General features: G+C 39.2%; 3 protein-coding genes and 1 non-coding gene across 8 annotated transcripts in view; all 4 read left to right on the top strand.

The window, feature by feature from the left end:
* Positions 1–46680, top strand: part of ZFR (zinc finger RNA binding protein) — a 48557-nt gene extending 1877 nt beyond the window's left edge. The window contains exons 3-20 of one of the 4 annotated variants that reach the window (XM_066339001.1): positions 14549–14831; positions 16228–16372; positions 17198–17416; positions 18591–18841; positions 20247–20438; positions 22609–22897; positions 23828–24021; positions 25323–25442; positions 25938–26083; positions 26449–26611; positions 28232–28437; positions 30164–30314; positions 31696–31837; positions 36781–36878; positions 37699–37794; positions 41645–41756; positions 41852–41949; positions 42606–46680. In XM_066339001.1, the coding sequence (XP_066195098.1) occupies positions 14549–14831; positions 16228–16372; positions 17198–17416; positions 18591–18841; positions 20247–20438; positions 22609–22897; positions 23828–24021; positions 25323–25442; positions 25938–26083; positions 26449–26611; positions 28232–28437; positions 30164–30314; positions 31696–31837; positions 36781–36878; positions 37699–37794; positions 41645–41756; positions 41852–41949; positions 42606–42785 (3085 nt within the window). In that variant the 3' untranslated portion in view covers positions 42786–46680. Of the gene's footprint in view, positions 1–14548; positions 14832–16227; positions 16373–17197; positions 17417–18590; positions 18842–20246; positions 20439–22608; positions 22910–23827; positions 24022–25322; positions 25443–25937; positions 26084–26448; positions 26612–28231; positions 28438–30163; positions 30315–31695; positions 31838–36780; positions 36879–37698; positions 37795–38962; positions 39538–41644; positions 41757–41851; positions 41950–42605 lie in introns of those variants that run through there. The other 3 variants (XM_066339000.1, XM_066339002.1, XR_010745769.1) reach the window with 3 other exon arrangements.
* On the top strand, positions 11758–11895 carry LOC136374675 (small nucleolar RNA SNORA66). The gene has a single exon (XR_010745955.1). It is a non-coding gene; the product is annotated as a small nucleolar RNA SNORA66 (small nucleolar RNA).
* A 9995-nt stretch (positions 46681–56675) lies between the features above and the next one.
* MTMR12 (myotubularin related protein 12) lies at positions 56676–89588 on the top strand. The gene is made up of 16 exons (XM_066339506.1): positions 56676–56846; positions 64365–64419; positions 65601–65740; positions 67479–67551; positions 68680–68810; positions 69465–69558; positions 72023–72146; positions 73283–73358; positions 76262–76368; positions 78521–78645; positions 81216–81294; positions 82899–82969; positions 83938–84110; positions 84806–84973; positions 85787–85948; positions 86843–89588. The coding sequence occupies exons 1-16, from the start codon at positions 56691–56693 to the stop codon at positions 87416–87418; spliced, it is 2310 nt and encodes a 769-aa protein (XP_066195603.1). The 5' UTR covers positions 56676–56690; the 3' UTR covers positions 87419–89588.
* A 16382-nt stretch (positions 89589–105970) lies between these two features.
* Positions 105971–137730, top strand: GOLPH3 (golgi phosphoprotein 3). 2 transcript variants are annotated; one of them, XM_066339841.1, is made up of 4 exons: positions 105972–106440; positions 126249–126380; positions 131868–131982; positions 135402–137730. In XM_066339841.1, exons 1-4 carry the CDS (start codon positions 106225–106227, stop codon positions 135824–135826), a joined length of 888 nt encoding a protein of 295 aa, XP_066195938.1. In that variant the 5' UTR covers positions 105972–106224; the 3' UTR covers positions 135827–137730. The 2 variants fall into 2 exon arrangements, with proteins under 2 accessions (XP_066195939.1, XP_066195938.1); XM_066339842.1 differs by lacking the exon at positions 126249–126380 and having other exon boundaries at positions 105971–106440.
* The last annotated feature ends 6449 nt before the right edge of the window (positions 137731–144179 follow it).

Here is a 144179-nt window from a genome sequence, read left to right as displayed (position 1 = left end):
CATAAGTTTAAGATACTGTTTAATTTGCTATCAGGTGAAAACTTTACATCCTATAAATGTTTTGTGTGTTTACCACATCTGGAAGTGAAGACATAGAGCAGTCAGTGTTTAAGCAGTCCTTTCATAAGAAGGAATTTGATATTTTGAGCTGAAAATACAAGAGTCACTTAAAATGTCTGAAGGAAACTTACTTTCATGAAGCCAACTTGGTAGGTCCTTACTAGTGTGTTTGCAGAGTGCTACAAATCATGTATTCCACTCCACTATATTTAAGAAAGAGATGGTGGTGGCAGGGGAAGATAGCAACATTTGATATTACAGCAAGTCTTCCAAGTTTTTTTCCAGTATTTGAAGTGATAGTTCATAGACTAAAGAATAATGTTCTTGGAAACCAGGACAACAGATAAACAATCAAATGTTTTTCTACCTACTTAATAAATAGGTGAGCCTCATAAATCTTGAAAAATAAAACGTGTTTCTGGATGCTGAACTCACCTATGGAATTTTAAACACTTGCTCAAAGTAACAAGTTGTTTTAGGAGAACAAATCACACTTGCAGTTGAAGTCTTCAGTTCTTTGTACATACCCATTTAGAAGTTCTGACACTGTAGTTTGTATAGCAACAAACAGAAATTTTCATAATAAGCACAGTATCAGTCACATTTTTAAAGGTTCTCTCTTGCCAAAATGGCTGTGAAAAGTTCTGATATGTTGGAGGAATATTCTACAATTTTAGATTATCTCAGTGCTCGATAATGATAATAATCAGAAATTTATTAATTTCAGCACTTTGTTCAAAATTTGTCCAATTCTTTTTAGTATACACGTCTTTCTTGTAGTATCTTAAAATACGAATATCTCAAAATATGCAATGGAAACATACAGAGAAAATAAAACACCTGAACTTTGCATCAGGAGATAGAGAGTCAAGGTAGATTCTGTTCAATTTCGAGGAATAGAACAGGATCTTCCAGTTGGAAGGGGCCTACAGTCATTGTCCAGTCACTTGCCTGCCAACTTCAGGGCTGGCCGAGTTGCTCCAAGTTATTAAGGGCACTGTCCAAGTGCCTTTGAACACTGAAGACTGGGGCATTGACGACCACTTCTCTAGGAAACTGTTCCAGTGCTTGAGCAGCCTCTCTTGATAGAAATGTCTCCTAATGTCCTGTCAGTAGTTCTCCTGGTGCAGCTGGATTCGTGGGTGTCTCATGTCCTGTCCCTGGATTACAGGGAGGAGAGCTTAGCACCTCCCGGTGCCCTTCTGCTCTTCAGAAAGTGCAGAGAGTGGTGGGGTCACCCTTCAGCCTCCCTTTTTCCCAACCAGACAGGGCCAAATTCCTCAGCTGCTCCTCACTGCTGGAAGTTCCTTCCAGCCATCCCACCAGCTTAGTTTTCGTCCTCGGGACACCTTCAAGGACCTTCCCCTCCCTCGGCTGCAGGGCCCGGCAGGGCCCAGCGGAGGCCGCCCCAGGCCGAGCCCAGCGGGGCCATCCCCGGCCCGGGCCGGCTGTGCCGTGCTCCGTGCTCTGGGATGGGCTTTGTCCTCGGGGCTGCCCGGCCACCGCTGACCCACCTCCCTCTGCAGCTGTCCACACACTCCTCTCCTGCTTTATACCTGTGCCTGGCATTACCCCATCCCAGGTGCAGAATTCAGCATTTTAACTTCTTAAATTTCAGTCCATTAATGTCTGACAAATGCTCCAATCTATCTAGATCCCTCTCCAAGGCCTCTTGTCCCTAAAGAGAGTACAAAGTACCTCCCAGTTTGAATAATCGGCCGAGTTGCTAATGGTGCACCCAAGTCTTGGTTGCCAGACAGATGTAGCCTTATTCAATGAGTGCTCCCATACAGCCAGAGCAGTGAACCTGCTTTCATCCCACAGCAGGACAACTTGTTGCAAAAGGATACTGTGAGGGACAGTGTTAGCAGCTTTATTCAAACTGGAACTGCCTTCCCATCATCCAGGAGGCGAGTGAGGAAATGATAGAAGGATAGGTTGGTTAATCATGACCGTCCCTTTGTGAGCCTGTGTTGACTGTGAGACATGACTGCATTGTTCTTTTACAATTCTTTCACTTTACAGTAGCACTTAATATCTCTATAGTTTTTCCAGGAGCTGAGGTTACACTAATAAGACTCCAATTCCCTGTTTCTTGCCTCATGCCTTTGTAAATGGGAATTACACTGGCAAGCTTCCAGACAGCAGTGACCTGCCCAGACTCCCAAGGCCTTTGGCAGATGATTGAGAGAGGTCTTGCTGTAACAGCTGCTGGCCCGTTCACTGCTGTGGGGTGAATCCCATCAGGACACATGGAGATGTGGGAAGGTTCAGTTTATAAGCTCGCCCCTCAGAATTTGAGTATTCACAGTTGTGGATCTCCCACTCAGAGGACTCAAAGGAGAAAATCTGCTGTACTAAGTGATTGCTGAAAGGTGCTTTTAAAGAAAGCTGTGGCACAGCTTTCCAGCCTCCTGTTTCCTAGTCTATCCACACATCCAAGATTGCCCTCTCCCAGGTGTAAAATTTAAATAAAAAACTGAAAAGAGACAGTGGAGCATAGAAGTCACTGTGTCTGCCTGGAATTCCAGCTTATCCATGGCCATGGTGGATCATTTAAATACTCTGTCATCCTTCACATCCTTCACATAAAATTAAAGTTTATCCAAATCTTAACGTTAAATACTGATATTTGAAGCAATTATAAAGGCCAGATTGATAGATGCTCGGGTGGTAGACCTTGGAATTGGAAAATTCTGGAGTTCTGGGTTGTTGCTGTTTAGCCCCAGCCACCAACTGAGTACTACACAGCCTCCTGCTCACTTCCTACCCACCCTGGTGGGGAGGAGAATCAGAAAACTAAAACTCCTGGATTGAGATAGGAACAATTCATAGTTGAAAGAAAATAGAGTATAATAATATGAATTACAGCAGTAATACTAGTAAAAGTAATAGTAGTAATTAAGGGAATAGGAGGAATAAAACCCAAGAGAAGAAAGCAATGCACAACACAATTGCTTATCCCCTGCTGATTAATGTCCAGTCTGTTCTCTAGAAACAATCAGCAGCTCCTGGCCATCTTGCCCTAGTTTTCACATGCATGCATGATGTTCTGTGACACGGCATATCCCTCTGGCCGGTTTGGGTCTCCTGGCCATATTCCCACCCAGCTTCTTGTGCACCTGCTTAGTGGCAGAACACAAGAAATTGAAAAGTTCTTGACTGGGGGAGAGCCCTATTGAGCCCTATTCCCTACTGAGGAACAATTAAACCATCTCCGTGTTACAGCATAGTTCTCATACTAAGTCCGAAACACAGCAGTTAAACAGCTACTAAGAAAAGAATTAACTCTTCCCTAGCCAAAACCAGGACAGGCATGCAAAACTTGATAATATTTACTGTTGTAACAATATAATCAATAAAGTTTCTTCAATTGACTAGATAAGAAGAAGAAGAATTACTGTCTTTATTAGTTCATAAGTACTAATTTTTATAAAACATATTTGAAACATTGTTTCTAATTTAATCAAAGACAGCAAAAGAGCTAAGTGCCCTTTAAACCCATAAATAATGTATTGGAAGCATTCTTGTTCCTTTCAGAGTTTTTGCTGCATAAAATTTCCTGCTACCCTACTTATTTAAAATTCTTTGTGTCTACTACCCAGTAATAATATCATGACTTACTGAGAGAAGCATTAGATTATGCAAGTAATAAGGCAGGAAATTTCTCTGAACATTACAAGACCTTTACAGTTTGTGCTTTCGGCTAGTGGTGGCATTAGGGCCTAAGGTTATAAACCTGCATGCAATGCAAACCTCATTTGTTACTTATTTAAGTGACTGTACTAATCCATCTGTTTAGGAGCCTGAAATAAAAGCGAAATTTGGTGATACTAGCCTTTATGGTGTGTGTCTGTGTGCATGCTCTGTACCTCACCTGAGCCACTGTGTGTGACTGTTCAGTTTGAAATGAACACCCTAATAAAGGCTTGTCTTTCCCATGTAAAATAGTGCTAGAATTCTTGGTTCAGTGCTGGACAGAGGTGTAGTTATGCTTTTAATCTCAAATTGGCTGGTTAAAATGCTGATGGAGAGACAGGGGCATTGAGTAATGTTTGGACAGAGAAGTGTGCAAATGTGATAGTTTCATTTAATTAACCTTGTATTGTGGTTTTGGTTTCTGTTGAAACCAAAGAAGGTGGAGAATCTTTTAAAGTGTTGTGAGTTTCATGTTGGTGGTATTCATACTGTATCTTGCTCTAATGAGACAGGACACTGATGAGAGATGCTTGGGTAGTTAGGAACGATTTGTTATCTTTGAGTTGCCTTTGAGCAGCTAGAATATAACTGAGTGTGGTGAGCTGTCACAGATAAAAGCAATTTAGGCAGCGTAAGTTCAGAGCAGACCACAATGCCTATGAGTCCAGGTTAAGATGCAATCTTCCAGGCAGCAGTATGGAAGTGAACTCTTGCAGTTACAGCTGGTTTGGAATTCAAATGTAGTGCACCATGCTACCGCATATTCAAGTGGCTCGGAACAACAAAAGATAGTGAATTGCTGTGCATGGGTGAGTTAGCTATTGGGAATTGATTTGGGGTGGAGTGTTCCTTTCACATTTGCTGGTATTTCTAATTTCTTTTGTCTTCAATAAAGGCCCCAGTTAACTGTTTTTCGTCTAGATCCTGGTTTGAAAATTACTGAGTCTTTCAGAAATGGTAGGGTTGTAATTCACATAGGCATACCAGACCAAGCTTAAGGTATTCACTATGCATAATTCAGTCTTGTGTTGGTGAAAACAGGATAGTAAGGACAAGAGTGGATAGGACTTCTGCAGACAGGATGTACTACTAGACTTGAGCAGTGAAAGTAATAATTTTTTTACCACAATATGAAGTTAAAAGCTCTGTGTATCACATCACATCTTGATACATAGATAATTCTTAGCAGACGAGACTTCACTGAATATGGCAGAGCTGCGTGGAGCTGATTCTCTTTTAGTCAGCGAACGTTAGTGTTAAGTGCTATGGTAGACATAGTGTTCTAGCTCAGTGTACACAAGAAGCTTCCAATTTCAATTCAATAGTTTTTGAAAGGATTTTCATGGACTTCTTTTCAAATCCATGAGGTCCCACTCTCAAAGGAAATACGCCAAGATTATAAAGGCCATAAGGGACTCTGGTTTTGTTAACATGAGTTGTATGCCAATATTGCAATAGCTATAATAGGGAGACAGAGAAGGTGGTAAATGAGGGGGAAAGGTGCCTCAAGTCAAAGGAGCCTTTGTCATTTTAAGGAGGGAAGCCTGCCAAGTAGTTGAAATTTGCAGCAGGTGCTTGTCTTTAGGAACTGAGCACTTGGGAAAGATTTTCTGTTAATGGTATAATTGTGTCCTTTCTAGCTGAATCCTCAGAATGGGTTGATGCTTATAGGCTTAACTGTGGGATGTTAAATTATGTGTGAAATTTTGTCTGCTACTAAAATACAACAATGGTAGCTTAGAGCATAGTTACATTATTGGTGCTGGAAAAGAGAAGTAGTAGCTTAAGGCAGGAAATACAGAATGTTTTAACAATATAGTACAATTTTCCATACCAGTGAAGTTTCTTTCCTCTTATGGAGAACTTGCCAATTTCAGCATTTTTTCTGTTTAGCATCTTCATTAAGGGTCCAGATGTTAGGGCAGAGTGAACTCTCTGCAAGCTTGCTCATGACAGAAAATGATGAGGAGTGACTTTCGTGCCAGGAGGTTACAGTGACATGAGAGGGACTTCAAAGGTCTGGAGAAAAGGGCTGCCAAGAATCTCGGGAAGTTCAACGAGGGGAAGTGCAAAGTTCAGTATGTAAGAACAACCCCATGGACTAGTATATGCTGTGGGCCACCCAGCTGGAAAGGAAGAGGACCTGGAGGTCCTGGTGGACACCAGATCTGGATGTGAGCCAGCAGTGGTCCTTGCAGCAAAGAAGTAGAATGGCATCCTGGGATGCATTACACAAATTATTACCAGGTAGGTGAGGGAGGTGATCATTCCCCTCTTATACAGCACCAGTGAGGCCACACCTGGAATCCTGTGTATGTTTTTGGGCCTCAGTATATAAGAGATAGGGACATACTGGAGAGAGCCCAAGAGGCCCACCAAAGCTGCTGAGGAGTCTGCAGCATTTCTCTAATGAGAAAAGGCTGTGAGAGCTGAGACTAATCAATCTGGAGGAGGGTGGGGGCGGGGGGATCTTCTCAATGGGTATAAATACCTGAAGGAAGGATGCAGAGGGAGCAGTCAGGCTTTTTCTCATTGGTACCTAGTGCCAGGACCAGAGATAATGGACACAAACCAAAGCGCAGGAGCTTCCTTCTGAATGTGAAGGAATACTTTTTAAACATGAGAATGACTGAGTCCTGGCACACTAGGCCTAGGTAAGTTGTGCAGTCTCCATCCTCAGGGATGCTCAGAAGCTGTCTGGATACAGTCCTGGGTATTTGGCTGTAGGTGACGCTGCCTAACTGGGATCGGACCCCTGATGACCTTCAGCAGTGCCTTTCAATCTCTGCCATTCTGTGATTTTGACTGGGATAATGTTAGTAGTTGCTCTTTTTTTTGAGTAGGTGTAACCTCTCAAGCTGAGGTCTTTGTTTTGCATATTACCGTTCAAGGTTGTTGAATAGACTTGAAAGAAAGTAGTCTATGGACTGTCTGTTGTGTGTAGCTGAGCAAAGAGGGGTTGAGAGAAAGCGTGTATTATATCGCTGTTACAGATACCTGCCAATATATAAAGGGAACAAACATGGCAGAATTTGATTGGATTTAAATCATTTTGTGAGACTAAATGTTGACGTTATCAGAGAAGAAAGTGTGTTTTGAAAACATGAGGCTATTCATCTTTGAGGTGAGTTATTGATAAGTATATGTTTTAGTTATGTAGTGTCAGTCAATAATTTGTAATGGCATGATGCAAAGAAGTTTCTAGAACAAGGAAGGGGAAGGGAAAACTTGAAATGGTTACAAACTCTGTCTTTTTTAGGCTTTATGTAATTAAACCATAGAATTTATTACTGCTGAAATTTAGCAGAATTCAGGAGGGTATAGCACATTTGTATGTCTTCAGGCGTCTCTGTATTCCTAGTGAACTGCATTACAAATAGTGTTCTGTTCACAAAATTGTAAGAATTGGGAAAAAGTGATTTTCCTAAAGTTCTTAGAAGATATTCAAATATTGAAAATTTTATGCCTGTAGTGTGAGTGACAGTCTCCAGAAACACAGAGGCTAAGTCATTCCTGAAGTACTACATACTGTATTGTGATATTTCATTCCATGATTTTAGGCTGTTTATTATCAACTGTATTTAGGAGAATAAAGCTCCCTTTTTCTTTTCCTGTTAATTCTAATTTTGGTTTTGCTTTGCTCTGTCCATGTTCCATTAGCACATCTGAAACTTTATCTCACCAGTTATAGAGTAGTGTCTCTTCCTAGGTTAGGATCTGAAGCAATAGCAGATTACACTGCTTCTAACAGTTTTTTTGGAACTTGGACATGCTTGTTTCAATCATCATGTTCCTGAAAGAACTGCAGAACTGTGTTTTTTCCTATTCTGCTATTAACAGAATAATCTGGGAAACTCTGAGAAACCTGGCACTTAGATTTCACCAAGTATAGTTTCCTTAATGCTAAAATGTTCCAATGTTCTTAAAAGGTACAAATCAAAATATATATCCTAATTAGTGGAAGGTTTCATTCAAGATGCTCATAATTTAAAAACTATTTTGGAACTTAGCTTAAATGTTGTGCATGGTAATAATTTCTTTAAATAAAATTAAAAAAAACAAAACAAAACCCCAAACCAAAACAAACAAACAAAAAAAACCACACCCACCAAAACAAACCCTGCAAGAAATAGTTTTACAAGTTGTAATTTCTGAGGAATACTGTCTTTTGTGTAGATATATACTTGGCTTTATGCCAGATCCTAACTGTCTATCAAAACAGCACTCATCAGAAAACTGAAACTGAAAAATCAGAGATGTTCTTTGCCTCTTAGAGTTTTCAGTGTTTAGCAACCTAAACAGCTGGAATAGGAGCAGCAGTTGTGTGCATGTGTTTTGCTTGTTACTACGGCAGTATGCTTAAGATGAGCAGCTTATGTGCATGTGAGTAACAATTAATTTCTTCCTTTTTTATTTGAATACGTGAATCAACTGTGATGAAAAGCAGGGCTTTTAGGGAATGTTTTATGTACTTCCCGTATACATACCCTTTATGTGCTATATATTTTACTTGGAAGTAGGCTGCCTTTTCCTGAATATGTATTATTCTTCTGACAGTAACTGCCGCAGATGGATTGTCCTGTTTCTTAACACATGACTTAGCAAATACTTTTATGTGGAAAAGAAAGTATCTTACAGTCTTCATTTATCTGGCAAAATAGTGTTATATCAAAATGTTAATTTTTTTTAATGTTGCTAACATTAAAAAATAAAGTTTTCTACTTCCCATTTAGTTAAAAAAAATCCTCCACACTTTTTTTCTAGAAAAAGGCAGTAGCTGGAAATGAAAAAAGACATGACATTAAGTGTACTGCAGAAGAGAATTCAATATTTGTTTCAGAATTGCTCTTAATACCATGTCATTCTTTGGTAATCCAGATCTTTCAGTGTTGCTATTGGGAAGTAACTAACAAAGGTTCTCCTGAATTCCATCTAACAAATTCTTATCTAAGCTTTTTTTGGGAATAATGCTGCTTATTTGCAAACCTACCTTATATGGCTGTTTAAGTTAGAAAAACGTGGTTGTGGAGCTGAAGAACGATGTTTTGCCAAGTGGACACCTGTACCTCATTAATTGCTGTTGACTAACAATTTCTGCTCTCCATAATTTCTGATTGTTTTAAGTGTGCTGCCAGCTTTTTTTTTTTTTTTTTTTTTTTTTTTTTTTTTTTTTTTTTTCCTTGCCTTTGAAGGTCTGTGTTTCATTTTTATATCAAAAACTGCTACAGTGTTCTTGCAGAAGGTCTTTAGGCAGTTCAGAAAAGGTTATTAATTGCTGCTTGAATATTCTGCCAAAGAAATACAGAGTAGCGATTGCTAACACCATCTGTTTTAAGAGCTTGTTTTCAAGGTGTGGATTTTTTGTTGCTGATGTTTTATTACAATTTGGCCAAAGGTCAGGGTAGATTTTTCCAGGCTAAGTATCTACCCAGAATTACACTGGTTTTTGTAAAGCTATTCTGTAGCTTATTTGATTTTGTGGTGTTGAATTGGGCGGGGAGGTCTTTGTAATACCTGTTTGGTGTCTCAGTGTTTACAATGGAGATTTTGCAAGCAAGAAAAATGTTTATATTACAATCAGAAAGACCTAAAGAAATAGGTCTTCTATCAGTAAAATACATTCTTTTTGAATGGAAATTTCTTGTGGAAGATGTTGTATAAGACTGTAGTACAGCAGAATACAATATGTACAATATGAAGCTATCCATAACTTCCTAAATTAAAGAATGATTGATTAATTCTGAAAGTGAATGTAAACACTCCAAGAATTGTTATATGAAGTTACTTTGAATTGAGTGGTCAGAAACTGGATCTGCCTTTGTAGATATTGGTCTAGAGCTCATTTGCTTTTGAAACTGGAGCTTTTATAAACTAAGGAAAAAATTCCTGACAGGATGCTCAAACATCTTGTGCTGGTTTTTGCCAGGGTAGAGTTAATTTACTTCATAGTAGCTGATATTAGGCTGTGTTTTGGATTTGTGGTGAAAACAGTGTTGATAATACCAGGATGTGTTCATTACTGCTGAACAGTGCTCACAGAGTCGAGGCCTTTTCTGCTCTTCACCCTACCCATCAGTGAGGGGCCTGGTGACACAGTAAGCTGGAAAGGATCACAGTCAGGACAGCTGACCAAAGGCACATTCCATATGATGTAGCATCATGCTCAATTGTAAGACTGGGGGAGAAGGAGGAAGTAGGTGGTGGTCAGCATGATGGTGTATGTCTTCCCAAGTTTTTCTGTGCTGGAACCTGGTGTTCCTGAGATGGCTGAACACCTTCCAGTTTTCTGGGCGTAGTGCCACACCTCAGTGTTTTGTGAGGGGCCCAGAAATGGCCTCACCAGTGCCCAAGTACAGGGGGAAGTCACAGCCCTAGTCTTGCCGGCCACACTGTTGCTGATACAGGCCAGGATTCCATTTGTCTTCTTGGCCACCTGGGCACACACGCTGGCTCATGTTCAGGTGCTGCGGACTAGTACCCCCAGGTCCTTTTCCACTGGGCAGCTTTCCAGTCATTCTTCCCCAGGAATGTAATGTAGCCTGAGGTTGTTGCGACCCAAGGAAAGGACCTGGCACTTCACCTTGTTGTGCCTCCTATGACTGGCTTTGGCCCATTAATCTACCCTATCCAAATCCTTGTTTTGTTTTGTACCTTCCGTATTAAACTGTCTGTCTCAACCCAAAGAGAGACAGTTTAATATGGAAGCTTTCTCGTTTTCACTCTTCCAGTCCTCTGCCTGCTCCCAGTGTGGGGGAATGAGCAAGTGGCTGCATGGAGCTGAGTTGCTAGCTGAAGTTAAACCATGACACAATGGAACAGGCTGTCTAAAGCAACCTTGCAGTCTCCATTCTTGGGGGTGATCAGAACCTGACTGGACAAGGCCCTGAGGAAACTAGCTTTGAAATAGGCTGTGTGAGTTTTAAACTCTCCCTGGTTAATAAAACAAACTGAATTTAGTGTATTTGGAAGAGACCTTGGACTCAAAAATGCTAAGAAGAGATATTGGAATTTATTTTGAGGAAGAGAAGAATTGATCTACAAAGAAAAGTCACTGCATCAATGAGTTAGCTTTTTTCTTTGCAGTCCTGCAGTACCTCTTGGTGTATTCTTACTTCACAGAACATACATAGTAATTTGTATAAATTTACCTTTTCCCACAGTGTTGAGGGATGTGGTGAAGAACATGCATGTGGTTTGTTACCATAGCTCAGCTGCCATACTGTATTCCATTGGTGCTCTAGTAATTTGATGGTGTGCCTAAATCTTTTGGAGACTTATTTATCAAGACTAAGATGAAATACTTGATGTGGTGCAGTATGAAAAATGACTGCCGAAGATAGAGATTGGTAAAATAATTGTAGAAAAGGAGCTGGTAGAGGTGATTAGTAGAATTAGAACTACTGTTATCAAATAGCAGTAATTGCAGTGGCGTTCACTAGGGATTGGTTATGACTTTAGTACTTTTGTTAGTATATCGTGTTGTGTTATTTGATGTGAGGAAAATAGTCAGCACAGGTAAATTTACAAGAATCTGCTCTGAGGAAGCTAGACTGCTGGGAAAGCAAGCAGTTGTCTGGAGCAGAGTGGGTGGCACAGCTGAAACTTCGTATGAAATGACGCATGAGGTTCTTGCCATCTGTAGTCAAAGAAAAATGGATAATATTAAGATAGGTGCACAGATGAAGGAAGAGTGAAATAGGGAGTTTGGCAAAATAATCTAGGAGGAGCTGAGTTCATCTCAGCAAACATGATGAGGCACTGATTACCAAACCAGGACAAGAACTCTTCTAAGTTAATTGAAGAAGTTGACACAAGAATGTTTTTATGTAAATTAATTACATTATAATGTCTGCTCATCTTAACGTTAAAGGTTTTCAGTAAGACCATGGAGAGAGGAATGCCACAAATATAGAGGCGATGTCACCATTAATTTCTGCTACATAATATAACACAACTTTTATAAAGGAAGAAGCAGTCAGTTCTAGAATACTTGCAGTCTTGCAAACTTGATCACTAGCTCTACATGATGTTGCAGAAGGAAGGGGAGCAGGTTTGCTAAAATAGCCACGGTCATAGAACCTGTATTAGTCATACAAATCTAATTATTTGGGCTGTTAATTCTATGCCATGATAAGGAATTTTGCTGCTCAGTTGCACAAGAAATGAAATTGTTTGTACCATAATCTTGTTAATAGTTCTTCTGATAATGTTCATAATCTCTTCACAATTTTAAATACTGAGAACTACCAGGTATCTTTAGTTGTAGGTGTTCTGAGAACACAAGTACTTTCTTTGCTAAACTGACTGGTACTGTTACTTTGTAGTATGTTGTGAGAACTGTATTTTATTTTGTAACAGTTAGAAATACAGGTTCAGGAAAGGGGGAAAAGCCAAGCTGGGACCTCTGCGCAAGTTTTCTGCTCCGTTTTTTGCTTTTCTTTTTTCCCATATAATTTCTGCACAAGTTTTCTGCTCCGTTTTTTGCTTTTCTTTTTTCCCAAACCTATAAAATAGGTTTGATTCTCAGCAAACCTATTTTGTAAGCTGCTGTGTTTCTTAAAATCTCTGCCATGCTAGAATATGACCCCAACAGGAAACCCTCACATCATTTTCTGCTAGATTATCGAGTTAAATCAGTGCACTGAATGGCTTGACAAGTAGCAGAATTAGCACTAGGGATGGAATAAGAGGCTTAGCTATCTTGGGTTTGGTATTTGGGAGAAGGGAAGACTAAGAGTGGGAAAAGTGTGGAGCAAGGCTTACCTTGTTGGCAGTATTAGACTGTTGATGAGTTCAACTGCAGTCAGTTAAGCAGTCTGCTGTTTACTCAGCTTAATGTGATTTTAGTAGATATATATGACCATGATAATTACCTCAGATTTTGTGAATATTTTACACTTCTGTACTGTTAGTTTTATAGATAGAGGCCTAATCTTATATGCCGTCATTCACTTTTACCGTCATAAAACAGTCTTCCTGAGTTTGGTGATGGAGTCCAGTTTCTCATGTTAAGCAAACAGAGAATTTTCTTATGAACATCAAGGAGGAGGAGTTGTTGCAAGGAGTGATGGGAGGTACATCAAAGTGGTTTAGGTATTTTCATTTTGCTCTTAGGCTAATAATTAAAAATAACATAAAACATTATTGTAAGGACTCAAGTGAAGTAAAACTGGGTAGAATGCAAGTAGTCTTTTAAGCAGTGAGGGGCATATGATGGGAAGAAGGTGGAATCCAGACATGTAAGTCCATCAGTAGTAAAATTTTCTCTATTTCTGCTATGAGAATGGTTTGGGGAGCAGGGAGGGGAAGGCTTGAGTGTGTGTGGTTTTTTTAATTTATTAAAGTAAGTGGGTTCTGCTGTAATTGAAATGACAAAGTCAGCTATTCTAAAAACAGGTGAGAAAAAATTCCTGAACACTAGGGAGTTGTGGAAATGTCTTTTGTGAAATTAAAAGTATTGATATCTAGCTATTGTTGAACAGCAGTGTAGGAAATGTACAAAAAAAATCAGAATTATCACTGCATCCTCACTTGATGTCATTGTTTCAGATAGTGATATTTTACCTGCTTCACTTTATTTGCTTAAAAATCAAAATATCTATTATAAGCTTCTAATCATAATCCAGTAATACGTGATAATAGGACAACATCATGCAGAATTACATATCAGTACAAGACAATAATTCTAATTTCTGTTCAAGTAATTAAACCTTTGAAGCAATGGTGGGGGTTTTTTATTTCTGCTGTTAATATTTGTGGGGTTTTAATAAATCACCACATATTAGCATCCTACCTGCAAATTTTAGAGAGACAGATTAGTCTCAGCATGTACCGGGAAGATTGCCAGAGCTCTGGAAGTGGTTTTCTTGCTTGATATCTGCACTTTTGATGCATTGTGCTGCATCAGTAGACTTCTGCTTGAGCAAGTGGGGCCAGCTCCTATAATTCTAGCCATCAGCTGGGGAAGTCCCCTTTCAGATATATAGGGTGTCTAAGTAAATACAACAGCTCTGAATGGATTTTCATGGAAGTCTTTAAAATTTCATTGCTTGAATATGGTGTAATGAAAAACTTCGTGCTACTACAGGTCAGTAATAAGCTCTCACAGAGAAGTAGTATTTTCTTAATTTGACAGTGTTTTTCAAAACTTGTCTTTATTGAAGAACTATTAAAGCATTTAAAACTTGCCAGTCTGGAAAAGATAACAGTTTGGGACTAGTGCATTATTTTGAATCAAAGACTTGTGTTCCACTGCTTAGAGAAAACTCAACACAAACAGCCCCCTTTATGAAGTAAATAATCATCTGCATGAAATGTCAGGTACTGTGGAGATAGAACATGGAGTAATGGGTACGAATTGAAAGAGGGGACATTTAGGTCAGATGTTGGGAAGACAGACATTCCTTACTCTGAGAGTGGCAAGACACCTGAAACGGGTTGCCTGGGGAGGTTGTTGTGGGTGTCCCAACCTGGCAGCACTGGCCTAGAGTGATCTGGTCTACTAGGAATTGGAATGGAGGCTGGGATTAGGTGGTCTTTAATGTCCCTTCCTGTGCCTTAACAGTCTGTGATTCTGTTCTGTGTGTCCATCCACAGAAATTTAAGAAACATACAGCCTTTTTCATGGGGATGGAATATGGTTAATAAAAGCCATTAAATAAGAGTATGCAGATAGAAGGCTGCTCCAGATCTGTCTGTAGAACAGGCAAAGTATTAATCAAATCTGTGATTTTGACATTCATTGGCTTTGTATGTTGGATTAATTACTTACTGTCCTCTGCCAATACAGCCAGCAGCCAGCTTCGGGTGTAGCCTATTCCCATCCAACCACAGTTGCCAGCTACACTGTCCACCAGGCCCCGGTGGCGGCGCACACAGTCACTGCAGCCTATGCCCCTGCCGCAGCCACAGTGGCCGTTGCTAGGCCTGCCCCAGTGGCCGTGGCAGCTGCTGCCACAGCTGCTGCCTACGGTGGGTATCCCACAGCACACACAGCTACAGACTACGGCTACACGCAGCGGCAGCAAGAGGCTCCACCACCACCACCCCCTGTCACCACACAGAATTACCAGGTACGTTCCTGCTGTGTGATTTTTAAAAGGTGCTTTGAGAGGAGGGAGCCTGTTTGGAAAAGAAAATGTGATTTTGTGAAACTGCTGCTGTAAAGAAAAGCACTGTCTTGCATTGACTGAGATGTTGGCTTGGTATGCAGCAAACTGGGTCATAGAGCTAAAAAGACTGTTCTAGTAAAAATTTTCAGTAGAGGTAGAAATAGTTCCTTTGTCAGATTCCTGGGTGCCGCTGAAGTCTAGTACCAAGCCTGTGAGGACAGAAGATTGCCCTAGGGGATAAACTAGCCCGTAGGTAGTTTTTGGATATCCTCTTCTGGTATGCCTGCCTAACCTTCTGTGGGAACAGGCTTTTGCAAAAGGGCTTTTGCTGTCTGTCCCCTTTCATCTTGAAATACTATGTTTCTTGCAATAATTTTTCAACTTTTTATCTGGGCATTATCTAGATTCTAATTAGCATTTTGGTTTGTTTAAAAGGACTGTATTATTGCTGCATGTTCTCAATTCTTCTGTACAGCTTCTGTAATTTGTTATGTATTATGAGGTCAGTTACTAGATACATTTGGAAAAAAAGAGTCCCCTAAACTAAATAAAATAATTCCTGTTTACACAAGTTGGACGAAAAAAGATTTTGTTGTTGTACTTCCTGGAATTAAAAAGAATTTTAATGCATCAGTGTATTTCAGCTATAGTAGTTCATGCCTTGCTCCCCCTCAGTTGATCAACTCTTTGTGCTTTACCATAAACATGGTGAAGTTGAGAGAATATATGTACATTCTTCCAGATCATCCTCTTCTAAGCTTGTTAGAGATCTACTGAGTTGTAAAGGTGTCAAATGAGCTACTTGCCTTGCCTTAATAGACTAGTTATGGTTCCCTCATGAGCTAGTTGATACACTAAAAAGTAAAGTACCACTTTCATAGTCTAAAAGATATAACCATGAAAAATGTTGTTAATGATGGGGTTTTTAAAGCCAGTACAGGCTCATGTTTCTACCCCTGAGAAGTTATTTGGCCTTGTAGAAATTCATGTTTTGTAGAGATCTGTGGTGGATTTTTTCTTAGTATTTTATAGATATAGAGTGTGATTATTAGTCATTAAAAACTATTGAAAGTAGATGCTTTTCAAAAATAATTTGGTAGGGAAAGCGATTAATAGCATAAGTATAATTTGTGTACTGAGTCTGTAAAAGACCATTAGGGCTGCTTCAGACCTGAAGTATCTATGAAAGTAAATCTAATTTCTCTAATGCATTTATTTGTGTATACTGTACATGTAGATGGGGATTTTTTATTCTACTTGAGTAGGCCAGAAGACAAAATGTTAATTTGACTCTGCTGATGACTACTGTTACTCTAGCTGTATACCTACAGGTGATTTCTCTGTTTCAAATCCTTAGGATTCCTACTCCTACGTTCGATCTACCGCCCCAGCTGTGGCCTATGACAGCAAACAATATTATCAGCAGCCAACCGCCACCGCAGCGGCCGTGGCTGCTGCTGCCCAGCCACAGCCCTCAGTGGCCGAGTCTTACTACCAGACAGGTGAGTGACATGGTTCAAGCTTCTCGCGTTACTCACAGTCTTCTCTACTACTTTAAGTCTTAAAAATAGTTATTTTACTAGTTCACATTATCTTTTTTTGTTTGTTTCTTTTAAGTTTTGTCATGTAATTTCTGTCACTGCATGGAAAGCTTTTCTGTGCCTAGAACTTCAACACTTGTTGAATTGTGACATTACCATAAGTAGCTGCTTCTGAGGTTTGGGCTGCTGCTAAATACACTCAAAACATACTTCTAGGCAAAGTTCTTACTGATTTATCTAGAAACTTTGCTGAAGTAGGTTGGACTAATCAGTGTTGTGATTAGATGATAACTGAGTTAGAAATACTGTTTCAATTCTCTAGGTACTTCATGTGTATAATTCTCTAATTTGTATCATGATTGCTACAAAGCATGACTCCTGCTTAGTTTGTTTTTTTACATAGAATTAAGAGGAAAGTTTAGGCTTTAATGTGCTTTGGTTTGGAGTATTCTAGTAAAACTGTTGGTTAAGAAGGTTGTTTAAAACCTGCTTAAAACCGTGTTAAAAGCATCATAGCGCAGTTTAAAATAAATAAATAAATTTAAGGCTTACTACTGTGAACTGTGACTTGATTGAAATACACGCTATGCAGTGCATAGCTGTGACAGTAAAGCAATCCAATGGACAACACTAAAGTGCAAAACAAATGAAAGAATTTCCAAAACAACCCCCACTTTTTACACATTTGTTCACAAGCACATTATTACTTTTCCCTTAGTACGATTTGCATATCACTCAACTAAAACCTGTCAATGTCTGTACACTTGTATTTCCTATCCTCATTAGCTCCAAAAGCAGGATATAGCCAAGGGGCAACTCAGTACACCCAAGCCCAGCAAACACGGCAAGTGACAGCTATAAAACCTGCAACCCCAAGTCCAGCAACAACGACATTTTCCATATATCCAGTGTCCTCGACTGTGCAGCCAGTGGCAGCTGCAGCCACTGTTGTTCCATCCTATACTCAGAGTGCAACGTACAGCACAACAGCAGTAACTTACTCTGGTAAGAATTTTGCATGTTTTCTTGCTGGGATCTTTGCAGTTGACTGCAGAAGAGGCTTTCAACACTCAGAATTTTAGCAGTTCATGCTCAATTACATCACAGTCTGCTGAGGTATATAAACCAGTTCAGTCATTACAATGGCAGAATGTTTTGTTGCATCTTTAAAAGAGGTTTGATGTCTTATGTGCCTATTTTGTTACATGTGAGAATATACAAAGTGCTGGCATTTCTACCTGAGCAGTGATTTATTGTAAGGTGAAAAGAAAAAAATGGAATATAAAACGTAAGGAAATGCATCCACACAGATGTTACTCCCAGGAAATGGGAGGGGTACGGGCAGTTACAAAGACAGGGAGGAACAGTTCAGTGTAAATCTTTTAAGTTTGGGTTGTCCTGACCCAAAATGGAATGTGAAATGTGTGCTGAAAAGACTTTTATTCAACCATTAGGATTCCAAAACATAGTTAAAGATGAAAATATGGTAACTTCATAGCCATAGATAGTAATTAATTGGCAGGTTATAGCTACCCTTAACTTTTTGTTTTCTTTTGTTTCTTGCTTAAAAAGGGATTTTAATACTTCCTTGAGACAGAGCCTGGTTTCCTTGGTTTATTCAACTGGAAATAAAGGACTGTGTAGCCAGATTTTAGTGAGTGAAGCATCTTGTCTGTACCAAAACAACTTAAATCACTGAAATAGGATGTAATAGCACTAGACATTTCACCTATTATCTTCATTTTTCCCCCTTCCTCTCCATATTATCAGTCCTTGCCATTAGGAAATGTGAACAATAAATCTGGTTCTAGAAGATTGCTTGCTTCCTGTGGCCTTTGCTAAATTGTTCACTAAAATTCTTGTTCCATCATACCTAATCTTACCAGATGTACCAAGAAATTTCATATGTTGTCTAGGGATGCTTTGATATATCTAATGTAACTGTGTGTCTGCAAAGATGTGCCTGGAATTGAATATATTCCAATACAACTGGTGGGTGTATATTTGTCTGCTGTGAAACATGAAGCCAAATTCAAGACTGCCTGACAAGATCTCAGTGAATTACTTATATCTTGCCTTTGCCCCTCAACTGTTATGCAACATGATTTGAATTAGTGTATTATGTAATTGATACACTATATGTGGTTATGTAGCATTTGTTTTTATTTTAATTTTTCAGGTACCTCCTATTCTGGCTATGAAGCTGCAGTCTATTCAGCTGCATCGTCCTATTACCAGCAGCAACAGCAGCAGCAACAGAAACAGGCGGCAGCAGCAGCTGCTGCTGCTGCTGCAACAGCTGCTTGGACAGGGACCACCTTTACTAAAAAGGCACCATTCCAAAATAAGCAACTGAAACCAAAACAGCCTCCCAAACCACCCCAGATCCACTACTGTGATGTTTGCAAGATCAGCTGTGCTGGACCACAGGTATCTGTATTATGTATTATTCTACTGTACTTTATTCTACTACATGTGTAATTTCTTCAGCTAAAAAACTTGACCCTCTTGAGAGTCATAGAATTGTAGAATGGCCTGGGTTGGAAAGGACTTTGAAGATCATCTAGTTCCAAGCTCTGTGCTGTAGGCAGGGACACCTTCCACCAGAGCAGTTTGCCCAGCGCCCCATGCAGCCTGGCCTTGAGTGTTTCCAGGAATAGGGCATCCACAGCTTTTCTGGACAATCTGTGCCAGTGCCTCACAACACTCACAGTAAAGAATTTCTTCTTAATAGCTAAATGTATTCTCCCTCAGTTTGAAGCCATTCCCCTTTGTCTTGTTACTCCAGGCATTTGTAAAGTCTCTCTGCATCTTTCTTACAAACTCCCTTTAGGTACTGAAAGGCCCCGGTTAGTTCACTCCAAAGCCTTTTCTTTTCCAGGGTGAACAAACCAAATTGTCCTAGCCTTTCCTTGTAGGAGGGAGGCTCCATCCCTCTAATCAAGAGTATCTGTTAATTTTTAGACCTGATTCTATACTTCTATTAAAGGAATAATAAAATGAAAATGTAGAAAGAGTTCCTGTTGGAAGACACACCGCCTGAGCTTGTACAGAGAAGCTTCACCTGACTTCAGAATTATTTGAAACTTTGAATATGATTTGTTTCTTTAGCGTAGGAAACTTCTTAGAAAATACTGTTTTGAAAGTTGTGGAATTACACAAATTTTTGTGAATGGGAAGCCTGAAAATCTGTTGTTCATTATATTCCAACTTCCCAGTTTAGTGTCTCAGTGGGTACAAGTGCCTAGAAAGTAGACACAAAGTCATGCAGTGTTTATGTGTGAGACTGGCTAAACAGTTCTTTTGCTTTAGGTGAACTTGTCATTATTTCCTACCCTGTCTACTTTAGGTTGCCAATGTTAATATAGGAACTAATATCAACTTCCGTATTTTTCTCAATACAACTTTATTTGTGCACTACCTTCTTTTAAATTAATTTTTATGTTTGTCTGGACCCACTTAGAGTTCGAGAGAAGCTGAAAGTTGAGAATAATTGAATGCAGTGCAGGAAACAGGAATTTTCTGATCCTATGAAATTTTCAGTGGTGGTATCTGTTGACTAGTACTTGATTGGGAAGTTGAGAAGTTAGAGGAGAAAAACTGGTATTATTTTACGTAAGTGTGGGATCCTGATGCTTGAGAAGAACATTTTTGGTCATACAAGTAGCCTAGTAATGCCTTAGAGTGTGCCATACTGTAGAACTATTCAGTGTAGGAGGTACATCTTAGGTGAAATGTGTGTTTTCTGCTGTGTTCTGTATTACGTGTATTCTTGTGAATGATGAACCAGCAGTACAAAGACAGCTTACTTTGTGTGTTTTGTCTATTTAAACAGACTTATAAAGAACACTTAGAAGGCCAGAAACACAAAAAGAAAGAAGCAGCATTAAAAGCTTCCCAGAACACCACCAACAACAGTACTTCTGCTCGTGGAACTCAGAATCAGTTACGCTGTGAGCTTTGTGACGTGTCTTGTACTGGGGCAGATGCTTATGCTGCCCATATCCGTGGAGCCAAGCATCAGAAAGTAAGAGTTTTCTCTTGTTCTTACCATGCAAGTCAGTATATACATTTCTCCCCATCATTTTTCCTCATTTTAAGGAAGGAGAAAATATGCAGGAACGATATAATTTAAATTATTTTATTTAAAGATTTTAGTAGTTCTTTTCATTTCAAATTTGTCTTTAAGCTCACTATTAGAAGGACATTGTTGTAAGAAAAAGGGGGCAAAATAATGCCATGGCATCAATGAAAAGAGGTTATATTGGGATATCATGCAAATCATGGGAAGAAGGTGTGGAGTGAGATGAGGGAAAGGTACCATTGAGGAAGCGGTACCATGTTCGTGCCCCCTTACTTTTTTCAAGACTTCTTGAGATTCATCTTACCTGTCTGGCTGGGACAGTAAATCTTTCAGTGCACTTTGAAGCACTGGAAGCTAAGCTAGAGCAAAGAAGAAGATTGTTAGGCACCATCCTTCAATACAGTTCTTGGAAAGAAAACTGTCCTGTGGAAGTAAGGAACCATGTCCTGTAGCAGACTTTATAATGAGTATGTTTAGAAGACTTCTGGAACATGTGTTTTTTCTGTTGTTTGGGTGCACTCTTGTGGGTGCACTCTTGTCTTATTATTCTGGAATAAAAACTAGAGGCTGCACTGTGAAATGCTGTGACCTGTGTTATAAACTTGGCTGTACAACAGTAAGTGCAATGATAGGTAGAATATGTGTTTAGAAATTACAGATTTTCTTTGTAACTCTGGAAAGATTAATGTCACTATAAAATACAATATTAATACTCTGCTTTTATAGCTCTTTGCATCTCAGGGCACAGGCATCAGTAACATTGTTCTTATTAAAATTAATCTGACAGCGTATTTATAATAATCTTCTTCCAAGACCAAAAATTAAAATTTAGAGAGACTTGTCTCGTGTTCTTCCTTTAATAAACTGAGCCGTTACTTTCTTGTGTTGTGCTCAGTAACTCCATAGATATATGGAGGATAGTATATACTATCTTTTTATATTTGAATATAGGTTTCTCTTTGTGATAGCTGCAAACCATTGCTGGGTCTAGGTTCTTAAAAGTGTGAAAATACTATCATAAAGGCCTCTCTCTACTGCTGTGGCACCTAAAGAACTGTGTGCATTCTACTGGAAAAATGTAATTTTGAAGAGTCACTTGGGCTTAAATTTATATTATTGTGTGACATTAATGTGTCTGTATTCTGATATGGAACATAAAAAAATTAGAACAAGATTCTAAGAAAATATTTTGGGACAGTCATATGCGTATCATGATTGTGTGCATGTTCACTTTTAAGGCATGTCTCACAGATTTCTATTTTTTTTACTTCTGTTTTCAAAACTGTGTCTTTAGTTTGTATCTTGCATGCTTTTTTCCTGTGGACTACTTGCATTGGTTTTTCGAGTGGTGGTCAGCAGCCACCAAAAAGAAGTATTATTCCATGACTGTCATGTTGTGGAAAGGCCTTTGCTTATTACTTCTAAGAATAAGCATGTACCTCTTTACTTTCTATGAGATACTAAAAAGCTCTGAAATACCTCGTCAATCCTCCTTAATTATTTCTGTACATTTGAAAAAGAAGGAAAAAAAAGGAAAACCTTTGTTTAGGGAATCTCTTCAGCTTGACTAAATAACCTGGAAAGTCATTCAATATGAAGACTCTTCATATGTAGCAATCAAAAGACACAGTGTTGCTGAACTTGAAAGAAATAATTCTTAGTTACATATATTGTTTGGAACGAAAAGGGTTCAATGTGCTGTCCTTTCCAGGGAGTCTAAAAAGTGGCCAGGCAACAAAACAGAAACATTGAAACACTAGGAGCAAAATGTATTCTTGAGCTGTCCTGAGTTACAATCTTCTTGTGTTTCTATTCTGATCTAAAACAGCTGTGGGAGTAAATGCCTGAATTTCTGATGCAACTAAGCAATGTGAAATACCAAGTGCCTATTTCCTTGTTACAGATGACAAGAGCTTTTACACGTTACACGTCCATCTTTTTTCTTTCCCAAGACCACTTATTGTATAAAAAATATAGCTATCTTTTTATTTGTACCGGTTTTTAATGTTGATTTTTTTTTTTTTTTTTTTTTTTTTTTTTTTTTACTTATGATACGTTGTTTTTATAGCTTTCTCAGGGAGATCATGTTATGAATTTCTCTTCCTACTTACAGGTAGTAAAGTTGCATACAAAACTTGGCAAACCCATTCCTTCAACTGAACCAAATGTGGTTACCCAAGCTACTTCCTCAACGTCCACATCTGCTTCCAAACCGACTGCCTCTGCTTCAAATATAGCAACTAGCAGCAGTACAGTGAACTCCTCTGTTGCATCCTCTGCAGTGAAAATTCTTACTCCCACGGCAAACACACCACTTAACACTGCATCCAACAACAAAACATCTTCAACTGCTGCTAATATAGCTGTAAAGAAAATATCTACACCGAAAATAAACTTTGTTGGCAAGTACAGAAGTCAGTCTTTATTTTGAAACCTAACCTATTCTGTGAATATTTTTTAAGAATTAGTGCAGCAGACACAAATATATTTAGGTAACTCCATGCATGAGTTATTCCTCTGTGTTTAAGGGAATTACGGATAGGTGAGAATGTCCATAAAATTTTGCTTCAAAATTAAAGGTGTTTTCTGCCCAGTTGTCTCCACCTAGTCCCTCTTGAATACTTTTCCCATCTTCATAAGAAGCCTCCCACCTTCGGTTTCTTATGTAGTAACTGCTGGAGTGTTGTAGTGTATACTTCTAATTTCAGTTCACAGCCTGGGCTGTTAATGCACCTGCAATAGATTGGCAGTTTCTGATGGGCAACAGAAACATCCTATTTACAGTGGAAAACTAACCATGGAAGCTTTGAACTGAACATAATAGAGATGGGAAACAGCTGTTCCACAATAAACTATCCTTCTTTTCAAGGAGAGACCTATACAGATGCAACATTAGGTGCATACTGCCTTTACTAGTGCAAACATAATAAAGTTTTGGATACTTTTTTTTTATATAAATTTACAAAATAACAAAAAAAGAGATTATTAAAATAAGTTTTCTGAGTTGTTCTCCCCTTCAGTCTGTCTCTTGAAAAAGCAGGAAAACAAATAACAGAAATGGTTACTTTGTAAAGCAGAAGTTTTTCTTGTTGGAATAAATAACTTCAATGTTTGAGTAACCTGAAGGTTGTTAAACTTACTGTTAAAATATTTAATTATATTGAAAATATGTATTAAATTTCTGTTGATTTTAAAATCCGATAGATTTTAAAAGGCCTATAGTTCTTTTCCCAGATTTTAGTGTTTGCAAATAAAATCTTCAATTTCCATATTATGTTTAATCACATTCTCATTTTATGAAGGATAATAATTTAACTTTTTTTGATTTCTAGGTGGCAATAAGCTTCAGACAACAGGAAGTAAAATGGAAGAAATGAAATCAGCTGAAAGTGTTAAAACACCTCCTGCTGCCACAGTACAAACACAGGAAGTAAAACCTGATGCAGCAGCTGAATCAGTGACTCCCACAACTCTTGCTGCCTTGCAAAGTGATGTCCAGCCAGTGGGTCATGACTATGTGGAGGAGGTATTAATATGAAAATGTGTATTATTTGTTAACTGTTTTAGTGAAGTATAATCATAGAGTGGTTGAGGTTGGCAGGGACCTCTTTAGGTCATCTGGTTCAGTCATCTTGCTTAAGAAGGGCTGTCCATAGCCAGTCACCCAGGACCATGTCCAAATGGTTTTTGAGAATGTCAAAGAATGGAGACTATGTAAGTTCCCTGAGCAGTTGTGTGACATCACAGTCGGTCACAATAAAACAGTGTTCTGATGTTCAGCCGTTTTTCAGTTGATGCTAATTGTCTCTGGTCCTGGCACTGGGCACCAGTGAAAAAGTCTGGCTCTGTCCTCTTTGCACACTTCCTCCAGATATTTATATTCACTGATATGATCCCCCTCAGCCTCATCTTCCGTAGATGAGACAGTTGACGTCCCTCTGGATGTCAATCCAGCCCTTTGGCATATCAGCCATTCCTCTTAGTTTTGTGTCGTCAGCAGACTGGCTGGGGGTACATTCTGCTCCTCAGCTAGAGCATTACTGAAGATGTTACAGGACTGTATTGATCTTGGGCGTGCATTTCTGGCTCCTGGCCTCCAACTGGGCTTCATTCTGCTGATCACCACCCTTGGCCAGGGTGTTCAGACAGCTTTCAGTCCACCTCACTGTATGTTTATCCAGCCTGTGCATTAACACCTTGTGTAGGACGATATTGTGGTGAGATTGTATCCAAGGTTTAATGAAGTCCACATGGACAGTCTTGACTGCTCCCAATGGTTTTCTTGCCCTCATTGTACCTGGAAATAGTTTCCAGGATTAGCTGCTCCATTGCCTTCCCAGAGATCAATATGAGGTTGACTATCAGTAAATCCCTGGGTTCTGTGTGAAGATAAGAATGACAAGGCATTGAACCTGCAAAGGCTTGTACGTATGTTTACATTTTTGTGTTGTGCATGGAGTTTTTTTGCTTCATGTAGTTGATATGAAATAGGTGGATCCAGTCTGATGCAAATTTTGCATTATGCAATTTATTAGCTCACAATTTGTAGTACGATTTATTAGCTCACTATGTTCAGGTTTGAATTTACAGCTATGCACTCTTTGGAGTGGAAGGACCTTTTTCCTTGCTCATTAAACAAGCACGATGGTGTCAGAATTGAAGGTTCTTTTCTACTTTGGCTTCTTTTAGTTATTGTGTGAACTTCTTAGCGTGTTTTGGGACAGGTAGATATTATCCAGTATCACTGGATAATTAGATTAATAGATAATTAAATTTTATATCAGCTTTATAAAAACAAAACAAAATATGTTACAACTTTATTTTCAGGTAAGGAATGATGAAGGAAAGGTGATCCGCTTTCACTGTAAACTCTGTGAATGCAGTTTTAATGACCCTAATGCCAAGGAGATGCATTTGAAAGGGCGGCGGCACAGACTTCAGTACAAGGTAAAAATGCTAATGCTTCTCCGTTAAAATCAACCAGCTAACTGATCTGGTCACCTGTTCTCAGGTTTAAAGACTAGATAAAAGCAGGCACTCTGAGTAAACAGCGTATTAAAAAACACGTTTCATAGGCAGTATAGTCTTTAAAGAATAATACAAACTGTGAAATTTTATTTTAGTTGAAGTTTTTTTAATTGTTTCAAATGTTGCTTGTAGTACAACTGATACAAGCAACAATAGGTTCTTTATGTTGCTTACCATGAAGTTTAGAGAGTATAAAATAATATTGCTCAGTTGATTTTGGTAGGATAAATGGCACACACTCTTTGTGCTGCAGACTTTTTAATGATAAGTGCATTTGTGCAGTTCTAAAACTGCATTTTACTCCCTTTGGTTTTATTGTAGATGAGCAGTGTGTGTTAAATATGTCAGAACAACTCCATAACCTTGAGATGAGAACAGGAAAGCAACATTTAATTAACTACTTTTCTGATCTAGAAAAAAGTAAACCCAGACTTACAAGTAGAAGTAAAGCCCAGTATTCGAGCAAGAAAAATTCAAGAAGAGAAGATGAGGAAACAGATGCAGAAAGAAGAATACTGGAGAAGGCGAGAAGAGGAGGAACGCTGGCGGATGGAAATGAGGTAATGCATTATGTTTCATGAATGAATGTGACAAAGCTGCTGTCAGATTGTCTGAAACTAAACTCCATAGTTACTTACTTTAAATACTTTGGCGAACTCTGTACTGTCTAGTTTTAAATTGTCGTTCTCTCGCTGGGATTTTTGTTTGCTACTATTCAATCCCTCTGTGAAAAGCAGAGTTAGTGTAATTACTTTAGAATAAATGCAGACTTACTTGTACAATAATAATTCATGCTAGTTACTGTCTGTTCATTGGTATTCGCTTATGACTACTAAAAGTTGTTGAAGACAGAGAAGAATCTTTCTACAGCAGTGTCAGGTATTAACTGCTGTATAAAGAGAACACTTTGGTTGATGCACTTCAGGCGATATGAAGAGGACATGTACTGGAGGAGAATGGAGGAAGAGCAACATCACTGGGATGACCGTCGCAGAGTACCAGATGGAGGATATCCTCATGGCCCTCCAGGACCTCTAGGTCTGCTGGGTGTTAGACCTGGAATGCCTCCTCAACCCCAAGGACCAGCTGTGAGTTTCTAAACTTGAGAAAAAATTAAACCATTCTTACCAGGAGGCACAGTTAAGAATTATAAATTATTCAGTGCTACTTCACTTGTCTCCAGTGTTTCTTAATAAAGGTTTTGGAAAAGAGAAGAAAGAATTATATGCTAATGAAATGATGTAGGTGGACTAGTCTTCCAAAATAAGTCCAGCAAAATGACAAGAGAATGCTTTAAATATTGCTTCTTATGAAATGCTAGTCATACTGGATTTTTCTACCTTTTATTTTATTTGTTTGCATTATATAACATTATTTACCTAATTGTGGACAAATGTATGGATAAAAAGTGGCTGGGTCATCAGTCTTGGAGAATAATGCTTAGTGGTGCATCATATTCTAGCAGTATGGAGGGCAGTATTGCATGGGTTGATCCTGTCATTAGACGTACAAGCACCTTATCAGTGATCTGAAAGGTGATGGAGTAAGTGTGCACTGCTGAGATTTGCAGCTGGCATGAACCTGAATAATTTTGGGGTGGGGAGAGTAGCTGATGCCTTTGAGGGCAAGGCCACCATCCAGAGATACCTAGGCAGGCTGCAGGAATGGAACATCACAGAATTCTGCCAGTACAAATGCCTAATGCTGCGCTCAGATCAGAAGAACCCCTTGCATTGATAGAGGCTGGGTAGCAGTTCTGCTGAAAGGATTCTGGAGATCCTGGCAAACAGCAGTCTGTGTATGAGTCAGCAGTGTGCCCTGGCAGGAGGGCCAGCAGCAACCTGGGCTTTAGCAAAAGAAGCACAGTTGTAGATGAAGGGAAGTGATCAGCTTTCATTAAACCCTAACTGCAATACTACATTTTATTTTGGGCCTTCCATTAGAAGATACATAAACCATAATGGGCTCAGTGTGGAGCTATCTGGATGGTCAGGAGTCTGGAACACTTGCCCTGTGAGGGGAGACTGAGGCATCTTGGGATTGTTCAGCCTAGGGAGGTGGGAGCTTCAGTGGGACATAATAGCCTTCTTATAGCTGCGCTTTGTAAAGGATATGGACCCAAGCTTTTTACAGCCATGAGAGAGTGAGATATATCCAGCTTAAGCCAAGACAAAAGAGGTTTAGACTGAATACAGGAAATCATCTTTTTTCCTACACGTTGTGCAGCCACCATCTTTGGAGGTTTTCAAAAACCAGCATAAAGCCCTGAGCAACATGATGTGGTCTTAAAGCTGACCATGTTTTACACAGAAGATTGGACTAGATGACCTTCTGAGGTCATCCTGTACAATCGTGTACATTCTGTACAATCCTGTGATTGTACAAAAGTAATAATGGATACTTTATTTTGCAGCAATATCCAAGTATTTCACAATTGACAGGAAGGAAAAAGATACTAATGTTGAGGAAGTTCCTCTGATCATGAGATTTGGCCTTAGTTTAATTTTGATACGTTTCATGTCTTTTCAGACGTGATTGATTGTGACAGGGTAGACTGTTGAAGAGGCTTCATGTTTTGTTACATTTCAGTGATGTGAGGTTTGAATATTCTGTTCATTAGCCACATATTTGGGTTTTGGTCATTTTGTCTCATTTGTGAACTTGGAAGTGCACACAAGTTTCAGAAGTACACTTCTTTGTCTGTTCAGCCTCTGCGCCGCCCTGACTCCTCTGATGACCGCTACGTGATGACCAAGCATGCTGCTATATATCCAACTGAGGAGGAACTTCAGGCAGTCCAAAAAATTGTTTCTATTACTGAGCGTGCTTTGAAGCTGGTTTCTGACAGCATGACTGATCATGAAAAAAGCAAGAACAAAGAAGGAGATGACAAAAAGGATGGCAGTAAAGACAGGTATTTTTTAAATTACTTTTTAAGGATTTTATTGTTCTTTCTTACTCTATGTAGTAGTTTAGCATGGATGCATGGTATTTTTTCCTAGAGAAGTTATAGCAGATGTTTACAGCTTAGTTGACCAATTAAAGAGTTAGTTATGCCTCTGGAAAACACAGGCTTAAAATCAGAGGATCCCAGGTGACTCGTCCTTTCTCTTCCGACTGGCTAGGAGGTAACATCACAAACAGTGGGAGCCTGGTCTCCAGGCCCTGCCACCCCCAGGCGGTTTGGGCTGGGCCTCCGGGGGGCCACTGGGCCACTGTGTCCCCTCCTCCCCCTCAGCTGCCGACAGGGGGTGGGGAGGGGAGGCTGCAGCTCGGCAGTGCAGGCGCTGTGCCAGGGATGGCTGGCTGGGCTGTGCCTTAGCTGGGCTGTGTCCTGACTTTGGCTGCCAGTTCCACTGGCCCAGGGGAGGAGAGAATCTTTCCCCTGGGCCCCAGGGAGCAGTTCCAGGTTTGAGTCCAGTTTGGATCTGACCAGGGGATGGGAGAGGGCCACTTCTCTTCAGCATGCTTCCACCTCCCATCCCCTATCACCAGTGCGGCTTTGAAGTTCAACACCAGGAGCCAGCTTGAGAGAAAGAAAGACTCTGGGCAAAGACATTAACCCTTCTCTCCTCTATGGAGAGTGATTTAAACATAGAGAGACAGCATAAGACAAAGTCAGCAGAAGAGCTGATAAAGATTGATTGGAAGAAGGGATTGAGGAAGTGGACATTTTTGATTTGACTTCTCTGGTGATCATGGAGATCATGGACTATTTCTTAAATATTATAATGCTGGGAGAATGAAGTTCTAGTCAAAACATTTGGACAGATATAATTGAGATTTGATTGAGAATTTTGAACAAAGTAAGCCCCCCCACCCCCAGTCTTGGGGTAATTGGAGGTATCAGCTTTTGAGACGAAGATAATTTTAGGAAGAAAGTGATTTGAGGTCCTTGGCTCCTGGGGTAAAGGGAGGTCTCTATTTCTTTTGAGATAGAGACAATTTTAGAGATAGAAGAAGAGAATCCTTGTTTTATACTAGAAGAAGCATTCTTAAATGGTACTCCACATATGCTGAAAAGCCCATGAGTAGCCAGGAAAAAGGCTGCTAATGGGTGGGATTGCACGATCTGCAAAATTCTGAGTGGTTGTAGATTTGTGACATTTGGGAGCCACCAGACTGTTTTTTCTTGTGGCAAATGTCTCCATGGGACTCTAGATAGACTTCTCCCCCAAGGTGATGAAAGATTACGTTTAAAGGGTTGAAACTGACTGAAAGTCATAGTTTGTATCTCACTAGGTTGTTTGTGAAAAAGTGAACAGCTTGTAGAGGAGAAGTGTTTGGAAGTTTCAAAATTTTTAAATTTTTTTCTTCGTTCTTTTAGTGTATGTTAATAAATCTGTTTCCCTTAAGTTGAGCCTGTGTTGCCTTTTCCTCCTAATCCTATCTCCCGGAGGGAAAAGAGAGTAGACAGTCAAACCACTACACTAAATTTGGCAAACAGAATTTGGTGAGCATGAAACCACTACTCTCTGTTATCAGTGTTTCCAGGATCTCATCTCTTTGGGCTTTGATGCAATATTTTGAAGTCAGAGAAAGATGTGGAATACTATTTTATTTCACTTTTCTATCTTCAGGATTATTTTTATGATTTTTATGTTATTATTTTAAATACAACTTCTAACTATAATTTGCAGAGCTTTGAAAGGCGTTTTGCGGGTGGGCGTTTTGGCTAAAGGTTTGCTACTTCGTGGAGACCGAAATGTCAATCTGGTTTTGTTGTGTGCTGAGAAGCCCTCCAAGACATTACTCAGTCGTATTGCTGAAAGTCTCCCTAAGCAACTTGCAGTAAGTAGAATTTAAGATTTTTGGGGTTTGAATTTTTGTAAAAGTACTATGAAAATCCATCCTCAGGTTAAATGTCTGCAGGACTCACTGTGCTCCAACATGACATAACCTCAGATTCAGTTTTTTTCCATTTTCTGAATGTCTTCTTTTGAATTCAGGGACTGCTGCATGTTCTGCTTCCTCTATTTTGTGTCCATACTAGTGTGTGCTCTAGCAGTGTAGTATCAATCACCATTTAATAGATTTCATTTATTTGGGAAATAGAAATGAACCCAAGAAAGAGCATTAATCAGTTATAAGTAGCAATAGAGATAATTAAAACGCATTACATGTTACAGCATGCCTGCTGCCTCAGGGTCAAAGTTCTCTATTAATACCAGTCTTTGGCACTTATATCTTGTTTCCTATTTGTATGTGTCAGTGCTTTATAGTTTACAATCAGCCAGCTAAGTGTAGTGTGGGGTTTTTTATAATTTGGACCTTTAAAAAAGTAAACATGCCGTCTTAGACCATTCAGTGAAATACAAACCCTTTGTAGTATTTCCACAAGAAAGTATAAAGTCTCTGCTCTCTGCTGAACAAAGCCTGTCACTGTAGAGTGCTTGTCACAGCATTAGTATTTCAGGGCAACCTAGTAAAATGCTTGACAGAATCACTGGCTCGATAGAAGCCTTAGCAGGATCAGATTAATGGAAAAGTCTTAGGTTTGCTCTTGTTTGAAGTAACAGAACAGAAGTAAATTTAACAAATGGACATTTTCGTCTGTCTTCATGGAAAAGTTCACTTGTCCATGTGTGTAGAAGAGGTGCCTACTGCTTCCTTTTGGGGGCTATTTAGAATTATTAAATAAAGTTGCAAAAAGCCATTCAAAACAAACGTTTCATTGGTTACTCTTACTTTTTTTCCCTGATGCTTATCTTGCCCTTTTTTCTTAGCATGTTGTGACACCAAAGTACAGGATGTAGCTAGCAATACCCATTTTGTAACTGTGAGATTGAAAAATAACCTCTGCTTCTTTGCTTTTCAAAGGTTCAGTGTTCCAGTGAGAAACAACCTGCTGACATTTTAATTGGCTCTGAGGCTTTTCTTTATCTTAAACACCTTTGAGATTCTTGTTATGTAATTTATATTAGTTTCCTTTCTGGACAGTTGTATTATTCTGACTGCTTGGTTGTGAATTTTCGTGAATAATTTAGAAGCAGTATGCAAGTCCACATAAATTTATAATGTATACTGTGGTTTCTTTGACTATGCAGCTACCTGTTTCATATAATTATATTGTGTTTCTATCTTTCTGTTGAAAAAAGAATATGTTGGAATCCTTTTTCTCATATTTTTAATGGCCACATGCTAATAGAAATTTCTGTTTCTCAATATTTAGGTGATAAGTCCAGAGAAATATGATATCAAGTGTGCAGTCCCAGAAGCAGCAATAATTTTAAATTCGTGTGTGGAACCCAAAATGCAAGTTACAATCACACTGACATCTCCAGTCATTCGGGAAGAGAACATGAGGGATGGAGGTTGGGAAGTTGTTAAAGATGTTACTTTTTTCTTACCTGTTTTTTTATCTTTATCTATTCTGCTTAAGATGGCACTAAGGTCCTGGAAGGCAACATGCTGGCACATGCATTTGATTGAAACTTTGTTTTTCAACAACCAGGCTCAGTAGAGAACAGTTGGTTAAAATAAATGTGTATATGATGCTTTTATTTAATTTTTAAAATTTTTTAACTTTATGTCCAACCTCAGCTTTCTGGAAAAGGTACAAACTTGATTTTTTTCTCCCTCTTTTAAAATTATGTGGAAAACTAAGTATTTTATAGCAAGTGGCTACAAACTGGCTTTCTAGAGCAGTCTTGCCTTAAGAGAAAGATTGTATGGATTTAGAAAACCAAATCACAGGTTTTTTGGGTTTGAACTGGGTCAGTATTACCATCACTTAGACATTCTGAATAGTGCCACTTAAAATGCACTTTTACAGTACTTTGACAGTAACAGTGCTTCTAACTTTAAAAGATGATGATGCGATTTTTTCCAGCTCTCTGAGGTTGCTTTTTGGTCTTGAGTGCTTTTTGAGTATATTTAGGCTCCTAGTACTACAATCACTCTTCTATCCAACTGGCAAACCCAACTAGTACAATAAGAAATGGCTTTGTCGTTGAACTGAAGCAGAAGGTGGAGCTTGGGAATCAATTTATCTTTCTGAAGTCCAGTTTCTCTGGTGCCAGCAGTGTTGCTTTAGGGTCTGTTCTGTAACACTTTCAAAGCTCCAAAAGCTTTTAAGCCAACAAGCATGATAATGTCTGCAGTACATTGGTTCCTTTTATTTATGGGTCAGATAAAATTAACTTTTGTTTCCTTTTAATCCTGTATTTTCATAGTTGAAAGAGATCATAGCAAACAAGGTTCTGGTGTTTGACAGTGAACCTACAAATAGGAAATCTGAGGCTGTTTAAACACTTCTCATATGCAGGTTGAAAGAAATTGTATGTGTGTATGTATACATGTGCTTGTGTATATACGTATTTCTATAAGCCACAGAGGGTTTTTTTATATTTCATCTCATCACTACATGTCCTCTAAAACACTTGAGGTTTTTATATTGCATTACTAAGTGTCCTGTAGCTGTGACTAGTGCATTTATAAGCAAGCTATGTTAACAAAGTCATCCTACATAATCAGAAAGAAAAATTTTCAACATGCATTCTGTGGTTTGGATGACTTCCAAAGAGTCTTAGAGTGCTTTTGTTTTAAGCTGTGCATATTATTCCTAGTTTTAAAGGCTTTGTATGTGTACTGTCAGACCCAACCAATTTTACTTGGTTTTGGACAATCTGAGTGTAACATGACTCTGGGCTGATTCCAACTTTCTATATTATTTAAGTTTATAAAGAATGCATTTTATTATTAAATTAGACTAACCATTTAATGAAATTAACCTTAAACACCATGTTTATTTCTTGATGTACTGTGCAAAAGTGCAGTATTGATTCCTGCTACAATACTAAATTTTAACTAAATGGTTTCTGGCCCAAAATTCTATGATGTGGACAAAAAATAAAACAAATTTCAAATTACTACCATCATTCCCCTAAGTTACGCCACCAAAAGGAAACAAATCTGTATTTTTGTCTGACCCACACTTGAGTTAAATTATCTTTATGAGTTTACTCACTGCTGAATGCAGTACTGCCTCTAGGCAAATAAAATCAAGTTAGATTTCTCTTCAAGACACTGAGCAGTATAAAATGGATGTGCAGAAAAGTTCACTTTTGAAACTGGACCAAATAGAAGACTGAATTGCCAATTATTGCAGCAATGAAGTTCCTTATTCTGAAGACTGCTGTTTATTTGCTGCAGAGTAACAGTATGTGTTTGTGTTTTTCTTACTGCAGCTTCTCATGCTCTGTGTCTTACACTGGTTTAAGGTTTTCATTTTCCCTAGCCTGCTTGGGGAGCTAGTTCAGGTGTTAAGGAAGGCTTTACCGGAAAAACCAGTTGGAGTAAAGATGCAACTTGAGTCTTGCACATGGAGTAGAATCATGCTTGATGTGTTATTACGTAAAAGGCTAAAAACAACCCACAAAACAGTGAAATGAAATTGTTAACCGCATAGCTACTGTTCCTTACAGTATTGTGCGTTTGACAGTTGACTGAATCTGATACATTTGAAGAGCTCTAACCCAGCTGTGGAGTCTTCCTTCATCAAACAAAGTGTATATACTTAAAAACACCTCTATGTGTGTGCGTGTGTCTTTTTTATCCTTAGCTCACAGCCCCGGTCCAAAGCCTTCTAGCAGAGGGACTTGATTCCTGTCAGGGGTTGCTGCCAAGACATCGGAAGGATTTTTGACCAAGGTTTTCTAAAGCTCAGTGTCACACCTGCCATGCTTTATAAAGGAGGGGTTTGGATGCATAGTCCTAGCATCTGCTGTTACTTTGTGTTTAGTTTTTTTTGTTTGTTTGTTTATCTTTTTTTTCTTTTCGTCTTTGTCTCTCTCCTAGTATGAAGCAGTGTTCACACTAGTCTTACAATAGTTGACTGGATAAAATGTATTTTACATAATAAAACTTACCTAAATTGACATAACTGTTAACTTTTAATGAAGAGGTAGTGTGGACACAGCACGTCTAACTGAAGATTAACCCCTTATGTTTAGGCTAGTAATAAGTTATACAGGGTCAGAAATCATGCCTGTGTTTTGTAAATTAATTCAGTTTTGTCTTAGTTTAGTAGGGTGGTATGTTAGGAATCTGATTTTAGTTACACAGTCTTTAAGGGGTTAATCCTGAAATGTGAAACATATGCAAAAATCCACAGAATAAATATTACAGGAGTTCCTTTGATTTATTTTTTCAGTCAATATTTTCTCGGTGTAGTACATGCCTTGGCAACTTCTGACTTGCAGAGTCTTTTTAAGTTCCAAGGGTATTCTTATGACAGCTATTACTAACCCATTTTAGATCAACATTTCCAGCACTAAGATTCTTTCCTGTACATTTAAATTGCAATTCTTGTCAGTAAAACTATTTAACACGTTGAAAGTTTTCAGATGTAGAAGTTTCAAATTATTTAATGAATTAGTGTGTTAAAAGTTTGGACAGTCTCACCTGTTTGCTTATTAGTTTTAGGAGAAAGTAAACAATTGACTGATTAGGCTATTGGCTTAACAGCATGTATTTGCATTTTTCATTTCTCAGCCTTACTTTGACACTTTTTCCTGAGGTGGATTTTCTCAGGATGTACTCCTTGTCTAATATATCTGGGTTGTACTCCTTTCATCACTTAGCTTTAGCTGGCATCCCTCTTTTGTAGGTTTGGAGGGGATTTTTTTTGTTGTTTTTTTTTGTTGTTGTTTGTTTGTTTTGTCTTGGGTTTTTTATTTCATTTTAAAAGAAATATCACTTTAAACATCTTCATTTGCTTTGTAATTGCATTGTTAATGAAGATTTTAATTTTTCCACTTTAATATATAGTCTGTAAGTAGCAATATCTGTGTGAGAAGTTATCTATGTTCTTCTCAACTTTACTCTTACAAAGTCTTCACCTTTTTATCCCTGTGCAGAGCAATGGGACTATCCTATTAAAATGCTTAAATCTGTAGTACTTCACATTAAATTTAGTTGCTCTATTGCAAAGTTATACCACCATGTTAATTTATGGCCTTTTAGCTCTATATACTAAAGAATCCTACTATTTTACATCTGTGGTTTCAAAGCCCAATTTCTGCAACATTCCTAAAAGCTTTTTGTTGCAGGCGTGTTTCATGAGTCTCATTATTTTTTATTTTATTTTATTCCCTGGCTTAACTTAAATGTAAATCTTGGAGGAGTAAACTGTACTGTTCCAAACAGCCAGCTCCTGTGAAATGTGTGCAGTTGAGTGAGGGCTTTTTGTTTCATCTTATCTGGTGTATCACCAGTTATGCTAGCAACATACGTTATGACTAGTCACCATAGCCATTTTCAGAATGAGTGAAAAAGGAACTTCTAATGGTGATCAGTGATCTGATTATATCCATATAGTTTTCAGGTAACTCGAGGGTACCATTTCACATTATTTAGTGATTCCAGTTTCACTGATTAAACCAATTCTGTGGTCTCTTCATTTTTGGTAGCAAAGCAGTCAGCTTGGTAATTAAATTATTTTCTGAACATTTAAATAGGCAATATCTGCTATGATTTTTCTGTCTTTCAGACATTTTACTTTGTTTTTTAGACTATTCCTTTCTTTTCCTTATCTTTGTTAGTCTTATGCAAAGCAGTCCCTTTTCAGATCCTTCCTTGCATCCTAAGTGTTGCTGGAACACATATATTATGGGCTGAGGAATTTTATTTATATGGCTAAGAGAGAAGGTACTAGAAAACATGGAACTCTGTAATATTGAAGAACCCGTCACATTCCTTTAGTCAGGTTTTTAAAGTAAAGTAATTCCAAGCTTAAGGTGTGATAAAAATAACATCATTTCTAAACGTTAAATGCTTTTAAGATTTGTTGTATTTAATTTTTCTTTTAAGAATAGACCCAAATAACACGTGACAATTAATATTTAAAAGAAACTAAGTTTGAATGCTTCTACTTGGTTAAAGTGGATTTTTGTGTTCCTTCTGTCTTGTGTTCTCTGTGCTGGTGCACTGTGTCCAACCATCCTTCCTTCGGTATTTAATTTTAGGGGGTATGTGTTTTTCCAGTGTTAGCTGAAACCAAGAAGTACTGTGCATTGCATAATCAGCAATGCAGTTGAAAATAACTTCAGAGCTGAAGTACATTATGCTCTTGATCTTCCTACTGGGTTGATGCCCTAATCCTAATTGAGCAACTACTGCTGAACATTTGCATTTCTCATTCAAGGGTTTAAACTTTAAATGGCATGTGTGACATTGAAGCTATTTAAGGAAGTGTCTTGCTCACCTGGTCAAACACCCATTCCTCACTGCATTTTGCCAATTCAATCCATTTTAGATGTAACCTCGGGTATGGTGAAAGACCCACCGGACGTCTTGGACAGGCAAAAATGCCTTGACGCTCTGGCTGCTCTACGCCACGCTAAGTGGTTCCAGGTTCGGAACATCATTTTACTTTCTTCTTGTAGCCTTATGAGAGATTAGTTCAGTTGCAATATGAATGTTTAACTGTGTGAAAACACTCAGCGTTGTTCATGCTAATAATACTTAATATTTTTCTGGTCCCTAAATTTAACTGTAGAAGGTTGAGTGTGGAGGAGCTGCTTTATGCAGTTATTACTCATTTGACGTCATTTTTTTTTCCGGTCATTGAGAAGGCGATGCTGAAAGCTTGACTCGCTTGGGGTGATCATTCGTTGTATATTTGTTATGTATTCCATAAGGCTGCAGAGTAACTTCACTTTAAATAATGGAATATGTGTTTAAAGCTTTGTGTTTAGATTTAAGACTTTTTTTCCTATTTCTTTAAGTGCATTAAGTGTAGGGAATGAAAGGTGAGAAGCAACTGTTTGGTTTAGTGACTTTGCATTCTGGCAAAGGCACGATAAAGAAACCAAACAGATTCCCTTGACCTTTCAGTCTCTATACCTATTTCTTAGTTCTTTACTTTATCCTTTTTATTGCTACTATAGAAAGATATTGTATTTATTGTTTCAAATGAACATAGGTCAAAGTGTATAGGGGATCAAGAAATGTTATTCTTGTATAACCTGTGCACTTTGACTTTTACCACCTTAAATTACTAACCCTGTATAAAATACTGCTGTGAATGGCAGCTCACGGAATAAAATTGTAGAATGATTTGTTTCAATCTTGTATCTGAGCTTCCATTGAACAGTGGTGTTTTAGTCTTTCAACAAGTCCTGTTTGCTATCGGTGCAGGGGTTAATTAATTTGATTTTGTATTGCTCTCAAGGCTAGAGCTAATGGTCTGCAGTCCTGTGTGATTATCATACGTATTCTTCGTGACCTCTGTCAGCGGGTTCCTACTTGGTCTGATTTTCCAAGCTGGGTAAGTAATGGGGTTTTTTTTGATGAGTCTTCTTAATAAATACATTACTATGAGGAAATTATAAGGAAGCATTAATACAATTTTTAAATTCAGACCTTTTGAACACATAAGATAGGGTTTTGTTGGGGATTTTTTGCTAACAAATTCTCCAGAATCCCTCTTAAAATACAGTTCTCTGAGTTTTTTCATTTGAAGCTGGAAGTTATGATTTTTTTAAAAAAAAATTTCTTGGTTTTTTCCTATTCTTCATGGATAGATTCATATCTTAGGTTTTAGCTTTTTTTTTCCTTTACTTTGTATAAAACAGTTTTTAACCACCTACTCTGAATTCCCTGGAGTTTGCTAAAACTTATTTAAAATAGTTTTGGTTGTGCCCAGATAGTTCTGTGATAACAGAAAGAACTCGAAAGAGAAAATCACAGTAATTCTTATGATTATTATGTCTCTTTCACAAGGTGAAATACCACAGTACTTCAGTACAGTCTGTGGTTGTATCATCATCATATTTTAGTCACTGTCACTTAAATCTCTGGGTTATATCAAGCCACCTTTCTTAATTCAGTTGAGTGTTCTTGGAGCATTCCTTTTGTAGTGACTACCTTACAAATGATCCAAATATTAACAGATGTGCAATCTGTGGATTGGACAAAGTTAGTCTGAAACAAATACCTGACACATGTATCATGTGGAAGTAAACCTAGCTATGACTGTTGTGTTTTGCAGACCAAATCCAGTTGCACTTCACTGCTTCCTTCTCAGTTTTGACAGGAAGAGCAATAACATTGCTTTGAACAGTTGACTTAGTTTAGATGAGAAATGTTTTACATCTCTACTAAGTTTGCAGACAGTTTTATAAATTACTTCTAATAATATTTATTGCTTCTGGAAAGGAATTGGAGTAGTAATCTCTAGGGTTTTTTAATATTTAAAGGGAAAAAAAATAGTGCCAGTTTCAGTACTTCATTTCATGGACAGTACACTAAACAAATACAGCTTAAAAGATGCTAGAAAGTGCTCTCTTAATATCACTATGATACTGAGTTGCCGAAGAATGAACCTTGGCGTACTTGCAGAAAAGTATCCTTACAACTATTGCAACACAGAGTGGGGATATGGGTGATGAAAAAGGAATGTGGCTTCTTAATTCTCACATTATGTGTGTTCCAAGGCACATCCAGAAGGGAAATGTGAAGCAGTGTGTTAGACCTTGCTGTATCTCAGTTCTCTCCAAGAGTGATTCCTGACTTGTTCCTGGTACCTTATCCATTCTCAGTGAGATGGATCAGCACTGAACTGATCTCAGCTGTTCTTTTGGCCTGTAAATAAATAAAAAGCGATGACAAAATGAAAGTGGTGATTTCAGCCCGTACGGATGGAATTTCATAGATTGTCTGTATCCCAAAAATTGTATTACTCCATTCTCCTACCCTCTATACTAGAAACCTTTTACAAATTAAAGAGATGACAGAGCTTTTTTAATAAAAACATAAGTAGTTGTAAAAATAGAAGTTAATAGGGAGCCTGAGTGTTCACAGTAGTGACATTTCCTGTGCCTTAAAGTAAAAACTAAATTAGAAGAATTTTGTCAGGTTCCTACGCATTATTAGAATTTGAATTCCAGCCTTTTGTGCACATAAACACCAGAACACATAATTCACATTTTCCTAAGACTGAGTTATAGACCTCAGTGTATTGTATGAGAATCCAAAAGAACTAGATTTAAATAAATGCAAATCCAAGATCTGCCTTTTTTTTTTTTTTTTTTTTTTTTTTCTTTACTGGTGCACTTTGCTTCCTACTTGAAAACATCTAAATTGCTGTTGCCAAATCCTGACTGATGCAGCGGGAGTGTGGAAATAACATGCTCAAGAATTGAAATCTGTTAGTTAAATGGAGTTAAAATAGAAAGGAAGGGGCACCCTTAGTGATCAGCCCTGTAGTTACTTGCAGACATCAGAATAAATATTTATACTGTAGAAGGAAGAACAAAAGGTAGCATTTGAACAACCGTAAATGTGGTGGGGAGGACAAGGCCCAAACAACACATGCCTCCAAAAACCTACCAAGAATCATTGCTTGAGAATTAAACTTGCCAAAGCGGTAGCAGTGAAATATCTATCTAATTCTGGGAAAGAGATCTAGGAGAAGTTAGTCCTTTCTTTTACTAATATTGTAGATTCTTCTGGAAAAAAATAGTGTCTAATAAAAATGAACAGTGGAAATAGTCACAGAAAACACACTAGTACTTAAAACACAGCTAATGGTTTAAACCATTTTAACTAACATCAAACAATGTATACATTTCAGAAAGCATATTTATCATAGTTTTTTTTACACTTGTTTAACATCCGAGTTAGTGTTGGTTGATAACCAGGAGAAAAATTGCTGTGAGCTTCAGTTTTGCTAGACGGAAGGACTAGTGAAGATATTAAGCATTTTAAGAACATTAAATTTTTGATGTTAGCTTTTTCTACAAGAGCACAGAAACGTATATTTCTATTTTTTTGTAGCATCCTGTTTCATTAGGTATACATTATGTAATGTATTCCTGTGGCTGGTAGCATCGAGTGTCCCAGAGTGTTTCATACTCTCAAAAATGGCTGGATGAGTTTCCTACTGCATATGTAGGCTACTACTATAAATTTCTACAAAATTACTGAACAACTTGTGATGAGAAGAAGCCCATCATAGAATCACTGAATGTTCAGGTTGGAAAACACCTTGAACATCTTAAAGTCCAGTTGTTAACCTGCACCACCAAAACCTGTCCTTAATTGCCATATCCACATATTTTGTGAACACTTCCAGGGATAGTAACTCCCACTCCCTGGGCACCCTGTCCAATGCTTTACAACACTTTTGATCAATTTTTTTTTTTACCAAATATCCAATCTAAACCTTGCCTGATGCAACTTGAGGCCGTTTCCTCTTGTCCCATTACAACTTCTGTGGGAGAAGAGACCACCCCCCACCTCGCTGCACCCTCCTCTCAGATGGTTATACAGAACAATAAGGTCACCCCTGAGCCTCCTTTTCTCCAGGATAAACACCACCAGCTCCCTCAGCAGTTCTTAACAGAAATTTGTGCTCCATATGCTTCTGCAGTTCTGTTGCCCTTCTCTGGAGCACCTCAGTGTCTTTCCTGTAATAAGTGGCCCAGAACTGAACCCAGGATTTGAGGTGTGGCCTCACCAGTGCCCAGTACAGAGGGGCAGTCACTGCCCTCTCCTGGGCCACACCATTGCTGATACATTCAGGATGTCCTTGGCCTTCTTGGCCACCTGGGCACACCCAGGCTCATGTTCAGCTGCTGTTGACCAGCACCCCTGGGCCCTTTCCCACTCTGCAGCTTTCCAGCCATTCTGGAAACTCCAGTCCCAGCCTGGAGTTGTTTTGGCCCAGGGACAGACCCAGCACTTGGTCTGGCTGAGCCTCACACAACTGGCCTCAGCCCATGGGTCCAGCCTGTCCTGGTCCTTCTGCAGAGCCTTCCTGCCCTCCAGCAGATCCACACACCCACCCAGCTTGTGCCATCTGCAGATTGGCTGAGGGTGGTCTCAATTCCCTCATCCAGATCATCAATAAACAGGACTGGGCCCAACACTGACCTCTGGGGGACACCACCAGTGACCAGCTCCCAGTATCAGTACTCACTGTTAATCTGACACCATCTTTCTTTTTATTCATCTTTATAAAATAACTGGGGTTTCTTTCCATTTTAACTGAAAGTGTTCTACATTGTATAATGTTTTTCAAAATTCAGGATTCAAAATTCTCTGCTGAGGAACAGTATCAACTTTATTCTTAGTCCATCTTCTAATTTGGCTGAATCCTCCTGTTGTTGGTCTAGGCTATGGAGTTGCTTGTGGAAAAAGCAATTAGCAGCGCTACTGGACCACAGAGTCCTGGAGATGCACTGAGAAGAGTTTTTGAGTGCATATCTTCGGGAATCATCCTGAAAGGCAAGTTGCCTTTTATGTATACTTACACATAACTAATCTGTAATTTTGCTTGTAATAAGGTAAGGATGTGCTACTAATTAGCCTGATTATTGTAGGTGGTCCTGGCCTTCTGGACCCTTGTGAAAAAGATCCTTTTGATACACTTGCTGTAATGACAGATCAGCAACGAGAGGATATTACTTCAAGTGCACAGGTAAGGGAATGTAGGCGTGAAGTAACTAAATGTGATGGATGGTTTTGTTTTGGTTTTGGTTTTTTTTTCAAATGGAGCTTTATATTGGACATGAATTTTTAGTCAGATCTTACCAGTCTAAGGCCAGGCATTGAAGGTATCACAGGAGAGGATGTTCATTATTGCACTGAAATAAATCTATTTTCCTGAGCAGTTTGTAGCATTCTTGTCTCTGTCTATATATCCAGATCTGCAAACAGGCTTACTCTACAGCAGTACATTACTGAATTGGAAATTTTATAAATACATCTGTGTAAGATTCGTATGACAGTAATGATCATTTATGCTTGCAGTTTAAGAGGTTACTGCCTCTTCATTTGATGCCTTTGCTAATGATGTCTGATCACTTGTCACCTAACGTGACACATGCAAGCCTTGGCTGCTTCAGTGCAAGCCCAGAAGCCCAAACGCATGTACATTAAACTAAGATGCTGCACTTACAGAAGCAGCAAATGTGACACACACGTTTTATTTTGTTGACTTTGTTGGGGGACAGAAAAATGGGATCATTAGGGCTAAGGGTAATATCACTGATGTTCTTCCCTAATTGTTTGACAAAGTGCTCAAAATGGACATTTGTTTGTAACAAAAGTAACTTTTCTTTACTGTTTTTCTAGTTTGCGCTGAGACTCCTTGCATTCCGTCAGATACACAAAGTTCTAGGAATGGATCCATTACCACAGATGAATCAACGCTTCAACATCCATAATAATCGTAAAAGGAGAAGGGACAGTGATGGGGTTGATGGATTTGAAGCAGAGGGAAAGAAGGACAAAAAGGATTATGATAACTTCTAAAAGTGTTTGTCATTATTGCTAATATTGATGGTAATGAAAAGTCCATTTGTTGCCTTGCTTTTACTTCATTCATAATGATGTCTGTTTAAAACATCCAAAACCAGCTTCTGAATTAGATGTGGAAGAGAACAACCTAGCTCTTCTGTGAGATTCTGAATATTTTAATTGGATGTGCTGTACCAGACAAATTATGGATGGAAAGACTGCAAATGGAAACTTGTTATAGAAAAAAATAGTTTTCCCTCATTGCATTTTCTTTAAATGTGTTGCTAATTTAGTATATTTTCTTCTTTTTTTTTTTTTTTTTTTTTTTTTTTTATTAACAAGTGCATTGTCTTCCTATCTTGACTGTATTTAATCCAGCATTTGTGCTTCAGTTGCTATGTGTATTTTGACCTTTTATTTAGAAATATTTTGTTTGCCTTTGACACTAGTTGTATGAGTTACTTTGTGTTAGGTAGTAGAACTGTTCTCCTCCCAATTAATATTTTAAAGAAGGGTTTTTTTCTTTTTTTGTAAAGTGAGACTGCAGGATCATGGTTTTTTCTAAATGTGAAGGGGTGACAACACATAATTGTCCTGCCATTTGAGTGCTTGGAAGTAAATGTTTCTGCCAATCTTGTGGCATTTGTCTCTTTAGTGTGATATAACGGTGTAATTAAGACAAATTTGTGTTAATCTAATCGAGTTTGCTGTTAGTTGTGCATTAGCAGTATAAAAGCTAATATATACAGTATGGTCTTGCAACAGTTTTAAAGCCACTGCATAATTGATCAAAGATTTGCATGATGGGTTTTTTTTTTAATAGAAGGGCTTCTAAAACTACTCTCTTAGGTTAAATGCATAGGTCTTTGTATGATTGACTTTGTGACATAGCAAGGCCAAAAAACAACTTTCTGAATTTCTTCTCTCAGCAAGTAAAGGTGGGCATTTTCCATTTAGACAAAGTTAGTCATTCTTTTCAGTCAACTTTGTCAATATGGTATTAATGTCGCCTCTCAGCCCTTAAAATAAATGTTTGTCATATCAGTGCCTGTGAGGTTATTCCTTGTATCTGTTCCTGTATAAACTTTCTGTGATTTTTTTCAATAATTCAGATTTTAAAAGTGAAGTATTACTTAAAAAGTGAAGGTTATCAAAGAAAAAAACCCAGAAAATTATTTGCTGTGGCCATAGTGTATGCTTATGTCTCTTTTAAAAATCTAAATATAGCAGTGGTGTAAGTAAAGTTACATCATACTGTTGATGTATGCTCTGGTACACAGGTGTGATTTGTTGTCACAGCACTACAGTGGAATACACAAATAAAAGTTAAAATTTATTAAACTACTAAAATTCATTACACACTGGAAACTGAAGTTTCACTTACTCTGTAAAATGTATTATGCTTTGTTGCAAACTCATAAAATACAGATTAACATAGACTAACATTCCGGTAGCTACATTATTGATGGCTGTAGGAGAGTATCACATGTGACAAAGATAATTGTTATTTCTGATACAGTTTATTAAGAAAAGCCCAAATTCTGTTCCATTTCAAGGTCGAATTTATCTTTGACCTTTTTAATAAGCAACTATTGGAGCAGGGGGGATGTTTCTGTTCCCAGTATCTATTGCTAACCAGTGTGGGCCTATAGAATAAAAATACAATATTTTAGAAAAACAGAGGGAATCTAAAGACTTAAAAAGAAAAACACTTAATAATAGTGTTCTGTGAGCATCAGAGTGCAATTTTCAAGGGAGTGATTATAGGGGGTTAGCATATAAAAGTAAAGCTTTCTCATTGTAGGAAAGCTTTCTGAATAATTAGAAATACAAAAAGCAGAAATGCTTTGCAGTTACTTAAAAAAATTACTCATTTCTTTGTTTCGTTCAGCCTTCATGCATAGCTCCAAGCATATGCTTGTTCTAGGGGATATCTTGCTGCCATCATGTCTAGTTAGCCATTACTATTTATTTTGAAAGCTACAGGTGCTATTCATGTGGCTATTTCAACTCCATACCAAAGTTTCTTTCCTCATAAGGCAAACTTGTCTATTCAGGAATGTGACCCTAAAATATAGAATTAAAAAGGTCAAAGATGTATTTTAGATTTTCTGTATTTTTGTTCTACTGGCTTTTCGCTCCTAACCAGTTTCTGGATATTTTGAAATATTGTATACTTAAAGTGATTCCACATTAAATATGAAGCTGTGACCATGATTTTTGTGCTGTGTGGTGAAAGGTGAATTTGCAGTTTGTTTCTGGTGTTCCTGCTCATTTTAATGGTTAACTTCTGACTCTTGTTAACAAATCTAAGAAAGTAAAAACAAGGTTTTCAAAAGTACAGAGATAGCTTTGGCTTAAATACTGCACTTAGGAAGGCAAAACTGACTAAAAAAGCATTTAATGCCCTGTTTTTTGTGGTAATGCTAGCAGTTTACTAATAAGCACTGCTTACATTTTTTATTCAGCTGTGCTGTGTGTTAAAAGCCACAATCACAAACACTGTACTCCTCATTCATACTGTACACAGAAAGGATATTCCCCCCTATGCTCACCTTAGAAGAACTGTTTGTGAACATGTGAGCTGTTCTGTTTCAAAGCTTTTTCAAATTTTGACTTGTCATCCTAGTTCATAAGTGTGTCCTGTCCACGAGCAGTGTGGTTTCACATGGATCTGTGCATAAAGGTACTGCTAGAAATTGAAATCTGTTAGACATAGTCCATTGACTTCTTGCCCTTTTATGAAATTCTAGATGAACAGTTAAATTTACATAACTGTTGAATATCATGGGTTAATTTGCAGCTGCTATTTTTAGACCTTCTAGTACTTTAAATTGTTCTGCCTAGAAAACTCCCAACAGTTGGAATCAGCTTTAAATATTCCTGCAAGAGTTTGTATGTATATTTAACATTCTTGTTGCTGGTTGAGTATCTGCTGGTCCTTAGTCTGTTAAGTCACACAATGCTGAATTCATTTCTTTATTAAGCAATTAAGATTTGTTTGGATTAATCAAACAGATTTGAATAGCAAAGCATTAATAATGGTGGGGAATAGACACAGTTAACAATGATTTCTTGCATTTATATTTCAGTTTTACAAAGTACAGTGATAGATTCAACAAAAACATCTGTTTTCTATAATTACTTTTTTATTGAAAGCTGTAAGCTATTTGGCTATTCTAGCCAAAAAGGCTAGCAAATTTAATTTCTCCTGAGAGGTTCTTTTATAGATCTTCCCAGAAAATCTTTTTATCCTTCAGCGTAGTATTTCTCAAACTTTAAAAATTAAACAGATAACTGGTGTTTTTGGGGAAGGAATAAAAAATCCAAGGAGTGTTATCCATAGTCTTACTATAGCAGTTTTGATTTATATCCAGATAAAAATCAGACTTTATTCTGTAAATATCTGTTAATCTGTATTCTTACATTTTATTCCTTTTTTTTTTTCATTTACAATATGAAAGTCTGTGAGAAGCTTGCTGTTGTTTATTGAACTTTCTGATTGTTTACAGTTTGCATTTTAAGAAACATTGCCCTAATAATACTCGACAAGTGTCCAGTTGCTACCAGGGGCAAAAGTCACTGTTTTTCAGGGACTGGCAGCTCTTGCTGGGGATGTTGACGCTGCACAGTGCACACCTTCCCACACATCATGGTCTTGACATACCTGCGTTGGTAAGGGTCATAATTTAGAGACATCCTTAATACTTGTGTTTTCTTAAACTGTTTTGCAAAGCCATGGCCACTGTTTTTTTTTGGTTTTTTTTTTTTTTTTTCCCCGAGGGTAGTTTAAAGCCTGCCAGCTTGCAGAGGCTCATCCACTAGCTTAAATACTTGCACATATATTCTGGATCAGTACTGTTTGAAGTTAATACCCTGAATCACAATAAACATAAAATGGCATCAAAAACCCTTTGTGGATTTTGTAAATTTCCTGTACTTAAGACTGTGGAATGGAGTAGCTGACCAAGAGAAAATAAATGGCTTTTTCTACAGTATAAAGGTTACTTTAGCATTTAAAAAGTGAGAAAAAAGGCATCTTGTTTCCACACAAGAATCATAAACCTTGCATCTTATATAACCTCTTTCATTTTCTTCATGCTGTATTGTGTTTGTAACAATAGTATGCATATATGATCAGGCTGTGTAAGACAGTGTTATCACAGACTTCACTTCTGGCACATGTTTAAGTTTGTCAGTAATTATCTATACAAGATAACTGTATAGATTATACAAGTTAATGAACAATATGGAGAGATGAAAGGGCCTGAATACACACTCTTGGGGTATGTGCTGCTCCAAAAGGGGATGGGTTTCTCAGAGGTGCATGCCCACAGCTGCCAGTCCCACATGGACAAGTCAGCATGGCTTAGGATGTCGAGAATCTCACTGCTTAGGTAACTACTTCATGTTTTCACACGTGGGAGAAAAGCATGGTATACATTTAAGAACTGGAGTTAGAGTGATCCAGGATGTTGCCAATATAGTCATGTGAAACTGCCACTTCAGGAAAGTGGGATAATCATTGTACTATCAGCAGCAGAGTGTTTGTCACATGAAAAGTGTCTGTGGTAATTAAATGCCATCCCAGTTTTTATCAATAACTTTGATAATTTATTTTATTTGTAAGGGGAAAGCAAATAAAATACAACAGAACACTCTTCCAGTTGGAAGGGGCCTACAGTCATTGTCCAGTCACTTGCCTGCCAACTTCAGGGCTGGCCGAGTTGCTCCAAGTTATTAAGGGCACTGTCCAAGTGCCTTTGAACACTGAAGACTGGGGCATTGACGACCACTTCTCTAGGAAACTGTTCCAGTGCTTGAGCAGCCTCTCTTGATAGAAATGTCTCCTAATGTCCTGTCAGTAGTTCTCCTGGTGCAGCTGGATTCGTGGGTGTCTCATGTCCTGTCCCTGGATTACAGGGAGGAGAGCTTAGCACCTCCCGGTGCCCTTCTGCTCTTCAGAAAGTGCAGAGAGTGGTGGGGTCACCCTTCAGCCTCCCTTTTTCCCAACCAGACAGGGCCAAATTCCTCAGCTGCTCCTCACTGCTGGAAGTTCCTTCCAGCCATCCCACCAGCTTAGTTTTCGTCCTCGGGACACCTTCAAGGACCTTCCCCTCCCTCGGCTGCAGGGCCCGGCAGGGCCCAGCGGAGGCCGCCCCAGGCCGAGCCCAGCGGGGCCATCCCCGGCCCGGGCCGGCTATGCCGTGCTCCGTGCTCTGGGATGGGCTTTGTCCTCGGGGCTGCCCGGCCACCGCTGACCCACCTCCCTCTGCAGCTGTCCACACACTCCTCTCCTGCTTTATACCTGTGCCTGGCATTACCCCATCCCAGGTGCAGAATTCAGCATTTTAACTTCTTAAATTCACTCCATTAGAAAAGGAGGGGGGCGGGACGGGGGGGACGGGGACCCCCAAAGAGTCAAACAAGAAAAATGGTAACAGAAAGAACAGTACTAATTAAATGGGTCCAACTCAAGAAATAAGATCGGGAAGGCCATTAGAGAGCTACAAATCAAAGGTAAAATAAAAAGGAGAAAAATTACATCAATACTCAACAACAATCAACTCCAAAAAAAGTGTAGGAAATCAAAGAGAGGCTCTATTTCAGCAGAGACCAGTGCATAATTAGCCAACTGCACCACTCCATGAAAACATAGAAGAAAAAAGAAGCTCCAGGTGATTGAGGAGTTTAAGGCTGGAATGGTGTAGGCCAGTGGAACTGAGGTGTTAAAATAAGTTACATGTCATGTTCGGCAAGTGTGCTGTGGGAAAAGGTGAAGGAAAAGCTCAAGAGTTTATACTGACTTTTCATGCATCTCTCCTGTTTCATAGACACAACTACATCTGTACGCCTTTCTCCCTTGCACATGGATGGAGAGTTTTAAAGAGTGTGTGAGGACACTTCCCCATACACTTGGAAACCTAAGTGAATGCTCCACAGCCAAAAAGAAAAGTGTCATTTTATGCAACAGATCCATAGGGCTGTGTTTGAAGTGTCCCTGTGTGCTCCCAGCAGCAGAGAGCGCTGTGTCCTCAGCAGCAGCTCCCACTGGAAAGCCAGAGTTCATTCTCACCTTTCTGTGACAAGCCCAAAGGGAAAACTGTGATGTTTTAGCTATTACAGTGTTCCTGTCTATTGCCAAAGAATGCATTTAAAAATTGTTTTTAAAAAATTATTTAACGATGCACCAAAGTCATCATGGCTACAAAGCCCCAAATAAAATCTGCCAGTGAATTAGGAGACAGCTGTGGTTAGAAACACAGCCATATCTCGTGAATAAATTAGAAGGGGTGTAAAGCAATTACACAGGTCAGAGTAGGCATAGCAGGAGGGAGAAAAGAGATTAAATTTTAAGTCACTGAGGGCTGCAAAGAAGAAATTCTGCAAGGTAAGGATTCTCACTGAAGAAGGCAACCTGAGAAAGGTTATAAAGGAAGAGTTAAGAAAATGTGGCTCAAAAGACTATCTGGCAAACCAATGAGAACAGGAGGAAAGGGGCACTTCAGATAAGAATTTTGTGTGGGCGGGTAGTGTGTGGTTTTTGCTTTCTTGTATCCATGTTTTAGGAAATTTCTTGCAGCTGCTGCCAGGGGTAATTTCAGGGCAATAGATCCAGGATAAGCATTTCTTATATTTCAGTGGTAGATCATAAATCAGGATTCTGGATGCTTTAACTAACATCCCCAGCAAGTTCTCCTATGTATCCAAAGGCATGTGTAGCCAATTTACAAGCCATGGGACCAGTTCAGAGCTCCTGTTACAGGAGAAACCAGGGCTGAAGTGTTTCCCAAGAAGCAGTGATGCATTCAGAGAACACAGATCTGAAACCCAACGGTTTGGGACAAAGTCCAGGCAATAAAATTCCACTACTCCTCTGCTGGTTTATATATTCTCCCTGAAGAAAAGTCCCTCTACAAATTTCACCCACACATCAGAAAAAAATAGATTTAAAATATCTTATTTACTTAGAAAAACCTGGAGTTCTGGAAATGCAGGTGACTTCTGGAATCCTCAAGGAAAATGCTTCCAAGTACCCATCCTGACATTCAGGCATGTCAGATTGCCACATGGACATCAACATGAATATTTTAATTCTAGCATGAATGCATTTTAATTCTATAAAGTTTGGTCAATAAACTTTCCAAGGCCCTGAAGATTTAAACCACTGCAATTTCAGAGAAAAATATTCTAGTAAATCAGAAACATTTGCTAACAGGGAAGAATACATGGATTTATGAGATTTCTTTTACAAGATTTGCTGCTTCTATGAAGTTTGCTGCTTCAAAGACTCGCTTGTCTTCGCCAAATAAAAGTGTGCCTTGCTTAGACAACAGCCTTTTTGAAGCCAAGGACAGTAAAAGGGAAGCTAAAGCAAGCCTCTAGACTTGCCATGAGTTTCTGTTAAAGAGCATGCAGCCTTCTTGAAGGGGTAGGTTTGTGCCTGCTTCTCAGATTATCTGGGCTGGATTTTTTAGTCACAGCAGTTGTATGGGAGGTGGGGATGACAGCACAAGCTGGATGGCTTCTTTCATTAACTGACGTCCATGATTACTGACACATACGTGCATTTTGCATTAGGAAATCTAAGCCAAGAGTAAGTCAAGGTGGGCAAAGTAAAACAAGCAAATTTTTACACTGCAGTCATGTGCTAGATACAATTTTCACAGCTAAAAGAAAGAACAGAAGAGCCAGGACACAGCCAGCAAAAACTTTCAAGTCTGTATGTGTCCTTCCGAAAGATAAGAGGTTACTGTGTAGGCCTCATAACGAGTATTTCTCCCCATGGATATGCTGGAACTGGCCCATCCTGTACCCTGTAATTTGGACACTGGATGATGCTCACTAGCTTTGCTGTGGAGCATCAAGGAGCAGCTATTTAACTAGATGGACCAGATTCCTAGCTAGTGACAGACAGCTGAATATCTTTCCCAAGGACTTTTCATCCACATTGCATTCAGAGAAGTGACTTGGGAAGAAAGAATCAGGGCTGCCCAAAGACACCTTGGCAGATTTTTTCCACCACCCAGCTTAGGGACTGCCATCAAATTGGGAGCTAAATGATGCTTTTTTTCTTTTGTGGGATTCATTCCAAGACAGAAGAGTCAATTCACATCCTTTGAGATCAGAAGGTCCACACTTAAATTTATCCCTCTTGTTATCTACAAGCTCATGATCCTTAGAATCTCCCTTTGGAGTGCAGGTTTAGAAGAAACAAGGGTGAGAGGAGAGCCCTGGCTTAACTTTGCCTCACATCCAGCCATGGTGTAGGCTCTTTCCCAATACAGCTGGGGTTTGGCTCACCCTTTGTGTACTGTTAAGGATAAGAAATACCCAGTCTGAATTAATTTCTGTTCACAGCATTTTGGAGAATAAAATAAAGAAGTTCACCACATGACAATAAGTCTGTGTGTGCCCACAAACAAGTAATGGTGTTTGCTTCAAAAGAGCTAAAAAAAGGTGAGGAAACTCCCTAGTCCTTGTATTCTTGTTTGTGACAACCTTGCTTTCCTGGGTGAGTAGAGGTATTAAGAAGTTACTCATTTCCTCTTCTCCCACTTGCAGCTATTAAAAGAAGGTGATTTTCATGTTCAGTGTGAGGTGCTTTGTTCCCTGAGTTTTCACAACTCTCACAGCAATATTTTGTTTTCCATCCTCAAGTTTAAGACATGTAATTCGCAGCTGCATCTCTATGACAAAATAAACACTCTGGTCCAGGGTGTGTTCTCAGTAGTTTCTGCCTTAGTCCTGCTCCTTGTGGCATAGTTGTTAATTTGGTCTTGCACTCTTCTGTGTGCATGTTTTGGAACTGTACGTCCCAAATGGCAGATGAGCCTTCCTGGTTAGAAGGGTTAGGAAGGTTAGCTGTGGAATGCCCTGGTAGAACAAAAGCATTCAGTAATTAAGAGATGGACAAAAAATGACACTGGTGTGTATTGCTACCCCTGAAGGAACTGCTGGTTGCCATCTGAGTCATGATGTGTGGCCATGTGGGGCATTCCTGATGGCTTTACTTAAGAAAAAATTGCATCTCTTCAACAACCTTCAGGGAGGAACTGGGCACATAGTGTCTCAGGATTGAGATGTGGGATGGAACAGGAAACAGAGCCAGATATTTCAGCTGAGGAAAGCTAGAGTAGATCTGCTTTCCCTTTACCCAGAGAGATTAGGTTCTCACAATGAGGAGTACAAAACTGTTTAAAAAATTGAAACGCACAATACAATCAATACAGGAAGGCCGCTGCAACAAAGATGAAATATAAGAAGTTTATATAAGACAATATTACACAGTCTCTTACCATACACTTCTAAACTCAGCTCACCTCAAAGGTGACAGACTGCAATCTGAACCAAGTTTCGAAACTAATTCCTGAAGGACATGGAAAGTACTGGAAAATGAAAATGTCAGTTTGAATACAGTATTAGTAGTATCTTAGGGCAGAACCCTTTTATGGTTTTGAGTTTTGTTGTTTTCTTTTTTAGAATTGTCTTAATTTGCAGAAAACTATTATTCATTACTTTTCACAGAAAATTCTCTTAGCCTGTATAAAGCAGAGGTAGCTGCTCGTTGTCTATAGACTGATTTAGTGACCTTTTTCCACAGGACATCTCAGTATTTTCCTATTTCTGATTTTTTCCTTAATAGTTCCCAGTAATCTGACTTCCAGCTCCATCTTAAGTCTTCTGCATTTCTTGGATACTGATTTCAGCCACTTTAATGTGTTCTCTTAAAATGTTTGAAATACTAAAGTCCTAAACTACGTTACTTAACTGAACAGTATAAATAAAGAATATCAGCATGGCAGATCTCTGTATATTCATGATAAATCCAACACTCTGGGGACAGCTCCTCCCTTCTGAGTTACACATGAGGATCTGTGATGCTCTGTGAAATGTCAGAGTAACTGTACAACAGAAATACCCATGTTTGCACACCTAGGTGCAGTTCTTCTGGTAAGGCCCAGATAAATGTGTAAACAAGAAAAATCAAATTGTACACCCAGGCAGATTTTCTACATAGAAAAATTGAACCTTGATAAATTCTAATCTTTTGAGATCTTCTTTTGAGCTGCTACTTCAAATTCTTTACCTGTGTCACTATTGGAGTTGCATGTACTAAAAGTAGTGTCCAGACCAGGATCCAGCCATGATGAGAGTTCAAAGGGGACCACAACTGCAGATTCCTGCCTCTGAGTTACCACTCTGGAATGGGAGTTATGGGCACCTGTGACTTTGCAGATCTGCAGCATGCCAATGACTCCCTCTATTTTATTCAAAAAGAGGAAATGGGGAGTAGAAATTAGATACAGTCATGCAAATTTGCTCAACACTCATGAATGGCTCTAAAAATTTATTACATCTGTCTGACATACACCAAAGCACCCACAACACACTGTGACCTGCACCCCCTGAGCATCCAAGCACAATTTGCACTCCCCAAGGCATCGAGATTTACAAAGGCCCAGGCTCAGAAAAGCTGAAATATCATACAAAGAGCAATGTCCAGTGATCTCCACCAACTGTGCTCCAGATACTGCCTAGGATAATGCCTTTACCCAGGATACTTACTTTCTATCACCAAGGAAATGCTGACAAGGAGGACTGCCACAGAGGAAAATATGAGATACAACTTGCAGTTAAGAGGATCACTGAAAGAAAAGTGATAGAGAAGCTGCGAACAGCTCCTTTGTGTCACCCTTCCATCAGCTGTTGTGCCACTGAGCCTGAGAGTGAATTATCACAGCTGAGAATTCAGTCCAAAGAATTATATAAATTAATAGCATGTGAATTTTTTAAACAAAGTAATTTCTGTTTATCAAAGAGCAGAGCTGGTCTGTGAGATTCCCTCCTGAAGACAGCATTAAATACTGTGATTATACTTCCAGAAGGAGAAAAGCATAAGGATGAAATGGAAACAGTTAAATGCCATATATTCTTCACCCACTACAGACAATCTAGAACTTGGCTTTTGAAAACTGTAACTCTCCCGCATTTGCATGATTGTCATTGATATACATATAAAACTGAACAAAGTTAAATTACACTATTTGGTACACTCTGGGTTTTTTTCAATGGATTGAAAATTACTGGCAGCATGGAAAAACACTTCCCATTTAGAAGAAAGAAGGGAAGAGAGATCCTATTAATACACCATTTGAGGAGCTTCAGTTTGTTGTAGATATTTTATTTTAGAAGCCTTTGTTAGTGAAGAGAACAATCCCAAATGAATGAACATCACTGAACTGTCTTATTTCCTCATTGCTATGGAGCAACGTGGAACAACACCACAGAGTGACAATGCTGAAAAGAGGGACCACATTAAAATGACAAAAATGTAAATATGTAAATAAATACATAAATGAGAGGCAGTAGATAACTATGGGGGGAATATAAAGACAAGGGCAGGGAGGAGGGCACTCTGAAAGGCCAACTTCAGCCTGGCCAAGCTAACATCCCGAGGTTCTCTATGTACTGGACACTCTCTGAGGCTTTTTCTGAACAAATAATTTATTTGCTGCCCCCATTGCCTTCAGAAGGAACCTGTTTCTCTACACTGTCTGCAGGAGGAATCTATAGAGATGAGGTGGCAGGGCTAAAGTTGACTTTTATGAGTACTCCCCACAGACACTCCAGATTTTAGAAGAGAAAGTGAGAATACACCTTCCTTCCTGGGGAAAGGGAAGAACGTGGAAGCCCTTGGTGTTTGGTAATCTGCTGGGTACAGACTCAGCATTGTAACTTGCCCTTTCAGAAGCTAATGTTCTTCTCTTAAGTAAGTTAACTTGCTTGTGATAGCTTTATTTCTTCCATTCCAGAAAAGCTGTATGTACTGACTAAGGAGGGATCCAAATCTGGCCCTCAAATTCTAGCAAAAAGACTTGAAACCCCTTCTGCAGTGGGTTCAGTCCCACACAATTTGCATCCTAGAGAGCAAAAGGATGAAGCACTCCCTGTTCATCACCATGTGGATATTTTGCTGATGGAGAATAACAATTACATTCAGGTTTTTTTATGTGGGCTTTTTTTGATGACAAGATGAAGAATGAATTCCCATGTGCTGTGTGGGAATTAAGGCTCCTTTTGCACTTCCCATTGGAGTTAAGATTCTGGCCTGGTGTCAAAACATCTCTTCCTCTTTGAAAAATGCTATGTCAGTAAGCAGCTGGTTTTTGCCTTAGTGTGCTGTAAACCTCATGGCGTGCTGAGGTATTTGTGTTATTGCCACTCTAAGTTCAGGTATTTTAAAAGATTTTTTATATGCTATTCTCTTTCTTTAAGTACTTTAATACACTAGAGAGCACAGAGGTGGTGTCCCACGTTTCCCTCATCCTGGATTTGCACCAGTTTAATCCCATGGGGTGTACTTTTGACCTACGCAGCTGAGGTCAGATGCGATGTAACGAATGATGTGGAAGCAGCTGTGGACTGAAACATGAGAGCTCTTCAGCATGGGATCTCATACCAGAATAGCCTTTGTTGCAAAACTACTAATGAAAGCTAATCTCTGATTTGTTTGGGGGATTTTTTTCCCCTGGGAGAAGGTGATTAAATCCAAAAGAGTTCTCATTCCTTGCCTCTGAAAACAGAGAAATCACTTTATTTCTGAATTGAAAGAGTCACTCCATTTAACTTTTATAAATGCTGTCTGGTAACTCCATGCAATCATTTTTCTTCCTCCTGGAGTTTTCCTAGGTCTGGGTTTGGAGCAAGGTAAATAAAATGAAGTATTAAAACAAAAAGAGGGGGAATGATATGAAAAGTGCTTATCACTAATATTCAATGGAGCTGTTGATATTCACATCCTATGATCTACTGAAGTTTGTAAAGTATGTTTTATTTTTGTAAAAATATTTCCATAAAATCTACTCTTACACAAAAATTGTCACCTGGGTTACCATTCACCATTTGAACTGCTGGGTAGTCTTGCTGCATTGCCACAGGCCATTTACAATATTTACATTGTTCTGTACTCATATAAAAATGAGGCCTTAAAAAGTAGCCTACATACCAGTTAAACCTGGTATATATTTACAGCTCTGATTATACAGTGTCCAAAGATGACATTCCAGGGAGGCTGTGGCTGTAACACATTAAATAGGCATTGGGCAGAGGACTTCTTGGGGAACATCAGCAGTCACATTTTAGAGGGTTTAGCGGATTATTTAATAGAAAGCAGATTTTATGTCCTTTTTCTTGCAATTCTCCTGCCATAAGTAACGCTCTGCATCTCAATGTATTGTTTAGATTTTCCTTAATGCTGAGTAGCCTTCTAAGTATGCACAGATACAACACAGGTGTTTGGAAAATGAGTAAGAAACAGTGCAATAGATGTGTCAAATGAACTTTAGATGTGGTATTGGGAAGAAAGTCTTCCCTGTGAGGGTAGTGAGGCACTGGCACAGGTTGCCCAGAGAAGCTGTGGAGGATGCCCCATCCCTAGGAGTGCTCAAGGCCAGGCTGGATGGGGCTCTCGGCAACCTGGTGAAAGGTGTCCCGGCCAATGGCAGAGGGCTGGATCCTCATGAGCTTTAAGGTTCTTTACAGCCCAAACCATTCTCCGATTTTATGACTCTATGGAAGTGATCAAGGAGCAGGCCAGGAGCACGACGTCCCTGCAGCTCCGCACAAAGGTACGTGTTTACCCCGAAACCAAGAAGGCCGGTGGGGATCCCTGCCGGCTCCAGCCGCGCCCCGCAGGCCGAGGGCAGAGCCGTGCGGGGCAGAGCCGCGCCGGGCAGAGCCGTGCCGGGCACTCCCGGCCGGGCACACACGGCAGCGCCGGGCCGTGCCCTGAGGGACACGGGCCCCGCCCCATGAGGGCTGGGCGGCGGGAGGCGGTGCCGCAGAAAGGGCCGGCGCCGAGCGGGGCCGAGGCCGGGGCTGTGGCAGGGGGCGGGCATAGGCGGTGCCGGCTCTGTGATGCGGCTCGGCGTCGCCGCGCTGAGGGGGGTTCGCTCCTTCCGCTGCCTCCGCGCTCGGGACGAGCGCTGGGAAGCGCTGCTGCCGGCCGGGGCCATGTTGGGCGGCGGGGCCAGGGCGGCCAAGCCGTCTTTCGTGTCCTACATCAGCCCGGAGGTGCGGGGCCGGGCGGGCGGGGCGGCGCAGCCTCGGGCGCTCCGGCCGGGGCTCGGGGCGCGGGGCGCCGTGCGGGGCCGGGGGAGCGGGGCCGGGGCTGCCCCTCGCACCGCGGCGCTCAGCCTGCCCGGGCTGCCCCGAGGGTGGGCGGCGCGGAAAAGAGCTCAAAAAATAGAGCTGGCCGGTCAGCGGAGTTGTTTCTGTAAGCCGTGGCCAGGTGCAGGGCTGCGGCTGTTCGGCCCGTAAGGTGGGACTTTCCGAACCTGTTGTTCTTATTGTCCCTGAACAGCATCACTTCACGTTCTGCTCGATGAGCTCCTTGCTATCAGTTCCGCCGCTGGAAAGCCCTCGATATTCTTCCTTATTAGCTCGAGGTTGAATTCTTGGCAGTGTGTATATTTCTGTGTCTATCTTTAGTATTGTTCTGCCTAGTCTCCTTTCACTTATTACCGAAACTTAGTTTGATCAAAGTGACCTTAGGCTCAGTTTACTGAGGTCATCTTGTTAGCACATGGTATTAGGTCAGTATTGTTATTCTGTATTCCATCATTCTTATTCCTGGTAAACAGCTGTTTTCTAGAAAAAACGTTTGATGAATGTGGGCAATAAGTGTTGGGGTTTTTTTCCCATCTTAATTTTTTGTATTCTGTGTCAAACGGAGTCTTCTTAATCGTTAATTCTCTTGAGAGCTTCTTAAGGAAGAGATTTTTGTCAATCGTGTTAGTGCAAAGTCTATCACTGATAGGACCTTGGTGAATCTGCTGTTTTTGTTTTACACTAGATCTGACAGAACAATCAGAGTTGTTGTGGCCAAAATCAGCTGTGGTATTTAAAATTTATGTCTTTGGTGATAGCAAATCCGGTTTTATATGTTTTTCAGTCCTAGTGTCTTGTAGTTTCATCAGTTTACTTTAGAAGTTTTCTCTCTTTCTTGTATTTCCAAGTGCAAACAGATGTAAATGATAGGTGCAAATATTTCTGGAGTCAGCAAATACATCCCTGTTTTTCCTTTTCACCTTTGGAAAGTACCTTGTACAAATATACTGGATTTTGGAAAGCAACTGGACTCTGTGAAAGAAACAATTTCACTTCTTGGACTTACTGGAAGACATTTCACCATTTAAATGAACATGGTGTGTGACTAACGCATGCTAGAAAAAATGGCTGGTTGGAAAGAGCACAATTAAATATATATATAGTGCAGCAAGGTACCAAACAGTAACAGTACTTTAATTTGATTTTAAGTGCAGCGATGTAGTGCTTCAAATATGATCCTGATGGTTGCAAGAAGAGTAACTAAGGTATTTAACATTGGAAGATGAGGCTCGTTATGAAATATCCTGATTCAATAGACATTGCAGTCATGAACTCTTTATGTGTTCTGAAGACTTCAGTGGCCTTTATGAGGACTAAAAATAAAATTTTAGGTATATGATGAAACCTGTGAGGCTGTTTTGGTGTCTAGAAAAAGCATGTTGCTTAAATATCCTAAAATAAGCAGAAATATGTATTTCTCACAGAGCTGTGTGCACCCAAGAAAAACAACTTCCTGAACACAGGTTTCCTGTACAAGTTAACTTTCATGTAGTTGAGTTTTAAAAGGAACTAGACTGATACAACAGTGGAAATTCTAATTCCTCTTATGCGAAACATAGTTTGGTCAACTGGGAGCTTTTATCAAGGCATTTTAACTTCCAGGTGCTTGGGGAAGAAGTACTAGCAGCAAGGTGTGATGCTTCCTCTGGCAGGCCGTGTCAGAAGGTGGGAGACAGCAGTTCAGGGACTTCATGAGCTTGAGATTTCAGCTGTGTAAGACTGGAATTAATGTTGGACTTCTCCGTGGATTTGCAGAACCTTGCTTTGAATCTCTTTGTACTTCCAGCCTGAGGCAAGATTTCCAGTCAACCACTATGAAGTACAGAGCAATAGACTAGTGTTAGCTGTAGCCCTCCCTTGCTTGCAGCCTCCAGCTTCTCTGGTCTTGTCCTGGTTTGCTTGGGAAGCTGTTTTAAAGCCTTAAACTGCTGCTTCCAGGTTAGGGGAGCCCTGCAGTAGGGGAATTAACAGTTAGAGCTGAGTTTTGGTTTAGCTCCACCTTGTTCAGCCCATCTTCAGATATCTGAGGGTCACAGTAGGCAGTATTCTGAAAAGTAAAATTAAGTCAGCTTTAACCTGCTGTGTGTGCTAATTTGAATATGAAAAGAAACAGGAACTCTGTTCATGTTATTATATGACCAGATGGAAGCAAGGAGTGAAGAGAAAATGCTGTTTATTAAAGGAACAGAAGTAATTTCTGCTGTGAAACCCCAGAATGTCTGGAAAAGCAGCGTTTTTAACATCTGACTAAATATAACCTAGTTAAGCTCTACTGTATGAAACTGCAAATCAATCAGTGGTCTGTTGAGAGTGAGACGGTAGGATGTTGATATTAATGACACACTTCCCCTTAGGACAGACTTGGCTACCCTACAGGAAGTGGGGTGAATACTAGGGTATAAAGTCAATGTTTTGACATTTCAGATCACAGAATATGTGTCTATGGAGATAGCAAAACAAGAACTAGTGAATTACTTCATGATTTCTAACTCTTTCAAACTTTGAAAAACGAAGTTATTTGCAGGTCAAACAAGCTAGATTGTGTTTTCCTGAAAAATCTTAATTTGCATAAAAAATTAGATTTCAAGTTTGATATCAAGCTGGTATATTTCCATGTATTCTTTAAAGCTAAATCCTTCATATTCATCCTTATGGGATGCTTTTTCCTATGTTAGCCTTTAAACTCTGGAAGAGGTTGTTCTGCTTCATGCTGCTTGTCTCTGAAACCTGAGATGCACCAACAGACTGCTGAGAGTAACATTGTTACCTTGTGTGCTTTGTCTCTCAGATCCTACTCTGTTGTTAGCTTGTAACCACCGTGAATACTTCTTGCTTGTAAATCTTGGTACTATATTGTGTGTTTTGTAGTGATAAGTCTTAAAAAAGTACATCCCTCCTTCACAGTTGGAGTGGTGGAGTTGAAGGGTGGAATAAGGAATAGGAGTTGGTGAACAGCTGGGCTGACATGGGGGGAAACCAGGCGTTGATGTCAGAGGACCTGAACAGGACAATGCAAGGAAAGAGGAAAGGATAAGAGATGAAACAGACAGGGAAAACACGTGCTATGATCTAATAGACTTCTGGAAAATGGAGCTGTGGAAGGAAGGAAAACAAGCAGTTAAGAGATTATTCTCAGCAATTTTATTGAAGTGTAGTATTCTCTGGGTTGCATAGTATACAACATGGCATTATGCTTGTTTGACCAACAAGGAGTCCTTCAGAAAGTACCAGGTATGTAATGCGGTTTGTTTCTGGATGCAGAGTAGATACTCAGTGCTTGCACAGGTATTTCGTCTTCTGCATGAAATTCCAGTGGAACTTTTCCACAGAAGTTTATTTTACTCAGGAGCACTGTATTCACTTGTTAGAGCACCACAACTAGTTTGCAAGTATTTTGGTACTCAGTTTGACTTTCACAACTGCTAACTTTTTGAAGTATATATTTATCTCACCCCTTTTTTAATGGAGTAGATATGATAAAAACAGATGCTCATAGCAAACCAGGATGTAGAGCTTCCCTGCGCAGAACTTACTTGTGGAAAATTATATAAGAACATCAAAGTGTATTCAGTGTTCTTGCAGCACAATTTGCTGTCATCTTTGGAAGCCGTCAACTGTTTCAGCCAGCACCCTTGATACCCTGGAAGTGATAACTTGTTCCTTCATTATTTGAATCTTTCAAACATGTTTTCTCAGCATGTTTAGCCAAAGTCTTGTTTTTCATTATCATAATTACCTGTAGCACAAATGTCCAGCTATGGCTCAGTGGAAGCCTTACTGTGGAGTAAGGTATGTTCAGCAGCATACTGTATGCATGGTGTCTGTGCTGGGGGGGGGAATGAGCAACATCCAGTATCAGTAGGCACAAATAGATCTGTATGTCAGTAATGATGAAAAAAAACCCAGACAGGTTCTCTGTCAAGATCTGGATTCTGCTATGCAGGGAAATGTTTTTCTCTCTTTACATATTTCCAGTACACAGTTGTTTACCTCCCTGTGGAGTGAGAGGAATTGCTCTCACATATGGTGACAAAAAGCAGAAGTCATTTGGGATTCCTTTCCCGCTCCAACCATTTGGACCCTGTTAATGTAACATAGCTCCTATCTGACCTTGTTGCCCTAAACTGTTGCCTCACTCATCTCTTCGGCAGTTGGGAAAGACTTGTCTCCCCAGACAGACTTGAGGAAAATGTTTTAATGCTTTTAAATACATTTTTTGGAGGAGAACTGACTGTAGTCCCTGGGTATTGCAAACTGTGCAGCTGTTCCATGTATTTGCGTAAAAAAAAGAGGAAAACTTTCCTTAAGGAAAACAGTTTTTTGTTTTCTGTTAGCAAGAAGGAGGATGTATTATGAATTAATTTGGTATGACATGTCAGCTTGAAGTTTCGGCATGATTTGTTAAAATTGATAATTAAAGGGCATTGCCATATTTCCTACCACAGTTTGTGAACCTGGGAGAAAGAATGTAGCACAAGGTGGAGTGCACGGGTGAGAAGCATCTCTTAGAAGTTTCTAAAACCTTCAGCAGAGGTTTTTGCCTCAGAAATTACAGAGTCAAAGTTAATTTTCCTCATTTGCATGGTGTCCTATGGGTGATTGCTTTTAACTGTGATTGGTAGTAGGGCTTCCCATGTTGTGACAAAATGCTGTTTGTGGCATTCAGAACTGGAGCTACAGATGAAAAACTATGTAGAGGTTTGCATGGCTTTCAGTGGTCACTTTTGGAAAGTACTTGCATGCTTAGCTTCAACAGATGGTCAGAGGGTGAAGATTTCTGAGGTCCAAATGTACTCGATAGCTTACAGAAAGGGACAGATTTATTTCTGCTGCTTCCCTTTCTTTTGTTTCTGTGCTCATCTGACCTGTTGATGACCCAGTTCTGCTAACAAAAGGCACTAACAATAAACCCAAATGTAGGACAGGTACATACTTCCCAGCTGATTTTACAAAGCAAATTACCTTACTGTGTTTTCAGGCAAACCCAGGGCAAGAGGAGTGGGTGGGTGACTGTGAACGTGTCACTGATTAACGGGGCGTTGAGCAGCATGAATTGAAGTATCATCAGGCTCTTCAGTTAGTGGTAAGATCTGTGTGGCCCCAAAACTTAGGTTAATTATAAAAACAAAGTTGAAACTGAGTGGAGATGCCAGCTGAATTTACATGTGTGTTCCTACACAACCTGAATTGACTCATGATGACTTAGTTTTTCTCGCAGATCTTTACCTTCACATTGAAAGGAGCAAATGCAAAATGTGACAGTAGTAAAATCTAGTGTATTTTAATACCCTCTCTAGGAAAAGGAGTACAGCAGCATGGATTCTTCAGCACCATTCATGGCTTGAGGTCTAGCTATGTGTAGCATATATGTATCAAAACCACCTTTAATATGTTTATGATTTTTTTGTGGGAATGTAAATGTTGAAGTTCAAACAGAACTTCTGGAGGCTTAACTCTTGAGTGTTATAGGACTTCTGCCTATCATAAGCACTTCAGTGTCTGTAGGCTTTTTTCAACAAAGTGGAACTGGATTTTACAAGGTGATCTCAGTGTTTGTGGTCTCTAATCTGGTGTGATGCAATTTGATTAAACTTGTAACTCTGTTCAGAAGATAACCAATTTTAACTTGTAACCAAAACCTAAACCACTTATTTAAGATTATTTGCTGTTGAAACCCATTATAAAAGCTTCTTTGCATTTTAACAAATGTGTGTAAGCTCAAAGAACTTCTTTGGGGTCAAATATTTTTTTTCTTCAGTTCAGTTCTGCCAGCACTAGCATAAACTGGTACTCATGGCAATAAGTATGAGCAGTGTGTGTGTGCAGAAACAGTAGTTACTACATTCTGTATGGCATCTCCCAAAGTCAGAGGTGGTGGAAAAGCACCTGGCTGGTTATAACTGCTTTACTGTTCTGTGGAAGTGATTGTTGGCATGCAGTTTTCTGAGCAGTGTTGCATGTAGTCGAACACAAAGAGTGATTGTATAAGGCAGAGCTGTTAAAGGCACTTGTAAACCCAAAGTTTAATTTGAAGCTGCCAGAGGTGAGGAGACAGGTAAATTTCTTACCTTTCTTTCGGTAGGGTAAGAAAGGGTGGATATATTTTTCCTCCGAGTGCAGAAGTATTCAGCTTAAGTCATAGTAACATTTTAACTAACTTTTATAGCTGAAAAGCCTGAACTTCAATTAAATATTACTTTTATAGCATCCACACTTGGAAGACAAAGGCAACAAACTAGGATTTGTTTTCTCTATTAGCTGTTAGCTGTAATTATGGATTTCTTTTTTCACACCGCTACCACTTTCATTTTATAACCTTTTTCTCTTTTTGGCCTATCTTGAACATCTCTGCTGTTCTCATGACGTGGTTTCCTGGTGGTTTTAGTTTTGCTGTGCAGCCTTCAAACTTAGTTCTAAGTCTTCTGAGTGTGGAGAGCAAGTGTTTATATGAATGGCACAGGCTGTTTATTTTTTTGTACTCTCAGGGGCTTTTGTTTCTCTGTATTTAATCCAGCAGAATTATTATTGCTTATATCTTCTTTTGATTGCTTGCCTTAAATTGCAGTAGCTGACTGGATGCTGGTGACAAGCTAAAATTAGCTTGCTTACTGCTGTGCCCCCGGGGGGGTTTCCAGTTAACTAATGGTATTCCAGAAAGACTCTCATGCCTGCAAAGTGATTTGGACTCAGAGGAGGAAGTTCTGAACAGGCTGAACAGGAAGGGTGTAGCATCTCCTCTAGTTTAATAGTCTTTTGGCTGGAGATTTTAGCCCTAAAATTTGTCAGTGCCTAAGGGCTAGTAGAATAAGTGACACAGAAAATGTAATATGTTTGTTTTGTGCAATTTGCGTCCAAACTGAAGCATATCCTGTCACCAGGTTTTACCTCTTAGCTCCAAGATCCTGAAATACCTTTCCATATAGTCATGTTAGTGCCGTTTAAGTAACTTTTGTACTTTCATTTCTAAATGAGAAACCAGGAGTCATGGATAAAACTTGGAAAACTGGAGGCTACATTAGAAACTATAGCAAGTCAAACATGGAAGAGCTTATGAACAAGCTGTGGCATGGTGCTGTAATACTAAGTTTATGCTTATACATTTAGGTGTACTGAGAGAACTTTAAAAATATTGGTAATATTTTATTTCTATCTGTTATACAGTACATTTTGTGTGTGTGTTTGTTCACAAATGCATGTAACTGACATTGTGGATGTCAAAACACTTAATTACTTATCAAATAGACTTCTGAAATTAGGTGGAAAGATCAAATTGCAGATGCAGACTCCTTTTGTTTAGGAGACTTTTTTGTTTAATTTTAATTTGCCAGAATATGAGGAGTTAAAGTGGGAAGGTGTAGTTCTTTACAGCATCTGTTGAAGGTGTGATCTTTGCAAAGTAATAATTACTCTTTCCCTCTTTAGGAAATACGCATAAAAGAACCCATAGAAAAGGAAGTAAATCCTCACTTATTACCAGGTAACCATTGTATATTACTAGACTTAAGTAATAAATATGAGTTACAATTAATTAGAATTACAATTAGTTAGAATTAATACAATACTTAAGTATTTCCATGTCTGTAGCAAATACTTGTGTGATGTCATTGTCACAAGTAGTAAAATACAGGGTTTGGTTTAACAACCCATGCAGGTTGAAATGTTTTTAATATCACTATCTGCATGGGATGTTAAAAACTCTGTAAAAGCAAATTTTTTACAGAGTACAGTGTCCTCAGGTAAGCTGCATGTGGAGAACTGTCAATACTTGAATTTGCCCTGTTTCTTAGAAGTTAAAGTTGGGTGAGTTTTGTTTGTTTGGAACTGAAGACAAGAACTAGAGGAAATTTACCTTCTAGTGGCTTTGCCTCTACTGTGGGATACTTGAGCCTTCCAATGTTTCATTTCCTGTTAAGACTTTCTTTTGTAATTTACAAATATTTATTTTTTAAAATTATTTTCTGAGATAAGGAAAGATAAAATACATGTAAAAGTCAGAATAAACTGTTATTCTTCTGTTGGGTTTCCTGCACTTTTTAGGAAGGACCAAGAGTCTGTCTGATCACATCTATTAAAACTTTACTTTCTTAAATTTGAATTTCAGTTCCTGTGAATTCTAACATGAGAACTTAATTGACTGTTATTTATGCAAACTTGTGTTTGAGACTTTCAAAATAGGCTTGGGACTTGTAAAATAGTCAAAGCTATGAAAAAATAACTATGATGAACCCAAAATAACTAATTCAAAGGTTTCAGCATTCTTAAAGTTTAACAGTAAGGAATATTGGAATAATTTTCCACTTGTTTATTTACTATACAAACTGCCCTTGCTGGGTTTTGGCTTTTTTTTCAAATACCCACTCAAATGATTGCTCTTCTCATGCCATTTGGAGTAGGCCATGACACAGGTACCTCTGGTTACAGAACTCCCAAAGATCTGCAGTTCAAGCCTTCTGGAATAATGTTAGTAACCTGGAAGGCCCTCAATGTGCTGATTCCAGGAGCTGCCTCGTAGTGTCTTTGTGTGACAGTGATGAACTATCTTTAGGCATACAGTTCTGAGAAACTGTCAGGAAGTTATTGCTGCTTTTGAGATAACAATTGAAATAATTCAATTGTAAATGTCAGTTGATGTTGCAAGTCAGTGTTTCTTCTCTGCAGGTGAACTCTTGCTTTGTGAAGCCAGCACAGTGTACAAGTATATGCAAGAAGATGGGTCAAATCGTGGCACATACGGGAAACTTGTGTGCACAAATTTTAAGATTTCTTTCCTTGATGATGATTCTGCTTCAGATGATAATGTAAGAAAACAAGTCTTCTAATTATGACTAAACAGGCTCTGCATAAATAATCGTATCTTTCCCTTATATAAAGATGCAGAATGAACATAAATGTATAACATTTCCTAATGGATGCAAAATAACTTGAATCAGTCTGCATCTGATCTAGCTCAAGCTCTAATATCTATTTTAAGCAAAGGCAGTGTGAGCGTTTATGTGGACACTTAGATTAAACGTAATTTATAACTCTTTATATTTTGATAGTTGGTGAAGCTAAAGTTAAAAGAATCCATTGTTTTGAAAACTAATCAACAGTTTATTTAAAGCTGCTTTCTGACTTTTTGTCTTGGTAGCGTTTGTGGAAGTTTAAACGTCTCTGATGATGGATAACATCTGCCTGATTTGACTTTGGGCTGCATTTGCAGAATCATTTCAGGCTGTACAAGACTGAGTAAACTAATACTCAGCGGAAATGCTCTGAAAATTTATGTGGCTCAGTGATGTTCTGAATTATTTTCATTCAAAGTCTGGTGTTTACTGAAAAGACTGTAAGGCCCAGTGCTGTTGAGCTTGCAAACACGGAAAAGGTTAAAACTCCCCAAATCTTAAAAATTATTTTTTCCTTTGGTTTAGGTGATTAAATTGAGCTGTCAGAGGAGAATGGCAATGCCATTGTGCTTTTGATAAGCTTAAGCATTGAAATAGTTTAGTCCATTTAGGTGTTGGAATTGAAAAGAGAGTCTAGTGGTTCCCAAGTTCAAGGTGATCCGGACAGTTAAGGAGAATGAAAATAATATAATTTGACAAACGTTGATTGTAGTCAGAAGTTTCTTGCGTAAAATTTCACAAAGTTTAAACATTAAACTAAAGCTTCTGCAGCCAAGTGCAGATTACTGGACCTTCTGAAATTAAGACAAAGCTGCAGAATCTTTTGACGTAAAGCTCAAGTGATCTGTGGAAAGTTGGTAATAGCCATGCTAATTTCTCTTCCTTGTTGACTTTGAACCTTGGGTTTATAACATGCCAAGTAAACTATATTTCTTTTAACAAAAGTTCAGTATTAGCTACCTGCTTCAGAGTACTGCAGACCTGTAAGTAACTCAAACAAAGTCAATTCTGTTCACAGTAAAATATAATTTGCTGCTGCTGATACGTCAGCCTTTTGGTAATAATATTGAAAATAATAGTGTTTAATTGTGACAGCACTAAAATGCTATTTTTAACTGAATTTATGGAATGGTTGAAGTGAAGAGAATTCCAAATCACTTCAAGTTTGGTTACACAGTAGGTAAAGTAATTGGGTTGTGTGTGTCTTCACTTTACCCAGTGATAAATCTGACTTTAATGTTGGAATATTCTTGGGATACTTGTTCTTTTAAGAGACTTTTTATTTCCTGCCAGGTTCCCATAGCAAGGAAACTTGTCATAAAAGGGCTTGGATTACATGAAGTTACTGTATTTCCTGTTTACTGCAGTGAATCTAGTTTGAAAAGTGACTCTCAATAGAAATGTATGCTTTGAAGCTATTTGAAAAGTAAAAACTGTATCTACATTTCAAGCATGGCTGAGAATTAAATAAATCTATATTGTGTGTGCAAATTGCATCTGTATTTTAATAACTGTTCTTCAATGTCCTGCCTTATACAGCTTACTGGAATAAGAAATAATGCTGATATTAAAACAATGTATGGAAAGCCTTTACTTGGCAGAAGGTGGTATTGTAGTATGACAATTCCACGATTTTTTTTCATGTTTCTAGGAGCCACAATTTAAGAATAAGATTGTAGGAGAAAATGACATAACTCTGCAATGTGTAGATCAAATATATGGAGGTAAGTAAGCTTTCTACCCCTTGGGGTTTTAGAGTGCTGGTGCTCTTTGTACAAGTACATCCTTTTTAGAAAACAAATTTTTAAAAAGCAGTTGCAGTAATGTTTAATAATGAAATGACAGATAAGAAATTTATCAGAACCCAGTCTAACCCCTCAAGTTTGTCAAATTAATTTTAATTTATTTGATTAATTGTCTGTTGTAACGGACAAAAACGATTGCTTCAAAATGAAGTGGTTCAAAGCAGAGAGTGTACTGTGAAAAGTACCTAAATTTGATAGGCAAGGATCTTCCACTGTATCAACTAAATACAGATGTGTTTACTTCATTTGAGCAAGACCAGCACAGGTACCGAATTCTCAAACAATTCTTTTTGTTTGTCTAAGGGAACTTTATGAGATTCATGATGTCTTCAGCATATTAAAGGAGATAGAAAAGGAGGTTTTAATTGCCAACAAATTTGAGTGCTTTTAATCAGGGCTTAGAGATGTGCCAGGATTGCTAAAAAAGATAAATGAGAATGGGGCTGATATCTTTAAGTAGGGTAAGACTTTATTAAAAATCCTGTTCTTGGACTAATTATTAGTATTCATAATGTTTATAAACAGTGGTATGGATTTGTGAAGCAGTGAACTCAGGCAGACCAGTGAAGATGGTTATGAGACACTTTAGTTTTATGTACAGTGGCCCGGCTGGCAGCATTTGAAGTTGTGAAATGGTACATCCTCTAAGAGAAACAAGCAAAGGTTTGGGACTTCATGGAGGTTAAAAAAAAATATTTTTAAGGAACTTAAAATGACTTCAGATGTCTGGGGACCTCCCTTTGGGTAAAACTACTAAATTTTTCTTTATGAATCTTAAAACTTTAAACTTAGTGTGCAGTCAGAATGTGAACAGATATGACCACTGAGCAGCTGGTTTGCTGCAAATTTGCCTTTTACCTTGTATGAAGTAATTTGATGGTTTTTAAAGGTTGAGTGTATCAGCACAGGAGCTTGCTAGGCTGTGTTGTAGGATGCTTGTTTTGTCTTGAGAAAACTTGGGCTCGAATTGATTTCTTGAGAATTCAGGGACAACTTTATCAACATACAAGTACATTTTGATATTTACTTCACTTTTTAATTTTGCAGTTTATGATGAGAAAAAGAAACTTCTAACAGGACAGCTAAGAAAATACCCAGAGAAATTAATTATCTACTGTAAAGACCTTAGAGTATTTAACTTCTGCCTGAGATACACAAAAGAAGAGGAAGTGAAAAGAGTACGTATAGTAACTTAATTTACTTTTCTATTTTTAACTTGGTGTTGGGTGTTGTGAGGATGAGGGAAGGATGAAATTCACTCTGAGAGATCCCTGAAACTTGGAAGTGTTTTCTGATAATTTCCAGCTAAGACAGAAAGTAAAAGATTGATTTTAATTAAACATTTCATTATGCATAGCAGTTAAAAGATAGGAGCGGAGGCTCTTTAAAGAAAACTGGAACTTGGAGGTGCTACAGGAAATTAGCTCCAGCTCAGGCAAGCTGTAAAGCTGTTCTATTTGTGACATGTAATTTCATTATATTTTAGACTTCAGTATAGTGTTACTTTTCTGATAACTTCAGGTTTTTTGACAAGTTAGTCTTAACTCCAAACTAAGAGTCAACTAACTTTATTTAAATAAGAGTAATTGTGGAGGTTGAACATACATAATGCTACTTAGGCAAAGTGGGTACAGTGTCTTGCAGACAACGGAGAAACCTTCCTAAATGTCAGGTTTCAGCTGTTGGGGATAGAACCCATCAGTTTTGTTTAAAACCTGGATGGAGGGGTTGGGGAAAAAAACAAAAACAAAACAAAACAAAAAAACCCAACCTTTTTTTAGCACTGATAGTCTTAGTGTGTGTTTGGGAGTTAATTTTTGGTTCTTTTGTAGATCGTCAGTGGTATAGTTCATCATAGCCAGACTCCTAAGCTGCTTAAACGTTTGTTTCTGTTCTCTTATGCATCAGCTGCTCCAAACAACACAGGTAAAAGTTTCTTTTATCTGCTTGTTGCACAGTTATAAGCAGTCTGGGAGGTCTATAGTTGAGTTTGTGCTCAGGTTATGGCTCTGTCCTGCTGGCAGGTAGCCTCAAAAGATTAACTTTTCTTTTCTAGTACATTGTTATGCATGTTGCTAAAAACCTTGAAGTTGTCTCCTGTTCGTTTTGGTGTCCTTCAGGAAGCTGCACAGAAGTTTTCCAAGCAGGAGTAGCATCCCTGGATTGAAGACTTCCTGTGACTAAAACATGCCAGTGCTTTTCATGTGGTTCATCTAAGAAAATACTTTGCTTATTTTATCAGTGTGGGGTTTTTTTTCTGTATTACAGCTGTGAACCAGACTTCCTGCTCTTAATTCTGAAATTACTGCATTTGCAGCAGCATCCTATGAGAAAGTATTTCCCCTTTTGCTCTTATTTGCAAGCAATATGCTTCTTCCAGCCAATTGCAAAAAATGTATAGGTTTGCAAGGCATCTGACTTCGTCTTATATCTGACTTATTACATAATCTTCCCATTTGATCAGGCTTGGCTGAATAATGCATTAGGATGAAAAATTCTGGATAAAAAATTGTCAGTGCACTTTCTAACTAGTAATTCAGACTTCAGCTGAAACAATGGTGCTGTTTTGAATTAGGAACCTTAACCTTAGTCCACCAGCAACACTAATTCCTTTCACAGAGGGAGGTTTTGATGTATACATGGTATTAATCAAACACTTACCCAAAATACATTAGGGCATTTCAGGATCACTGAGGTTAGAAGAAGCCTCTAGAGATTATCTAGTCGTGTTCTTGTCCATATACCCCTCTTCAGGGTAGGGTTAACTGCATCAAGCTTAGTCATGTCCAGCTGGGTTTTGAGTATCTCCAAGTATTGAGACTCCACAGCCTTTCTGGACAGTCTGTTTCATTGTTTGACTCTCCTCATAGTGAAAAGCGTTACTGATATGTGTAAGTGGGATTTGCTGTAGTTCAGCTTGTGCATAACAGCCTCTTGTCAAGTTACTGAGTCTGGATCCATCTTATGTGCTCTCTTCCCCTGTTACAACCCCAGTGCTTATACACACGGAGAGACTGGCCCCTGCTGAGCCCTCTTTTCTGAATAATCCTGGCTCTGTCTCTGCTCGTGTCAGGTGCTTTGAGCCCTTTAATGATCACAGAGAGCCTTCACTGAGCCTGGTCCAGGAGCCTTCCCCGGGGAGCCCAGCACTGGGCACAGCTCTCCAGCTGAGAGCAGTGGTGGCTTCATACAGCTGGTACACAATGGCCTTGCTAATGCAGACCAGGGGCACAGACCATTTGTCTGTTTGCTGCAAGGAAGGGCACAGTGGTGGCTCAGGTAGTTCCTGTAGGCTTCATCTGAAAGTGGTATTCTGTTTCAGCTACATACAATGGAAAGACTGCAAGCTTTTCCAGGCAGAAACTGAGCCTGGGAGAAGCCTACTCTTTAAAGCAACACTGAAGTGCTGTCGCACAGGTTTTTTCCGATTTTAGTAGCTGTTTTCAGTAATAAGTGGCTAGGTATCATTCTTCATAAAACTATTACAGGATAATCCAAGTAGACTGTAGAAATTGTTTTTTATGCTTCTCACAGTCTGATACCTCTAAAATCTTGTCTCTAAAGAACTCATCAATAATGTTCTGCTCTGAGCTGTAAATTTTTTATCTGCCTTATCTTCTTACAGTGGGAAGTTTCAAGTTGCCATTGTATCTTCCATGGAAATTATATTTCTGTTTGGTATTTCAGTGTTAGCTGATTCTGTAGGATGTTACTTCTTTGGGATGTGTGCTTAAAACAATTGATGTTACTCCATAAATTATATGGTTATTATACAAGATTTGAGGCTAAATCAAGCTGCTGTCTTAACTGCTTCTGAGGTGGTAAGGTAGAATGACAGGGAAGATTCTCAGTTGAAAGTATTGAGATTGAAATGATGTAATTAATTTTCTGCTCCTACTGACTGCCTGAGATGTTCTATTCAGTGCAAAACTATTAATGAGAAAAAAAGGAACCTTAAATGAAATGCAATATCTGAAAATTTTGTAAAAAGATTTTTGGAATGATTGTTAATTCTGCATTTTAACTACAGGATTAGATACCAGTCAGCTGCATTAGTATAAAATGATATTTGCTGCATAGCATCCTGCATTTTAGGCTGGATATGAGGACAGCCCCAGCTGTATGGAAGTTCTGTAATAACTAATTAGTTTCTGCAGGAGAAACTGTTCCTGAAGTTATTAGTCACGGCAGTATTTGACAGAATATTGCTGTTGTTAAAGATCAGACAGAGGCAGTCTGGTGTACAAAGGCATTTTGGCTTTGACTCGAAGCTTTCTGTACCAAAGAGGTTCTGCTTGCTTACCATAATAGTGACTAATAGGTTTACTTGGGATTGCTTTTGTGTTAGAGTTCCTTACAGTCTGCAAAGTTAATATTATTGATCTGACAGATGGGAGAAACCAAACTGTGATGTTTGAGACCCTCGAGGACTGGCGTGATGAGTTGGAGCGAACCAAAGGGAATGTGAAATACAAAGCAGTGACCACCAATGAAGGCTACAGTGTCTCTGAAAAGTAAGCTTGCCCTAGTTTGGACCTGTGAAAATCAGTGCTACCTTTGATGCTGGGGGTTATACAGTTTTTAGGACTATTTTTAGGATCTGTTTTCCATTTTTATTTATGGAATAGTTTGGTTTGTAATCTGAGGAGGTGATCCTGCACAACCCCTGGTTCAAGCAGGGATAACCTCCGTGTTAGGTTCAGACTACTCAGGACCTTGGTCAAGTCAGATTTTGAGTATATCTGCGAGTGGAGAATAGAAAATACGTGTGTCTGGGACCTAAACTTCTGTCATACTTGTTAGGAAGACATTTTCTCAATGCTATACCTTTACTGTGGTAAAATTTCAAGTAACATGCACTGGAGATTTTCCACAATTTTAGTCAGGAGGGGCTGGGTGGCTAAAACGTAGCTGGTTTAAACTAAATCTGCAAAGTGTGCTGGTGGAAGTTAAGTTGTGTTGCCTTTAGGAGAAGGTAAGCTAAGTTTAGCTGAGCTTGGCTGCCAGTTTAGCTGAGTAGCATTTATTGGTGAGCCCTTGAGGATGTATACAAGGCATTGTATACTTCTACTATTGTTTCATAGTCAAATCTTGAACAATTTCACAGACTTCGGAAACTATTTCAGAGTCTTAGCTATTTATTCTAGAACTCTGTCTTGGGAGACCCAAATTTAAGTTTAAGTACTTACCTTCATTGCTTCTCTGGGCCTTGAACATAAATAGTGTTGGTTAATGCTGGAAATCCTTGCTATAATAAATGGAATTCTTGAATTAGGATGTGAAGTGCTTAATAGGCATGGAAACAGAACTAGTCATTTAATACTGCAAAGGTAGCTTTTGAAACAACAAAGCATGAGAGAACTAAGGTGGTCTTAGCAATCAGTCTTAGAGATTTCAGTTAATTGCAGCTTTGCAAAGGCAGGGGAGTGTTGCAATGAAAATAGTTAAAGCATCAAGGTTGGGGAAAAAAGCCTTATTCAGCTGAAAATAAAGGGGTAGATTTGAGGAAAACAGAATTATCTAGTAGAAAAGATTATTGTAGCAAGGTGAATATGTAATCAGAATTTGAGCTAGAACACTCACCATTATTAAAAGGAGCTTGGAGATTGTTCAGTTTTTGAGACCAAGAAGCTCTTCTTTGTTGTCTTAGGCTGCCTTTGTATTTTGTTGTTCCCTTATGCATTTCTGAAGAGAGTATCTTGAAGTATGAAGGCAGAGGCATTCCTGTAAGTATATGTGCATGACTGAGGGTAAGACTCTTACTGAGATGGCAGAATTTCAATTAACATTGCAGATGTTACTGCATATTATTTTCAGAACTTGTTTTGAATAGTTTACATGTATATGTGGTCATCTAGAGAAGGGAAACCCATATTAGAGAAATGCTTTCACTGAACAGTGTAATATGTGGCAAAACATATATATAGCATATACATAACAGCAAAATACGTATTTACGGTTCATAGTTCCCATTTACTAATGTCTTATAGCCTACATATATTACTAGCCTGTGTGTCCATCAGCCTGTTTTTCATGAGACTCTGCTGAGTGGCATCTGGCTGGGGCAAGATGTAGGCCTTGAAATGCTATTTGGATATTGAGGTGAAGATGGTGCATGTAAGGTGTAGCTGAACACCTCCAGTTACCTGGCTTGGGTTCTGGTAAGTGCTACAGCTATGATGATGCAGTGTTTTTACCAAGTCAGGTGGCCCAACTGAAAAACTAGTTCTACCAGTCCAACAGAAAATGAAGTTAAATATACTGGTTTGCAGCCTGTAGCAAGCTGAGTTTGGCTTCCTGCCTTGTAGTTCAAGAACCAGTAAGACAGAGAAGATGGAAACAAGGAGCAAAGTAATCTCACTTGTGAAGTTTCCTTAGTTGCTGTATGTCCATTAAATTTGACGAGGAAAACCATGTTCATTTTGTACTCTTAAGTTAATTGGTCCATGGAGGAGATAGTACTGTACTGTCGTGCCTAAAGGTCAAAGTAGTTTGGTTCACTTTTTCTCAGATAGTCAGGGAGCTATTACACTGGCCTTCACATAGAAACAGAAGGGATTTTTTTATTTCATCTTGTGTTCACAGAACTGTAGAATAGTTTGGACCATTAAACATCATCTAGTCTAATCCCTCTTTGGAATCAACCAAAGCATATTCTAGGTGCAGACCCTTGTCCAGCTTGAATATTTCTGGGCATCTACCACCTTTTGAGCATCCTGTTCCATGCAGTGTTCCAGCACCCTTCTTGTAAAAACTTTCTTCCATATATGTAGTTCTAAATCTATCCTCTTTTATTTTCAAGCCATTACTCCTTGTCCTAATCATAGCAAGACATTAAAAAGCCTTTCCCCATCTTTCTTATAGGCCCCTTAATAAAATGAAATGCCACAAAAAAGGTCTCCCCAAAGCTTTTTCCAGGCTGAGCAACCCCAATTCTTTAGTGTATCCTCACAGGAGAGATGCTCCAGCCCTGTGAACATCTTTGTGTCTCTCCTCTAAGCTTGCTCCCACAGGTCCCTGTCATTCCCATGCTGAGACCCCAGGTCTGGATGCAGAGCTCCAGGTGGGTGTCACCAGAGCAGAGCAGAGGGGCAGAATCCCCTCCCTCCCCTGCTGCCCACGGGGCTCTGGATGCAGCCCAGGACATGTTTGGCTCTCTGGGCTGTGATTGCCATGGCCAGGGCATGTCCAGCCTCTCACCCACCAGCACCCCCAAGTCCTTGTGGGCAGGGCTGCTCTGGCTCTGGTCATGCCCAGCCTGTGCTGATACTGAGGATTTCTCTGACCCAAGTGCAGCACCTTGCACATGGTCTTGAACTTTGTGACGTTCCTATGGACCTGCTCCTTGAGCTTGTCCAGGTCCCTCTGGATGGCATCCTGTCAAACAATCTCAGCCTGGTGTCATCTGGAAATTTGCTGAGAGTGCACTTGATCTCACTTACTGATGTCATGGATGAAGATGTTAAATAGTCCTGGCCCTAGTACAGACCCCTGAGGAACTGCAGAGCCGCTAATCACTGATCTCATTTTAGACATTGGAACGTTGACCACTATTCTCTTGATGTGACCATTCAACCAATTCCTCATCCCTAAACAGTCCATGCATCAAATCTCCGTCTCCCCAATTTTGAGAGAAGGATGTTGTGGGTAACCGTGTTAAAGGCCTTCCAGATGTCCAAATAGATGACAACATCTGTAGCTGTCCACTGTTCAGAGGCCTTATAGAACTTTTCTAACTATTTCCATACTGTTTCTGTGAAGCTAGTGTCAAGATAGCTGGGTCGTATTAGGTTTGAGAAGGCAATGGAAGGATGGCATAGTAATTTTTTCCACTCTTGAATGTGAGGATTTTGTATCTTTCTGAGGGTGCACGTCTTGGTTACTGTAAATTGGTAGCAGAACTTCAACTTCCTGATTTCATTTGTGAAATATTCCTGATGAAAATGATTCTTACTCCCTGTTTCAATGCAAATTTACAGATCATCTTGAGAGCTTAAAGGAGTAAGTATGAATGAGGAAACTATGTGTAAAGGGAAGTAAGAACCTCTGAGGACTGATTTCCCACAAGAAATACCTGTGACTATGCCACTGATTAAGCTGTGAAGTGTTTAATACTTTATTACATATGCCTAGACTACTCTTTATGCATAGTTCACATGGAAAAACATCAGTGCAACGATTGTGAGTTATCTCAAGGCTGAACTATAAGAAAAACCTACCATCTGCATGGAGAAACTGATGGAGAATATATATAGGTTACAAGTTCTATCCTGCTGTGGCATATATTCTGACATAATTTGGCCGTAGACTTTTTGATCAATTTTTGGTTTTTTAACCTGTGAGGAAAGCTGAGAAAGTAAGGTTTTGGCGTAATTTGACATTTTATATTTTCCTGTGCCTAAGTGCATAAAGCCTAACTTAAAGCTTGCAAGTAGTGACATAGTGTACTCAGTCATGTAATTTTGGTGCAGGTGAAGGAGTTTGTGTCTACTGGTGGTGTTGTTAAATATGTTACAAACTCAGTGAAGCAAAATCAGAGAGAAATTTTGAAATCACTCAATCACTTGAGCAAATACCTTGTATAGGACAATTTACTAATTTTTCTCACCTGGTAAATGTCTTCCTGCAGATTTGGTGTTGGTCTTGCCATAATGGTGCTGCTCTTCTCAAAATGTCCGCATTTCCCAAAGAACAGGATGACAGCACTTCACAAATGCAAAAAGCCTTCTTGGATGGGTCAGTAATAGCTATTCTGTCCACAACACTTTGCTTGGTATGGACCTTGCTTCTCTTTTTCCATATATGCTATATCTTTTAAGCTTTCACACATCAGAAAACAAGTTCTATATCTGAAAGTAGTTTGCTGTAGTGGAATGTGTTTAAGTCCTTGACCCAATGACATTGATCACTTGTGCAGGGTTGGAACTTCACTGAAGGCTTTTTCTGTGGAAGTACATGCAGGCATATTTCTGAGGAATCTGTACAAACTGTGATGTGTTACTTAGGTAAAGCAGAAGCAAAGCCTATATGGTTTAATGGCTTAATTGTTTTGCAAGTAAGAGAAATGTAGACTCCATCTCTAAAGGTGCATTTGCAAACTGAGTTTTTAAGACTCTGCTACCTTCTGAGAGCTAGGTTCATGTTCTAAAGTAACTTGAGATAAGGTGATCTAAAATGTCTGAGCGATTCTAAAATGTCTAGCCTAAGCAGTTCACTACTGCAGGTTTCAGATGTGAAGGCAGACAGCCCTTTTTCAGATGGGGTAGTGAGCTTAATTAGTTCAGTAGTTTGAAAAGTGAGTTTAAGGGAAGGAGCACAGCTGTCTGACTGTTATGGCAATGACTTTTTGCCCTCAAGTATTGTGCTTTTTTTTAACCTGTTCTTTGTCCTGGACAGGACTTCTCTCTCAGCAGCCACCTGTTAGATCAGACTCATATGTACAATCTGTACATTGAACATTAGCTCCTTGCTCCTTGTAGATGAAGACCTGTTAATCACACAGAACTAACAGAAAACAGCTTGATTGGGCTCTTAAAACTGCCTTTGTTTTTAAGATTAATAAAACTTGCATAGGAAAGGGTTGTGGCCCATCCTGCAGATTCTCTAATATTTCTACCCTGAAATGGAAAAGATTATATGACTTAGAACTGTCTTTAATGCTATTTCATGATGTAAAAGTAAATAAAACTAGCAGTAAGCTGTAACAAGATATCCTCTGATATTTTGATCCCTTCTCTGTGTCCATTTGAACCTGGGGCAGTGTTGCTGGTTTTCTTTGCTGTGCAGTACTGGTATTTAGTCACTAGAGTCTGAAATATATCTATAAATTGGCCATCAGGGTGTGTTAAGGTGCCATGATAGCAATATTCTGAACTCAGGTACAGAGCGGGTATTTACAATTAGCAGTTTATATTTTTTAAAAAGCTGTTCAGAGCCTGCTCTTCCAGCGTAAGTTCTTTACTGCTTCATTTGGAAGAAGTATTGTATTTAGCCAGCAACTGGTTTGCCTCACTTCTCTGATGTGATGCATCTTCCAGTAGGTCTGGTAACCCATGTTTCTGACATGGACCCCTGTAATTCTCACCTAAAGCAGGTTCTGTGCTACAGCCTGCAGGAAGAAAAGCACTCTGTCTTGCCTGGAAAAGTGCCCACAAGGCCTCACTTCTGAAGTATGAGCTAGAGCAGCTTTTCACAGGTCTTGGTCATAAAGAGGCCAATGTAACAGCAACGTAGTTAGTAAATTGATATTCATCTGAGTTCTGGAACATGAATGAGAGGGAATGTTCTGGGTCCAAGCTAAACATCATCTGGCCTGGTATTTTTTCCCTCTCCTTCAAGAATAAAAACCAGTTGATATATAGGAAAATGCAAGATATATTGTCTTTTTTGAATCCAAATAGTTTCCTTTACTTGTGTGTTTCATTAGAAGACCTGGCAGCTACGTATCAAAATCTGGTTGACAAAAGTCAAGACAAATTGTAAGCTTCTGCTGGGAGATTTGGGTGTTTCCATCCATCTCTTCTTTCAGGATACAGCTCTAGCAGCCTCCTAGTAAGGTGATTTTGGTGTGTGTAATGAAGAAAATACTAAAGAAACAGTAGTAAAAATCAAGTAGTGCATGTGGTATTCATAACTGTACAAATAGGCACAAGTATAATTTTAATGGTATCATAGTTAAAAGCATCAAATTTTCTTATAAACCTGTAGGGCGAGCTTTCAGACAGTACTTAAAAATGCATGGAGGTCACTAGTTTTCTAGAGTGTCTATCTTCTGATATTACAGCTCTTTGACAAATCATGCCTATTAACTTTGTCTTCAGTGGTAATAGCTGATGCATTATTTGACTTGTGAAGCAGAAAGCTTTAATCTCTTGATGGTTTGATTTAGAATCTATAAGACAATTAGCAAACCTCCCTATGAGCTCCTGAAACTGGATGACTTGTCAAGCAGCCTTCCATCTCTGCAAGATATCCAGACTGCATATACAAGATTTAAACAGCTGTTTTTGATAGGTAAGTCAGACTTAAAAGCAAAGCATAACAATGATGTGCTCTGTCTACTGAGTGCAGTAATTTTCTTGATAGATGTCTTCATTTTGAGGGTGGTTAAAAGCAGATTTTAAAATATGTAACTGAAGACTGTCCTTATGTCTGGAATGTGAATGAAAGTTTATAGTTTTTTGACTTAACCACCTCTTGCTAAGCTGTTACAGTACCTGAAAATTACTTCTGAAGGAGTGGAGTCTTAAGTGTTTGTTGGAATACACTAGCTGGAATGAAGTTTGTGGAGAAGATTTTTCAGTCTTCTGTGGTCAGCCTTATAGCCTTTGAGCTCTGTGAAGAAAAGAGACTAAGTGCTAATTAACTTTTGCCCTAGCTTTTATTACACACTGTTCACATCGCAAAACATGAAGCTGTTTAAATTCTCTGCTTTAGAAAGCAATAAAATGGGAGCCATGTGAAAGTGTGCTCTAGGCTTTCAGACTTCTTTCTTCTGACATTTTCCAACTATTTTGCTGTCATGAAACACTTTGATATCACCTCTTGAAATGAATAAAAAACTCCACTGCACTTTTAGTATGAGATATTTCAGTTTCACATTGATAATTTTGTCTAGAATACACTGTCAAATCCACAGTGGCTATTAAGAGCTAAAAATAATTACCTTTTCATGTGATTTTTGGTAACTTACCTTTTGTAGGAAACAGGCCAAAGCTTGAATTGAAGTAATTTAACCCATCTCAGGAAATACGGTGTATTTCAATAATGTAATTGTATCATTGTCTTATATTCATTCAAAAGAGAATGTGTTGAAACTGAAATCTAGTAAGTGTTTGTTCTTGCAGTTTGTTTAAATAAAGTTTGTTAGTAGACTGTACCTCACTGAGTATAGCACTATGCACTTTCAGTCTAAGGAAAACATTCAGGTAACCCTTTGCAGAAGTACTAAGATGTTACAGAAATTTAGAACCTTATTACCATCTTTTAAATCTGAACACAGTAACCATTACTTTAGTCCTGTATGTGCCTAGTTAATATGGTACAGGCAACTTGTCCTGGCCGTGGCACTGACAGCCAGAGAGCCAAACGTGTCCTGGGCTGCATCCAGAGCCCCGTGGGCAGCAGGGGAGGGAGGGGATTCTGCCCCTCTGCTCTGCTCTGGTGACACCCACCTGGAGCTCTGCATCCAGAGCTGGGGTCCCAGCATGGGGAAGACAGGGACCTGCTGGAGTAAGCCCAGAGCAGGCCACCAGTATTATTAGAGAGATGGAGCACCTCTGCTATGAGGAAAGGCTGAGAGGATTAGGATTGTTCAGCCTAGAGAAGAGAGGGTTTCATGGAGACCTTAGGCACTGAAAGGTTCCATAAAGGGGCTACAAGAGAACTGGAGAGGAACTTTAGATGAGAGCATGAAATCACAGGGCAAGGGAAAATGGACAGGTTTAATCAGGTGTTAGGGAAAAATTCTTTGATGTGAGGGGGGTGGGATTTGGTGAAAACTATGTCTAATGGAACAGGTTTGAAGATGCATTCTAATACTTTTGTGAAGAACTAGTTTCTATGGCCAGGATGAAAGAAATTCGGAGAGAGGTTTAAATTGTATAATGAAAAAGATGAGGTGCAGAGGTGTGGAGGCAGCACAGCTACAGGAATAAAACATATATGCCTGTGCGTTTGAGATGTAGATGAAAGATGCAGCAGAGACAGAATTGTGTGTAAATGTGCTGGAATTGAACACTGGAAGTGTTTGGAGAGACTTTGGGAGGTGGGCAGCTACACAGAAACATGTGGAATTGAAGCTAGCATGGAAAGGATCGGGGAGAGGAGGGACATGTGTGTATCTGGTTTCTCATTAGTAGAACTGTTGTAGGTCTTGTGCTCCAAGGTTTGTCTCATGTGGGAAATGTAATCTATCCTGGTTTTAATTGACTATATCAGCTTGTGAAAGCTTTCCAACATTTGTTAACTGGCTTTGATGGAAATAAAAGCATTGGACACTTAGGTGGCATTTGAAAAAACCTACAGAAGTCCTAGTGAAATTCATAGGGATTTAATGACTGTGGTATTGATCTTGGCCTCCCCATTTATATATTTTAATGCCTTTTTTTAGTTGCAGCAAAAACTGTTTAAAATGTTTTTCAGGTAGTCTTACATTCCATAAATTTTTATAACCTACTTCTAAAACCCATTGATGTTTCTGGTTCTGATAGTAATGATTTTTAAAATCCAGCCTCTTTAGGTTAAGCTTTATGTAGATCATCATCTCTGATTAAACTTTTTTGTTCCTTTTCCATCTTGTCAACAGATTTATTTACCTGGTTCCATTGCCATGAACCTTCAACATACTTTTTCTAAAAGACTGTACTTCTCTAACAGTCTGATGGTGTTTGTAGTACTGTTTGCTTGTACTTCATTTCCTTATTTAGTTATAAGGTGTCAGCTTTAATAGTGATTGAGATTTGCTGACAGATAGGTTGTTTTGTGCCTGTTCATAACTGAAGGGTAATTCAATGGATTGCTGTTAATTATTACTGTGTACATGTGAAAAAAACAATTTTTTTGTTTTTCTCTTCTTTTTGCAGATAACAGTACAGACTTCTGGGCAACTGATGTGAAATGGTTTTCACTACTGGAGAGCACAAACTGGCTAGAAATAATCAGGTTTGCTCTATCTTCAGCCTTCTGTGTTTCAAATCATTGATAATTGCATTTTTAGTGAGGTTTCTAGCTACTTTCTTGAAACTGAATTACACTCTTTACTACCAGTAGGAAAAAAATTAATACAGGCTTATGGTGCCATTTATAGATCTTATTTCTGCAACTTGAGGCAGTGTTTCTAACAGTGCAGACTTCTGTTAAGCCTTCCACTTTAAAGGATGTGAGAAGTAGCAGATCATTCCAATTACAATTCTTCCAGAGAGCCAGTTAAAAATACAGATCCAGTAATTTCCATCCTGCACTGTCACCTTCTTTCCAAACTCAAGAATCTCGTTTCCTTCTTGGATGAAACTACTCTGTATCTCTGACTGCCCTTGTCATTCTTCTATGTAGTCTCTACTTCCATAATGTCCTTTAGGATGAAGTGCAGTGTTCAAGATGTTAGCCCACCAAAGATTTATAAAAGGACATTTCTTCTCAGTTTTGTCTCCCTGCTGTGCTGATTGTTCCTTAAGTTCTCTTTTCTTCTTTCAGCAGTCCACAGTGAGTAAGTGTTGGAATGCTTATGGCTAACTTAAGACTTGTTGTGGTGGAATGTTGAGGAGTTTTGTTTTTAGTGTTACATTGTGCTAGATCTCTTGTCTGTCAGTTTATCCTGTGATCAGCTAAATTACCATGGAATACTTCTGCAGTCAGCTCCATATATTCTGGTCTTAATAACCACCAGTAAATATTGATAGTTATTAACTCATTAATCCAGAATTTAAATGTCTGTGTTCATTGAAAGGTTCTAGTGAAGACCACATATGCTGAGAAATTCATTGACATAACCAAGGTCACAAGTAGTTTAAAGTAAAAGCCAGGCCAGGTTCCTTAGGTTATCCTTAGGTTGTTTTGAGACTGGTCATTTCCATACTTGGATCCAGTTGGTTCCTGGATCAGCCTATGCTTGCTTCTTGCAGTTAGTAGGAATGCCTTGTCACCTGCTATAGATGACAGAACAAAGAATCAAACATCTCGACTCTTAAGAAATAAACTGTCAGCTCTTATTAGTGACCTAAGATATTGCAAGAATCCTAATTTGTGTGCAGGCTTTTGCTAAAACTATCTAACTTTATGAAGGTTTAGATCTAGAAACCAGCAGTGTTACATCTGGTTTTATGTGATCTGTAATTCCACTGAGTCTACCTTGTGTAATAACGTTCTCTGCCAGCTTTTGCCTGAGTCTTTACAAGAGCTGATTGCTCATCCTTCCCTCTTCCACTTCAAACCAGATTTTGGAAGAAATGTAGTATGTAGTACATTAGAACATAAATGGGGTGATGCTGACTCTTTCCAGAATAAATATCTGGTTCTTAGCAATTGTAGTACTTCAGTGTGTGATGGCTGCTGTTGATCCAGAATAAAGTATTGTATCATAGCAACTGAAAATGCATGGTTAATGGCCCACTAAAATGTTCTTGAAGCTAAGCAGTTTTTCATTTACACAAACTGAGCATGGGTTTTGTGTTTTAAAAAACTAGTCAAGTTTCAAGTATGGCATTCTAACTATGTCTAGGGGAAGCTAATATAAGAAACTTCATTCAGCTTTTCCTTTACCAAAACAGGAGAGTCTTGAAGAAAGCAATAGAAGTTGCTGAGTGTCTGGAAATACAGCATACAAATGTTCTTCTCATAGGTAAGAACTTAATGAGATAGTCCTATATATTGATTTGTTTAAATTCATTTTGAAGTAGCTTAAGCTATAGTTTTATCATTAAGGTAGAGAGTTGCTAAAATTCATACAGCACTTAAGACACCTAAGTCTCTCACACTGCTGGAAATGCTTCCTGTAGTTAAAGAAAATATGCTAAGCGCAGTTCCAGGATATGAATGAAAAAGCTGTTGATAAATTGGCAGGAGAGTCTTGCATAAAAAAAGAGCTAACATTCCTGTTTCCCAGTTTATTTTATTTAAGGTCTCCTAGACCCTTTGCTGTACTTTAAGGGGCAAGGGAACCATAGCTACACAAAGGACCAGTAATATGAAATAACTTTTACGTTTTACTTTTACATTTTCTAGATACACACTGGATATTCTGCAGGCTCTTTATCAAAAATACATGGAAGAATATGCTTACTGTAAACATGCTGAGCAGTTTCCTTTCCTAGACTGAGTAATCACACGTAAACCCAAACCTAAAGCTAGCCATTAAGTGATTTTTGGATTGGTAATTTAATTGGGTTTTTCACACATATTGCCATTTGAGAAACCTAGGAAAGAGGTGTTTTCTGGAGGCACCTTTTGAAAGGGTGAAGAACGTATGTTGTATGAGGAGGCTGTTTCCCACCTTGTGAAAAGAGGCATGAAGGATAGGAAGGGTGAAAACAAATAGCTGGGCTGAGAGGCAGTGTGTGCTTGTGGGAGACTGAAGGGCACAGGCAAGTTATACTAGTAAAGTCTGGGGCTTGCAGGTTTTATTGTCAAAATACTTTCCTAGGATAAGTGGGAATCATAGATTAACTTCGCTCTGACTTGCAAAAATGTCTGTGCTGCTCTCATCCTGAAAAACGATTTTGTTTATGTGGACATGGCAATACTTTGCTTTCTTACACAAAGTTTGAGGAATGGCTCAGTATAGAAAGTGGTTTCTGTTCTCCTTTATAGAAGAGAGTGCTACTGATCTGTGCTGTGTAATCTCAAGTCTGGTTCAAGTGATGATGGATTCATACAGCAGAACAAAGTCAGGGTTTCAGAGCCTTATTCAGAAGGAGTGGGTGATTGGAGGACATAGGTTTTTGGATCGCTGTAACCACTTACATAAAAGTGAGAAAGAAGAGGTATGATTTTTTAAATTGCTTTCCTTGCTTATTTATAAGCTTACTCAACATGAGGAGAGATTTAACTGTTAGTCCAGAAGTTCCAATTACCGTGAGGATCTTTTGTGTTTTGTTTTACGGGTTGATGTTTGTACAGTGCCGCTATTTTTGCTGTTTAGAGGTCAGCAATAGCTTTATTTTTAAAGAGAACAAATGTAAAATTTCCTAGTCTTGGGGTCTTTTGAGAGTCATGTCTCTTGTGCCCTTGAAAACTGTGTTAAATGGTAGTAGCATCCATAGAAATAACGCAAGTTAATTGCCTATTCCAGTGACATCTGGAGATCAACTTTATACTATCTTGCTTTAGGACTAGGTCAGATTCCTATTTGAATGGAAGTTATAGGTGTAAAATGACTAATTCTGATTAAGAATTGCTATAAACCAGTTTTGCTTTGCCACCTTTAAAAGGCTTCATAGTGGCAACTTTCAAATTCAGAGTAGAAAGTGCTCATTTCTTCTGTCAAAAATTAGCCAAGGGTAGCTTAGATAATACTTCTTCAGATTTCAGCTAAATATATATGCAGCAGTTCTGTAGTTAATCAGGCTTCTTGCCTTAAAGTTTGTAGTTGGAGACGCTAAATACTATAAAATAAATAGTTTGCATAGTGGAGCAATTTTAACGTTTTTGAAACTGATGAAATATTTTTATTACTTAGGCTCCTGTTTTTCTACTCCTTCTAAATTGTGTTTGGCAGCTGGTACAACAATATCCTCCAGCATTTGAGTTCACAGAAACTTATTTAACTGTCTTGTCAGACAGCCTCTATGTGCCTATTTTTAGCACTTTCTTCTTCAACTCTCAACATCAAAGAGACACTAATAAGGTAAGGGTTTGGTATTTTGTGGATGCAATGTGTTAGAGTATGAGTTTGACCAACAAACAAGGAACACTCAAAAAATCCGATTCCCCACAGCACCTTTTTCCTTACTCATTGAAGTGCCTTGAAGGGTGAACGAGTGCAATTTTGGCTGTAAGGAGTCAAGTTCAGGACTTAGAAGTTTATGATGACAGAAGGAATACATTACCTGTAATATATAGCTGTAGTTTCATGTTTAATGCCCTTCAGTGAAATTGGAGCTCCTTAACCTACAAGGAATACCCAGCTCTCTGGCAGAAGAAGTTATCTATGAAATTCTTGTATAGTATATTCTGTTGTATTCCAAAATCAGCATCTACTGAAGGTTGATTTGTATTTAGTTCATGCTCTTCTCTAGCCTAAGCAGCTGAGAGCAATGGGAATATCCTCTGTAAGGCTGCTCAGAGATCAAAGGAAAAAGTGAAGATTACTGTTTTTCATACAAATAATTGTTGATCACAAAATCTTGACCAGTAGCACTGCATTACTGCAGTTAAAACTTTTGATGTTTGGAATCCTAACATGGCCCCTGTGTTTGAAGAATCCAAGTGTCTGTGTCTGGTCCAAGTTTCAAAACTTTTTTTCTGAGAATATTTAACGTTATTTTTATCTGTGAAAGTCTAATTGCGCTGTTGTTGTTCAGTTACTGAGCACATACAAAGCATGAGTGTTGTTGCAACTCTGTGGCCTTTTTTCTGAAAAGCCAGTTTCTTAATTTCACCTTGGCTTGGTTAGAATTCCCTTCTAGCAGTATTAAATGTGACCTGTTTGTTTTGGCAGAGTGGGGAAAGCCTCAAGACACAAAGTGGTCCTTTCAGATTCCTTACTGTGTGGGACTGGGCTGTGCAGTTTGACCCCAAGGCCCAGGCTTTTCTGAACAACCCTCTTTATGCAGAGAAACCAAAACCAGATAAAAGTCAACGGAAGACTGCACGATTCAAAGTAAGATATGTGCTGCTACACTGTTCTTTTAATTCTAGAAATATTTTGCACATCTCTTATGAACCCAGTTTGCATCCACCTCAGTTGTAAATAACTCTTCTATAATTCATTGTCATGAAGTTATGGATTCTTTTTCTTCCTACTTCTGTGCAAGTCTGTTGATAAGTCACAAGATTTAATATTCAGATGAGTTGCAATGATGTGTATGAATGGAGTTCATTTAATTGTTCCATGGAGTACCTGACTGAAATATATAGGTTTGTGATTGCCTCCTTAATTTTGTCTGAGTGTAACTGGAGTGAGTGTGTGTGGAGTGGGAGGGGGACCAACAACAAAAAAACTGTCTGGAGTATGGAGGATTATGGATTGACCACCTCATTACTGGCATGTAGCTCAAACTCAGAGAAAAATTTTAGGAGTAGCCTCTTCCAGTTGCAATTCATTGGTTAAAATCCATCCTGTGTAAAGCATTCTCATGTGAGACACTGACAGTATGATCTACAGCATTAATCTGAGATGCAGTGAGGGATCACTGGACAAAAACCTTTAAATAAAAGTGCTCTCTAAATTCTAACGAGCTTAAACTAAACATGGACATTTACAATACTTGAATATAAGTGAAGGGTTTGGCTTTTTCAAAGAAAATTGCTTTATTGGTGTTACTTTTGGTTACTGCAGGGAAGGAAGCTGGCAATACTCAGTATGCTCTGTGAAGTACATGTATTGAAAACTAACCATTTAAACACAGCCACTGCTTTTCTATGTAGTTCAAGTGACTATTGCTTGTAAGAAGTTTCTGAATACAACTTTGCTTTTCTTCCTCTTAAAGCTGCTTTCTGAAGTTCCATTCCTTTAATATTTATCTGAGTATTTTCCCTTTTTTTCCTCTTAAAGCATCAACGGCAACTTTCTTTGCCACTGACGCAGGCAAAGCCTTCCACAAAGAGGGGATTTTTCAGAGAGGAAACAGATCATTTAATTAAAAACATTCTGGGTAAAAGAATTGGCAAGTTCATAAATTCTTCAGATGAACCCCCTAATAGCTTAAGGGAGTTTTATGATAGCTGGCATAGCAAACCTGTCGACTACCATGGTCTTCTGTTGCCACGCATCGACGGTCCCGAGATCAAAGTCTGGGCACAGCGTTACCTACGATGGATTCCTGAGGCCCAGCTTCATGGGGGTGGAACAATAGCTACAGCTGCCAAGATTTTGGACTTGATGGAGGAAGTGCAAAGCCTCCAGGTGAAAATGGATGAAGAACACAGTCAGGCTGTTTCTGGAGACCTACATTCTGTTCCCATGCTGAGAAATTCTGCCCGTTTGTCATCCTTGTTTCCGTTTGCTTTACTGCAGAGACAGTCTGTCAAACCAGCTTTACCAACTAGCACCTGGAAAGACTTGGAAGACGAAGATGACTTGGTCAAGAGAGATGATGAATTTGTTGATCTAAGTGGGGATATGTTATAACATGTATATGGATTACAGTATGAATTGTATGTGGCTAAGCACTGAGTTTTAAATGTTATTCTGTATCTTCATATAAAGAACTTGAGCATCTGCAACTTGTTTAATGTGTTTGTGGGGTTAAAAATCCTTGATTGGAAAGAACTACTTGCTGTAATTAACTGAGCATGTTTTGAACTTCGATTTCACTTTAACAATATTTATTGCAGAAACATGTTTTTAGCATAGGCGTAATAAAAATGGGGGTCTTGGCTGGCGTAACCGTATGGCCACTTTAAAAAAAAGAAAAACAGCAAAAGAATACTTTCTGCTGTAAAGGTAGAATGATAAATCCATATGGCAACCATCATGCTATCTTAACAGAACATCTCTTTACCCTTCAGCTAAGAGTACTGGGAGTGGAGTACTGTGATGTGCATTTTCCCCCCACACATAAACAGTGAAAGATGCAACTAACTGTGCACTCACAAATCCACTTTTGACAGCTGAGGAATACACTCGTGGTCACCAGGGGTTTTCTTTCTGCTGTTGGATCAACAGAAGTCACGTGCTTGCCCCTTCCCCTTTGTCTGTGTTGGTCTGTGTGGTGTCATGGTCAGAGGTTAACTGCTCTGAGCCTGTGCATGCACTTAGCTCAAGGGCCAGATGCAACAGCTTAATGACACATTTCGAGTCTTAATGTATGGCTGCTGTGCTACATGCCCTTGCTGCCTTGAAATACTACATTTGCTCTTAATTTTAAGGAATGAGATTTCAATTTACCATGAGTATATTTTCTCTGTTTTAAGTAGAGTGAGACTCATTTTAACTTTCCCCTATTGATGCCAGTTGCCTTTAAGGCTTTCTGTAGCTTGCACTGAGACTTTCCATATAGCAGGGAAGACTCTTCCCTGTTGTCCTGCAGCAAAGCAGGATTTGCAGTCTGTTACCACTCGTCATGAGTTGGTGGTACAGCTTATGAATGTGGTGTTTGTAGAACACTTGTGTCCTGTTGCTGGATGTTACAACAGTACCTCAGTGAAAAAAGCCATAAAGAAATGCCTATTGACTTGGATCTACTGTGTGTATGTTTATACAAACTTTTACTGCAAATAATTATCCTTTGTAAAGCTGAATATTATTTGACTGTTAAATCTGTTTTGAACCCTTAAATTCTGTAATACCCCAAGAATGGATTCAAGTCATAAAATCAGTTACACTGAGAGGTTACACATTGAATATTTTCTCTGTTCTCATAACAATTTAGAAATCCATGCTGGAAAACTTAGCTGGTGGATCAACTGTTGCTTAAATTTGATCAGCTCAGTGAAACTGGGGATATTAAACTTTTGTTACTGACTTATCACTTCATACTGAGTTGTATTAATGTACAGCAACAATTCATCAGCAGCCCTTTAAAAATAAATTCTCATAACTGGGAAAGGGGAGAGCTTGATGCAGCTATGCCAAACTGAAGCTTCTCAGCTCTTATTTGCCTTAAAGTCTTAGTGCGAGGACAATACTTGAGTTTGTAGTGTTTTATTTAAAAATACACTAGTACTTACGCTTTCTTCTGTGATATGTATGATCTTTACAGCTAGCACTTGCTAGAATGGGCTGTACAGCACATTTCCTTCAGACTTAATTGTAATTCATGTGACTCATGTATGCAATAATACTTTGCATGTTGAATGAGCAGTGTATTAATTATGGTGAAGAAATACTTGTTATTCTAAGGTCATTTGGGTTCAAGGGTGGGTTTTTTAAAAAACTGCCATTAAAAAGATATTAAAATGATTTTTCTATACTTTTGATCTAACTGTTGTAATATTTCAGTTATGAAGATTACATATTTGTATTAAAGAACAGATGTTGGGCATCTTATTTGTACATAAATTATCAGAAATATATATAAAAGAGAAGCATATATCTGGAATTGAACATGGGAACACTTCTAATGTAAATACCATTGTTGGTGATTTTCTGCACTGAAGGATTGGAAATATACTTCATATTTTTACTCCAAGCTTCTGTTTATACCTCCAAGTTTTAACACTGAATGCAAGCTAGCAGTTTTACAGGTTTTATCTTCTTTTTTCCTTTCTTTTTGTTAATTTTTTGTTATATAAAGACTGTTACTTCTCTCTAACAGGCTGTTTGAAGAGTGTCAATAAAATATACTTTGAAATAAGAATGTATGTTTAAGGTCCACTTTGCAAGTGATCCACTAAATCACAGCAGATTTGACAATCTGTAGTGGCAAGGCTTTTCTGATTATATCCTGATTTTTACAAACTCTTGCGGGAAAGCTGTGCAGTTTTGATCTCATTGTACTTCTGGCAAGATGCCACCAAATCAGGAGAGAAGACAGTTCAGTGCAGTGAAGTAGGATGGCTGTGGGAAGTTAAAGATGATCTAGAAATTGAGTGCTGAGTGTTTGTGTTGGGGGGATTATAAAAGTGTTTGTTTCTGTCTTAGCAATATACTTCCCTCATGTCCAGGGTGGATTTTTTCTTGCATTGTTACACTAAGCAACTTCTTGAAATTGCCACAGGGTGGTGTTTCTCAAACCAGATGTGTGTTTGAGATGGACTGAAGTAGCCCACAGTAAGCTGTAGAGTATAGAGTTAAAAATTCCACTTTTTTCAAGACACTACAAATTGCAAGCCCCTGGTGAAAGGCTGCACTAGTGCAAATCACACATTAAAAACCCATGAATGTTACAAGACTGTGCCAGCTTTGTTTTTGAAGCACTACACAGCAATAGCTGTGGGTCACGTTGTACCACAAGATGTACCTCTGCCTCACCCACATCTGGTAAAGACCAGCAATTGTACTTTGACCACTTGGCTTTGATTTAAGACTGTATTCACTGTTGAAATGGTTCAGCTATTGATGTGCAGCATAATGGAATGCAAACATATTCATTAAGGTGGTTACAGCCAGCTTGCCCTCCTGATCTTTTGCTCCAGCTAAAGCTTTTTCCATTTGTGCTTGAAGCATGGAAGCATAACTTCTTCTAGAGGTAGGTGAATACTTTCTGCTGATGCTTTCTTAAAATGGATTAATTTTGTCACAGCACAGGTTACTTTCATTCTAAACTACCTGCAGACCTCATGCAGTATTTATGGTTGGGTGCTCCTTCACAAACAGCTAGGTTTTGCATAAAGCTCTTTTTAAAATCACGTGAAGGACTTCATTTTCTGGGACAGGAAGGAGATTTGAGTAATGAACTAAGTGAGTCTGAAAAGAGCATTCTGTGTACAGAGCTATACATGCTCTTCCAGGGTGGACTGGGGAGATGCGGGAGTGGAAGGGGCAAAAAACCCCTTCTTAGGGTCTTGCCCTTTTTCTTGGTTTGTAATAACGTCAACATGACAAATGCTTTTTGCTAGGATTTGCAGGATGGCAGAACTTGGTGGGATGATAGAGTTAACTTGGAGAGGAGTAGACATAGAAGACAAGGAGAGCTGATACTTCAGCCAAAAAGACAGTTCTGTGGGGAGGGCACCACAATATTGAGTACAAAGGAAGCAGCATTGGGGTTCTTCAGCCTTTGTTAGAAGAACATGGGTAGACATTTAGTCACAGTTCTGAGCCTCAGAGGACTCCCTTAGCTTGGGAGGTAAGTTTGACTGGAATCATAGCTTTAAATGTGCTGTGGAGGCTGAGAAGGTGTTACAGATGCTACTGTCTTGGTAAGTGTTTGGATGGGCAGTGGATGCTCAGTGCTGCCATGAGCATCCACTTAGCTGCTGTGGAGCCCTGTAGAACAGTAAATGCTGGTGCTCAATTGCAGCATGTTACTCTGCTTCCAGCAAGCATTTGGTTTCCCTGGTTTTCATGTAGCAACCCAGTAAAATGAAATAGGCACTTGCCTTAAGGTTATCCCTCAATGCTTAAAGAAGTTGAACAAGACATGCCTAGGAAAGGCATTTGTAAATATACTTTGTGAACAGCAGATCTAGGAAGACTGACTTACTGTGGCCTTGGCTTGTCTGGCCATACCACTCCATTTTGTCCTTTCTTCTGGCATTTCCTGCCCTTGTTCATGCCAGAACATCTTTGGTCTCCATCCATCTCCTCCCTGTTCCTAAGTCATGTGCTGTTCCAGCAGTTTATTGGTTTGTTACTGCTGCTGACTTGCTGGACAACTCAAACTCTGTGACTTGGTTCCTGGGGGACCAGATAAATGCTCAAGACTTGGCACGGTTTGGCCATGTAGCCTCCAGATTGCCTGTTGGAATCTAGAAACTTCTGAAATAATTTTTTGTCAAATACCATCAAAATTATTTACTGGTTTTCAAAGCAGGTGGATGGACAGAACATTGATTAGATGCCCTGTGTTGTTAGTAAGGAAATCAGGACAGGAGAATGAAACAAAGAAGTCTCTGTACCTGCAGCTCAGGCATGATCCAAATCTGCAGTTCTCAGGCTAAAAGCAATGCTTTTCTCAAATAGGAAAATCTGCTCATTTACAAACAATGCAGGTATCCCAGTTTCCTCTTAAAGCAACTTTTTAAAAGTGTTGCATTTTTTGTGTGTTTCTGGGTCCTGAAACAAAATTTTTGTTACATTGTAGAAGCCAAAATTCAGTCTATGGAACCAGTGAATTTACAAGTTCTGAAACTTAAAAACCTTATTGTTGATACTATCTGAAGAAAATTTCCAATTAATAACAGCTCACACTACTGGAACTAATGTACAGGTTTGCTAATAGAGACTAAACCTTCAAGCCTTCTTAAGACTTTAAAAGTCAGAACTCAGTGGGCTCACTTTGCAATCAGTGAGACTAATTTCCTTTTGTTTTAGAGACATTAATTGGAAATATGTTTATGCATGAATGTAATGACAGAGTTGCTAATTTTATGTAGGGGGTGTAAGTGCTCATTGCATCATGTTTTGGTGATGCAAGAATATATTTCTACTCTTACTCTGACCCCAATTCATAAATCAAAACAGGATGTTCCTCACCAACCTCCCTGAATTTACTATACACATGAACCCAGTTTGTATCCTCCAAGACACTTCCTGCATTTTCCAGTTTCCCATCCCAGACTTTCCACTGGATTCATCATTAGAAAATATTTCTTGCTTTTCTGATAGTGGGTCATATAACCTTGGAAAAGACTGGTTTTATACCTGCAGCTGTACTTAGTTTTTCCCATTGCAGGACGCGGTGAGAATATTTGAAAGCCAGACAAGAAACATCATAGACAACTTTAAAAGTTCTCAAAGTACAAAGTCTGTTACTTCCCCACCACTATAGAGCATAGTTGTTCTGGAAGTTGTATTGTTGTTGTTATTACTATTACTTAGCGTGAGAAAACTCCTCCTGCACAGCACTTTTTCACAAACAAAAACTGCATCAAAGAAAAAGCAGGGTGATAACCCCAAAATGTGTTTTCTAGTGCAGAATATCTCCCGTAGATTCAGCACTTTGCTGTGAGGGTGCCTGCACAAGTGACAGCAGAACAATGGTCTCAGCATCTCATCTCATCCCAGTTCTCCCAGCAGGTTTGGGATTGGATTACATCTAATGTGCAGCAAATGCAGGGAGCTGCCAGAGGGAATGCTGCTAATCACTACACAGCAGTGCCCTCACACCGTTGCTGCTTACCAGCTGATTTTATGGAAATTGGTGTTTTGCTTTTGTGGATTAGCGTTCCATCAGATCAGCTCGTTGATCCAAATCACCCTGTGGGGATGCAGGAGGAGAATGTTTGAGGATACCCCGCTCACTTGGCAGCCCCCAGTTGGAGCAGATGAAGTGAAAGGTGGACCCACAGGTGCAGGAAAAATAACTCTCCAGCTGCTGTGCTACTGAAAAAGATAGAAATCCTGGGAACCACCTCTAATGTGCGGCAAACTGAAACACTGTAAATAGCACACGTAGCCAACTCCAACTGTTTAACATTTCTGAGAGAAAACAAAAAGACAAGGAAGAAAAATACACAGCCCACACGAGCTGTGTTTTGAGGTTGCCTGTAGAAGTTTTACAGTCTGCCTGAAGAAGGATGATTTAAAGTACAGTTGCATTGGATCTGACCTGTTTGCCACAGCAGGAAGGTAAGTAATGTGAGCAAACCCAATGAACTCAGTCTATGGCCATTTAACATGTTCTGATAATCTTCAGGCCTGTAGTTCCTTAGGCTGTGCTTTGGTTGGGCTGGAAGAGTCTTAAATACCATCATGCTGGCTGGGCTGTGAGTAAGCAGTGATTGAGGGCAGCTGCTGAAAAGCAAATATCATGTTCTGACTTGTAACCTAAAAACAGCCATTGCTTGGAAAGTGGTTTTGGATTCCTGGTGCATTCCTGCTGTTCTCTTCAAAGCTTCAGCCGCACATAGGTGAGCTGATTGGTTACTCCCCCACATTCCTTTAGCATATTTTACTTACTTACTTTTCATTTGTATTTTGATTTAATGCAGGTTATCTGCTTTGTCTATGATCTACCCATTATCTCTCTCAGATGTAGAATCTAGTAGTTTCTCTAATTTTCCATGAAAATTTATCTATCTAATGTTGTTCTGAAAGCAATGGCCCTTTTTATGTTTCAAATTGCAGCTGAATAGCTGTCTGGCAGAAATGATGATAGAAAGGGCAAGTTAATGAAATGAAATACAGTAATAGTAAAACCATTACTCAGTGGCTTGATATTAAGTAGAGGCTGAATGAATATGACAGACCTCTGGGGTTCTCCAGGCAATAATGAATGCTAGAAACAGCTGAAATACAATTACCAAGGATGCAGAATTATTTAGGCAGCAGGAAATGACTGAACATAAACTTTTTTCCTAATCTTTGGGTCTTACTAAAGTCATAACCACCCTCCTTGTGCTGGTTGCTGACATTAATATTCTCTCTAGGTTGATGGACATCCTTCTCCTCCTTGAACGTTTTCCCTCTCAGTTATTAATATACAATTTGCTGCCTTCCAGCTCCAGCCTCAGAAGGCAAAGGTCTCCCCAGCTGCAACACAGAGGGAGAAGTTGACTGACATCTTTGCATTTGTCAGAGGAGCATTGTAAATGGCTGTTCCCTGCCAAGAAATTTCTCTTGAAAAGTTATGTTTAGTCAGTAAAATAACACCTGAGTTTGCCAAACTAGAGTTGAAAAATGGTAAATTTAACCACAGGAATGAAAAAGAATCCTTTAATACACCTGAACTGAAGAGAGGAAAGAACAACTAACTCTTTCCATGGACAGAGGAAAAGACTCACTGGCTGGCTGTGTCCCTGCAGCTCTTAGAGTTCCACAGAGGAGCAGAGATGCAGAGATCCACCTGCAGCCCACAAAAAATCCCACACTGAAGCAGGCGAGTGCCCAAAGCAGGCTGTGACCCCATGGGAAGCCCGTGCTGGAGCAGGCTCCTGGCAGGATCTGTGGCCCGTGGACAGAGCAGCCCACACTGGAGCAGGTTTGCTGGCAGGACCTGTGACCCCACAAGGGCCCACAGTAGAGCAGCCTGTTCCTGAGGGACTGCACCCTGCGGAGGGGACCCATGCTGGAATATTCCAGGAAGAACTGCAGCCTCTGAGAAGGATTCACCTTGGAGAAGTCCATGGAGGACTGGAAGGAACCTCACACTGGAGCAGCAAAAGAGTGTGAGAGTCCTCCCCAGGAGGAAGGAGCAGCAGGGACAACATGTGATGAACTGATTGCATCCTCAATTCCCTGTCACCTTGTGCCATTGGGGGTGTGGAGGTAGGGAAATCGTGAATGAAGCTGAGCCTGGGAAAAGAGTGGGGCATGCACTCCTTGTGCCCCAAAGGAGAAGGCCTTTTTAAGATTCATTCTTACTTCTTCTCATTCATCTACTCAGATTTAATTGGCAGTGAGTTAAATTGACACCTGTGAGTCGAGTCTGTTTCACCCATGGTGGTAACTGGTGAGTCACCTCTCCCTGTCCTTGTCTCAACCCATAAGCCTCTCATTTTATGTTCTGCGCCTGCCCTGTTGAGTAGGGGAGTGACAGAGTGGCCTTGGCAGGCACCTGCTATTCAGCCAAGGCCAACCCACCACAAACACTTATACACAACTGCGCCCTTTAACAGCGTCTCTTTGACTGCGTGAGCTTTTATAGCAGGATTTTCAGTTCCTTTAGGTATGGCTGAGTTTAAAAGGTGTTGACAACATATTTCACGTGTCTCTATTAGCCCTTGTTCAAATAGTTTAACTACTGGTCTGCCAGCAGAGGCCACCCAGGCAGCCACACTTGCAAGATGATCTGGTTAATGAGAATCGCCCACTGATTCATATCTCCCAAGCTTTCTGAACATTTCCAGGGCCTGCTAGGAGAAGGTACATGTTGCATTAATAACCAAGTTATGTCAGTGTGGCTGGCCACCACCAAATCCTCACTGCTGACTTATGGCAGTCTAAGCAGTCTGTCTCATATGGGGCAGGGAGTAGCTGCGCCACCACTCATTGGTCCATTTGGTGGGTCAATTCCATCAGATTTTTGAGATGTATTTGATGGCAGTGAGGAGCATGAAGTGAAGAACTGCTCTGTGGAGGACTGACAGAGGAGAAGCCTTGCAAAATGGTGCTTGGGTCAGGTGTTGGCTCAAAGAGCTGTGTTGAAGAAGCTGTCCCCAGCTGTTTGATTTATCCTGTGCTCAAAGCAACAGGGCTTCTTACATTTTTGTAAATAAACCAAACTGCAAACTGCATCAAAGATGCTTTATTCATAACTAGAGTAACCCATTGGCCAACTGCCCAGATCAAGAAAGGAAACTGGCACTTGAAGCAGAATAAGGAATCTTGATTTTTTTTTTTTTGTCAGCTGTGCTAAAGAGCCATAGTAAAAAGTCTACTTTGAATGTTTTTATCTGCCTATGTGTTTTCAAATTTTAGAGTGATTTCTCTGCAACATCATCTTTTAAAACAAACATGCCAATGGAAAGTGGTAAAAATGTCATCTTCTTCCCTAAACAGTCTTGCCATATTTCCTGATGTTAATGGCAAAATGAAGTCCCTGCATCCCTGCTACTGTCCACTTGAAGCACACCTTCATAAAAATCATCTACTGAAGTTTTATTTCTGTTGCAGATGCTAAGAGTAATGTGGCCTTGCAAAGCATCAGAAATGGCTCCTGTTATAAAACAGGATGTCAGAAACACTTCGCGCTTTGTATTAGCCTTGTGTTAATAATGATGAACAAACACATATTCAAATGTGACACTCATATCTGAGGCCAATTTATAATCTTGGGGTCATGCAGATGTAAGTAATGCTTTGTTTTTGGCTGCAGGATGTTTATGACTGATGGTGAAGGGCCAAGATGATTCTCCAGTTCGAGGGTAAGTTTGCAGTGAGTGAAACAGAACACATTTGATTTAAAGAAGAGGGAAAGTCCTGATTTTGGGTTTTGGATTGTTTGGCTTGGGGTTTTTTTGCAGAGCTGTGTCTCAGAGTGGGACCATGTTTCCAGGATAAGGAGTGCTTTGCTTTGGCGCCATACCTGGCCCTGCTTTCCTGCTCTGAGTAGAGCAGGAGTAGAGTAAAGCTGAAACCTTACTGGGTTTCAGCCAAATTTTACCATTAAGGCCAGTAAAAGCTTGTGTCTTCTGCTTATGCATTTGTTCTGCTTCTGCATTTGTTGCTTGGGGTTTTTTAAAATTTTCTTTCTGAAGGGCTTAACTGTGTAGTATATAGCTATTAATTAAAACCACAGTTTTATCCCTTGGCAAAGAGAATTAAGCTGGTACCTAAGTAAATATTAGGAAAAACACTTAGTGAGAAAAGGCCATACATACCAAAGTAGGACACCTTGATGCAGTTGGCTGACTCATCAGTGTGACATACTCTGTGTTAAATATGGAAAGCTCAGGTGTCATTTGTTGTACCTCAGCAAGAGCAGAAAGAGATTTTCTTTTTCTTCCAAAGATGCATTGTAATTCAGGCAGAGATCTTGATACTGTCTATGCAGGTGAAAACACTGATACACTGTGCAGCTCTTCTCGTTTCTCTGCTGCAGCCAAGGGCCTCCCTCACAGATGCATCCCTGTTGGAGGTTCCTGCACCACTCCAGGGACATCTTTTCAGGCTGCTGGGTGAATATTTATTACTAGTTATCAGCTGAGTTGCTCCACTAAGATTTTGTTTCTAACTTCCATCTTTATTTGCAACCAGAGATAATTTAGCTGCTGATCCTTTTCAATCTCTCCTCCTGGGGAAGTCATTTGAGTCCTGAAGGTCTAATCTTGGCTTCACTGACATAACTTATCGCTGTGAGCATCCCACTGCCCCCAGGAGCTGGGGGAGGCAGATTTTTGGGAGGCTGTGTTGTGCAGCCAGTTCTGAAGCTGCACAGGAAAATGATCTGAGGGTCACCTGTCACACACTGCTGCTGCTCTAAGCCTGAGGCTCTGAGGCAGGCAGATTGTTTTGGCTTAGAGTTTTAATGTCAGTGGATCAAAGAGGAAAGGAAAGCTTCTTCTGGCCAAATCAAGGTAACATTTGCAAGAACTTTGTACCTTTAGAAAAAATTAAATATAATAGATATAACAGAAGTAAGTGGCTCACAGAGAGACACCAGTGCACCAAACTGAACAAGTGATGCAAGTGCTTTTTCACACTTCCTTTCCCTTTCCTCCCAGATACAGAAAAGAGTTTCAGGGAACTGTTCTCTTGCCAAGATTTTCAACATTGTGTTTGTTAGGCTCACTGACATGTGAGCTGCTGCGTGTCTGGGCATGCAGGGAAATGCACCAAGCTGCCAGTTCACTCTGCAGCCAGCGAGTCTTCTGGATAGGAAGTCCTCCTTCTCCATTTTCTAGGGAATCCCCAGATTCCCTAGAAAAACAGTCCTGTAACGTTTCCAGCTCTGCCATGTATTTCTGGTGTTGTTTTAGCTCTCTTTGACTTCAACAGTGAAGTTTCAAATTCCCGATATTCTTCCTCAATCTAGCTTTCAGGGAGAGAAAAAAATACACTAAGGCAGAAACATGAGCATTCTATGGAGGTACAAGGCTGATGGTAAAATTATCTTTTTTTCTGAGTTTTCTGACAGTCTCTGACTACTAGTCAGGCTCTGTCTGAATTCACTAAATACTATTTTTAAAAGACAGGAGACATTCTAGAATCACCTCACTCTGTGTCTCACAGTTAAATATTGTACTTCTAAACACTGAGATGTGCTCAGTTGGCTAGAGCGTGGTGCTAATAATGCCAGGGTTGTGGGTTTGGTCTCCATATGGGCCGTTCACTTGATGATCCTTGTGGGTCTCTTCCAACATGGAATATTTACATAGTACTCTACATGTAGCCTTATGTTTGGTGCTATATTAGTACATAGCAGGAGTTCTTATACATTTGTAGTTCATTAATGAACCCCTAAACGCAATCAGGACTTATGAAAATGTACTTATTCAAGTGGACAGCAATAAATTTTTAATAACTGGCTAACCTTAGAAACAATGCTAAAATGTTCATCAATCTCTACTATGCAGTTAATGTCCTAAACAGCCTTTGTCCCAACAATTCAAATTATCATGCCAATTTTAATTGGGAATGCACTCTGCAGTGTAGATTCACTTTAAAAATTCTTTCCAGATACCCTATGAAGAGATTTCTGTTTAAATAACAGCTCTTTTGCAGCAGCTTTATATATTCGCATGGATGGTAAAGTGCTTGCAAGTGAAATTGCTTTAAAAGCCACCCCATGTAATGAGATAACAATAATATAATTTTACAATACAGAAGATAGACCTTTTTTCACAGATATGATCCAGTGCAGAATTAAGCCCCAAAATATCAATCCATGTTTGAGTTGTTTTAGTCCTTTGGGTATCAGTTCACAGGATAATACTCTGAAGCTCTCTGCCTTGCAGTCAGCACAGGCACCTGGATTACAGGTCAACACAGAAAGGTGACAGTGCCATGGAGTGCTCTGATGCTGAGTCTCACTTCTGAACTTCCCCAGTTAACTGCAAGTACAGAAACAGAAAAACATTTTCTGGAATTTTCTCCCATTGTCATAGTCAACCATGCAAGGCAGTTTATAGCAAGAGGGTGAGACAGTGCTCCCTAGGACTTGACCTGGATTATATTCTTCCACGTTTTCAAAGCTAACTTCAGCAAACTAACTAGACATGCTTGCAGAGGCGTTGGTATATTTAATCTACAAATGTTTTATCAGTGTTTTTTGCTCCCTGGGTAGAAGGTACTACAAAAGGTACTGACATATGTGCCAGACTTAAAAACCTCCTGGCATTCCCTCCTGGTGAATGGTGATCACATCTGCCATCAGGAGTACAAACCTCTGTGCACAAGCAGGGTATGCCACCTCTGCCACGACGAGCACAGAGAGTGCAATGCACTTGGCTGACTTCTTAGGAGCAAAGTAACTTGGAAAGGCAGCTTTATCTACCTTACAACAATTACAGAGGCTCAGAGGTGGCCACTGCCAAATGCTTCTAGATTTTTCTTTTATCACCCAGCTGCTCACACACCTTTTCTGAGTTAATATGACTACTAGTTCCTGGAATTTGTACTTTTCTCCCTCACTGACTCCGTGGCTCTGTTTGCCTTATATTTACAGTTCTAATATTACCACTCATTATTTGATTCTCTCTGCATGGGTCTTTGGTCATAACAAGAGGATGTAAACCTACCAAGAGTATTCCATATTTATTCTACACACTGAACGCACACAAGCACTCTCTATTTAGACAACATGAATGCTACTCTAATCACCATTTATCTTGTAAATTACAACTCTTTGGAGACATTTTCTTTGTGCCATCTGGCTTCATGTATTTTTTAATCAGTTGATGAGTATTTTTATATGTTACAAGGAACAGATAGTAAAGTATTTGTTACATTAGGACGTGAAGTAAAGACTTTCCAAAGCTGAACTTGTAAAAAATTTGCTCCATTAAATGTTTTAAATTTTGCCAAAATACCAAAGACAGTTTTGGTGAAGGTTTCGTGGGACTTACTTTGGACGATGAATGTCTGTCAAGAAAACTGCACATTTTTCCTAGGAATGCTGGTTCAACAGGGCCCCTGCATGGAAATGAAAAGACATCTCAATTACAAACAGCATTTTGACTGATAATTTTGTCCTTATGATTTCAGTACTGTAATTGTAATATTAAATTAATCAGTAAAGATCCCTGCTTCTGAAGAATTTCATTCAAATACAAGGAGGAAGATGCTACTACAATTCAAAGATTTCAGGAACCACAGTAATTTGAACTCTCCTGGAAATAAAAAAACTAGTGTATCTGGAAATATTCAAAATTTTTAAAAAGCTTTTAAGATGAGCAAATGTGCACAGCACTTTCTCATGCCTGCATTTGGTCTTCCTAAAATGCCAGTCAGTCTTTTTCTAAAAATTCACAATTTATTCTATTTGTAGATACAAAACTTAAAAGTAGCACGTGCTGGTTTTTAACTCAAACTCTTCTGAAGATAAATTTTATCACTAAGTGGCTGCAAAGATAAATTTTATTACTAAGTGGCTGCATCTCATGTTATATGAGCTCAGTGTTAAATGCTAGGATTTATGCTGCTGAAGGTAGTAATTAAATACACAAATTTTTGAGAAGCCTAGAACATTGTCCTTGAATCAATCCTAAGGGAGGAGCTGAAAAAATGGCTATTGAAAAAGGTACATTGGCAAATTTTGACTTTATAAATTGACAATTTAAACAATGTCCAAACAGTTGGGCATTAAAAGCCAAATGAGAATTTGTTGTACAGCTAGAAAGAGTCATCAGTAAGTGTTTTTTTACTTAGAATATTTTGCTGTTAGTGTTGGAAAACGCTTTCCTAAAATCAAGAAGAAAAACCCAGCTGGTCTGCACTGGCTACTGAAGGATTTATTTAGTAACCAAAACAACAGCATGAGTAAAGCAGGTGCAGCTGAAACTGAAAGAGACAATATTACATGATCACTGTGTACCAGACACAACATCTACTGCCAGTTGATCACTGACTCTTGTTTCTTCCCACATACAGTATCATACCCAGGCCCACTCACTTTGTCTTGTCTCTCATCTCTGATCTTCTCCTTCTTTCATCACCCTGTACCTTTCAACATCTTGATTCTTCTTGGCAGTGAAAATCCTGTTCTTGGAGATCACATTGATAATATTGAACAAATCTCACAACAATTTGCATGCAATTCTTTGCTAGCATTAATGTCTAGTCTAGCACTCAAGCAGCATGTCTGTAATCAGCATGGTATTGAAGATCTTTTGGCCTTAAGGAAGTCCTATCACCATTTGGTCCTGGTCCTTGGGTTTCCCTACTTTGTACACCAGCACAGTGCTCCTTGTGTTTCCATACTTGTACACCAGCACAGTGCTCCTTCAGCAATGATCCTGTGCCTATATATTAGACTGCTCAGTCAATAGATCCTTGAAACCATACAGGGGAACATGGCCTTTTTTTGGACTGTGGTTTATAAGTCAGATCCTCACAGGGATTCAGGTGATGGCTCCAGTGGACACTTGTTTTTAGTGGCCTAATTGGGAGTGTCAAAATTTCACTGGGAGGGAATGGAAGACACAGGCAGGAATGTAAACAAGCTTGACTGGTGAAACTGCTGGATGGTGGAGCCATAACAGAGTCAGCAGCCTTCTTCTGTAAAACAACTCCCGTTGTCAACTCCTGTTGACAACTCATTGTCAGCTTCAAAACATGCACATCTTATTAAACTAACTGTTCTTCAGGAGAAAATCTGCCCACCTATATCTCGCGATGATGGTGTGACAGGAACAGTAGGATTCACCCTTTATGTCTGAAATTCCAGAGCCTGGCACATCTGTTAAGCTGAGGAGTCTACAATTTCTCACTTCAACCAGCTCTGTGTCATGTCCCTGATGTTTAAGTTGTGAAACACTTGTTTGTAGTTGAGAATGTTAGCTCCTGCCTCAGGTGTTAAATAAAGTTACTCTTTTCCTGACCTGCTATCCCAACACATACTTGCAATCAGTTTGCTACTCACTTTTACTGCTGACATCACTTATGTAATCCCTGCTCCCATGGAGAAGCAAATCTCCAACCAGCACAACGGAAAGTAAGGGTTTCAGATTCATGCCTCTGCTCTTTTCCCTTTTATTTCAACCTCCCAGTTGGCTAGTAGCAATAAAAAATATTGTAGCTACTTCAGAAGACTACAGTATTCTAGCAGAGAGGGGCTTAAGAGTAAACTAGGATGCATTACAAGGTCAATTTACTGCAAGATGAACAAAACTATTTATAGACCCCAGCTTGTGCTTTTGTGTTATTACTTCTTAATAGAGTGTTTTGAAGATTTTGGGCCTCAGCTCTCTGGATACTGCTGGCACTGGGATAGGGAGGAAGGGGAGTCTGTACCCAAGAGGATGCCCAATGACAACCCAAAGGGACAACCCAAATTCAACCACACACTGCAGTGTCGGGATGATAAAGCCATGCAGGACTCAGAAATATTTTTCAAATACTGCTTAGCACTGTAAAATAAATTGCAATTATGAAGGTCATGACACAGGATCTTCTAGCTGAGTATCCAGAGGGTCCTCCTCTCTGGCACACAAGCTCTCTGCTGTGCAGAAAGGATCAATAACAATAAAATCATGTGCCGAAACATACTGTCTTTTTCATTCAGATTTTAGTTTTGTATCTCAGTGTTTTACTGGGGTAAAAAAAAAATTGCTCAAAATTCAAGTATATGTGTTCTTAATTTGATTCACACTGAACTTCTTACTTTATGTTCATCAGTTAATGAGTCATAACTGAAATTAATGATGAAGAAATGCATTTGTTTGAAATTACACCATTGAATTTGTGTAAAAAGCCTGAGTTTCTAAGTAAAAAAAGTGACTGTTAAGTATAAGGAACTTCACTGGACACCTCATCCTAATAAAAATGAAACTGATCAACAAAAAATCGTTAACCCATAAGTCATCCTAATTTGTTTCCTTTTATAACAAAATACAGAAAAGAGGGCAAATCAATAATATAATTAGCAACTATTTTTAAAGACTGATTTTTACAATACTGAAAGTAATGATGAGTCCTTTGAGGCCCTTTAGGAAAGGATTCTAAAAAAACCCCCAAAAGATAAAAACGAGCTGATAATGGATATTCCATTACTTAACCTTTATAATGCAATCAGGACAAAATGAAACTTGAACGCCACAGTAATCTAGGGAGAAAGTGAAAATAATTGTAAAAGCCCAAACAGTGCATTCTATTGAGAAAAATGGAGATAATAAAATTGCTTTAAGATAGGAATTAGAGAAAATGTAAGTCATGCTTGAATGTGAATTGAATGTAGGTACAAAGCAAATTATACAAATGATATTACTAAAATGAAATGTAAGAAGTGTTAACAGTCCTGTCAGAAAATGTATTCAACAAACATCTTTGCATTCTGGGAAAATAGGTAAATATTATCAGACTTGAAAAAGATTAAATTCTTTCCAGTAATAGCATTCACAAAAATTTAAACAGCAGCACTACAGCGAAGTAATTTGTATCAGTAAGCCAGGATAGCTTGCATACAGATTTTTTAAATAGTTTTTTGGAACCTCTTTTTGATCTTGAAATTTGATTATTGACAACCCCAACCTTGGGAGCTCCAAAGAACAGGAAGAAAAGCTAATACAGTGACTATGTTAAAAGAAGAAAATGGGAATTACTCAGGTTAATTACATGCCTGTCATCTGGACTGTAATCCTCAGCAAAATATCCAAGTTGCTCAGATAGGACTAAATTAATAAATGTTCAAGTTTAATTACAGTTCAGAGATGACATTTCCAGGAAACACATCTTGTGGTGCTATTGTGGTATCTCTTCTTCAAGTAAATGTTAATTTGATAAAAATAACGGTGATGCTATATCCTTCAGCTTGGTTTGGCATTTGAGCTGATACAGTAGGACATTTTAATTAACAAAAAAAAACCAGATAGATGAAAAAAAATCAGAACATCACATAGTAAGTGGGCGAAGAATTAGCAGGCCTCAAAAACCAGAAGAGGAACAATCGGCAAACATTTGCATGATGATCCAGATCCTCTGGGGATCGGGATTGTCCATCTGCTGTTATTTCTTATGTTGCACCAAATTGTCACCCAGTCAAAATAGCAGGGGATACAAGAACTGAGAGTGTGGAAAATAATGAAATCTAAAATCACTTCCAGAGTGACTCACATCTCTTGGTAAACAGGGTCCAGTTAAAACAAATAAACAAACAAACAACAAATTAAAATGCCAAACAACTCACTAAAAGCAACCCTCTATTTATTCACATGTTTTATTTATACATTAAATACCTATTTTACATATATTTGTATTTTTGTATCTTGCTATGACTAAATGCAATATTCTAACTGTGAATTAAAAAGTGTAAGCCATCCTTGCCTACACCATAAACACCTTTATTTTGTAATAAATCACACTGCCTGAAAACTTACATGGGATTTAGCCTGGATAAGAATTTTTTTGAGTTTTTGGTGTGCCACATACAAAAGGGCTCAAGATTTGAAAAGGTGCCCATTGACAGCAGAGCTGAAGGACTCCATCTCCAAAATCTGAAGTGAAAACTTTTGAGAGCTCCACCTGAGTTCACCTGACTTGCATATATATACAGAATCGTGGAATCACAGAATCTGGGTTGGAAGAGGTCTTAAAAATCATCTTGTTCCAACACTCTGCCATGGACAGGAACACAGAATCACAGAATCAACCAGGTTAGAAAAGACCTCTGAGATCTTTGAGTCCAACCTGTGACAGAACACATCATGTCAACCAGACCATGGTACTGAGTGCCACATGCACCTGTCCTTAGACACCTCCAGGGATAGTGACTCCACTACCTCCCCAGGCAGTCCAGTCCTATGTGTAATCACCCTTGCTGCAAAAGAAATGCTTCCTAATGGTCATCCTGAACCTTCTCTGGTTGAGACTGTATCCTCTCATCCTGTCAAGACAAGAGACTGACCCTCACCTGGCCACAGCCTCCTTTCAGGGTTTTGCAAAGAGTGATAGGGCCCCCCTTGAGCCTTCTTTTCACTAAACACCCCCAGCTCCTTCAGCTACTCCTCATCACACTTGTGCTCCAGACGCTTCCACAGCTCCGTTGACCTTCTCTGGACTCACTCCTCAGTGTCTTGTGAGGGGCCCAGGACTGCTCGCTGGACACTCGAGGTGCGGCCTCGCCAGTGCCCAACCCAAGGGATGGTCACTGCCCTGGTCCTGGGGCCGCGCACCTTCCACAGCCCTGGCTCCTCGCCGCGTCCACCCGGCCTCGAACGCTTTCCGTGTGCGGGGAAATGGGCTGGGGGCACCGCGCCAGCAGTCCGACACGGTTTTGTGGCTGAACTCGAATGGTCAGCCATTGGAATAGGCTGCCCAGGAACACGGTGGAGTCATTATCCCTGGAGGTCTAGAGGCGTCTGGATCCGGCCCTGCGTGATGTGATTTAGGGGTTCCAGGGGCAGTTGTGGGCGGACGGTTGTACTGGATTGTCTCGAAGGTCTCTTCCAACTTTAATGACTGTATGAAACCAAGCCGACTTGTGGCTGTGCAAACGAGGCAGTCGTGGAAGCGCACCCCTTGGCCCGAAGGCAGCGCAGCACCCGCCCCGGGTCACGGCCGCGCTCCCTCAGCCGCGGGTCCCTTTCCGGCGCCGCCCCGCCCGGCGCTGCCACATCCTCCGCTGACATCAGCCCGCGCCGCCATATTGAGCCGCTGCCGCCGCCAGCGCGGCCGCCCCGGGACCGGCCCGCTCCCCATGACTGCCCCCGGCCGGGGCGCGTAGGGCGGAGCGGCTCCAGCCCGGCCCGTGCCCTCCCCGAGCCGCCGCCGAGCCCCGCTCTGTCTCCGCCGCCATGACTTCCCTGACCCAGCGCAGCTCCGGGCTGGTGCAGCGCCGGACCGAGGCCTCCCGCAGCGCCGCCGCCGCCGATAAGGAGCGGGGCGCCGGTGGTGGCCCCGAGGATGAAGGGCGCCGGGACGAGTCCGGCGACGACGAGAAGGGCGATTCCAAGGAAACGCGGCTCACCCTCATGGAGGAGGTGCTCCTGCTGGGCCTCAAGGACCGTGAGGTGCGGCCGGGGGCGCTGGGTAGAGGGTGCCCGAGGGGACACCGGGTTTTGGGGGTTGCTGTGGGAAGAGGAGCATGGTGGTGGCATGGGGTCAAGGGCGCTGCAGAGTGAGTGTGGCTGTGGGCTTGGGGACAGAGGGAATGGGGGACGTGATGTGTCTGGAGCAGGCTTGGTGTTTCAGAGGAGGTGGGGAAAAGGTGCTCGGATTTTGGGGAGGGGGAACCCGGCAGAGATTGTAGCCCTTTGATTGCGAGGTTCGCAGAAGGGCTGTCACTTGAATACATATGAGAGGGAATATAGAGGACCTGGGGCAAGGTAGGGACCTGGATATAGGGGCCAGGGTTTCAGACCAGCGTTGGACTTAAAGGCCTGGGTGAACCTCGGGCATTTATCCTCCTTCTACTTATCCCTGGCTGTCATGTGGGAGACCCTTCTACTCCTGTGGATTTTGTCCTACAAAACTCTGGTACTTACGAGGTCCTCAAGTGCTCTAGGATGCTGAGCAGCCCTTTTCTACTAATACTTTGCAGAGTAACGCATGTGAAAAATACCTTAAAATTGGAGGAAGGGTTGTATGACAAAAATGGGCTCTGAGTAATGAGAAGCATGTCAAAATGAAGACATGGCATTATTATATAATTCTGTATTTTTACTGATTTCATTGCTTAATAGTTTGCCATGATACTGTATGTCATTGAGGAAGGTGTACTTCCACCAATGTGTTGGTTTTTTTTCATTTGAAAAAGCAGTCAATATAGAAAGCACACACACTGCAGAATGAGTTCTATCAGGGAAGCTTATTTTGATGCGGTGAATGATTGACGCATAATACACCCTTAGTTTAGATATGAGATATAGTATGGATTTGATTAATCAACTACTTTTTTTTTTTTTTTTTTTTTTTTTTTTTTTTTTTTTTTGTCAAGTAAATTTACTTTTGTTTTTTAATTTGCGTGACGAGTAAATAATTTAATCTAGTTCCTTGATTTGAATAGAAGTCTCTTGAAACTCTGCCTGTTCAGGAGGACAAGATAATATGGGAGGGCAGCTGGTAAGTTATGTATTCTTTGATAGGGCATTGCGTCTAAAATAATTTTACTGGTTGATAGTGAATAAAGAGTGGCTTTCTTGATTAACATTTGCTTTTTAACACATGTCATAGCAGCAAGCCAGACTGAGTTCAAGCAGCTTTGGACAATACTCTTGGGGACAAGGTGTAACTCTTTGGGGTGATGCTGTGCAGGGCCAGGAGTTGGACTCAATGAACCCAGTTTATTCTGTGATTATGATCTGTGTATGTACCTACTACAATAGCATTTTATTTCTCTCTCAGACTGTGTGTTTTGGTGCATATTCTTGTTAGTCCCATTCTTTCAGGTGGACCTTGCCATGGTGTACTGATAACCTCAGTAGATAGTGATCTCTGCTTCTAAGTGTGAAATTGAAGGCTTGTTGAGTTGAATGCATATGTGCATTTCTCTTTCTACACATCTGAATAGTTGGAGGAAAGTAAGTTAGAAGTGGCAAGAGTGATTGTTGGCAGGATTGGCTTAGGATACCTTACCTTGAGGAAGGTTGTATAAACTGGGTGATCTTTCAGCCTGTGTTTTAACCAGGATTGTGTGCTAAATCTGCTGAATCAGTGGGCGTTATGCTGTGAAGATTTCAAGGTAGGGAGCATTGTGTCTGCCCAGGAGCAATATGTGGCGCAAGTCTTCATGGTGTATCAAAAGTCAGTAGTTAACATTGTGTCTACCTTTGCAATGGTGTGCATCGGAGTTATAAATTATCAGACTTTGCTAAGCACAGCAGTGACATATATTGCAGATGATCTAATATTCCTTTGCATAGAAAAAGAAACTAAATGGTTGCAGTGGCATGGATATTCCTAACTCCCTTGGGATTTTGCAGTGGAGACAGACAAAAAGAATTATAATGTCATCTCTAGGGCAGGGGGCTTAAGTGCAGGAGCTGTAGGATACCCTCTTTTGTGAGCTTTGTTAGATGTGAAGCATTGGGATTTGGCCTTTGGTTTTGGGCCTGTTTGTGCCTGTCTGTATGGGGTACACAGTTTAAACCATTTGTCATGTGTTTCCTTCCAAAACTGGAAATAAAACTATAGGCTCATTTTCCAGTATGAATATTTTTTATTCTCTGTTGTTCTAATGATAAGCAGAACTAACTTACTTTACATATCTGGAAATGTTTTCTACAACGTCCTTATTTCCAGTAGAACTGATCTACTGTAGCATTTGAATAAGACTTTCTCAAGAGAGCAAAGCTAAGAAGAGCAATATAGGGTCTGTAAAGTGTAATTTTGAAATTATGTGAAATCTAAGGGACAGGCAAAGGCAAGTTTCTGAGATGCAAGCTTGATTGGAAGCCTGTAAATTTAAAGTTGAGAATATCCTTCCTGTTTATTCCAACAGGATAAAGCAATTTAACGTTGACTTTAAAATAAGAAGAAAACACCCAAAGTAGACTGGATTGGCCAAAGAACATATAAATAAAAAATATAAAAAACAAGGACTCTGTTTTGGCCAAAGAACATATTTCCCTAAAAATAGCTGCTTTCTCAGAACACTCACTGATACATGCATTGATAACATAGCTTTCAGATTTTTAGGTAATTTTGAACACTAGTGTATGTGGCTTAACTTCATGTAAATTGTATACAAAGTACCTCACATGTGCAGACCTACCTTTATGATTTCTAAGTGTGCATGGAAAAGTCTTTGCTATTATGAAACAGTTTTTCAGGAAGGTGCATTTAGTGATGCAGTAATGAGTTCAGTGTTTCCAGGAGACTCTTAGATACTCATGTGAATCCTGTTTTCAGGGTGGTGCAGTGGTTGTAAACAACCACAGCCAGACTTTTGAGTTGTTGTCTAGTTGCTGCTGCAGTATGGATTTGGTGATGGGAATTTCTGGCTGCTGTGAAACAAACACACCACTTCATAATTCTGTTCCTGATGTCTGAACACAGTTAACTGCATTTGTATGGGATTCTTGGACGTGGCCTTTTTGTGTTGTTAATGTTGTGTCCTCCACCAGTTTGGCTTAATTAAATTGTCCCTAATGTATGTGTTCTGGTTGCTCTTTTTCACCAATAGTTCTTCTTCAATCTGTGTTTTCTGTGTACACATACCTATTTCTGTATTCCAAAAGCATGATAGGTTATAAGGGATATGTGCTGAAGTATGTGCATGCCTGCATAACGTGAGAGATGTGGTGTCCTTGGAGGAACAGGTAATAAATTGGGAGAAAATACATTACTAAAAATGTTCAGAGAGCATCACAATACCTGCATGTATTGGAAATCCTTTAGAAACATGTCTGGAAAAGAGAGTCAGGTTCATCCATTTAAAGCAGAGCAATAGCCAGTTGCAGTAGGAATGAAAACCATGCACTGAAGAAAACCAGTGCTGTATCAGGTAAAAGAACAATATTGTGATAGGACAAGTCAGAGTCACAGCAAAAGGGAGTTACAGAGTGTAGAACTGCTGAAGAAGAAGAAGGGAGTGATAAATGTTAGAAGTTATATTCTAACTTATTTGAAAATTATAGCTTAGAGAGGAATACAAGGGTAGCCCTTTCATTCCAGGTCCTCCTGGCATCTTGTAATTCAGTCCCATAAAAATGGGGAGGTTGTGAGGTGGTCCTGCTCTGTAACTTGCTCCACTGAATTTCGTCCATGTAGGGTTTTAGTCCAGTTGTGAGGTTGGGTTTGGTGGAGTTTTTTCCCCTCCTTTTTGAAATTTTCTTTTTTGTTATTGTTATTTTTTGGGAATCTGTTCAAATATAGCAGTGCACTCAGCTGCTTTTATCCTTTATACAATTACCACAACTAAACAAATTGAAGCAGCTAGAGAGACCAAGATAAAACATTTATTTGATCTGTAACTAATTCCTCACTTGCTAAAAGAATACTCATGTAAAGTATGTTGAAAAATGGCTACTGCAACATTAAATATTTCTTAGATTTTTTTTACCCTTTCTTAGCTGAAGGCTAAAATGTCATTTGTATGAGTGAAGTAACATTAGATCACTTCATTAGGTGCAGAAAATTTTCTTGGATCTTTGTTGCTTATGTTTGTCCTTCAAAAAATTCATTTATTGCTAAAAATTTAGTTTTGTGGCATAGCTTTGTGTCCAGATAGGTCACATGAATGTCTCCAGCTTATGGTATTTTTTGTTGTATTGTAATGAGATATTTGGGAGCTAGTGTACCTGCTTCAGATGGGCTATTTTGTATTGATCAGATTAGTATTAAAATGTAATTTCTTCATTATTCTTACAAATATGAGTGTCTCAATTGGTTTCTGAATTTTATATTTTAATCCTAAAGGTACTTGCGTGAAAGGTTGACATAGGAATTTTGAAAACGTTCAAAATGCAGGTGGTGTTTCTCCTGCTCTTAAGGTTTGACTTAGTGAAAGGGGATACTGTGATGCAGGAGCCTGGAGAGGATTTGCCTTTGTAAGAAATTAACAGCTTTTGAAAAGTTTTCTTTGTATCCTTTTTGTCTATTTTCATCTCTTGAAAACAGTTTCAGCAAGAGGCTGAATGTCAACTTAGAAGTACCCAAGTTTTGCTGGAAAATTTCTGAGACAAACAAGTGTAACTTGAAGAGGCGTCTACTGGGAATTCATTTGCATTGCAGTTGAGGAGTGATGTATGAATGTGTTGAAACCTGGACAAAGACATGCTTTTTCTCAAATGTTCAGGGCCTAATAACCAAGTGTGTAATGTCTGTGGTGAAAAATTCTTTCTTTCATAGTTGCCTACCTTTTTTTTTGGTCTTTTTTATTTCATGTCTACGGATAAATTACAGACTAGGAAGGAGAAGATAGGAGGTGTGGGGGGAGGAGTACTCTAATTCTCTTTGCTACAAGATGAGTAAAGTGCCTCTTTACTGTGCTGCTGGGTAAATTCTGCTTTTGGGCTCTTTTGAGGATATGCTGATTTTGAATCATTTGCATGCAGTTGGTGTGGTTATCCCTGCTTTCATAGCATGGTTAATCTGTAATCTATATTATTTTTCTATGGATAACTTTGAGTGTGGCAAAGTCCCTTTTTTATGGCAAGCTGTCTGGTGTAGGGCAAAGAAAAAATATCATCAGAGCCTTTTTAATGGTATTTCCAGTTTTTTAAGTGCTCTTAAACAAAGCTTTAACTTGAGCACTCTTAAAAATGTGCCATAACTCTTCTTCCTCTCCCTTTAGCAAGCTGCTTTTATTAAATATTTTGAATGAAGTACGTATATAAGAAAGTTTTGCTCCTTACTGCCAGAAGATAAATAATCATGAAACTGAAAATAAAATTTTATATTGAAGCAGTAGTGTATTTTTTCAGGTGTTCCTTGGTCCTAATGTAGATAATGTATTACAGCATTTATTTCAATTAGTCAAGGTCCATGTAATGGACTTCTTTGCAAGGGTAAATTGACCAGACTAAGTATTGCAGACGTATTTAAAAATTACTTTCTTACAGATCAGATAATTACTACAGCACATACTCATCTCTTGTGTTACATTATTGGGAAGAGGCGAAGCTGGAGTAAATGCGTGGCTTGGTTTCCTCTGCACAACCTTCTCAGTCCATTTTTTCATAAGTTTTAGTAAAAGAATAAAATAGTTAACTAACTAGCCATGTGGCACTTTAACTGGTTGTTTTTTTCTGTCCTGAAGACAAGTGTTAGATAAATTTCAGTACCTTGCTTTCTCTCAGAAATATTGATAAAATGTTACTGCAGAATGATTTCACGTGTGCTTTTCAAATGTAAGAATTATGAGATTGCACATAGAATAGTTCTCAACTGCTCTCTTCCTCCAAGTGTACTGTATGTAAGCCTGGATGAGTAGGTGCACAAATGAGTAGCAGCACAAAATCACTCTGCTGTTGGTCTGAGTCTGAACCAGCACTGTGGTGCCAAATCTCTACCATCTTCGCCAGCACAACCAATACTAAATTACTGCATTTCACTCGGTTTTTTTGTTTGTTTTTTTTTTTTTTTTCCCATCTTTGTGATGGACCATTTGAGGTAATACACCCTATAAGCTGGGTCTTTATGATGGGAGAGGTGTTAGATTCGAAGCTCTCTTTTATTTGTGGATGTAACAGGATTTATTCATCACACTGGGAAATTAGTTGTCAGGCTTTTTGTGTATCTCTGTCTTGCTGATACTCTTTTAAGCACTTGTAAGCTGCTTTTTGCTATATGCTTTCTAGTCATCTGCTTTATGGTCTTACTAGATAGCATCATGTAGTTGTGTTATTTAGAGTCCTTAGCTGCTAGACTGTCTTTTGTACATGGTTTTTACTAGGAGGTTTGTAAAAACCATGTACAAAAAAACCACTTTTTTTATTTCAATAGGCACTTGATTTTACTGTGGCACTTGCACACTGGGCAGTCTCTACCATGAGAGAAGCATTCTGTTTGTATTGTGTTGTAGTTCCAGTATTCTGTCTTATGCAGTGCACAGTGACCAAGGCAGGTATATGACACTCGTGGTGTAGCTGGACGTGAATGTCAGGTGGATGTTCTGTCTGTACTGGTCACTGAGGAAGGGGGAATTGCAACTACATTGCCTGAGCTGGATATTTAAATGGAACTCCTGCTTTAGCAGCTTCTGTAAGCTATGGCTGAGACTTTCGGTTTACAGTTAGTGTGTTAAATACTAAATGGAGGAACTTGTTCCTTTCAATGTGAGAACAGTGCAGTGAGGGGACTTCTTATTTGCCCTCATAACTAAGATGTTGACATGGCATTATTATGAGGTATTCTGTATCTTGAAAATTGTTTGCACTTGGACATGTGAATCAAGTGAGGAACTAGAAGCTTGTTCTGAAAAGAACTGAAAGGAAGATGGATGAGATTTAGAGTAAGAACAGAGGAATCTTTCTCCCTTATGTAGACAGTTTTTTAAAGACCCAAAACTCGACTCTAGAATTTCATCCACATTAATGACCAGATGCAGATTATTTAAAAATAAGCACTGTGCAGCTCCCCAGTTTGAAATAATACAGTGTTTTACACAGTGTTTTTAATTATGACTGCTGTAAAAGAAAAGGTAGGAGAGAGGGGTAGATGTTTCATTTGGGTGCAAATACATGGTATCTATAAACCTGGAGGATGGAATTACAATTTTAATTAATGTGGCCTAGTTACAGGCTACCTCTTATTTAGTCCACCTCTTATTTCGTCAGCCTGTAAGGGGCCTGCCTTGTCTCTATTAGAAAGACATACTAGATTCAGGCTTTTCTTGTTGTTTTTAAGAGAAATGTTCTGGACCTGTCTGGTTAATTTTTGTCAGAGCAGCCAGTATGGTGCTATGTTTTTATTTTTGACCAAAACAATGCTGATAACACAAAACAGTGGTGATAACACACCCCCTGTACTTTCTGTTGCTGAGCAATGTTTGCACAGCATCAAGGCTGCCTCTGTTTCTCACTCTGCCTACCTGTTCAGTGGGGGTGCAGGAGGCTGGGAGTGGGGGCAGCCAGGACAGCAGACCCCAGCTGACCACAGGGGTACCCCGGGCTGTGCAGTGCCATGGTCAGCAGTAAGAAGGGAGTGGAGAGAGCCGGGTGGGGGGGTCATAGCCAGGGAACCACCTGGGCATCAGTCTGCTTGTGGGAGGTGGTAAGCAAGTGTTTGGCATCACTTATTTTTGTTTTTTCACTTAAGGTCTTCCTTTTCTCTCCCCCCGCACCAAAGTGACTGAGGGAACAGTTATGTGGGACTTACCTGTCACAGGCTCAGCCCCAGCACTAGAGGACACTAAATTCTAATTAAACATTTCTTTCATATAAATGGCATATTTTATGTTCAGTGACAGTAAGAGGTAGAGTAGAAATCAGTTTGTTGAAATCAAAGGTTATTGAACAAACTAATTGCATCTTAATTTTGCACCAATATGGAGAATAGGGATTGAACACTGATGGAAGGTGACTTTTCAAGAGTCATGCAAATGTTTGAAGTCATTATGTACTTGTGTATACAGTTAATGATGAAGAAAACTAGGGTTCTAAGTTTGTCTTTTCATTTCTAAATGAGCAGTCAGACTCTGAAATGTTGATTTAATCAGAGGTCTCATAAGGGTTCAACAGTGTGTGCGCTAGTTGCCTCCTCTTTAGCAGATTTAAGTTTTTTTTATTATCTTCATTTTAATGAGACATGTGCCTGCGTAACATGCATGTGTATGTGCTGGAAAACATGGGCAGTAACATTTGGCTTTAGTGCTTTGTCCTGGGTTGTAGTTTAGGATGTATTCTATCACCATCTTCAGTTAATGGCCCATCAATGCCTTCTGCATGACTCAGAGATAACTCCCGGAGGGAGTTATCTCTTTTTTTAATGGGCCATCAAGGCTCTCTTCCATGACTCATCATCCCATTGTGAGATGCTCCGCCCATGGGGAAGAGCCAAGCATTCTCACCTGGATATAAGCTGGGATTTGGGACAGTAGAAGCAGCCCTCACCCACTGGATTCCCAGAGGACCGGAGCTACCAGACCTTTCTACAAGATTTCTGTTTCAGGAAGACCACCTCGTCTGGACTGTTTCCATCACCCTGATCAGGTTGTATTCTGACTCTGTCACTGGTTTTTCTTTTTGTATTTATTTATTTTATTTTATTCTATTTTATTTTCCTTTTCTTCTCATTAAATTTTATTTCTGACTTAGAGCCTCTTACTTGGTTTGTTTTCAAACCACAACATGCTTTCAGCACCTGACAGCCATTGCTGTGTGGTATTTATTCCTAAATGCAGTGGCAGGTTAATCAAATATCTGACAGGTTCCTTGTCAAGAATTCTGTGCTTTGTACGATATGCAAGTATGCTTTCCTAAAGTATTTCTGTGTTTGACTGTCAGAACTTTTCAGAGATTTCCCCCACTAGCTTATCTTCTGTTTATAACTAGAGTACAATTTATGTTTCAGTAAAATGGCTATTGATTTCATTTGCATGAAAAGAGAAAATCAAGAGGGACTGGAGTCAAACATCAAAAGTCCTTCCTTTGTAGTATTCCAATAATAAACACTCCTGCACTCTGGCTTGACTTTTTCTTCTTAATTTTCAGAAGTTTTGTTGGTTAGGATGTATCGTTAGATGTTCCTGCAAGTTTCTGGGTTGAGAAGGTGGTGGCTTACTTGAAAGGTCAGATTTGCAGGAAGGAGCTATCTAGGTGTAGGTTAAAAAGACCTAATTAATGTGGAGAGGAATACAGTTTTTTGAACTGCACATGATTGAAGTTTGAATATTTTTCCTTTGACATATGAGAAAATCCAGAGTGTTCCTATAGCAGTGTTTTACATGAATGTTTTTTTTGCATTTACAAGTTTAGGGCATATTGTTTTTATCTTTTTAGTATTATTACTGTTATTCCTGATGGTACCAACTTGAGCAGAGCTGTTGGCTGCTTGAAGTCATAGAGGCCCAGCAGAGAGACCTTGACAAATCAGAGGGCTGGATATCGCCAAGTGCATGAAATTAAACGAGGGCAGGTGCCAGAGTCTGCAGTTGAGATGGGGCAACCATGGAGATGGCTCAGGCACATGGAAGGATTGTTTGTGCAGGGCCAGGAGTTGGGCTTGATAATCCTTGTGATTGCCTTCCACATAGTTATGGTTATAGGATATGATAGGTTATGATTCTATTCTGAGGGATGACTAGGTAGAAGGGATGAATATCTCCTAAAATTATTTTGTCTTCAGAATGTCTTCAGGATGTTTTTTCTAACTATTTCTTTTACTGGATCTGAAATTCCTTTGTTGCCCATTTTAGAGATATCTGAAAAATAAAACTACCACTTTTGGTTATTGAATCTATTTTTTGTCCGTATAATACATAGAAAATAGCCTTCCCTGAATGCACTCACATCAAGTGAAGCTGTGTCTTGTCTTTAACCAAATGTTTTAAAATGGATTGGTCTCTAGAAGCAGTGAAAATCAAAATATGACAGACAATATGTGTGAAAATCATTTAGTAGGGAAAATGGAGTGTTTGTCTTTTAGTCATTTGCTAATAATTAAGAATTTTATTGAACCATGTTGTTGTCTGAACCAAAATTCAGTTTTGTGTTTCAGGATTGCTTGGTGTCTTTGAATCTAAGCATGAGGGAAAAAAATTAATGTGTTCTCAGCTTAATCATCGTTCTTGTATTCCAGAGTTGTGGGGTATTTTTGTCTCTCTTGTTTGATAAGTCTATTGACGGGGGAAAAGAATGAAACAGTTATTGAAGAGTTATTCAAGCAAAACACCCTAACCTGGAACATTTTATTTTCACACAGTTCCTTGGCAAAACAAATTGATTTGGGACTTGCCAAATAATGCTGCCAGAGAAGGTGGACTTGTTTTTTTGTTTAAATCTGTCTGGCATTGAGCAGCACTGTAGTGTCGTGGAGTATGATATTTTCTTAGAGGTAATAAATTGGTAACTATTAAGAATTAATAAACTGAAATATATATATATTGAATGTATATTAGAACGTATGAATTGCTGGGTAATTAAAGTATAAGCATAATTTGACTACGTTAACTTGTCTTGTTCGAGATGTACTGCCTGTTGCAGCTTCTGCACTGTGATTACATTTAGATTGATATAAATTACAGTAACCTGCATTGGAAAGAAAAGAACAGATCTTTTTGGTTCCCTGAAGATGAAAATGGATCAGTTCATGTAAGATATCTATGATGAGAGCAATCTACTTTTACCTTGAGAATTCAAGTAATTTTTGACTTTCCAGCTTGTCTTCAATGAATGTTGCAATAATTTTTCCTTGTCTTCTGTAATTGTTTTCTGATGTTTGGATTTTCCCCACATTCTTATAAATATGTTTAGATAGGCTGGCAGAAACACTTTTAATTGGTTCTCCCTGGATTTCAAGGTGCTTTATATGTTTAGTCCATTTAAGGCTACTGAAGCTGAATGGGAGGTTCACAGAGGTTCCGTGGCATAGCTGAGGTGGAACAAATGGTGAGTCACTGCAGAAGAGGAGTTCTAGTATTGACCAGCATTTCTGTTTGTCGTTGAAAACTTGGAGAGTTTGTGGGCTTTTTTGAATTTTGTGTTCTTGTGTTACGAGACCAGTTTGCCTGCTATTAGGCTGTGAAGCTTCTTGTAACAGTGTGCTGGAAGAAAAGACATCCTTTCTTTTTTTTAAGGGTTCCTTATTTCTAAGTGATAATCTAAAAATTATGTAATTTAAGTTTTTGACTGAAAAAGTCAGGTGTCAGATTTGTTGGACAAGCACTTTATAAAATGTGCTCAGTATTAAATTAAGCATCTGTAGTATCAGTGTTGTTCACTCCGACCGCATTCATGAGATGCAAAAGTGTGCTAGTTGTTCCTTATAGAGCAATGATGTTCCTAAATAAATTACTAACTTTTAACAGCTTTTCATTAAAGAATCAGGGAACTTATTGTTGTTTTATTGCCCAGTAACTCAGTTACTGACTTTGGTTTGCCTGAGATTTCTGCTTGTAGTTGCATTGTCACAAAGAAGCAACAGTGTCACACCATTTATCTTACTGCAATCAGCAGTTCCAATCAGTAGTTTCACCTTCAGCTAGAAAGGATAGGAACAGAATTATGTACAGGTGTTAGAAGACAATGCTCCATACTGTTCTTTGTCGTCTTCTAGTGCTGTTGGCTGGTATCTCCATTTAATCCAAGAGGTTACAGTGTTTCTGTTACAGAAGAATGCTGGTAATAGATGCATTTGGAATACTTAAAATTAGGCTTTTGGGTCAACAAAAAGAATTAAAATTCTATGTTAAAACATTATTCATAATAAACCAAGTACATTTGTTATCCTTTCTCTATATATTCTGCTTATATTTTGTACTTTGCCTCTTTGGATTTGGGAGTGACTTTAGGGAAACGTGTTGTAGAAGTTCTTCAGGTGATGTAAGTGCTTTCAAAAATTCAGAATAATGTTAGTAGTTGTAGAGAGACTACATAAGGGAAACAGTGTGTTAAGATTGTGATTGTCTTTGGGGAATATGATAGCCTAATGCCTTTCACTCCACTTGTACTCTTCATTAAAATCAAAATACTTTTAGGCAGTGTTTGTTTCAGGAGCAGTCATAGCTGTGAAGCAGATTAAAGTTGCTTGTGATTCTTAAATTGGAGGGATAGGATGCAGGGAGAAGGAAGCAGACATCCCTGACATGAAAACTGTGGCAGACCAAAGTTCCTAATAACTCTTGACCTGCTGCAGAGCAGTGTATGCTGGACAGTGTATGCTGTTAAACCTTTCCCTTTTGTTCTCCCCTGCTGTCTTTCTGTCATCACAAAACCACTATTTCAGGGAGGAACTAGCTGGCTAAAAAAGTGACAGTTCTGTCACCATTGTGATTAAGTCCATTATGAAATACAACTTGCCACAGCCTCTATTTCAGGATAAATTGTCTCTGTTTGTCTTTTGCAGTAGGTTTCCATTGGGTGACAGATGATTTTATATTATTATGTTCTCTCTGTGCTTTGTGTTGGCTAATAATAGGCTTGTAGGCGCCTCTGAAAGAACTCACTCAGAGAATCAGAGATGCTGTTGCTGCCTTGTCAGATTTAAATAATACAACTTCCAATTTTATGATCATCAGGTTAGCCATTGCTGAAGTCCAAAATGGGGAGCTGAAGGTGATGATAAATAGTGCATGATACCTTAAGCTTTATGCTTTTGTCTTTTCTGAGCATATTTTGGTCATGAATGGCTTTTGCACAGGTATTCCAATAATATACAATTTTTCCCCTGCTCTTTGTCCAAGAGACTAAGTTCTAGCTGAAACTATTCAGGTTATGAAAACTACTCAGGGTTTGAATGCAGTTTATGTATTGAAGTGTGGGTTGTCACAGTATAGATGCTGTTACATTTTGCTGTCTGTCCCAAGTCTGTCCCAACCACGTTCCTTCTGTTTTCCATGCTGTCTCTGAAATTTGCATGCTTGCATGGTGGGTGAATCAGGTGAGGAAAATGGCCATTAGCTCTCAGAAAGACCCCTTGCTTATCTGAGTGACTACACAAATGCTGCTTTGGGGTCAAGGGAGAGAACAGCAATCTGCTTCTACGGAGTGAAGAAAGACTTTGTCTTCAGCAGCAGTTCAGGCTTTGGACTTTGGTTTAGTCTTGGAATGGCTAAAAATGAAGATGTGGGGAAGGGTGTACCTTCTCCAATTACATGCAAGGTTTTGTGCAAGGCTAAAATGAGGTGTGGTAACATTGATTTGAAAGGTCAGTAAAACTGAAATTAATCTCTCCAAGGTAAAAAGTAGTGATTCACAAGGGTTGCTTGTGCTGGGAAAGTAATTGAACATTTGGGTATCATTTTGTCTTGTTTCTTTTTCCTGCTTTTTTTCCCTAGTGCTTACCTCTGCCACTCTTAGTATCTCTAAGTAAAGAAATCTGTATTTTTTGTATATATAGAACATGAGTGTTTCTCAGAATTAACTGCACACAGTGAGCATGTTGCTACATTTTTCCTCCATGACACTGCTGTGTAAATGTTAGATGTAAGTAGACTCTTTGCTAATTGTGCTACTCAAAATGAAAAGCAGCTCATATGAAATTTATAGCAGCAGATAACTCAATTTCGCTTGTCCAGTCCTACAGGTGATGTGACCTGACTTTGAAAAGTTTTTTTTTTTCCCAAGTTTCACATTCACTTCAGTTAGTCCATCTCAGGCTTGACACATTTCTTGACAACTGTTTCCTCTTATGCTCATCTGAACAGAACTGGACGTTGTGTGCTTTATGTGTCTCCAAACTATATTTATTGTTCTGGCATGTGTATTTGGCAAGGGCCCCTAATGGGGCCTGCAGATAACTGTCCTCAGTCACTTTCCCTGATGCCAGCAAGCATGGAGTATTTTCCAGTATGTTTGTCACCTGTGAGTTGTGAGAACATATACAGTCTGCCACACTTTGGAAAGAATAGATAGCAAGGAAGAAACACCTGTTTGGGAAAGCTCAACACTTGTTTGTATGCAAGCAAACAAATCGTTTTGTGTCTCAGAGCTTTTATGTTGCTACCCCAAACAGAGTGTTTGAGTGCCATCAATGCAGAAGTAATAGAAGTAACAGCAAACTACAGAAAGTTTGGGAAGTCTAATTTTTCATATCTTTCATCATCTAGGTAGAATTTGTTATGTCTTTTTTTTCCTGAAATACTATTCTAATAGAGAATGGGGTACCTGTAAATTCATAATTTTCTGTTTACTAAGGTGAAAACTTTCTTTAACCTGGATTGCACCTCCTAGCTGAGAAGCCCGGAAGCTAAGGATTTGACATCTTCTGACAAAGACTGTAAGGTGTGTTACCTCAGAGCTGGAACTCCTAAACTCCTCAGGAGTTGTCATTGTTCACTTCTGTTTTCTGTTAGTTGGCCAGCTTCCCTTCGGATTGAGCTGCCATGGCTGGAAAGAGTTTAACCAATTTGTGTTAAAACCAATTTTGTTTGACCAATTTTGTTTTATTTGTGTTGTTTGTACATGAAATTTCAGAAATTGCATTATTTACCAAATTTCAAAGTCCTTTTGTTTGTGTCTATCATAAAAGAAAAATTTGGAATTTCCTGAGAACAGGAATTCAGGGGTCTGATCAGCTGTAGTGATGTTTCTCCTTTAGAAGGTTCCCTTCAGTTGTTTGGTTTATTTCAGTTGTTTACTGTAGAGGTTTAAATGTGTAGATGTTTTGTGTTTTGTTAGAAGGTCCTAAGTGAGCGTCTGTGGAGTACTATTAAGTTTGAATGTAAAATGAAAAGCCTTTTAGTAAGAGAAGCATAGACTGGACAGTGTTACGTGCATTATCCCAGGGACACTTCTGTGGTTTCTCATAAATGTAAATTGAATCTGAGTCAGGGCCAAAACATAGGCCTAGCACTGACCTGTGATGCTAAATATGAAGCTGTGTGGATTTGAGGATGGGCCTGAGGGGCCTGTTGTGCTACAATAAAGAAATATTTGATTTTTTTGGTGAGTAGGCATCAGGAACCCACAAGTTATATTCCATTACATGACTTTATGATGCTTTTTAAAAAGAAGCTGATTTTCAGTTGAAATGGCTCTGTGATCTGCAAAGTAACCTGCAATTGCTTGAGACTCTTTGGATTAGAATGCATTGGCAGCTACAGTCTGTTTTCTGTAAACAGCTGCCCTTAATCACATGAGTTAAACATATCATTTATTTATATTACCATGTGTGTATTTTAAAGCCTCAGAGATGTAACTCTGCAAGCATTTTTCTTTCCTTTCTCTTGAATCTGAGGTGTTTTCATGGATTTTTTCCCCTCTGCCCTTCTTCTTGTCTGTACCAGGTATAGTTGAACTGCTGTTCACCTACTCTGAATTCACTGAAGAAGTGGAGAGAGAATGTATATTTCTGTAGTGGGAAGAGATTTTTGGCAACTCTGACATACAAAACAAAGTATTCTTGAGTAAGATTACCCAGTCTTTTTTGAGTCTTTTGTTCTGTGTTTTCTTTAAAGAAAGTTTTCTCTCTCTTTTTTTTTTTTTTTTTTTTTTTTTGTCCTTTTTTTTAATCCATTAGGGGTTACTTCTCTGTCTACATAAACGTAAGATGACATGTACAGCTTAATTGCATTTTTTTGTTACTGCTGGGTAACTTTAAATTGTGCTTGCGAGACAGAAAATAGTGATGTTCATTCAGTGGAGTCTTTCTGTTTGGGTTTTTTTTAGCTATTTTTTTTTGTTTGTTTCAAATAGAGTTAGTGTGATAGTAGCCTGGAAGTTGTGAAAATCATTGCTCTATGGAGATTGGCTGTTTTGTGCTCAAGTGAAATGATTTTGAAGTCTTTTGCAAGTCTTAAAGCAGCCTTAATTGTGTAGAAATCACCAGCATACTTGGCACTCAGTATCTTTAGGCATATCTGATCTTATCTTCTCACTCTGATATTTTTATTTTACATACTTAAGAAATTATAGTGGTCATGGCTGCAGTGCCTTGTTGGATCAGAGATAAGGTGTTAGCAATATTTTTAAAGAAAAAAATTGCACATAACCTTTTGAATTTCAAAATCGCTCAAGTAACTTAATGGCTCTAAAGTGGGTAAGTAGAAGCAGGAAGTGGAAAGTAAGGTAGTTTTGGTAATTGGCCTTTGTTCTACAATGCACTGTTTAGTAGGTGGGAGTTTGAAGTGATTAATGAATAACTGAACAGGAATACCTGCGTGAGCTGGAAGTGAGTAAAAGGCAAGGGAATAAATGCATAGGAGCTGGTGGGAAAGAAATGGCCTAATGAACATGGATTTTAAATAACTTATTCTTAAAGTGGAAAGAGAATCTTAGTCTCAGCTCTCTACTTTGCCATACCTGTGTGGAAAGTCTGAGCTTTCAAAGTTAATATGGTAACAAGTATTTGGTGTAAACTTTATTCTTATTTCCCTTTTTGCTTGTCTAGCAAAACTAGTTTTTAGCTGAAAGTTTCTAGGTCAGGTCTGATGAAAAATGCTTTTGTGCTGTGTTTGTGTAAATAAACATGACAGTTGTAAACAGTCTTTTGATCTTTGAGTCATAGTAGATTTAAAATTTTGTCTTGCAAGCTATTCTTAGCTTAAAGTGCTATTCTAAGTGTGATTGCTGTCAGATAAAAATAATCTCCTGCTTTGTAAGTATTACCCCCTGCTGCTTAGCAACTTCAATAATATTTCGTGGAGTTAGAAAGTTTACAAAGTAGAAAACTTGCAGGAAGATGGACGAAGTAAAAATACTTGATATTGTATTTGTGAGAAGACTAGTGCTGTTTAAGAGCATTAAATAGTAGAATGAGATGCATTTCTGAGTAGTGGTGTTTGATCTTCAGTCCAGTGTTTTGAGACTGCTAGGAATTTGGAATAAATGAAGTTTTGAAAACCAAATCCCTGTCTTGTTCCGTGTGCTGAAATGAGCAGTGGCCAGGTCACATTCAGGGAGAGGATGGGATCAGGGTGATCCCCCAGTGAACATTGACTTCATCCTGATCCACGTGTGGTTTACAAGATCCATTGCTGTCTGTCAAACTTCATTATTGATCTTGTTTTTGAAAGGATTTTTTAAAAACGTCTGCTTTCCTGTTAAAACACTTGAATGGAGAAACAAAAGAAATTGTCTACTGACTCATAACCTGTGAACTAGCTTTATTTATTATCTTTTAGCCCTTGTTTCCTTTACAAACAGTTCATTATTCTGTATTGCCATTCCACCTCTCCATGAATTATTTATCTCCACCCCTTTGTTTCTCTTTTGTGCACCTTTTCTGGTTATGCTGTATGCCATTTAAAGTAAGTGTGAAGAGAGTGTTTGGAATGTCAAAGATAAGTGCCTCCCATTCAGTTCTAGTTACTCCAGGGAGACAGAGTTAATTTAAAGGACGATTTAGTTAGACTGTTGTGTGCTAAACTGATACTCTGTGAAGGTTCCTTTGATTATGTGATATTTCGTAGTAGGTGTCAAAATGGACCAGTTAATCTACCAGAACAATCTGGAAAAATTAGTTTAATGGATTGAAAAGAATCTCCTTCCTAACTCTGTAAATAGCTGTGCAATTTCTGTGTGTGGAAATAAAATGTTCTTTCTCTAGAGGATGGATCACCTGTGAACTCTGAGAGTGGGGGACAGAAGAAGATGGTGGCAACAGGATACATTCTCATGACTTCATTGTCATCTAATCCACCAAAACAAGCAGCTCCATTTATGATGGATGTCATCTTTTTGAGCTCTCTTTCAGGATTAGTCGGTTAAAAACTGTTGAGTGGTTGTGCAGTTTCCATCCTTGGAAGTTTTTGAGACATGCTTGAATAGAACCCTGGGCAACTTGACCTGACTTCACAACTGAACCTGCTTGCAGCAGGAGGTTGGACTAGATACTTGTGGTCACTTTTGACCTGAGTTACCTTACAAGCCTGTATTTCTCTGTAACTCTCAGCCTATGGTCATCCATGTTAACTGCTGAAAGAGAGGAGTTTACATCTGGTAGTTGGTGCTGGAAGTGGTGTAGTCAATATCACTTCGTTGAAAAATAGTAATTTTAAAAATAAATTCAGCTTTCATTGCTAAAAAAGGGGGGAAAGCATCAGCACTTTAATGGTTTGCATAATAATACGAAACTTTCTGTGAATATAAAGAAGTGTAAATTTATTGTGCCTGTGAGTTTGTGCAGTAGATTTTTAGTTTGCGTATGTGTTGTGTGACTTCAGAAATTATTATGTAAAGAGACTGATTGGAAATAGAATGTGGGAGTCATATCTCTTCCCACTCAAGCAAATATTGCACTTTATTGTGTGTGTTATTTGGCAAAATTTGTCTGGTGCCAACCAAAAGCTTAATTAGGGAATGGCATTATAGGAATAGCAGATACTAGCAAGTATCAGCCCTAGAGTAAAAGGCTGATTAGATAACTTCTTAAATGCCTTTCCAGACACGTATTTATGGTGTTTTAAATAAATACATGGGACCTGTTTGGTAATTACCTTAGAGATTCAGGGCTTCTGTAGACTTTTTATAAGTATTGGTCATCTGTGTAATAAAGCTCTTGGAAATACCTACATGCAAAATTGAAGCAAGTTTTCTCATGTTCCTGGAAATCTGTAATTGATGGCAATAGTTAGAGACTGGTTTGTAAATTTAGTGGACTTAGGATATGTACATCTTATATCTTTATATGTGGGAGCTTTCATCTACAAAAATAAGATTGACTTGCTCTTGTTATAAGCTAGTCTTGGTTATTGGTGAAGACAAATTTATAAAAAGCAGAGCTCTCTTCTGCTCTTTCCCCATCTTGTCTTGTGTACAGCATCTTTCTCTAAAGAATCCCAAAGTTGGTGTTTTCAGAAGAGCTTCACTAGAGGACTTTTGGAAGAGTCTTTATGAATATTATCAAACATTTCTCAGAACATTTCTCAATAATTTTGCTTTGTCTTAGGTACTCAAATACTAAAATATACAGAAGAATGCTATTGGTTACTCCATATAAAAAATTCCTTTTGTAAGGTTTTTTTGGTCATAACTGTCGAACAATGGAGTACAAAAGTCAGTAGTTGTGTTTCTAGATACTGATGAATGAATGTATTGGGTCAGGTGGTCTGTTCTGCCATTTAAGCAGACAGCCGTCATTGGAGAAATAGAGATAAATCACAGTACATGTGGTGTGCTTCATAGAATAAATGTGGATTGCAGTTTTGAAATTTGTATATGAACTATGCTTCAAGCTCTAAAAGCACGTTTTCAAAGGATTTAAGTGGCAAAATAGTAGCTGTTATAAATATTTCTTTGAAGGCTTTTGTCTTTTAGCTTATGATGTTCAAGTCAAAAGAATCTGTTCTGTGATTTGTGCTGATTGTCACATTTGTGTTTTCAAGTATACTCCATAGTTAACATCATATCCATTTTTAGTTGCCTTTTTTGTTGTTTGTTTGTTTTTGCTTTCTCAGTGCCACATTGTTTATATATGTAAAATCATGCTAATGTTTCTTGGTCACTCTTAAGGCCATGTAATGTCAGTAATGCCAAATGGTTGATGTCTTAAAAATATCATGTTTGACTGTGTATAAAACTACACTTTATACCTCACAGTTCTTGGTATATCTCCCTCTCTGTATCATTTTTCTGAGGGTTCCCAGTTCTTCACAAGGAAGAGACTGAGTGTCAAAACTAACATTTCCCTCACGTTTTCAGGGCAGGAATGATAGTGACTAGTGATGCCACTTAAAAATTGTGAAAGCAGAACTGCTTAGAAAACACACAGCAAGGCCCCTTTTCTGTTCGCTTGCTGGTGGAATTGGAGATATCTCACTGTCTTTCGTTCTTCACAGGGTTACACGTCGTTCTGGAATGATTGCATCTCCTCAGGATTGCGTGGCTGTATGTTAATTGAATTGGCATTGCGGGGGCGTCTCCAGCTGGAGGCCTGTGGAATGAGGCGCAAAAGTCTGCTAACAAGAAAGGCAAGTGCAGGAAAATGATTACATTTACTTGTCATGCTCCACACAATACAGGAGCTATGAATTACAGCTGGTTCTAAGAAAAAAAGATGGAGTTTTCTTTACCTGAGGGTGATGACTCTGAGTAATGACCTAAGGGAGATGAGCAAAGTTACTAAGCGTTTCAGTGGTGGGATTAAGTGCCTTGGAACATCTCTGGTACCTGTTCACCATGTTTGTTCTCTGGATGTGTTGCTGGTCCTGTTGGCAGCCAGCCGTTGGCTCTGGTTGGGGCGTGGTGGCAGCAGTTACTGCCAGTGGCACCAGCAGTAATCTGCTGAAGGAACTGGCTTTTGCAATGGCAGTGGGATGTGGGCTGAGGCTGAAAGGAATGAACAACTGCCAGATGCCAGATGTGTCCTGCAAGCCACCAGTTTACTCTGGTGTACACAATACTGCAGTTTGTGCTTGTGTTGTATGGGAAGGAAACCATCCTTGCTCTTGGGGCCTCTGAGAACAGAAAAGTATCTAGTTTAAGCATGAGGCTGGTGTGTTGTGCTCTCTGGCCTGCAAGAGAGTCACATCTCTACAGTCCTCTATAAAATCAGGCTGAAGATTTGAGGCCTTTTTTTTTTTTTTACTTTAATCACTGAATTTTTCCCTTTGTATGAAATGCACAAAGTCACGCTCTTGGAAGAATTTTTGGCTTTGTCAGCATTAGAGGGTACTTGTAAAGTAAGCCTATTGAAAACCTAGTGAAACGTTGTCTGTCCACCACAGATAATTTCTCTTATGGCACATTTCCCTGTCAATATTATCTTTTGCAAAATTTTCAGACAAGCTTGTGAATTCCTCAACCTTCTCCCAGCTCCCTTCACTTCAGAAAAATCAAACCTCTGTTCCAACTAACAGTCCCTACTTCTTTTAGCCTCATTTAGGCACATTCAGCATTGATTAGTTCGCACATTTTTTTTTTCCTCCAGAGCTTTTGGCTTCTTAGGCATTCAGTAATCTTCTTAGGCATTCAGTTCAGGAGTTATTTTCATTCTGTGAAAACCTTGTCAGTTCTATCTACTTGAAATATTAACCGTGAGGTTGCTGGGTTTTTTAGTAAAATGGAAAAATAACCTGTATGTATATTCACTAAAGAATACAAGCAAAATTATTGGTCTGGGCTGTGATTGGTTCTTGTTTGATTATGGTTGGGTGGTTTCTTAAATTTTATCATGTGTTTTTGGGATTGGGTAGATGTGCTTTTTTAAGGTGATCTAAAATCTTTGCAATTTAGAGGTTTACTTTTTCTGCTGTTGTAAGGTATTTGAGATACTTTCCAGTTTTCAGGCAGGAGGGTTCTATAAAAATAAGTATTAATTTAAATGGGGGTTGTTATCTGCTTAAGTACTTCCCTGCAAATAAAATCCCAGCTGCAGCACCTCCATTAATTTAGAAATCATTCTTGTGAATGACTTGTGTTGTTTTGCACCTTACTTGAAGTTTTTCATTATCATTAAATTTCAGTCTTGTTTCTGTGTTGGCCTGATTTAAGTATCTCTCTTCTGTCAAGTGCCCTCCTTGTTCTGCTTCTGCAGGCTTTGCTCCCTATGCCCTTAGCTTTGGCTGTGAAATAAATACTGTGCCTAGTAAGTGGAAAGAGCTGTCTAGTAATACATCCAAGGTTGTGATTCAGGGGCAAAAACTAATTTACTTTGATCAGTTTAGTTTCTACTGGAACCACTCTCTTGTTCTTGTCATCAGGTAGGGCACAAGTGATAAGGTGAGGACGAGAAGAAGGTAGAACAAGGTTTTTGGGTAGTAGCACAGATTTATAAGCAGCTGTGGCTTTGATCATATAATTAACTTGAAAGAATGATAGCTACAATGATTTCCACTTACAGCCTTAAATCAGGTTGATCTCTGCTGATAATATTTTGTACTTCAGAATGGATCAAGGTGCATTAAATCTATGATTGAATGCTGTAAGAGAGTCAAATGAGACTGAAAAAACAGCGGACAAGGACTTGATGGACCTTAGCGAAACTTTGTAAATGCATATGATGTGTTACATATTGCAACATCCTTGTAAATGTGGCTTAAGAATATGTAATTGTTGCACTATTTTGGAGTTCTGTCTACTGGAATCAATATTAGAAATAAATAAATGAATGTTGAGGTTTGCAAGTGGTTAGATGGTACTCTACATTGCCTTACAGGCTCAAGACAGCAAACCAAATCAACAGAGTTATTAAAAACAAATGGAATCCAAATAAACCTTTGACAGATTTACTTCAGTATTTTATTGCTAACAATTCTGAGCAATTCATGCAAGAATGAATTTTTGTATTAAAACTAGAAAATGAAGTTTACTTAAAATCTGTACTTAGTCCGTAGTTTCGCTTAATTGCAGAGCTGCATTGTGAAAAATTCAAATTAAGTATTCTGTATGATTTAAATTTCCTTAGTTGATAAGTACCAGGCAAATATAGTACCCAATTAGTCACTGAAAAGTTGGAATAAAGAATATTCTTTTGCAATCAGGCTAAGGACCAGCATCTCTGAAAAACCAGGATGTTCTCTCATTTTTCTACCTTAGTCTCTCTGTTAGAGGGGAAAAAGGTCTCCCTTCTGAATGCTTAGTCTTCTGTGGTGATTTGATTAATGAGATCCCAAACCCAGCCAGTTTCCCACTCTGGAGAGAGTTAGCCAAGAGGCATTCAACACTAAGTCCTCGAGGAAAGAGCAGATCTCTGAAGATTCAGAGAAGGCTGGGATTCTGCTGGTCCTCTCTCTGTGTGCTGGGAAGGGGATGGGAGGGAAATATTATGGAAGTGTGAACCAACATATGCTCATTTGACGGAAAAGATAATCTTGGCTGAGGAAACAGTGCTGTGGATATTCAGTGTAGCAGAGAAGTGGAAAAGCGGTGCAGTACTGCTGGCTGGATAGAGAAGTAAACTTGGGAACAAAATCGCTGCTCTATGGCTTCATGAGAGCTTATGGATCCTCACTGAGTTGAATTGAGGCCTGTGTTCTCCTTTCCTCTAAATGCCTGTATGTTTAGGCTGGTATTGTCGTGGTGTGTTATATTCATGCTAGGTTCTTAAACTTCTTTGCAGCGGTAGAAAAAAGGTATTTTAACCACAAATAAGAAGGGAAATCTGTTTTCTAAACTTAAACGCCTCTTTACTTACATCCTAGATATAAAAACATTTGTGATCTTCCTTAGTGAGGTTTGTTCTATTTGTTTGTTTTTAATAATACATCAGGTTAAAAAGAGGACTTCCCATCTTGCATCTTGCCTGCTAAAGGCAGATGGTGAGTACCAGGTACCAACGGTAGCAGGCTGGGGTGATCCAGTGTAAATGAGGTTACTATGAAACTAAACATGGGGCATTTGAAAGAAACTAAAATACTAAATGAACATCAGTTTTGGAAAGAAGGTAATTTAAGTAAGTTGGGTATGTTTAGGCTAATTATTAAATTAATTACTTATTAAAGGAATATCTGAGAGGTGACTATTAGTAGCTGCAGTGCAGCAACTTAAAATTTTGTTTTGAAGTGTGCTTCTGTATAGTGAAAGAGCAGGCACTTGAAAAAATTCAGGGTCTAGATACAAAGCTGAAAAATGTGTAATATAATTATATGGGTTTAATAAAGGTTTTGAGTTATGCTGTGAAAGCTTGTAAATCAGAAAGATAAGTAAGTATTGTTGTGTGTTTAGTTTCAAATAGGGATTGTCTGGATTAAAATGTAGATGTATTCTTAAAACTAAATACCCAAAGTTCAGGTTGGAGTGATCTCCCCAAAATGGAGACAGTGTATCAAGAGACCATCTAATCTTGATGGAGTGACAGATAGTGAGATTTCTCTGGTCCCTCTCTGGTAGATGTTTAGTCTTAAAATTCCCTACTGTATGTTGTTCAGCAGCTCCCTGAGTGTTTAATTTGCCTGTTGAAGTCTTCTGTGTTTCCAGACTAAGTTGGTATCTTTTATATTTCCCAAAGTAAGCACCTTATACTACTGTTTATTACTCTCTTTTTAAAAAATACCTCACTTTCTAGATCTCATATACTTTGTTAAGCAATTTTTAATCTCACAGATTTTGTACACTTTTGCACACTAGCTGGGGATCATCTTGCTGGGGTTGAAGTTGTCTTATCACTGCAGCTCATTTCAGTGTCATCAACAGACCCTGTGAAAATGCATTGCACTCTGTTGTTTGTAGTAATGATTATTAGAACTATGGAACAGAAATCAATAAACTTGGGGTATATTTCAGTATGACATTTCCAGAATGCCTTTCTGACTCCTCTGAAGTGTTAAAATAAGATCTTTTGCCTCTTGCCTTTCATATATACATATATATATATATATACACACACACATATATATACACACATATATATACATATATATATATATACACACACATGTATATATCTGGAATTGTGTTGATGCATTCGTTTTTCTGTCAATCTCCTGCTACCTTTCACCTGCTGCTTATAAAGTGCTAACTTGTAAACCATTTAAATTGCCAGATACAATAATAACAAACAGTAACTACTATTATTATTAACAACTGTAGTAATTCTTCTATAAATAAAGATTTTATTTAAACATACTGACTTGAACTAATTTAATCTGTAAGTTTTTATTTGGTACTGTTGATTTTCTCTCCAGAAAAAAAAAAAATTGTATTTGTGCATGGTTTCTATAACTATGTATACAGCTAACTGTGGTTACTCAAATTTTTGCATTTTATTATGTTACTCTGGATCAAGTTACTCTTTCCTGAATGAAGAACTCAAATAATTTTAGAAGTTATTAAATAACAGTCTTAAATAGTATTGCATTTATTGCTGCATATAAGGGGTTTATTTGTGCATTTTCCCTAACACGTGTTGTTTAACTGGCATTAAATGAAACTCAGTCATCTGACAATGTCTTCTTCAGAGCTGCAAAACTTGCAGATATTGTCATGAACCTATTTTTATCCATTAGTATATAGAAGAAAAGTAGTTTTTGTACTTTTTGTTGTTATTTTCATGCAACCTGATTGTTAACTCAGTATTTTGAATAAATGGACATGAAACAGTTAAATAGACTGTATTCAGAGACTACTTTAGTGTACTTTGTTTTGCAAAGATAGCAAAGGACCTGGCTTGATGACTGAGTTATTTTCTTTACAAAAAACTAACATATCAGGTTAAAAAGATGTAAAGTTTGTAAAGCTTAAAGATGTAAAGTTTGTTATTACTGCGATAATTTTAGCTCATTAAGGTTAAGTTACAGATAACATCAGGCTTACGGTATTTTGAACTAATGCACAGCTAGTTTGTTTTTTTTTGAACAGCAAAGGTTTGGGTTTTTCAAAGTTGCATATTTGTAAGAGAGAGTTTGTTATCTTAAAAAAAAGTATTTTGGTTTTCTTAACAGGTAGGTTTTTTTATTGGTGGGTATGTTTGTTGTATATGAACTATGTCAAAATACTGATGGTGTTCTATTTATTCTTAGGTAATTTGCAAGTCAGATGCTCCTACAGGGGATGTTCTGCTTGATGAAGCTCTGAAACACATAAAAGAGACCCAACCTCCTGAAACAGTACAAAATTGGATTGAACTGCTTAGTGGTAAGCCTTGCACATAACGTGCTTTTTTATCAAATAAAGCTAATTATCTGGCATCACTAGAGATTATATTGCAAGGTATTTTGAGAGAAAATATGCAAAAAAGTTAATTAGTCTGTCCTCTAGGGTAGCCTCTTGTCGATTGTAGCTTTTAATCAAATACAAGTAACTGTTGCTTTTGACTTTACTTGGTACAGAAAGGATCTGTTTGGAAGTGTCAGAGGATATCTCAAACTCGGTGGAAAAGGTACCTTCCACTGACTCTGAAGTAAATCAGGGCTGCACCCTGGAGATGTAACTGCTTTTCTCTATGTTTGGAAATGAGGGATGGTGGAAGTTTGAAGCCTCAGTGTGTGCACTGAGTATTCAGATCTTTCAATAAAGAAAGGACATGAAGAGCTCATTGCTCACACATAACACTTGAGACTGATTTGGCCAGTTATCATAAAGAAAAAATAAAGCATTAGGAGTTTTATTTTTTCATTAACTGAAGAAGTGTAATAAATATTTTAAAGTGTTCAATACTTCTCATTGATCAAAACAAAGTCTTCAAGATGAGTACTTTGCACACAGCTCTCCCTGTAAAGCTAGTAAATAGTAGAGAAAAAATTAAATTATCATGGAATTATGAATAGATTTGGTTGGAAGGGACTTTTACAGGCCATCTAGTCCAGCCCCTCTGCAGTCAGCAGGGACACCTTCCACTAGACCACGTTACTCAGAGAGCCATCCAATCTGATCCCAGATGTCCAGGGATGGGGCATCCACCATCTCTCTGGGCAATCCATTCTGGTGACTCATGGTGAAAAAGTCTTCCTTGTATCTAATCTCAGCCAACTTTACTTCACTTTGAAACCATTACTCTGTGTCCTGGGCCCTGCTAAAACATCTGACCCCACCTTTCTTGCAGTGCCCATTTAGAATCGATCACTAGTGATCATTTGTTTCCATAAAGTATGTAAGTGCAGCTTCCTTGGAGTAGATCAGAGCTGTATTTCAGTTGTGGAAACAGCGCAGGAAAAAACCCTGTTTTGTTTACAATGTGACTAGGAGGTTGGGGGTAATGAGATTTGGAAGTTGCCTGTGTAAAATCTGCTACTTAAAGCCAATGAGCTGCAGAAATGAGCAAAATCTCTTCACCTTTTTCTGCTTTCCTATTTTCTTTGTGCTTCTGACTCATTCTGCACCACCTCTAAACGGCCTTCCTTGCACAGCAGTTAATTCTCAAGCCCTTGCCGCCCCTTCTCTCATGCTCCTTGGCTGTCAGGCAGCGGGGAGACTGGCCTACAGAGCAGCCCATGTCAAGCTACTTGCAGAGCCGTGCAGTTCAGCTCTCCCTCACCTCCCCTTCCCTCTTACAGCCAGCAAAAACAATTCAATTTTCTTGTCTCAAATACATAATTTGTGCTGACATTTCACCTCCTCTCCCGGTGCAATGCACATCAAGTTAGGACGGGTTCAAAAAAGGTCAGCTAATGAATGAACTAGTGTTGTAGGTTTACTTTGAGCTAAGCTAATATTTTCCTGACCCTGCTGAGCTTTGGTTCTGAGGAGATAGTTATCATTAGTGCTGTGGCTAAGGTTTGATTCAATCATTTTTACTAACATAGATTTATTAATTACTAATTCTTGGATGGCATTAATGTTATTTGTATTTCCCATGGTTTAGAGCTGTAGAGAGATCTTTTTTAGACATCTGTCCTTCTGAAGAAAAATATTTCGGTGGGTCTCGGTGGGGGTTTTTATTTTTATTGGTTGGTTGGTATTGCTTTTGTTTCATTTAATAAATTCATAAACTCTGTTAGAATTTTGCTTCGGGGGCCAGGTCGATCATGGAAAAAATCTACTCATGATTATAAGTTGAAATTCTACCCATGAAAAATCAACCCGTGTTTATCATGAAAATCTACCCATGTTTATCAGTGGTGCAGAGTGCTGCTTGGAGTTACAGTACATAGGAGTTCAAAGCCATCATGTAAATAAGTGTACGGACTTGTAAGGTGATATTTGCCAGGTTTATGTTCATAAGGTAGCCTCTAAGGAAAGCAAGTGTGGGGAATATAGAAGTTTGGATCAAAATGTCAGGTCTCCTGTAGATGTAGCAAACATCTGTGTGTCTGCAAGTGTCTGTGTAATTGACGAGCTTGGTCACAAGGTGTCACCACAGCACTGACTTTCAGCCGCATGGCAACTGTACAAAAATCTAGCCAATATCCTTTGCCCGACGAAAGGCAGTAAGGAAACTGCTTTTTTGTGTTTGTATGATAGTTCCATTCATGTTCAAACTGGGGAATGGCATTCAGTGATGTGTTGGACTTGTGTAGTTCAGGCTTGGGTAGTTTCCTGCCTTTCACTCTGCAGCTGGCTGTTACTTGGATCGTGTTTGTGTGTCAGCCTCTGTCACAGTGGGAGAAACCTTGACATCACCTGTGGCTTGCTGTTGTTATTATTTTATGCTAGCCAATAATTTTTTTCAAAAGTTTGGTACAGAAATTCTTGTATCATTTATGGAAAACCTCCATCTATATAAGAAATACTTAATGCTGTTCCTTTTCTTGCCTCTTAAAATGCATAGTCTTTTTCATCAGGAGGGGATTATGATAAATTCTTAACTAAGCTGGAATTAAAATTTTTAGCCTGGTAAGTAAGCTCTTAAGCAAAGGTAGAATTCTCACTGCTAAACAATTTTAGTTGGAGCTGTTGATGCTGATTTTGTGCTTTGTCAATTTCCTGTGTGCCCACCTAGTCACACACTCTGAAGGTCCCAGTTCTTCTGCCTTAAAAAAAAGGCATTAGAAATAATTTATGTAGAAGCTTTAAAGGCTCTGCCCAACATGTGCTTTATGTGTGCACACTGGTGCCACACACACTCTCACAGTACGTGTTCACTCTTTCATCTGAGGGAGGCAGGAAGGAAGACAAGAGTGGAAACCTGCAGAAATAAAGAAATGCACTGGGTAGAAATGCATTGGCTTGCCTCCATGGCAGAAGAAAGGCAGTAACGCTTCTTGCAGTCTCTGACATGGTAAAAGGTTGGACTCAGGAAAATGCACAAAGACTGCAGAGTGCTTGACTTTACTTTATTTTTATTGTTTCTAGAAGTAAATTGATTCTGCAAAACTGGTTCATTTTTTGTTTTACAATACAAGATTTTTGTTTATTTTTCATGTCTGTAATCAAGATGCAGCTTAGCTATCACTTCATCTAAACTTTCAGTGTTTCCCAGAGCTCCTCCAATAAGGTTTTCCTGGTCTCTGCCTCCATGGTAGAGATCAGAGAAGTGCCGACAGGAGCACAGAGCCTTGTAGTCTGCTGAATGATTTTGAGAACTTTCTGCACCACAGAAGGGGGTAAGAAAATATCACTGCAGCAGTACAGCTTAAATTTTGTCTGACTGTTGTGTGGTTTTCTTGCTATTTTAGGTGAAACATGGAACCCACTGAAGTTGCACTACCAACTACGAAATGTCCGTGAGCGATTAGCTAAAAATCTAGTGGAAAAAGGTGTACTGACAACAGAGAAACAGAACTTCCTTCTTTTTGACATGACTACACACCCTCTCACCAACAACAACATCAAACAGCGCCTCATCAAGAAGGTTCAGGAGGCGGTTCTTGACAAGTGGGTGAATGACCCCCACCGCATGGACAAGCGCTTGCTGGCCCTCGTGTACTTAGCCCACGCTTCGGATGTCCTGGAGAACGCTTTTGCCCCCCTCCTGGATGAGCAGTATGATTTAGCCACAAAGAGAGTGCGGCAGCTTCTGGATTTAGACCCTGAGGTTGAATGTATGAAAACCAACACGAATGAGGTTCTTTGGGCTGTTGTAGCAGCTTTCACAAAGTAACTGCATTCAGACTGAAGTGTTCTCTCTTTTTTTCATGTAAACCAGTTGTTTCTCTTTTATTGACTCTTCATGTTTTCTGTAATTTGTACCTTCTCACATGATGAATCGGCTTTTGTTTAATGGGAATTATAAGTGGTGTATTGCCTACTTCTCTATCTATATACAGGATTCTGCTGGTACAAGATACTTACCTGTTTAAAACAACAGAAAAAGCGTTAACTGCCATATTGGCATTCCATTTCCTATTCAGTTTGAGTTACCTTAAATACTTCATTTAATTTCTCACCTCATTGTTATTGAAGTGGTTTGTCACCAAAGCTCCATGTTGAAGTGTCTGTCAGGACATTTTATACACAGATGTTTTCAATTATATCTAACAAAATCATTTAAAAAACAGAAATGCCATTAAGCAGCTTTGTCAATAGTTCCTGTAAAATGCCTCAATGCAAGTCTCTTGTGTACCTATATTTTCATTAGAACAATAGCTGAGTCATAAAGCTAGTATAGAAAGGTCCAATTGTTTCATAAACCAGTTTTGAGAGGGGATACATTCCATTATATTGTATATATAGTTCAAATTGTATATTAACAACTGCCCCATCTTAGTATTTTGCAAGATCTACTTACTTGTACACCTGGTGCCCTTTATTTGCTGTCAGCCATTGCCATCTGATGCAAAGAAAGGCCTCCTGCAGAGGTCCTGTGTGTGAAAGCTGTTTCCAGGGTTTCTGGAGTTTGCCATCCAGGTATTCTCAGTCTATGCATTGCCTTTGAAAATTAGTGAATGGAAAGAGACTGCTTTCTATCATTGGTACTTCTTCCTTTCCCTCCACTTCTGTATGGAAGAGATTCATGACCAGTACAATTCTTGAGTGCAGTTTTCAGTTTTGTACACAAATTAATGTTTGTCTCTTAAACCTTGAACTGTTTTACACTTTAAAACAAAAAGTCAGTCCTAGCAGGTGTTGCATGTAAATGGTTAGCAAGTAATGGCAGCAGTTCAGACAAATCAGATATCTGTAATGGGATGCTCTGCTATATTTTAATTTTTATATATACAATTATGCTGATTAGCACACTATTGTAAAAAAACCCAAAACCTATATAAAACTCCGGCTTTTTAAAATTTATTTCCTCTTTGCCACTGCTTGTTGTTTCCCATTGGTTTCACAGTGTAAATATTATGCATTGAAAAAATTAAGCATTGATTTCTATACTTTTTTTTCATCATAACAACGCAGATTTATAGTGGGGCTTACAGGTGTTTAGAAACCTTTTGGTTAATATTCAGAGCAAGAATACTAGATGGTGTATAACTGTAGAGTTGAAATTTAAGAGATCCCTTAATCTGTATACTAGCTTTTTACCTACAGTAAATAAACTATGATCTTGAAAGTGCCTGAAACAGAGTAAGCATGTCACTTTTGCTTTTTTGTTGCTAATTAGAAAGGTTTTGTTGTCTAACTGAAAGCTTTAGTTAATATCCTTCTTATTAGAAAGGGAGAATTTATATTAAGTAGTTCAAACTGACTTAATCAGTGGTGTTGCTCTGATCTGCAGAATTCATGGCTGAGTTAATGTGGGGAGTGTGCAGCTGTGCCTGCCCTAGGCAGACCTCTTCAGTCTTGAGCACAGCTCTACTGCCTCATCTGTGACTGGACTTCCAATTTTACACTTCATTTTCAATCACTGAGATGCTTAAGTAGTCGACTTTAAAATACAACCTAAATTCATCTTACCTCTATAACCTTTTTTAAGAAAGGTTTTTAAAAATATGGTCCTTAACATTTAATGGCACACTGTACTTTCAGTTCTTAATGCTATTTCTTTAGACAAATGAAAAGTATATTGTAAAGTATTTCAAAATCTGGTTTACAAATAAAAAGATAAACAGTGTTCTCTCACTTGTTAGATGCTGTGTTGAAAACTTTGAGGGGCTTGGGCATGAATTTGGGACATTGTCTTTTAAACATTTCAAGCTGTGGTTACTTTTAAGTGGAAGAAAAAAGAAAATTGCTGTGTTGCTCATATTTGACAGCTTATGGCATATTTTCTGTATACTTGGTAGTGGGTGCAGCTCACGGCTTTCATTGTCTCTCATGTGATCTGTTTTCTAATTTTCTGTTGCTCTTTGAGAGGAGGAAAAGTAATTAGGCAGAAAGGTCAGAAAAATGGTGGAGTATGCAGAAGCAAGTTATATGCACAAAACTTTCAAAATGGCTTTGACAATCTAAGCTACTTGGAGTGTGCTTCAGACTTGAAAGTATCTTTCACAGTCCTTTTCCTGGCCTCTCTTCATTCTGTATTTTCTGTTTTCCTGCTGGTTTCATGTTTGGTTGTAGGGGATATTGGAGTTTTATCACCCTTACGGCCTTGCTTGGTTTAGAAGGAGTCATCATTTTTTAATCCCCCTCTTGAAAGATGATTTGGAGTTTTTGTTTGTTTTTTCTACACAGAAGATAACTGCACACAATATTTATCAGCTTTATTTCGCTTAGATAGAGCCTCTGACCATGATGGGGTGAGTCTCTGCTGGACATGTCAAAGTAATTGGATGTAAGTGGGGAAGGGTTTGAGAAGAGCAACAATGTCTTCTGCTGGACCACCTGGTGTAAACCTGGCTATACAGGGGAATTAGATGAACTTTTGGAATTTTGAGTCATAAAATTATACTTCAAAAACCCCAAAGCCTCCAGGAAGGTAAGTTCGGTAGGCTAGCAGGAACTGGTTTGGCTGACATCGTTGCCTTTGTTCCTGTTTCAGGTTTTAATTTTAGTAAAGCGGTTAAACATGGGAGGCTGCTTTGATGAGATTCAGATATCCTTCTACCTGTGGGCTGTTACTGCAGTTCACAGCGACCTACCTGGTTTCCAGACAGTTCTGTCTGCTCCAAACCCTCAGCTCTCAGTGGCTGCTTTAACTAGAAGCTTCAGGCTCTTATCTAGAGCCTGAACATGAAGACGTGCCTCAAGGAACAACATGTATTATTCAGGGACACATTCTTTTAAAACAAACTTTCAAGTGAAAACCAAAATTTTGAAAGTTAAATCACCAAGTGGTACATATATATTCATATATGTATACACACATACACACATTTTCACAGTCCTAAAGATTGACATCCTCCTCCCCTGTGTTTCTAGAGCTGGCGTTACAGTGCTGTTACATGGACTGGTAGTGAAACGTGTGTACCATAAATGATGCTTTTGAGGCAAAATTTGCGTAAGTGGCAATAAAAGGCTGCTGACTGCGTGCTCGTGCGTTCATGCCCATTTCTCCTACAAAGTGAAGATAGGTATTAACTGATGTGTTCTCTGTGAACTGGACTGAATCTGTACTGTAACAAAATAAAGCACTCTTTCATGCTATCATCTGCAGGTGGTTACTGTGTATCACATGGATGCAATACCTAAAGGTTGTTTTTTTTTAAATTTGCACAGTAATTTCCAGTTTTTCCTCAGGCTGCATTATTCACCAGTTTGAGAAACAACCTTTTTTAAGGTTTTCATCAAAGACTTAGCTCTGCCTCAGCTGGGCTTCAAGCACTTCAGGCAGCCAAAGTGTGTTACATCCCAGTTATCCCTATTGTCCGTCTCTCTGTCTTTCCCGGGGTGGGGGGGTGTTGGTGTTCCAGCTTCAGAAAAATATGAATTTTTTAAAAAGTAAATTTTTTTTGAAAAATTAAGTTTATTCTGTGGAAATGCTTAATGCATTTAACAACTTAATTACTTAGGAAATGAGGTGCTTTGTAAGTGTTAAGTATAAAGTGGGATCTCAGGTGTGTGTATGGGGTGGCTGCCTTGGGGCAGTGGATGAGAAAGAAGCCTGGTTAAAGCTGTTGTCCTTGTTAGTCTCTGAATAAGATCAGGAGTTTCCTCATAGTGGGTCTTGCTTTCTTCTGCCTACAGAGCAGCAGCATGAAGCCTGTGGAAAGCTGATGGTCAGAAATGCCTTCTGACCCAGGAGAAAGCTGCTGTAGAAAACACAGGAAAACCTGGGTCCCAGAACAGCAGGCAAAAATAAGGAAAGGAATGCTGATAAATAGTAGCCTTTGGCTTTCCCCGTAGCCTCCATCTTTTCTGTACTTTCAGACAATTTGATGTTTCCACATTTTTCTCCCCTGACTTTGGGCTCTGGTCTTCTCTTTTTGGTCTTGTTGCTTGGTGACTTCAGCAATAGTGTGGCCAGAATGACCCAGGGCAGTGATTGTCCCCCTGTACTCAGCACTGGTGAGGCCACACCTGGAGCTCTGTATCCAGTTCTGGGCCCATTAATTAAGTGGGGACATTGGAGGTTCTGGAGCATGTCCAGAGTAAGGGAACACAGCTGGGGAAGGGTCTGGAACATACATTTTCTGAGGAGCAGCTGAGGGAGCTGGGGATTTTTATGCTGGAGAAAAGTAGGCTCAGGGGGGCCTTTGTCACTCTACAACTCCCAGAAAGGAGGGTGTAGCCAGGTGGGGGTCAGGCTCTTCTCCCAGGAAACAAGTGACAGGACAAGGGGAAATGACCTCAAATTGTGCCACGGGAGGTTTGGGTTGGATATCAGGAAGAATTTTTCATTGAAAGGATATTTAAGCACTGGAATTGGCTACCCAGGGAGATGGTAGAGTCATTGTTCTTGTAGTGTTCAGGAAACAAATGGATGTGGCACTTAGTCCTGTGCCTTAGGTGGTGTTGGATTAAACACTTTCCCCTCTGATTTGATTTCCCGTCAAAGCCTAAAGGAGCCTCCTTTTTTCAGCAAATGGGTTTGTCAAAAGTGATGGTGGAACTGAAGCAGCTGGTGGCCTGCTACAAATCATAACACCTGGTTTGTTAAGGTGAACAAAACCTGGTGCTCATTTACCTTGAAACTTCTCTTTGCCAGCTTCTAAAGCAAGTTATTGTTCATGCGTGTTCATGGAGAACTTGCAGCTGAAGGTGATGATTTTACTAGTTCTCTAATGTAAGTAGATCTTGTGAGCCAGTTGCTATCTCTCACTCAAGCTTTTCCTACAGTGAGAGTATTCTATACAAGAGTAATTTTCTCTTTTGGGCTCTCTGTTTTTTAAAAGAGTTGAGTTTGTGTTGCAGCTCGAAGAAGTAACACTGTCTGGCTATTTATTTTTTCGAAGGTGTAGACACATTATTTACAAGGTTTCTTCACATGTATATTATGTGATTAAAAGGGATCAGTGGAGAAGAAAACTCTATAGTTACAGTGTGATCAAATAAGCCATTTTTTGTTGCCCAATATACTAAAACGTTTTGGTCTTTCATTTGTTTACTTGATTACCAATTGATAGTTAATGATTGTTAATTCTCATGTAGTGGATCTGATATCTGCTCAAAAGGGGTTTGCCGTCATCTTATGCACTAGTCCTTAAAGATTTGTATTTTGTTGCCCCTTTCTTTTTAGCATTTATTCAAATCTTGGCTTTTTTTTCTTCCTTTGACATGGAATTGATCTTGAAGGTAGATGTTAGAGAAGGCTTTGGTGATTGTAAAGTGAATGACAAACAGTTCATAAGCTTTCTTTTCTGCTGCCGGAGTGTCTTTTTAGGTCCTTCTTTGTTTCCAGACTGTTCAAATGAAACCAAATAATGTCTCAACCAGCTTTTAAAATCGTGCTTTGACTTCTTAAGCTTCTCAGAACCTCAGACACTTCTGAAAAGTACAATCTAAGTCATTAATAGATTTTGCAGTGCTAAACAGAACAACTTCTACACACTATAAAAAGTCTCAGACCTTGTGTTTTCAGAGAACTTGCAGATGAAATTTGTCAAAGCCAGATCATTTTTCTCGGCAGGGATTTTATGGTAACCCACCTCAGCAGTGGCAGTAAGCAGAGTCCTTGGCAGATGAGTCATACAGGTGCCTGGACAAAAACTGGTCCAAGGGAGCTTCCTGTCCTGGAAAGATTTGGGATCCCTCTGTTCGTTACCCTTTCTCAGTGTTCCTAATGAAGACCTTGCATGTTTCATTTCTCTTCACTCCCAGTGCAATTGGTGTTGGCTGTGGGCCAGAGGCTGGGATCACTCAGTGCCTCGCAGGTGATGTATCAGGGAGCCGGTATCCATCCAGCCAGGCCATGAGCTTCCTCCCGTGGAGCGTGCTCTCCCAGCAGTCCCACTCTGTGTGCCAGGGAGACTTCTGGGGCTCGGGATTGTCCCTTGGGTGCAGCAGAGGAGGTGGGGGAGCCGTGCGGTGAGAATCTGACTTGTGCACACCAGTGGACACACTGCAGATCTGTCTGTGCCTGCGTGGGAGGGAGCAGCCGCTGCTTACCAAGGTCCCGCTCAGCCCGGAAAGCGTCAGGTCACTGGGCTCTGCTTGATACAAGGGAGAGTGTGTGATCTTCCTCAAGCTGGAATATGTACAAATAAATCAGGCCTGAAATAAAATGCAATTATAAACACATAATAACAGCTGGGGTCTGTTTGTTGGATACACTGCAAACAGGAAATGGAGCTAAATTCATTGCATTAGTAGATGCCTTGCTGCAAGGATGTTGCCTGATGTTGTAACTATTGAGAGCTAGCTATTGAGAGCTTCCTTCTGAGATCTAGCTGAAGATTTACACACATTTTAATATACCCAAATCTGAGATGCTCAGCCAAAAACATCAGAATGTACAAGCAGTACTCATATGCAAAGAAATGTGCACACAGCATTTATAGGCATTTGAACCAGCTCCTAACATTATCTTTTAAGAGGAGACAAAGTTTTCTTTTGATTTTACTGAAGTATCCTTTTTAAAAAACTTAAGTTCTTCTGGATGGAATGGACAGGACCTGTTGCCAAGATCACATATGGCTGACAGCAAAAGGATTAAGGATTTGTGAGCCACAAGCAGCAGATATGTCTGGCACATTTTCAATTTCTCTGCACAGCAATAGAGAGAAGCAGCAGCCTTAATTGAAGTATGTCTTCTGAAGGTAATTGCTTCAGAGATAACTAGAGGTACAAGCAGTTTGGTGACTATGCTGCTCATAGCGTGTCTTGCAGGCTCTGTTCATCAGCAACACAGAAAGGAGCTCAGAAACCCTTTGGGGTTGCAGTAATGAATGAGGTTTAGTTCTGCTTGGTCGTCAGCTCGTTGCTTATACAGTCAAATGGGTCCCAGCTCTCCCACATCAATATCTCTGAGCTGCCCAAGGCCGTGCAGATTTCCCACTTCCTGTTTCAGATCTGCAGCCACCTGTCAAGGCTGCTGTGGGAGCTGCTCTGCTCCAAGGCTCTTCCCTTCTCCAAGGCTAGGAGCCTCATGTCCCTGGGCATCCCTCTCTCAGCCGTGGAGATATATCAGGTTCATGAGGCAGCATCATGTGTGGTGTTTCCAGATGAGGCAGCCCATACTGACCACTGTGGATCTGAAAGTAAGGGAGACAATCAAGTGGCATGAGAGATGAGGAAACACTGATGTGTCCTCTTCTCTGCCTGCCTGAGAGCTCAGGGTGTGCCCCAACAGCTTGAGGTGAAGGCAGGCAGCCAGTATCAGGGACTGCTCAGGGAGGTTGGATGTACCGTTCCATACAGCTGGATGGGATTTGCCCCAAGGAGCTGACAGCGATGGACGGATTCAGCTGGGAATAACCACAGTGACTCAGAAGGCTTGGGGACTGGGCCAGAGTTGTGCCTGTCTGAGATGGAGGAGAGGGTACAATCAGCCTTGTCTCGAATCCTGTAGAAGAAATGCAAGAAGTGCAGCCTCTTGAGGCCACTCCAAATATGTTATAGAGGGGGAAGGCACTAGGGAATGGTCAAAGATTCACAAAATCCAACTTGGCCTGACTGAAAAAATTGCATTTGTGATGAAATGCCTCCTGTGGGGACTGGGAGTGGAGTAACAGTGGATGCCTGGCTTCAGGGAGGCTTTCAACACCATCTCATCGTTTTTGGGAAAGAAGCTTTGGAAGAGCTTATCAACATTAGCAACACCATGTGATGGTTTGAGGTCTCCTGGTTCAAAAAGAACGTTGAGCAAATAAGGTCCAGCAAAGGCCAGTCAGGGTGATCCTGGGCCTGGGGGGCATGGTTACAGGGAAAGGTAGAGCTGGGATAATCTAGGGAAGAGGAGGCCTAGAGGTCCACAATTACTTGGTGGAGGAGTTACAAAACTAGTAGGGATCAACTCATCTCAGTAGCAGTAGATAATACACCTGTGGGTGATAATATCAAACTGCACTTTTGGAGTTTCAATTGAACTTCAGGAAAATTTCCTCCCCGGGAGGGTGCTACAGCCCTGAAATAGACTTACCAGAGGTGCTGTGGTAGTTCCATCCTTGGAGGTCTTGTGCATTGGTCTAGACAAAGCCACAGCTGACCGGATCCAGTGTTGGCAAAAACTCTTTTCCAAGTGGGAGGTTGAG

The sequence above is a fragment of the Sylvia atricapilla genome, chromosome Z (genome assembly GCF_009819655.1).
Source record: "Sylvia atricapilla isolate bSylAtr1 chromosome Z, bSylAtr1.pri, whole genome shotgun sequence".
Lineage (NCBI taxonomy): Eukaryota > Metazoa > Chordata > Aves > Passeriformes > Sylviidae > Sylvia > Sylvia atricapilla.
This window is presented reverse-complemented; position numbering and strand designations above follow the sequence as displayed.

Excerpts from the sequence above, each read along its gene's own strand:
- MTMR12 (XM_066339506.1), top strand. The coding sequence starts at position 56,691 with ATGCGGCTCGGCGTCGCCGCGCTGAGGGGGGTTCGCTCCTTCCGCTGC. Across the intron at positions 72,147-73,282 it reads GGCTACAGTGTCTCTGAAAA|GCTGCCTTTGTATTTTGTTG; the intron begins GTAAGCTTGCCC and ends TTGTTGTCTTAG. Across the intron at positions 78,646-81,215 it reads TAAACAGCTGTTTTTGATAG|ATAACAGTACAGACTTCTGG; the intron begins GTAAGTCAGACT and ends TTCTTTTTGCAG.
- GOLPH3 (XM_066339841.1), top strand. The coding sequence starts at position 106,225 with ATGACTTCCCTGACCCAGCGCAGCTCCGGGCTGGTGCAGCGCCGGACC. Across the intron at positions 106,441-126,248 it reads TGGGCCTCAAGGACCGTGAG|GGTTACACGTCGTTCTGGAA; the intron begins GTGCGGCCGGGG and ends CGTTCTTCACAG. Across the intron at positions 126,381-131,867 it reads AAAGTCTGCTAACAAGAAAG|GTAATTTGCAAGTCAGATGC; the intron begins GCAAGTGCAGGA and ends ATTTATTCTTAG.